The 115,458-nt window shown below is 39.5% G+C and overlaps 2 protein-coding genes and 1 long non-coding RNA gene across 6 annotated transcripts; all 3 read right to left on the reverse strand.

Annotated features, from left to right (window-relative positions):
- Window positions 1-43,734: 43,734 nt before the first annotated feature.
- Window positions 43,735-91,736, reverse strand: CSNK1A1 (casein kinase 1 alpha 1). Of its 4 annotated transcripts, none has more exons than XM_063292420.1 (11): window positions 91,119-91,736; window positions 90,235-90,341; window positions 72,094-72,220; window positions 68,684-68,782; window positions 66,517-66,600; window positions 62,618-62,757; window positions 60,401-60,479; window positions 59,482-59,556; window positions 59,074-59,180; window positions 57,845-57,957; window positions 43,735-46,364 (listed from the first exon to the last, which is right to left on the reverse strand). In XM_063292420.1, exons 1-11 carry the CDS (start codon window positions 91,239-91,241, stop codon window positions 46,357-46,359), a joined length of 1,062 nt encoding a protein of 353 aa, XP_063148490.1. In that variant the 5' UTR covers window positions 91,242-91,736; the 3' UTR covers window positions 43,735-46,356. The 4 variants fall into 4 exon arrangements, with proteins under 4 accessions (XP_063148490.1, XP_063148488.1, XP_063148491.1 ...); XM_063292418.1 differs by having other exon boundaries at window positions 57,809-57,957; window positions 91,119-91,731; XM_063292421.1 differs by lacking the exon at window positions 66,517-66,600 and having other exon boundaries at window positions 57,809-57,957; window positions 91,119-91,725.
- Window positions 54,837-57,802, reverse strand: LOC134489631 (uncharacterized). Its single transcript, XR_010067159.1, has 2 exons — window positions 56,674-57,802; window positions 54,837-56,441 (listed from the first exon to the last, which is right to left on the reverse strand). It is a non-coding gene; the product is annotated as an uncharacterized LOC134489631 (long non-coding RNA).
- Window positions 91,737-103,720: 11,984 nt separating the features above from the next.
- LOC134490017 (toll-like receptor 13) lies at window positions 103,721-106,598 on the reverse strand. The gene has a single exon (XM_063292897.1). It carries the CDS (start codon window positions 106,586-106,588, stop codon window positions 103,721-103,723), a length of 2,868 nt encoding a protein of 955 aa, XP_063148967.1. The 5' UTR covers window positions 106,589-106,598.
- Window positions 106,599-115,458: the final 8,860 nt, after the last annotated feature.

Genomic DNA, 115,458 nt, shown 5'->3' on the forward strand with positions numbered 1-115,458 from the left:
CTCTGCATCATCAATCAGTCAATATAGAAGGACATAGTTTAAGACCTCAGTCAGCCTTTCTGATTTTCGACCTCTCTAGGTGTGATGGACTGCGCCTAAGTCACCATCAGACAGCATGGCAGGGCTGATGGAAGCTGTAGTCCTATACATTTGGGAACATTCAGGTTAGGAAAGACTGGCCAAGATACTAACATACTAAATTCTATTCGTCATAATAGAGGGAGGCAGGGATTGCCTTGGGAGGAGAGCTTTACTTGCTTGGTTTTCCTAGAAAAACCATCTGTACTCTAGCAGTAGAAAGAAGAGTTGAGTCTTTCCAGAACTAGAAAAAAGTGCTGAAAAAATTAAGAATGATTAGGGAAAAGACAGAGGAGCAATCAGGATTTGCAATATTTCATTCCTGCCAGTTTGGTTTAACATATCACATTAAGCCACCGTTTATTAAAGTCATAAACACATGGGGTTAAAAGGGACCTTGGACGTCTTCCAGTCCAACCCCTGCCCCAAACAGGGATCCTCATACCATATCAGGCAAATGGCTGTCCAGTCTTTGCCTGAAAACCTCCAGTGATACAGCACTGGCAAATCTAAGAGACAGACTCTTTCACCGCGTAATAGTTCTCACCATCAGGAAATTTCTCCCTACTTTGAGTTTGGATCCCTCTCTGTAAAGCTTGCACCCCCTGGTTCTTGTCTTACCCTCTGGCACTGTGGAAAAGAAATTCACACCTCCTTCCCTGTGACACAAGTATTAGAAGACTGCTATCACATCTCGCATTAGCTTTCTCTTCCTTAGCATAAACACACCCAGTTCCTTTAACTGTTATTTACAGGATTTAACCTCCAAGCCTCCCACCCATCTTTAGGGTTCTTCTCCAGGTTCTCAGCATGGCAACCAGAACTAGACTGGTGTGGTCTGACCAGCGTAACACAGAGTGTTACTATCACTTCTCATGACCTTGACACTCTACACCCATACTGGCTGAGGAATTCTGGGAGTTGAAGTCCACACATCTTCAAGTTGCCAAGGTTGAGAAACACTGCTCTACAGCTATTGATGAATGGTCATTCATAAGAATAAGCCACAGTGGTTAGGTTCACATACCAAAGTAACTGAAATGTAAACCATTTTATGGTTTAGCACATGTGAATCCAATCGGTACATATGCCTAAGGCTATCCCCATCTCTTTAGAAGGTGACAGCAGCATTTTAGAAATCTGTATGGGTTAGAGCTGGGCTGAGATACAATAACCAAAAAAATTTCCAAGAAAAGTGGAGAGTGGTCCTAGGCAAGTTAACATCTTATATAAGATTAATCTCTACGTATAAAGGAAATAAAGTCAGAAGAGTGGGCTGGCGAGAAGGGGAAGGAGAAAGAACAGTGAAGGTAACAGAGTTTTTTTTTCTGGAGAATCATGTCAAGCGTGAATAAGATAGGGGTCCATGAAAGAAATTCAGATTCGGATGCAAGTATTCATCGCAGGCATAATTACACAGGAACCTGTGGGTTAGCTACGCTTGCGCCCTCATACCTGCTTCCGTAAACAGAAATGCCTGAACGGTGCTCTGCAAAGGCACCCTGGGAACAGCAGGGGGCGCTGCTGACTTGCGCTGCTAAGATTTATGGGCAGCTTCTGCTGGTCGAAACTTGCAATCGACGCACGCTTCCGGGGAGGAGGAATATCAGAGGCACTTTCGAACATCATCATTTCTTCAAAATAATAATAATAATAATAGTTGTTGTTGTTGTTGTTATTAGCCTTTGTACTTCACCGGCGTGCGGCACCAAAGGCGGCCTCCCTGCTGCTCTGGAACCCTTTGATCCTCCAGGGGAGGCGGCCTTCCCTCCCTGTACCGGGAGTCGTCGTCTTGGGCAAAGCGTGGCGTGGATTGTAGCTGCATTACTGCATGTATAATTTGTGAAAGGCTTTTCTCCGCCAGAGCAACCCAGCTCCGCCCCGCTATTCAGCCGACAGTTCGTCAGCAGCACCACGACGTTTTGCGGGGCCGTTGTTGCTTCAGAGTGTAATAGAGCCTCGCAGCGCTGGTCTGCCTCTTCCAGGTGCCCTCCCTCAGGATTCCCCGTAGCGTTGGCGCAGGTGGCTCAGTGCTTCGGTCCTGTGGGCTTCTGTGGGGTACGCTCTTGCGGAGGGGAAACATCCGCTCCAACGTACCCCCCCGCCTCCCCCCCCATATTCTGTTTTGCCACTTTGCGAAGGTTAACATTCTGCATCCGCCGCGTCCGATCGAAAGCAACTCAGCTTTGCTCAAAGAGAACTGGGCATGTATTTGATGCGGAGGCAACGCATACAGTCGAAGAAGCTCTCCATCTCCCTGGAGACTTCCGGCCCTTCCAGTCTGACCTATTCAGGGCACCACCTTATGACATCTGGAGCTTTCCAGATGCTTATCCCGCAGCTCCCATCGTTCCCAGCAAGGCTAGCTACTACTGCGTCTCGACCTTTCACTTGATCGAGAGCAATCAGAGCTGGCGCTCCAAGGATGCGCGCTTGTGACTCACTCCCCGGAAACACTGAGCTCTAGAGGTAATACTAGTTAAGCTGGTTCCCAAGGCTATCTGAACCAGCCCACAGACTCTGGGTTTTGTAAAGGAGCAAAGAGCAAGCAAACGTTCCAGCCCAGCCCTTCAGCACTTTATGTTTCCCTATTTTCAAACCCAAAGGAAGCCAGGATAATTCCAAACTAATAGAAAAAGGTATGGATGCTTGCCCATCACCAAGCAGAAATCCTGTGCATAATTTCCTAGAACTAAACTCCACAATACATAGTTGGGGTGACTTATGAATAATTGGGATTATACTCTTAGTAAGTTTAAACCGGGGGTTCCTAAACTTTTTGCCATCACACCTTCCTTTAGCGTAATCCTAATGTACACCCCTAAAAATGCAAACACCAAAATGAATACAAATGAACAATGAAGACAATACAATGAAACTTTGACAAAGGTGGATTTACAGGTAGTCCTCATTAAGTGACTGCCTTATACAGCGACCGTTCACAGTTACAACATGATGTAACTTTGATGAAAAAGTAACTTTGCGGCCAGTCGTCATATTGACGATCTTCACAGGTCTGTAAAGCAAAGGACAGCTGAAGTAAGAGTGTAAGCGTATTCGCTGTTTCGCTTAGTGACTGCATCACTTAATGACTGAGTTGCCAGTCCCAGTTTTGGCTGCTAAATGAGGACTACCAGTATTGTAACATTGTACAACTAAAGGGTTCTTCACACCTCTCCTGGACTTTCTGCACCTCCCCAAGGGAGGTAAACCCCACAGTTTGGGAAACCCTGATTTAAATGTTTAGATTTGTTGATTTCTCAAATACTTCTAAGCTAAGTGAATGTATGCTCCCAATTAATCAGGCAATCTAGTTCATTTAACATTGCTATGTATATGCAGCCTGCTTTTCAGCATTAAGATGTGTCAAAGTTTCCAGCATTATCCAGGACTCAGCTTCTTTGGAAAGTTGTTGAAATTGTATGGCATTTCCGTGACACAACATTCAGTTACACACCTATACTGGCTGAGCATAAGGGTTTATAGCATTTTTAGCAGGAGGGCTGAAGCCGTATGGTCAATGTTGGGCAGTCTCAGCTCTTCTCTCCCAGACGCCTTTTGGGTTTTACCCTGGCCTCAGTTTCCTGATTCCCTGATAGCACGGCCAACCCCAAATCTTCCAGAGGGATACCTTAACCTGGAGTCCTCCTCCCCATCCCTAACATGGGGAGACAGACAGGATCACACAACCTAGTTGCCTTCCTGAGTCTTTATATTCCACTTCTGCCCAACTGCATCCAAAGAAGTATTGAACATAGTCCTCAAGCATTTGTTCCTTTATTTGGCATATTCTGCTTTCACATCAGACAGAGCTTTGGTCTGTCACTTCTAAATGGGAGGATGGGAAAGGGGGCTTATAGCTGACAGCATCAAAGGAGCACATGGGCAAAGGAGGCTCCGTCTCTTCCACACCAGCACTGTGCTCTTGGCACCCCAGGCTTTTTTCCTCTCAGAGACTTCCTTTGCAATGGAACTTAAGGGACTGATAGGTGGATCAGTGCCACCTACAGTGGCAGTCTGTAGGTGGAATTCAGTACCTGCCCTGCAAATCTGTAATTGGTCTGAGTCAAACCACACCCATATTTTACTCTGCTTTGCCTGAAGCAGAGCCACAGTGAGGGAGTGTGTTCAGTGGCAGGGCACTTATTTTGCACTTGTATAACTCAATACATCTTGCTAACTAGGCTGGAGGAGCAACCAGTGTCTTAACTGACAACCACTCACTACCTGCCTCAGGGTACATACATGGCTTCCGTTGTGGTCACAGCATACACTTTTTTTGTTTGACACCCCCCTAACTTCCTCCTCCCCATGGACCTATCGCTGTGGCCCTAAAGGGCTCTCAGATTCAATCCTTGATGACTCTAGTCAGGGCTGGAAAAGATCTATGTCTGAAACTCTGGACACCTACTGCCAAGCAGTATTGATCATGATCAGCTATCAGCAGCATGGCACCTTTCAATATACTGGTCTTTTGACTTTGCTGGCTGGGAATTTTGGATTATAGTTCCAACATACCGGGAGGGCACTAAATTGGCAAAGCTGATCTAAATGGACCAATGGTCTGGTCAGGACTCGTCCGTTCAAAGGCAGCTTCCTATGTACCTGGCTTAGATGTTAGTGGATCGTACCTACTTTTGGAGACTTTGATCTGTTATTCTCCTACTAGACAGCACGGAGAAGTTGACTCCTGATACCATACTGCCATGCTACCCAATGACAATTTATGTCCTTTAGATTCTAGGAATGTACAGGTCTCAGCTGGTGGCAGCACCTCGCTGACCTTGTCTGGGCTTGGAAGCTACACAGGATCAGTCAGGCCTGGCTGATTGGATTCCTTCAGGGAATAGCAAAGCTGTAGACCGGCACATTCTGGCAGAAGACACCGAAAAGCTACCTTGGGAACACTGCCAAGACAATGGCATGGTCGTGTCCAGGAAGACAGCAGAATTGAATTAAACGAAAACAAAACTTTACCTTCTGAAAGGAAACAGTGGAGTTGTACATTTGCAGCCCCCACCTCTCCAACCTAATGTCTTCCAGATACATTATATTGCAATCCCTAATTACCCCACCACCACTGTTTTGACATTATGGAAATTGTAGCCCATCCCTTCTGGAATGTACCAGGTTGGGAAACCTTCAGCATCCGGAGGGTTAATAGAGATTCACTTTCTACTGCAGCAGTTGCTGACTCAACTTTGTACAGTGCAGGTGAGACACACCCCAGTGAGGTATCCACCCAGGGGATGCATTCAATGTGCCGCTAGTGAAAAGAACAAACCTAGGCAAGCCTGAGAGAGGGAAGAGCCGGTTCTACCTCCTTCTCTCCAATTAGCTTCCAGCATTTTCCCAGTTCCTATCCTGAACTGATGTGTTTTCATGAAACTGTGGTCCCTCATATATTCTATCATCCGACTATAATTGACAGAAATGCACATTCCCCGATGCAGAAAGAACAATGATTTTATTTCCTTTGGGATCCATGCTGCTCCAGGTGTTTTCTCTGAATATGAATCCCAGTGCTGAAACCTGAAGTTGAACTGGGCTAGACAAAGTGATGAGTCTTGTCTCCATCAGGAACAATCCAGCATGTAGACTACCTGACATAAGATTTAATACAGGCAGTTCCCATTCTCCAGAAACTGGTGCCAAAATTTGCATGGATTCACATGGATGTAAAGGGTCTGCATGCATCATGTTGGAGAATAAACAGAGCAGGGGAAAAGTGATGTCAGTGTATATAGAAGGAAGAAAGGCTTTGATTATTGCCTTGTTCTTCTGGTGTTTCAGAAGGAGATCACATGGATTTTCCCTCCCAAGTGAGATGGTAAGGGACTACAGCCTAAATATGACAGTCTTTAAGGTGCTTTCATCAAAATTAGCCTAGTTTCCAATTAGCTGTTCATAGTTGTAGCTGAAGCCAGAGTGTTTGCTTCCTCGTGCTGCTAAATGTGATTTTCTATTAACCATCTATGAAGAGTTTGTTCAGACCTATTTCAGCAGAGATGAACTTCTGAGTGCATCCATAAATAAATTCTTAGGCTTGCTTAAATGCCATGGCACAGTGGATGCCCACACACTGAATGCATATTGACATCCATGTGCCAGCACTAGCAATCGCAGATGAAATTTGTAAATGTCCATTTCTACTGCAGAAATGCAGTGTTAATTCATAATGCAAAACCCTTAGTGGCTAGGGCAATAAAAACTGCTGAGAACACCAGCTCTCACTTATATCCTCATACAATTTTAGATCCAGCTAGCAAAGCCATATTCCCTCTTCCATTCTAGTAAGGGCTATAAAATGTTCTCTTCCTCCATTGGCTGCCATTTATAAACTGGTCCTTCAGGAACTCCTCTTTTTGCATTTAGAGGCAGGAACCTGTGGCTTTGCAGGTGTCGATAAACTACGATTCCCAGCATCCCACACCACTGAGCATTCCAGTTAGGATTGCTGGGAGTTGCGGTACAGCAGCATGTGGAAAGCTATAGTCCCCCCTCAGGTTTTCTTCTTGTGACTCCACAGTGATGTATCAGAGCCAGTGTGGAATAGAACAGAATAGAAATCTTAGTAATAAATAAATAAAGCCAAGGCCAGACCAGACTCTTACTAATGGAATCAGAAAATGAAGATGAAACATGCAAGCAAGCAAATTGCTGATCTCAACAAACATGTCCAATAGGAGAAGCCTTTCTTATTGCCACCTAGGACTGCACTGCATCCTGAATTCTTGCAGGTCGATTGGAACAGTTTTGTAGGACAGCCCTCCAAAAGCAGAAACAAAAACAAGCCCCATTTCTCTCAAAACCATAGAAATATTTTGGCTCCATAATCAGCACAATCAATTCCTTTCCATCACTAGTGGCATGTGTGCTGTGGCCCTAGGAGTCCTTGGCCTCTGTACAATCTGGCCGGTGATTTATTTTTTAAAAAAAGATATGCATGGTGAGGATTAAGAGGAGCTGGTGCAAAAGGCCAAAGTCCATGAAATACACAGTCGGCAAAGCTCTTTACGGTATACTGTACCAACTTTTCCCAGCCAGGCACTGTATAGAAGTGTTGGAACTGCAATTCCCAGTCATGCCAACTGGGATAGATAGAAGACCTCTGGTATGGGAAAGCGACTTTACACTTTCTTCATTAATCTTTGAGTCTCGCTCAGAAGTTGCTCCAAATCAGAGTAAGTCCCCAAACATCTTCAGTGATTACCCTGAAGAACTGCTAAAACAGGGCTGAGATTTCTTGCCCTTGGGTGCTTTGTCTTTTCTAGAATTTCACAGAAGCCATGATTTTTTTCTCTGTCCAGATTGAGAAGATCCAGGAAATGATCAGTTTGATGACTAGGCAACTGCTGAAGATGACCCAGAGAAGACACCACAGTTGCATGGTAACTTGCCTGAGAGCAGCATTCCCCAACTTGGTGCCCTCTGAATGTACGGGACTATAATAATCATGTTGTCTGAAGTTGAGGGGAGCTGTGGTATCTGACACCTGGGTAAGAAATTGTCCTGTAGCTCTTTTTAACCAAGGAGCATGTTTCTTCATAATTAACTTTTGATTCATGCACATTCTTTCCTGCTCAGACCCATTTTCACAAAAATACCCTTCCACTCTCTCCTTGGAGTGGGGAGGCATTTTCTGCTATCTCCCATAAGTGTGCCTATAAGTGCAATACATCCATTTGGATCTCTGTGAGGGAACGTTTCAAGAATCACTTCTAGGAAGAGTCACAGAAGTACCCTATCACCAGCAGAGACCAAAGGCTTGAGGTGACTGGAGTGGCCAGCAAATTACCAACAGAAAGTACTGCGATGCATGTGATAGCAGTTTCCTTCTGACAGAAACTGGAGCTGTTGACAAGCCCAGCCCATGGATATCCCAACTACCCAGCCTGATTGTATCCCTATTGTCTGGGTCAATAAAATAGCTTTTTAGTCATACATGTTATATTTGTTCTGAAAAGGATGTTCTGCCTCCCTTAGACAACTCCCTTGTAATATTTCCCTTCGTTTCAACCAAGGCCCAACCCTTTCTTTGTCACAGCTTCTTTATTGCCTGCTTGCTTTGATGAGTGACGTACTTCATGGAGTGTCCCTGAGGGAAAGGCAGGGACTTTTCCAAGTAGAGGTGCAATGGCAGTCAGTCAGCAGAAGTCATGGTAATGGGTAGGAGTCAGAGAAAAAGAGAGATACCTCTGCGAAAAGGGGAGCAAGTCCAACAAGAATTTCCAGGTCATGTATATTTAGTGGAAAGGCCCTCCCTAAAGGCAAGTCATGTTCAAAAAGCACCACCCTCAGGTTGCTGCTTCACTTCATTCATGTACAGATGAAGTTGCTTCTCAGCTTTTATTCCTATAGAGAGGTGAAACATCTAATAGAACAGATAAAATTGTATAAAAAGTCAGATAGAAGTTATGATCCTGGGAACAGGAACTGTCATGGTTCCTGTTCCAATGTTCCTGAAACATCGTAACAAGTTCCCATGCCATGCTGGTGCTGACGCGTGTTGCTGGGCAGGAGTGGGCTGCTAGTTTGTACCAGGCAGGAAGGCCGATGATGCAAGTACGAAGGAATTTAGGACTAAAGTTGCCTGATCAAGGTAGTTACCGGACGATTGCCAGCAACCATTTTGGAACACCTGCAGAGGAATGGAATTGAATTGACAATGGGGGGAGGGGTCTGGGGTGGCTTGTGATTTAATTGGGAGAAATCCCGCGCTTTTGGTATTCTCAGCTTTGACTGTGATTCTGCATACTATTCATCATTACATTGGAATTCCATAGACCTCTATGTGAGTCCAGTTGTTCATTTGAACAGGCAGTCATCACAGGAACTTCCATTTTTTTTAATGGTGGGGAAAAATTGTCTGATATACCTATTGCTTTCAGGTACAATTTAGAGATGATTCTTTTAAAAGTCTTTTCTAAACTTTGGCCTCAATCTCAACATAACCCTCTTTGCTCTGACATCACCCACATTTTGTTCTGATAATTTATATGGATGTTTTTGTTCTTTCAGTCTCCTGAAAAGCAAATAGCTGTATGACTCTATCACTTCTTTAGCACCTTTTGGTTAAATGTAGACCAGTGATTAAAACTGGCAGAAATAAAGGGGAGAGACTGCCCCTCCCTGATTGCTGAAATGCCATGGTTGTCTGAAGGAAATCCATGTTTCAGATTATAACACTGATATGATTTAACTTCAAAAAAATGTTCAGACTCAGAGTATTAATGTAAAACTCACCATGATTTATCTTTCAGAAGTCTAACCTGTAGCTAGAACAATCTTTTCCTATCACCCCAAAATAAAAAAGAATGAAGAGAAGCCACCAAAGAAAGAGGGCTCTTTGTGAGCCTTGAATAGAGAGGTCCTTAATGCACTGCAGCCAGATAATAGTTAATAAATAGCTCATATCTGAATGAATTGTTGATAGTTTAATTATCTTTTCTTCCAAGATCAATGGGACTGACTGCAGAAAAAGGGTTAATAATGCTCTTTTGTCAACTGGTGGAATCCTTCAACAAGATTCCCAGCAATGCTCCATGTGTTCCTTGTATTATACTCTGAAACATCAAACCAAGCTTTTTTCTGATGTCAAGTGTTTCTGTCTCCTCGAGGAGGACTGTGGTGCTATGCAATTCAGTACTGGTAAACTAGCAACCAGTGGCCCAGCTCAGTAGCAGAGGGAAAATGTCTACCGGCACTTAGCTACAGAACAACTTTCAAAGGTAGTTTGCAAGAGATCAGCAAAAGTTTCTGATTCCTAGTAGTTTAACAATTGTCACTTCTTATTAAGAATCCCCCCTCCCCCATCTGTGGTATCTCATAGATACAGATGATCCCAACAGATGGCTCAGAGAAGTTACAGTAGACAATTAGTTTCACATTTGTATCTGACTCTACTCTCAAAACCTACATTTCCACATTGGTCAAGAATCACAGGGCTGTAACTGAAAACAAAAAGCATCTATAAATATGACCTGAAAACTGAAGGGTGTTATTCAGATGTGTTGGATGTGTTGGTATTCACCTAAGACCTGGGAAACCCAGGTTCACATCCATCAATGGAAGTTCACAAGATGACTTTGGGGCAGGCACTACCTCTCACCCCACCTCACAAGGTGATTCTTGCAGGGAAAAACTGGAGGAAAGAATGCTCTGCATGCTGTCTTGAGCTCCTAAAGGAAAGGTGGGATATAACTCAAATATATAAACAAACAACTAGAAGCAACCTTCAGCAGTCAGTTTTTGGTGACCCACCAAAGAATGAAGAGATGCTGAATTGGGTATCCCTTTGTTCTTATATCTGACAGCACCTTACATCAGCTGCTGTGTGGAAGAAATACGTGATTATAATCTGCTGCCCACAGACAGTTCATCCTAATGATCAGTATCTAAAAACTAGCTTTCACCCAGGAAAAGGGGTTCCAATATGCCTTCAAGATTTGCTAGATCATCTAAAGAGATACCACTGCTTTTATTTTATGGCCGATGCTGCATTGTGAGTGTCCTGTAGTGCATGTGAATGATCTAGTTCGGTATACTTGGTGAGACACTTCACATGGGGATTTTAGAAGATACTACATTAATTACTTTAATTACTGGATTATCTAGATAATACACATTTCCACACATATAAATCCTAGCATTTGGTGTGTTCTTTACTGTGCTTCACCTTCAAATATTGCAGGATTCAAAATTATTTCAGCTCTCAGCTAGGGATGTGCAAAATATTTTAAATTTGAACCATTTTGATTTCCAAACACCTTTCTCAAGCTTGAAAGAAGCTGTTTTGAGCTTTTGGGAAGAGTCTTGTGCTTGAAACGAAGTTGTTCTGAACCTCAAAATTATTCCAAAATGTTTGGAGCAGCCTTTTTGACACTCAAAAACTGTTCTGCACTCAAAGTGGGCACTCCAAGCTCAAAACGGTGATTTGAATTTGAGGCGGTTCAAAATCAGATTTTTTTTTAATACCCCTTCTATCAACTATTTTGGAAGAACATTTTTCCAATGGTGGGTACAAGTGAGATATACAACAGAGGGAAAACTAAATTTACCATCTGTTATTCTGTAGCTCAGTATAGGGTTATAGTCATGGTGTGAGCCTCTGGCTTGCTTGCCAAAATAGCCTGTTGCAATGAATTCAATCTGTTCAACTTTTGTCCATGTTTGTGATGCTTCTGAAAACCCTCAGGTTATTTTATGCATTCATGCTGTATAGAGACAGTTGTCCTTTGTAGGAATTTTGGATTACTATTTTTCTAGTTTCCTTTGATCCTCTTGTCAGTTGACAATTTGCTCCCTCAAGCCAAGCATTATCCTGAATCAATATGCTTTTTCATTGCATTGTCCTCTCAGGCTCAGAGATAAACAATCCCAGGCCTTTCAGCCATCATTTGTATCTGCACATTTCCACAGTGTCTCAGGTGCTGTGAATTCCTCTCATCCTACTGGGGCCGTTGTGCTCTTTCATGCTCATTGGCTACTCTTTGTTTGTCTACACAAGCTCCTAATGCACAATGTCCTGCTGAGGCTGCAGAAAGGCAAAATGCATACATAGAGGCACAGAAAGGAAAAGGGACTTGCAGAAAAATGGTGCACTATTAACTGTGTCATTCAAGGTAGCTGTGACTGATGCTAACCTGGAGAGAATATTATATCCCATCTGCTGGTTGCTTGCTTGGCAAACTGTGTTCAAGTCATGTGGGATGAGCCTTGCCCAAGATCAGGGGCTAAATCACCTGAGAATAAAATCATCCAAGTCACTTAATGGCAAGAGAATGATAAGACTGTATTTAATGAACCAATCAGTGTTATTGCACATCTGTAGTCTTCTAAGGTCTTCTTAAACTAGATCTTCTAAGACATGGTAATCTTTGTCTGCTTCCAGGGATCCTCATATTTATTCCTAATATTTGTATTTATGCTGTGCTTTTATACCATTTCAATCCGTTTGACCCTCAGTGCTTACAGCATGGAACCAGCCCTGTCTCTTGGGCAAGGTCCTTGGGAAGGGAAGGTTTTTCTTCTCTTCTTGAGCCACCCTGCTCCAGAGCAAAGCTTCCTTGCTTCCATTAACAGCAGGGATGTTTCCAGTTGGCCTGGAGATTATGGGCCAAACTCCCCAGGGTTTACAAGGGTTTCCAAGGTTGGGAAAAAAGCAACTGAAGCATATGTTGTGCCTCTCTGTATTCTAGATCAATTTTCCATGGCATGGCATCCTTTCAATTTGTTAGATTAGTCTTCCCCAGCCCAGAAGGTGGGTGGACTTCAGTTTCCCAAATTCAGGGAGTCCACACATCTGGAGAGCACTCCAGTTTGGAAAAACTGTGCAAGACTACAACTCCCACCATCCCCAGTGATGATATTGACCTAGGATAAATGGAATTGGTAGCCCAACACATCACAGAGGTGCCAGTCTGGAGAAGGCTGACTGACATCTCAAGTTCTTCCATCCATCAGCTGAGAAACAAAACTCTTTTTATTTTACTTTATTTTGTTTTGCTTATAACCCTTTCTAGCTAACTTTTCATTAAAAGTCATTCTAAAGCACCCTTCATATGCTAAGACCACCAAGGACAGCAGATCTTCATGTCAGTTTTGGCTGGTTTAAAGTTAAACTTGCACCGTGCCTTCCTTTACAAAGCAAAACTTCTTTTTTACTTCACTAAGACCTATTTCTCTTGTTTTTGCTATAACCAAGTAACAGGGTAACCGCTGGTCTCGCATTTGTCACCATGACAGAAGTCAAAAGCAAGATGCAGTAATGACAACTCCTTTAAAAGAGAAGAAACCCTCAAGGAAAGGGGGCAAGGAAAGAAGACAGATGTGCAGGATGGGACATGAATGAATGAATGAATGAATGAATGAATGAATGAATGAATCAATCAATCAATCAATCAATCAATCAATCAATCAATACATGCTAGGGAAAAGTGGTGAAGGTATTAGACCAGGAGAGGGAAGACACAGGTTAGAGTCCTCTCTTAGGCATGGAAGCCACCTGGGTGACCTTAGGCCAGTCACCCCCTCTCAGCCCTAATCAGTGTCAGTCTGTGTGACAAGCCAGCTGATAAACAAAACCTTTGGTCACATCACGCATTGATAGCTTTGCTGTAAGAACTGGACAAACACAGTGCAAAAACAAGTGGATGCTGCAGCCATGCAGGACAAATGCTACGAAAAGTAACTACATGCTACGGAAAGGCTGTCTGTCACATTGGGAATAGGACATCCAACTATCCACACAACTCCCATCACCCCAGTTCCCATTACAACTCCCACTGCTACCCCTAGGACCACTAGTGGTGGAGGGATCTATAGTCCAATACAACTGGAGAGCACCTAGTTGGGGTATATTTCTTTCTTTCTGAAGTAGCTTCCAGCCAAATCTGCCCTGCCAAGCATGTTTTACTGTTTTGCCTTTCAAGTGTCCCTTACTAGGGTCTACTGAGACCTCTTGGGGAGGCTTCAGGCCCACCCTGTGCTTCTGCCTGAGGAGGACAGTCAGCAAATACAGTGGCCAGATCCTGCGTGGCTGAGGCTCTTTCAAGAGATAGAGTTGCCCATGAGCTGTCTGGAAGCTGTTCCACCAGACCTCCACGGCTGGATAATCCACCCTCCCTAATCAGATTGTTACTTGGCTTGACCTCATTATGTTTCATTTCATGTCTGTGTGCTATTTAACTCTTTTTATGGTTATGGCTGGTTCATTTAAATTTTGCTGAATTTTAAAAGTGGCCTTGTAAAATTGCTCCAGGCAGCCCCCTTTTCTGATAATCTCAGCACTTCAGTACCCTGTGATCTAGTCACAGTTTGCCCTGACTTGTGAGCCATGATTCACAGGTGTGCACAAGGTGGGGCCCCAAGACTAATCAGCAGGAAGGCACAAGCCGAAGTGCCCTGATGGAAACTTGCTTGCTTCTCCTAGCTTCCATCCCCACATCTCTGATCTGACACTGAAGTTCTAATCCACCCTCCAGTCTCTGGCAAGCTGTGTGACATGCGATCTGCCAGCAGCTGGAGCAGCGATGTAAACTAATCTCTTCCTGATCTGGCTATCGAAATCAGCTTAATGTTAATCTCCGCTTTTTCCCCTTTGACCTCTGGCCTGAGAGAGGGTTTGACCACCAATCCTGAGAGAGGCTGTTCAAGGGAGCAAGCAACGTGGCCCAAATGGGGCCGGGAACCTAGATCAAGGGCTGATTCCTTGGAAGAGAAGGGAGAGCAAGCCGTGGCTGGCCAAGAAAACTGAGTCAAGCTAGTGAATCAGGCTGCCAGAGCAGCGAGAAGATGGGCTGTGCAGATGACTCAGTGCCTGGAAGAGGGTGCGTTGCCAAGCACGCCCTGGAAGTCTCTTGCCAGGACAGCATTAGGAGCCTATGAACTTCCAGTTACACGGGCATCAGCCACTTCTGTCTCTTTCTCGTTGGTGTCTGTCACAAATGCAGTCATCTTGTCATTGTTTGCAAGAATAAGGTGCTGTGGGTGGCTTTCTGAGCAGCCCTGGCCTAGGATGAATAATCAGCCAACAAAAGCAATGTCTGGGATGTGTGTTTCAGTTTGTCATTAGCTGCAGTTATGAATGGCTTCTAACCACCACTTCATTCTGATGTGAGGCTTCCTGTTTGGGTGCTTTAAAGCACAATAAAAAGAACGGCATTCAGTCATAATCCATGAGCAGGAGACCTGGAGGCTCAGGGAACAACGAGTGCCTTCCTCTACTTAGCTATATGCTAGGGAGGGCTGGACCTTATTCTGAAGGGCGATGGGAACCTCAGGAATGGAGCTGTGAGGTCTCTGGTTCTGCTTCAGTGTCTGCCCCTGGGAGAGTCCCCTTCCAGCTGCCAATTAAGTATTCCTCTGTCAAACCAGGGGAAAGGCAGACAGGGCACCATCGCCAAGGGAGCAGGCATCCTCAGTTGCTTTTGGCAGTGCCACAAGTTCCAAGGCCAGGAAGCGCCACCCACTCAGCACAGATGGCCTCCCATTTGTCATTGTTGGATACAACCGGAACAAAAGCACAGCGGCCTTAGCCCTGAGCAGCCTCCCAGGCAGCGCAGCAGCTACTCGTGCGGCGTTGCTGAAGCCCCGGCCAGCCACAGTCTTAAGACACTGGTTTTTTTCCTACATCTGATACCTCTCGAGAGTCTCTCTTTGGTGTTGATTTTAACGCCCGGCAGAACTAGTGTGGGGGCGGCAGGGGTGTGTCCTTTCTGGCAACACAAGGAAGGCAAACCAAGAAGCAGGCTCCAGCAACCCCATGACAGGAAGCCTTTGGGCTGTGTTCACACAAGACACTGAGTCACAGACCAGACAACCACCACGTTTTAGCTAAGCAGGTTGCGTGAACTCAGACCCTGTGGCGACTTTATGGTTCAGTGTGTACTGTAGTGCTAACTTAAGAAATTAAGGGAATCCATGCATATTACATTCAGAGGCCCTTGGCTTTAGGTTAGTAATACAGATTCCACACAATACATAAAACATGGTTAGATTGGCCCAACTGACACAATGCTTCAGGATATAAATCTCAATCTACAAAGCCCAACAGAAGATGAATCAGACATTGGTTGAGTGATTGCTAGTTAGTGACAGTATTGCTCCCTGCTACCCTGATCCTTCTTTAGAAACCATAACTTAAGTCACTTCCCAGTATGGCTTCAGTTCTTCCATTGTCTGCTGATCTGGATTATGCCTTCAGGCTGAGGCATACTGAGAAAACACTTTTAGTGTGTTAACATTATTCCTCCTCCCCCTCCCCCTCCATTTTCCCCTTAATTAAAACTTGTGGGGGGTCGCAGTCTTTTCTGAAATTGAGGAGGATCATGACGGAGAAGCCTGCAAGACTCAAATCATTTTAGTCATTTTCAGAATCTGAAAATAAGCAGCTGATATAATTGCCTAGATCCTACCAGTTGGACAAATGGCATGACGACAGATGGCCTCCAGCCTTGGCTGCGGTGGAAAGTTGTCAAGACCCAGATTCGTGTGCAGAATGAATTTTGTGCTGCCCTCTCTGTGGAGCCCCTGTCATCAAATGCACCAGTGCAGCCATTCTTGCCAATGGCCACTCAAGAGGCCTTTTTAGGCCTAATGGAAAAGGGTTTTATTTCCATGCATGAGCAGGCAGGCAACATCATGCTCACAATATAATTCTGCTAAGGGTGCACCCATGTACAGCAGAAATATCAGCAGGAAAGAAGACTTTGTGTACATATGTGCACACATACACAGAGGCTTCAGTAAAGACATCATGCTCAGATGGAAGCCTCAGTGCTTACAGAGATGCATTCCTGAGAGAGATTCATGTTGTAAATGTGGATGCTTGGGAAAAGGCAATGTCATAAGCATATTGGAGCCAGAAGTGTCTGAAGAGGGCAAAGATGGAAGCAATATTTGATCTGCTGTTTGTCTGAAGCTGACTTCATCCTTCTGCATTTGGTAATTTCAACTGCACTACTGCAAATTGGAGAATTTGACCACATGTCCCATTGCTGGCCCAGACCATTTTGTCCCACCCTCCCTTTCCCCATCCTTTGCCCCTGCTAAATATGTAGAAGAAACAGAGAATGTGAAAACATCACTCCCCTCCTCAGGTCTTTGTTTCATGGGCTATTTGGTGTTGAGGCCAAGTTGGGAGAATTTACGCTGACTTGATCATGAGTGATGCAGCACAGCAGCACCCATGTTCAGCTGATAACATGCAGACTGGAGCTATAATGAGGAGTAGAGAAATAATAACAGCTTTTCCCATGTTGGGGGCCCATTAGATGCGCTGGGACAGAATGCTCAGCCAGCATGGCAGTGGTAGTCCGACATAGCTGGAGAACAGCACCCTAGAGGTAGCTGCTATATAAGATACAGGACAATTTTAAAAAATTGATTAAGTGCCATCAGGTTGTTGTCAATTCTTAGTGACCATATAAATAGATTTTCTCCATGACAATCTGCCCCTAAACTGGTCCTTCAGCTCTTCCAACAGTGCACTCATTGCCACTGTAATTGAGTCCATCCACCTTCCTGCTGCTTGTCGCCTTCTTGTGTTTCTTTCCACCTTTCCCAGCATTAGAGCTTTCTCCAGAGAGCTAGGTCTTCACGTAAGGTATCCAAAGTACCTTAAAATTGCCATATAATTATTCCAATAGGTTCAGTGTGAGCAACCAGCAACAATTCAATGTTCATCCAGCAACAAAATATTCCAAAATGGTTTGGAATGTTGAGAAAATGAGACATTTGGGAATGAGAATCCTATATTTTGGGGAGAAAAAACCTAGTCTTGGAAGCATATGACGACCTTACAAACAGTGGTTTTGGAGAAGTTTAATGTAATTTCAGGGCTAGTTTGGTGGTTAAGGCATCAGGCTAGAAACTGGGAGACCGTGCGTTCTAGTCCCGCCTTAGGCACAAAGCCACCTGGGCCAGTCACTTTCTCTCAGCCCTAGGAATGAGGCAATGGCAAATCACTTCTGAAAAACCTTGCCAAGAAAACTGCAGGGACTTGTCCAGGCAGTCTCTGAGAATCAGACATAATTGAATAGCTTAAAAAAATGTAATTTCAACTCTCACTTAATTTTAAGTGGAAGCAGTCAATGGGTGCACATCTCTATCAAAGATCTTTCTTGAGATTGGTGCTTCTTAATAAGTTCATAAATAATTTGAAGTTAGAAGCAAGCAGTAAAGTTGCCAAGTTATTTGGCAGCACCAAAATATTTAGGATGGTTAGACCAAAGGCACACACACACACAAAACTGAAAGGATCTCAAAATCAGTGAATGGCCATGAAAATGGGGGCTGTGTTAATGACCACCAAATGAAAAACAATGCATCCTGGGCCCAAAAAAAAATATCCCAATTTATGCTATTGGGGGGATCTGTGTTGGTGCTGCTTGGATAGGAACAGCATTCATAGCTCAGTGAAAACATCCACCTACTATGTGATTGATGTGAAAAAGGCAAACTGCATGTTCCAGATCACATCTGCAAGCTTGAACAGTATAGAAAAGGACATCTGAAAAGGTCAAAGGGCTGAAACAATTCTATTACGAAGAAAGATTACAACCTTTGGGAGGTTAGGTTAAGAAAAACAAGGTTAGTAAGGCAGCCCTATTCAGTTTGAAATTAGACATGGTGTGAGGGAATGGAAAGAGAGAGGATTTGATCTTGCTCCTATAACACTTAATGCGTAATATAATGTCATTCTCTGTAGCCAAATGGTGGAACTGAGAAGTGATGACAGGAAGTACATTTTCACACAAAGAACAGCTAAAGCTGGAATTTGCTATCACAAGATGTAATGATGGCCAGCAAGTTAGCTTTCAAAGGGATTAGGCCAACTCATGGAGAATCAGGCAATGGCGACAGCCATGATGTCTGTATGCTGCCTCCCAGGAACTGAGACAAAATGCTTTCCAATTCCAGTTCCTGTGCAGCATGAGTAGAAAGGTGTTGTTGCTTGTAGACTTCACAAATCCATGGTGGGAACAAATGCATGACTTGTTTGGCCTTTGATCTAATCCAGCACAGTTCTTCCTATGTTCTAAGGCAACAAAGTGTGAATAATTATTAAGGAGAAAGCTGGTATGTGTGTAGGATCCTGCCAGTCTCCATGTGAGACCAGCCTGCCCTTTGCCCATCAGAGCACAAACTCAAAGCAAAGAAATTCCTATCTGGCGGAATGACACACTCCTCTAACGGGGCTTAGTCAGCATTCAGTGAAATTGAGTAACTGCTGAATTGCAACAAGAGCCTTTCCAAGCCGTTTTTGTACAAATAAGAAAACAAAGCTGTGTGCCAATGCAGCTTGGAATAAGGAAGAGAACACAGAGAAGTATGAGGACAAACAGGAGCTGCAAAAAGGGCAGTAGGGGTCCCCCATTTATAAGAATGCATTTTCCAGCAAACAACACTGTTATTGTAGAATTAATCTCAAACATCTAATGTCTAAGCACTTACATTATAATGCCTAGAGCTCTTTCAGAGCTGGACCAGAGATCTTCCAGAGAAGCATCTTTGAGGAACTTGTAACAACAGGGAGCACATAGGGAGCTTTATGTGGTATTTTGATAGGTAGCGTGTGCATGGAAGATTCCAAGCAACATGAATAGTATGGCAATCTGCAAAGTATATGCAATGTTTATTCTCATGCCTGAAGAGAACCCAAACTATACTTGCTGGAAGTGCAGCCTTATGTTCTTATTGGAAAAGAAGATTAAACAGCTTGATGACAGAGTTTCTATCCTGCAATGCATTAGGGAAGGTAAGAAGCTCCTGGATAGTATAGTTGAAGCCCTTCAGGAGGGGCAGAGAAGGAAAAGGTATGCTAGAGAACAAAAAGAGCAACACACACACACAAAACAAGGGTCTCAAAGAAGCAAGAGGATCAGGAGGTACTCAGTGCAGCTCAGCAATCTTAATCAGGCTCTCGCTTTAGAAGACCAACCGCCTGAGAAAGCCTCATAAACTCTGGCTTCATGGTATAGGTAAAAGACACTCAGGTCCCCACAGACTAAAGAAACTCAAGAACCACTTCAAGGAAGAAAAGACACAGTGGTGGTGGTGGTGATGAGTGATTTCAAACAAGGCCACAGTGTGCAGATTTGACATGGTGTTGCAGGAGGTGTGTTTTCTTCCAGGTGCTTTTATCCAGGATGTATCACGTAGGCTGCTAAAATGCTTCAAGCTGACCAAAAGATCATCACTTCCCACTGGTTCATATATGGAGAAATGACACTGAACTGCTCTCCAGAGACTACACAGCTCCAGGCAGGAAGATGAAGGAAACTAGGAGCCTAAGTAGTGTTCTCATAAGTTCTTCCAGTTGGGGATTACAGTGTAAGAAGAGTTAAGAAGAAATGAATTGGCAAGGGAGATTGTGCCACCAAGATAGGACTGGGTCCCTATCTACATGAAGTCTTTTGATGAGAAATAGGCAACCGCTCATGAAAACTGGAAAGGACATATTTGGTAGATGCCTCATCAATCTCATCAAGAGAGTATTAAACTAGAGCAAAAGAAAGAGCATAGAAAAAGGCCAGAACCAAATTTACTGGGGCCAGCAACAGAAATGCTGACTCACATATGATGCCATATGCATCACTGAAACTTAGTGGGATAACACACATGATTTTCCATTGCTTTGGAAGGCAATTTATTCAAATGGGATAACATTCAACAGAAAGTAAGGAAGTACCTAAATAAAGAATATGCCTGCATAGAAATCCCCCAATTGGAGCATGGATATCCTGTTGAGAGTGTTTGTTTACTATTTGTAATTGTTCTGGAAGTCTTGGCCAACAAGATCCAAAAAAATAAACAGATAATTGGGATCAAAATTCAAGAAGAGGACTACAAGATGAAATGTTATGCAGATGATCTAGTATCAACAATTATGAATCCACAAAGCTCCATACAGCAGTTGATGAAAGTAATCTAAGATTCTGGTTGTTTTTCTGGATAGAAAATCAGTGAAAAGAAAACAAAGAAAATAGCAAGGCACTTCTGAGGAAGACAAAAATGTGAAAAAAAGAGACTGGCTGTGAGATAACAAAAGTTCCAGTAAAATATTTAGGACTTTACTTGACAGGATGCAACAAGGACATATCTCAAAATAATTACAATAAACTATAGACTGGACAAGTAGAAGACATGGATGAGGCTATTCTGCACTAGCGAATCAAACTTTAAAAGAGACACATCATGGCGCCCATGAGAGATTTCAGTGACCCTGACATCTGCTGGGACTCTAACACTGCCAAAAGACAGAGGTCCGACACATTTCTGTCCTATGTTGCTAAAAAATTCATTTGTCAGAAGGCAAAAAAAGAACAAGGAAGTCTACTATTCTGGACCGAATCCTTACCAACAAGGAGGAATTGATTAAAGAAATGAAAGTGACTGGAATCTTGAGAGAAATATCCCTGAGTTCATAATATCAAGGGGAGTAGGAATACAGAAGAATCAGACTTGTATCCTTGACTTCAGAAAAGGAGATTTTGATGAACTCAGATGAAAGATAGGTCAAATCCAATGGCTTGAAACCCTGACTGAGTGAAGTGGGAGAGATGAGAAATCCTGTGGAATAGGGCAGTGAAAGTTAAATTACAAACCATTCCTGTCATGAGTAAGGATGGCGAGCAGGGGGCTCCCACCCAGACTGTCAAGCGCATGCGTAGCACTGAGGAACTGTTCAGCCATTCAAAGAGACACAGATCGGGACCGCCTTAACCTTTGGGGTTTATATGGCTGGGTTTTCCCACGCTTCCTCAGTTTGTTAGGATTCTTGTTAAGTACTACTGTTAAATATTAGAGACCAAGTCATTGTCTCAGTGTGTTTCCTGGTAATCAGGACAATTCCTATTAGAAGGAAAAAGTGGAGATATTTAGAGAGACCAGTGTGTATACACAGAACTTTTTTCAATGCTGAAAAGAAAAATATAGGAAATGGAGGGGCAAATGCCCAAAGAAAGACAGGCAGTCACAGAAATTGTAAGGACTGTGTCAGAAAGGCTAAGGCTCAGAATAATCTGACAGCAAAACAAAAGGACTTTTCACTTACGTTAGAAACAAAAGAAAAGGCAAAGAAGTAAGGAGAAAGGGGTGGAATTGGTGAAGGTGACAAGCAGAACATCTTAACTCATATTTTACAGTATATCTGTCTTCTCCTCTCAAAAGGGAAACAAAGCCCAAGCTGGCTATCACTGTGCTACTAATGGAAGGTGGAAACGGCAGCTCAGGATGGACAAGGAGAGGATTAAGAAAAAAACATCTGCTTAGCTAATGTAAAGGAATACAAGTCGCCAGGGCCAGGTGAATTACATGCTAAGTACTGCAGGAACTAGGAAAGGTGACTGTAAAATTGCTAACTGGAATCTTTGAGAACCCCTGGAGAACTGGTGAGGTCCCAGAAGACTGAGAAGAGCAAAGGTGTCCCTATCTTCCAAGAAAGGGAGGAGGAGGAGCCAGGAAATTACAGACCTGTCAGCTTGATGTATGTACCGGGAAGCTTATTAAACAGCAACAAATAACCAGAGTCAGCACAGATTTGTCATAAACAAGCCATGGCAGACTAACCTTATCTCCCCTTTTTGACAGAGTTACTACTTTAATAGATCTAGGGAATGCCTTCAACATACTGTACCTTGTCCTCTGCAAAGCATGTTACAAAGTTTCTCATGGGATCCCCATTAATAAAAAGGTAAAATATGGAGTAGATGATACAACTTTAGAGGGATTCATAATTGGCTGAATGACCACACCTAGAGAGTATTTATACATGATTTCATATTAGCTTGGCAAATAGTATTGAAAGGAGTGCTATAGGGCTGTGTTCCAGGCCTTGTGCTGCTCAACATTATTTTATTAATGATTGAGGAGATGGTTATCAAATATGCAGATGGCACAGAATTAGCAGGAGTGGAAGCAGAAAAGAAAGTGAAGGTTAAAAAAATATTTAGGTAAGCTTGAATACAGTAGTAGGCTGACACAAAAAGGATGGCATTTAAAAGAGAGAAATATTAAGTCTTGCATCTGTGGGAGTTATTTCTTATACTGACAAAAAGAGTAGCAGCTATGAAAAGGCCAAACAGATGCACAACTGCCCTGCCTTCTCAAAAGAGATAAGTCTTCTCCCCTCTATGTCGGGAGGAAACAGACAAGAGTTTTGCCATCACAGCTTACCTCTATATAGGTATCCCATTTAAAAGTACAGAGTACAAGCTGGAACCTAACTTTTCATAAATGCTAGTAATTAGAGTGCTTAGAGTAGGGTTTCTCAACCTTGGCAGCTTGAAGACATGTGGACTTCGACTCCCAGAATCCTCCAGCCAGCCATGCTGGCTGGGGAATTCTGGGAGTCGAAGTCCACACGTCTTCAAGCTGCCAAGGTTGAGAAACACTGGCTTAGAGTCTTGCACAATGGACTAAAAGGGACATTGACAAACTGAAGCAAGTTCAGAGGAAAGCTACCAAGATGGTGAGGGGACTGGAAATAAAATTCTGTGAAGAATGGTTAGAGAACCTACATATATTTAACCTGTGGAAGAGAAGCCTGAGGAAAGAGATGCTAGTAACCTTCAGACAACTGAAGGGTTGTTGTATACAAGAGGGAATCAATTTATTTTATGTTGCCCCAAAGGTCAAAATTAATGGATGCAGGTTAGATACTAAGCGGGGTTTCCTGATTGTAAGAGCTATTAACCTGAATGTCTGAAGTACTTTAGCAATCTTTACACTGAGCAGGGGTTGGATTAGATGACCTCTGAGATTCCTTCCACCTCTACAGTTCCATGGTTTTATGAAATATGTTCTATTAAAAAGTCACCTATACCTGTCAAGCCTTGTTTTATACCATCAATTCATCATTTTCTGCAATCGTATTTACCATACTGGATCTGTGTGTATGAGGCATAAGAAAGAGCATATGATGAGTAACTTTTCATTTTTAGTCCTACCTTTAAAGGTTTTTAAAAATGGAATCAGAGACTCTTAACACCTAGAATGGGAATTCAGGTTTCTATAAGTCCATGTAAAAATCAAGATTAAAGCCTGATTGCTGGCACCATCATTCTATCTATCTATCTATCTATCTATCTATCTATCTATCTATCTATCTATCTATCTATCTATCTATCTATCTATCTATCTATCATGTCTGTCTGTCTGTCTGTCTGTCTGTCTGTCTGTCATATTTCTACACTGCCCATCTCGCCAGCGACTTGGTATTCTTGTGAGCTCTTTGGACTCTTTTTCTCCCTTGCAGCAAAACCCAGAAAAAGCCAGGCATGTCTGTGATTTTCCTTCAGCTTGGCAAGACTTTCTCTCATCAGGGCGTGCCTCTGCCAGCTAGGATGGTGCAGAGAGGCAGAAGCCAGGCGGGGCACCAGCTGAAGGTCTGGGCCCTAGCAGCTACAGCAACAACACTCAAGCCAGATCAGATCAGCTCACATTTTTCTACAGTTCTTGGGCTTCAAGACGGTCCTGTATCTTGAACATGGCATGGAGGAGAAAGTTTGCTTTTTATAGCCCAGCAGTTCTACTTTGTAAGGAGAGGCTGAGACCTCTCATGCACCTGGTTACTCGGCTAGACACCAAGAGGACTCAGCCATTTCTAATCTGCTTGAGTCTCAATGCTTCCCACCTATCCCTTGCCACCATAAGCCATCAATGTTCAGGATACTCTACTGGTGACCCTGGGCTGCTTGTCCTGCAACTGATCTGGCATTGGGGAATGCGGGGGGAGGGGAAGATCACTCCCTTTAATCCCTCCTAAACCTGCCCTGCAGGTTTGCTTCGCTTGGCTGTATTGCTGAGCTTTGTTCCTGTTTTTGCTTTTTCTATTGACTTTGAAACAGTTAGCAAATTGAATCAGGGAAGTTCAGAGGGGGCTGAAATGTTTGCAAAAGCAACAAAAGGTTCCGAAGTCAATAATTTGGCAGGCCAAGCGGAATTCAGTTTCCGTGAAAGGGAGAGGGGGAGGGCAGACTAGTGGGATCACTATGAGCTTGGGCAACTGCACGCTACTTTCTAAAAGGCTCGGCTTTAGCTTAGCTTCCTCTCAGCTGCTCTCTCTCCCCCCCCCCACTCCCCTCTGCAGAGGAAAAGATAAAGACCTACAATTAGGCAGAGAATTATAGCCTAATTGCCCTTTCTCTGATCCATCTGCTCAGAGTGTACTGAAAACAGTCTCAAGAGCTGTTACTGCAACCTTTCAGCCCAATGGGTGCCTGGGACTCCAAGACTCACCGCCCCCCCCCACCTTTACCCACAGCTCAGCTCTCAAGCTGGAGGCCTCCAGTAAGGAGCCCTGGCAGAGCTGGAGCAAAGCAAAAGCTAAATGCCCCTTCCTGCTCCCCCCACACTCCAGCACCTAGCGTCAATTACTGGCCTGCATGATTCCTCATCCTTGGGGGGTGGCATTTAAGCAGAGTCAGCAGGGAGGGTAGAGGTGGGGCTGTGGGTAGGTCTGCCACGAAAGGTTTTCTGTTTGCCAAAGAACCTTACATAAAGAGCTTTCGAAGCCTCCAGCAGCCCAATGCCCCATCGCTCACGTGGCACCAGGTCTCCAAGAATCGTATTTCAAGCCGTTGCTCAGTTAAGAAAGTGGTTGCATGGAGGATGCAGGCAAGTTCAGACACGCAGAGGGAAAAAAGAAGCTGGGGATGGAAAATAGGCCCTCCCTTGCTAACTTTCTTGCTTACCAAACATATATATGCACACGCACCAGTGACGTCCTTTTGGCAACTCTTCATTTTATCCATCCTGCCAGCTGACCTTTGGACCCCCATCAGGACACAGCCAGGTTATTCTCTTGGCAGAAGTGAAGCACTTCATTTACTTTTCTTGGAGACCAGGCAGAGCAACCTCTCCCTGGGCCGTTTAAAGCACCCAGGGCAGGGGGTGATTGTTCGTCTCCTTGCTTTCAGTTCCCTGGTAACTTCCTATTCAGAGATCTGCCTCAGGTTCTTCTGTTTCCCAATGTACAGCAGGGGTTGTGTGAATGCACAGGATTAACACCAAGGTGGGGAAGGCTTTAGGCAAAGGGGCTCTAGTGGGCCTACCTGTTCTTTTCTGAGGTCCTGCTGCCCAATTGCTTGTCCTCTCTCTCTGGGGCCAGCCTGGAGAGATGGTCATGTTCTTTAGGTCATCAGGTAGGCCTCTCCGGTGATTCAAACCAGCACAACCTTCCTTTTTCCAGAACCCCTTTTTGTACATAACTGAGGGTGGAGTCTGAGTCTTCGCTATCCCACCCTTCTTACTCTGTGCGCTGCTGCCCAGAGTGGATTACTTTAGGGATCGTGGGGTCTCCTATATCTTTGCTGCCTCCAAAGACCTTGGAGAAGTGTTTCTCAACCTTGGCAGCTTGAAGGACTTCAACTTCCAGAATTCTGAGAGTTGAAGTCCACACATCTTCAAGCTGCCAAGGCTGAGAAACACTGCCTTGGAGTATGTGTATTAGAGAGCAAGGCAGAGACAGAAACAGGACTTTGCTTTTTCACCTTGTTCACAGGAGGAAAGGGAGACGTGTGAGGGTGTGTTGATACATAACATGCTTTCTATTGTTGCTTTCAAGTCATTGCTTACGCATACTTTACTTTGTTATTGTGAAGGGCACAGCAAGGCAGCTGAGCTACTGCTGGTTCATGCCATTTATACATTGTGGAGGCCTTTTAAGTGGCTCTGGAGTGGAGGAGAATGAGCTGTTCTTCCTTTCCCCTGCTCAGAGGTACAGCATGGGCCTGCCGTTTCTGCTACTAACACTTGTAGTCATTGTTTTCTCCATAATAGAGTACAGGCAAAGAACAGAAGAGACAGAGATGGAAATATCAGATGTAAAGACCCTGGAAACAGAATTGCTTCAGGCTTCCCTCACTCCTAGCTTATTGTCAGCAGATTGTTTTACAGGTTCATAGCGGAGCTGTGAACAATGCAGCTTAATCCTGAAACTGGTAATTCTATTTCTGTAACCAGCTGCAACGGAGGCACAGTTGAGAACCCAGGGTGGAAACTGGATGGGGAGGGGCATGGAGAGAAGTACAAGATGAAGAACAAGGGCTCCCGGAAACCCAGGGGACCAGCTGCATGAAACCGGCAAGATGCTGCTCCTGAAAATACAGTATTGCCATTCCTCATGTCCTATTTAAAACCTCATTTTTTTTCTAAAAAATATCATTTTGCAGGTTCAAGCCCTGGCTAGATTTTGCAGGGAACAAAGGCACCTGCTCCCCTTAACTCTTAGTGATGAGGTCTTAAAAACCAAGTTGGGCTGCATCACTTGGCAATGTTATCTATTTTCTTTCTCTCAAGCTTTCCCTTTTCTTTTTTAAGGTCCTCTGTGCTCTCTTCCTCTCTGCGAGCAGGAAAGTTAGGTTTTTCTTGCCATAGCTACAAATTGATTACTTGCAGTCAATTGGATGAGTCCTGCCTGTGCTCCTGGGGCTGCAGATTGCCCGTTCCTGTTGTAAACAGAAACTCACACCCTGATTCACTGTTCCACTCCCCATCACAGGTTATAGTACTGGACAAGATGCTGAATGAAATGACATTGTCATAGACCATCCTGCCACAACCTACTGCTCCTTTGATGGGTAGGTTTATATATGGGGAGAATCGCTGGTTTTCTGGATAGGAGTCATGGGATTTGCAGTCCCAGTTCTTCTAGAGGTCATCTGGCTGGAAGAGGACTCAACATGCATTGTTTCAACCAGATGTCTTCTGGAAGCTATATACATACAGTATATGTTTATGTATGTAGGGTGTGATGGAGCTCAGAGCTGAGGGAGTAGAGAGTGCATTCCAGGCAGATAAGTGTTCCCACAGCTTGCATAGCTTGGAGAGTGTGGGGAGAGGTGGGCGAGGGAGAAAGTTAGACTAACACCACCCTGGATTCCCAAGAGTATTTTTCTCTTTAGCTCAGTTAAGGAACCTTTAGTCTGGCAAGATTCTCTATATGGTAGAAACAATAAAGTGAACTAGAGTTGCAATTCCGACTCAGCGTGGTTTCTTCGCCAATTCCCCTGACATAGAGCAAGTTTTATGTCATGATAGTGATGCCATTTTCTTCCCATCCAGCTAGGTGCTCTGAAATTAAAAATCATGTTCTGTAGAATTAGAACTATTAAAAAGATAGAAGAGCTGAGAGTTATTTTGAGAATTTAACAGGGACAGGACTAATGTGTTGCTTCATTTAAGTTGAAAATAATAGCATCACACTTAAGACAATTTAACCAATCCTTCCTTAGCTGCATATCCCCCCAGCTGATCCAAGCATAGAGAGCAGAGAAAATTTCCAGAGACAGAGAAACAAGCTGGCCATGTAAATCTTAAAGCCATTTCTGTGCAACTTATAGAGGTGAAGATGAGTTCTCTCTGAGGTTTAGGTGATACTGATCCCTATTTATTTATGGGAGGTAGACTGGGTTTTTCTAAGGCCATGTAGTACTAACCCCAGAGCTGAGATAGGAAAATCCTTTTCTTCCCACTCTACCCCCATTTGCCTTATGTATCTCTACTGCCAGACAGAAAGAGGCCAGAAGTCAGGGAACTTTTGTTCCTTACATCATATCAACAAAAGTGATTTAAGGATTGGAAATGGTGGTGATGTATACATTCAAAAGATCTTCAAGGGCAGCCCATGTACAGCAAATCACAGAGGTGATAAAGGCATATATTTATGTCCCATCTGCTTTGAGATTAAAACCAGATCTAATGTGTGGCCCCTATGTTTGTTGGGTGTTCTCCTTATGGCCTGGTTGTCATGGGGGTCATGAATTCAAGTGCTGCCTGTGACTTCTCCCCCAAGGAAAACAAACTGATGACCCTTGACACCAAAAGCCTAAGGAAATCTGTCACCAACCTGGTAGTGAGTCTAGCAGCTCAGGCAGGGATGCAGCCATGTAGTAGGGGGGATGGAATAGCAACAGCAATCCCAACTCATCCCTCAAGCCCTATCTCACAAGCAACCCCTCCCCCCCTTCAGTTGTCTGTGGTAGAACAGTGACTTAGGTAACCTAGAGAGCCTCCCAAGAAACAGCTGCTGTCCCTCCTTGCCTCCCCTGATGCTAACCACTCTCCTCACCCATCCTGGTCTCAGTGATGCAAACCCTTTCATCCATGATCAAATTGTGGGTGAGGATAGCTTTATTACAGGCAGACCTGATATTCAAGGCCCTCAAAGGCTGAGTAACATGGCTCTTGAGAAAAGGCCAAGGGGCCAGTGGTGGAGATTGGCCTCAAATTTCCAATCCCCCTTTCCTAAAAGCAGCCTGAGCCATGCCTCCCTGCATTTCTCCGTTACCACCATGATAGTTCCCTCCTTATCCTTCTCCATTGCCTCCTTTTCCCCTTTCAATCTCAAACACCCAACAGGCTATCCCTCTCACTACCCATCCTCCAACCCTCAGTCCCTGTTAACATTCACACCATATACCCCTTCTCAACGGTTGTTCTTAGTAATCATCTAGGATGGAATATTTGGCATGCCTTGGAATTTAAATGTCAATATCATAGGCTAGCCAAGCCTTTACGGTCTAAAGGATGCTAGGCTAGTTGGAAAAAGTGAGTAAGAGAAGTTATCATAAAAGACATTACATGCAAGGATCATAAATATGCACAGGAAAAATAAAGGATTGCCTAAGCCAACCTGATTCTGTCCATAATGATTTTAGATTACAAGCCCCATCAGCCCAACTAAGGCATCTGGAGGAGAGTGAGCTGGGAATGGCTGACCTCTATGTGGATTAAATATTACAAACCAGAAACTTTTTTTTTTGGCTAGATATTCTGCTAGCAAATTTATATCTCTGTGAGGTGCTTGCTTCCAGTACACATTATATCCACTAGTTTTCAACTGCCTCATTCTTGACCCCCCCCCTTCCCCCTCTTTAATACATTACTGTCCTAACTGCCAGGAAACACGCTGAGACAAGGAACTGGTCTCTAATGTTTTATTGCTTGTACATAACAGGAATCCTAACAAACTGAAGAAGCGTGGGAAAAACCCAGCCATATAAACCCCAAAGGTTAAGGCGGTCCCGATCTGTGTCTCTTTGAATGGCTACCTAATTCCTCAGTGCTACGCATGCGCTTGACAGTCTGGATGGGAGCCCCCTGCTCGCCATCCTTACTCATGACAATTACTGAGACACACAAGACATTGCTTCCATTAGAATCAGCACCAAGTCTGCTGAAGAGACCCTGGAAGGAGTCATAGTATGTTCCAGCTCAGACGGATGCCCATCTGAGCTACACCCAGATGTTTTGCACGGTCATTTCATATCCTAAATGAATTTCTGTTAAAGGCAAACAAACAGAAGCTTAGAGTATGAAATAGGACTGAACGATGTAAAGGCCAAAGTACAGCAAGGTTGACTTTGAAAAATAGAACTCCTTGACAATAGCTTAATTCATAAACTATCACATATTGACTGCTATATAAACTTCAGGTTGTCGGCTGCAACAAAAGGCTCAGCATATTACTTAACTTTTACTTTTTAAAGAGGGCATTGCTTGTACATTACCAAATGCACATTTGAGGTGATGAGAGTTAAACAGAAGTAGTAGATCTTCCACTGAGCATGGAACTATAGCTATTAATAACATTGTCTTTTATCTCTGTAGATTTCCTCCATATCATAATATTCTCTCATGCCATCTGTCCCTGCAGGAAACCACTTTTTTTTTTTAAGGCATAATTCTAAAGAGCCCCCTTCCCCCCATTAAAGCATGCACTGGGAAGTCTGTTGTTTAAAATAAATGCAGATCCCTGATAGTTCTCTTAGCCTATGCTCTGTAATATTTGATAGGGTAAATAAAGATGCTAAATACTGTATGTATGTGGGCAGCCCTGACAATGCTTGAAAAGGATTGGCTCGTGCATCACAATGATTCCCAAACAACTGCTTTTGAGCACATTACTTGCTTGTCGGGCATCTTCCCTGCCAAAGCCCTTTTCTAAAACTTGCTGCCTCCATAGAAGCGCAATGTCAAGAGCTGTTGCTTTCTTTTGATGGTAGTGATGCTTTTCAGCAATTTGCCCTCTTCCACAAAATTGTCATGGTCACGGAGAAGACAACCCTAATTAACACAGAGAAAGGTACTCTTGATCAGGCAGGGCCCTCATCCTTCCAGCTCAGCCCTGCCTATTCACTGGCACTGGCCCTTGGTGGGCTCAGACGGGCATGTCTAAATGACTGAGCCATGCGTTGAACTGACATTATGATGTCAGTTCATGTCATGTTGCATCATGATGAACATGATGCAATATGTTGCATCAGCAATTTCACATTTCAGGCCTTTAAGAACTCTTGGAAAGGTCTCATATGGACCAAGTGGTCAATTTCATTTGTAAATTACAAGCAGAACAGGGATGGGGAGCACCCTGTACAGATAGTACAGATCTTTTGAATCTGAAGTTCCATCATCCTCAGCCAGCAGAGTTAATGGCAAAGGACTATGTCAGCTATAGCCCGAAACCTCCAGATGTATTTGGTGCCTCTATCCTGGCACAGAATTTTGTTTTGAGCTACCACCGTTTTCTTCAGTATCTCAGGCTGTGTTCCTGAACATATTAGTTCAGCCATGCGAGTTATCTGCTCTACATTTTCCACGGTGAAGCAACAGAAACAATCAGCTTGGTTTCTCCATACTTTCCTTATCTCTTGCAGTGGTTCTTTAATTTCCTTGTCACTCAACAATCCAGCTGCCCTGCTCCAGCCAGTTTCCTGCTTCTGATGTCTTTAGATCTTTTTTATGATTAGTATTAGGGATATATCCCTCCCAAACCCTGTTTGGTAGCTATCTTCTTGTACTCTGTTTGCAGATGTTTTAGTCCCTATCTGAAAAACAGTTTTCCTGAAGACTGCAGCAGTAGTTAGAAAAGCACTGATTTCACAGTGACACCACAATCTCCAGTTGCTACTTTGTCTCTGGTCTGCTTTTAGGCCCACATATAAACCTAAAGCTAAGCTTCCAAATGGATCCATTTATTCACTGCAAGCATTGGACTATTAGCAAATGATAGCTGTCCAGAACAGCATGGCTGATCAGGCACAGTAATGCTAAATCCCTGTTCAGCCTGTCGTCTTCCTATAGAAGGCTTACTCCCCTACAGCTGAATAGGAACAGCAGTCAGAAACACAACATGGCATTTACTGTTGACTTGGTGTCAAAGCAATTGACACGAGAGATGAGATTTGAAGTCTTCTTTTCCATTAACACGTGACATTTTCACAAGTGAACAGAGGTAATACTTAGCAATTATGTAGAAGTTTCAGTCTGTTAACGTATACTAGATTAGCCTTTCTACATAAGCTACATAAGCCAGTTTGGTCTAGTGGTGAAGGCACCAGTCTAGAAACCAGGAGACTGTGACCTGCCTTAGGCATGAAAGCTGGCTGGGTGACCTTGGGCCAGTCCCTCTCTCTTAGCCCAGTTCACCTCACAGGGTTGTTGTTGTGGGGAAAATAGGAGGAGGAAGGAGTATTAGGTATGTTCCCCTCCTTGAGTTATTTATAAAAATAATAAAGGTGGGATAGAAAATTAAATAAATAAGGCTGATCTTCTGTTTTTTTGTTTATATCCTGCCTTCTCTCTGGGAGTTCAAGGTGGCATACAAAAGCCAGGTCCCTGTTCCATAGTATAAACGTCCCCTGGGGATGGCTCTTCAGTCGTGTCTCCATAACATTGCCTTCATCTGATCCCCAGTCTGAGGTAGACTTAAGTTGTCCTTAGCTGTACTGGTGCTAAAGTATTGTTTTCCCCCTTAAGCCAACACTACCCTAAGACACCCCCAAGATGTGTCACCAGACAGCTATTAGGGAATGGAATAAGAGAGAGGCACTTATGGTCATTTCAGATGAAGGTAGGCGTGCTCCTTCCTTTATGGTCAATGGTCAGGCTGATGTGCTGCTATGGCCTCACCAGATAGCTAGATATAGCAGTACTGTGCAGGTAGTCCTTCAGACTTGCACAAGAATGGTAGAGCTCTATTCTTTAGCCCAGGGGCTAATTCTCTGGCAACCCTGCTTTGGCCATGTGCAGACCATTCCCTGACCTGAGAACACAACTTCCTGTAGAGCACAGGGTGACACTGGCAGCCACTAAATTTAATCAACCATCCTTCGCAATTACACAATGGTGCTAGACTGCTCTACGGTGAGCATTTTAACCTTACAGCCCTTACTGGAATAGACTGATATAGTATGACAATGGAATGATGGGACTAACCCCCTGCCCCATTTCTTTTCCAAGAAGAACCCAGGGGAATCAGGATGCTAGTGTCTGTTGGGAAAGGAAAAGAAGACAGAGAAACCCTACATACGTGAACTGCTTATTGCTCCACTCCTTTGTGACTCTAGTTTGATTTTTCCTTTTAACTATATCCAGCCTGAGTTACAGCAGTACAGAGGGTAGGAGGAGGAGCATCAAGAGGAACTTGAGGTTGTCCAGAGAGACTGGCAGGGAGTGCCTTGATAGGCTAGCTGATGGGAAAGACAAGACGCCAATCACATACTGCACATGCATACTCAGGACAGATGCAGTAGATGCAGTAGAAGTAGGAGAGGGACTGGCAGTGGGGACAGCACATTTCATCCAGGTTCAGTTTTCTGCTAACTGAAGGGTGGTGGAGAGCACAAGAACTTAGATTGGCCAGTAGTTGCAATGATAATGTGGTAGGGGACATTATCGTTGCAACAATCCTAAATTAGGGTCAGATTAGAGACTGTCCCCAGATGTAAACCCGTGTCACGCTATTTAAACCTATGTCATCCCATTCCTAGTCCAAGGCTATGGTTAGGCACATGGCCAGATAATCAGAGTTTATACTTAAGTATGAGTACAATAGCTGGCTTCTCTGCTCAATCTGTGTGGCCTGAAAACAGCCATTCCTAGATTAAGGTTTGGCATACCATCTTCATATAGATCTGACTGCTGTTACCAGAGGAACAAACATAAAGCAGCCCGTATGTTATTTTTAATTTTGTCCTCTGTAGTTACTGATGGCAAATGCTGTGGGCAGGCGATATGCCATGTGTCACGCAACTCAGCAGGGTCTGTTTTTGAGTTCTGCAGATAGGAAGAAGAAGAAGAAGAAAAAAAGAGCCAGTTGCAACATGTTAACTATAAATTATGGGAAATCCAATTCTCCCAATTTCCTCCAATAATTTTAAAAATTCTGATATCCCGTTGGAATAGTAAACCAGATGACATTGTTTTGTGATTTAATACTCCATGTTACTAAGCAAGGCTCGTACAGTATTTCCTTATTTCTTTTGTTTATAATATTGGGGTGGGGGAGCAATATTCTGCTTGCCATCTCATTCTACAGCCTTCTGTTTTTTGGAGTAAATCTTCCTGAAATTACAATGGGCTGTGAAATATTCTTACTGTTGAGAAATACAACTTTGCCCATCAGCATGAATGGAACCACAGGTCTCTTAACAATAAAACAGCAACCTTAATAAGCATATCAAATCTTTTCCAGGCAGCTCCTTTATATATAATATTCTTGACTAATTACAGTAAACATAGGAAGAAAATTGCTAGCAAATCTGGAATTTAGGAGTGGATGTCCCACATTAAATAGTTCACATCTTTTCCAAAGTTGATTTGTACATATGCTGAAACTGAACACACCCACCAGCTCCTCTTACTGTGCGCTTCCAATATTTAATCAATCTTTCAGTTAGCAAAAGAACCATTTTGAAAAAGAGCCAGACAGTTAATGAAGCAACTGAAATACTGATTTCCTTTCTTTAGAACTAAAGAGAGCTTTAAGTTCAGATCTATGGCGTACCCTACATCTGTTTCTGGATTATTACTCACTGGAGGTAATGCAAAAGAAAATGACCACTTATACTCAAGAAATTATATACCGTAGTATATTTGTAAAATTACTTCATCCATGCGGGCTACAGTTCCATCTGCCTTGCCAGCAGCAGACATAGTAAGACACAGCTCCTAGGAGATTTTCCTTTTTACATTTTTTCATCACATCCAAAATATTCAGAGATATGGAAACTACTTCCACAGTAGGAATTTAGGCGCTGGAACGCAATTGCTGTGTTTGCAGAATATGCTGTATCTAAGTAACCCTAATGTAATGTGAGGGCCTGGTTTACATAACATGCAAAAACAGTGGTTGGGTTCCCACAACAACTGAAGCCACAAATTGTCTAACCCCCTTCTAGCCTAGCTGAACACACTGTAGAAATGCCAGCTCTCTTCAACAAGGATGCAAAATTTTTGGAAGGCTGGGGCTGGCACTTAATGCTTAGCAGGGGGTGGGGGTGGAGGGAGAACAGAGTTAGGAAATGGGGTAATGAGGCAAAATGGGCGAGGATGCATCACTCAGATTTTTTGGGATTTTTGAGTGGGTGAAGGCATTTAGGTAAGGTACCTATACAGTGGCTTTATTATGGCAAGACACACTATAACCCAGTCCCAGTAGTTCATTAGCCTTCTTCAATCTAGTACTGTTTAGTTTCATTGGGACTACAATACCTAGTATTGCTAGGTTAGGGAAAGTTGGACTAGTTTCTTTTTCTTTTTAACAGAAGTAAGTTATATACTGTATCATGAAATGCATGACTTTTTTTTTTTTGGCATATCACTGTTTCTCTGGTTTCTTCTGGGGGGCAGAAGTGGGCATTTTTAAACTTGCAGAACTCCAACTGCCTAACAGATTGCAAGGTAGGGCCCATCTTTCTTAAGTCTCATGTCACAATTATGTGGAATGTTTATGGGCAGTAGTGTGTATTCAGCATTCTAATAAACTAAACTTGGGGCCACACCTTGAGTGGTGCTTTGGTTACGAAACTATATATGAAAATTAATTCTGGAGGAGGAGAAATGCTAAACTCCAAAAAAAGGGAAGACAGACAAAAAAATGAAACAGAGGGAGAAAGTATAGCTTCCAAGAATAATTCACTTCTATATCTCCATTTAATTTTTCCAAGACCTAGATGGGAAAGATAAAGGAGGAATGTACTTTTTTTTCCCTGTAGCATTAAATTTTCCTTGATTTCCCAGCAGTTTTAGCCAAACGTCGAAAGGTGGAAGGAAAGAGAAGAAGAGGACAACCAGCAGCAAGATGGATAGACTCAGTTACAGTGGTGATGGGTACACCCTTGGAAGATTTGAAGGACCAGGTTGGGGATAGATTGTCATGGAGAATACCTATGTGGTTGCTAAGAGCTGACAGCAACTTGATGGCACATAATCAATCAAGTGGTGTAATTAATGTTATTCTAGGAATAGATAATGCCCACTTTTTTTTTTTTTTTTTTTAAGAAGGAGCTGCTGCTGGACTATCAGCTTTCCCCACTCAGGTGCCTCTAGATATTTCAGTGCTATAAGAATTCCTAACTAGCACACTTCCCTACAATTCTAGAGTTGTTGTCTCAAAACATTGAAGATCATCTGTTGGGTAAAAAGCCTATGCATTTCTTCCTGATAAACTTCCTTTGCTTTTTCCAAGAGAGTTCCCATTCTTTCCAAGAAATCTGCTGATTTCTATCACTTTGTTAAGTCCTCCCTCACAAACATAGTAACATGTAATTTTTGCCAGTAGGAAGGTGCTGCACAAAAGCTATCGAGAGAGAGAAATGCTTGTCTCTTCAATCCATTTCCATTAGCTGGTGCCAACACAAAGCTGCCAACCCTTGCAGAAAAGCATTCTCTGCAGCATAATAAAAATCCCAGACCACCACTAGAGGGATGGGACAACTGGGCCTTGGGGACTAAGGGAGGAGAGCTCTCATTTAACCCATCCTGGAATATTTTATTTTTATTTTTGTAAATAACTCAAGGCAGCAAACATATCTACTACTCCTTCCTCCTATTTTCCCCACAACAGCAATCCTGTGAGGTGAGTTGGGCTGTGTGTGTGTGACTGGCCCAAGGTCACCCAGCCGACTTTCATGCCTAAGGCTGGACTAGAACTCTCAGTCTGTTTCTAGCCCAGCACCTTAACCACTAGACCAAACTGGCTCTCCATTTTTTGGAATTAAATAGTACTTCTACTCACTCTGGGTGCCTCCAGTAGAGTTTGACCCCAGCTTTACCTTTCCCCGCAACTCATCTCTTTTTGCACAGCCATGCAAGTATCCTCAATGATCTCCCATTGAGCTGTTAGCATTCCCTTTGATGGGTCAATGGGGGAATACAAAAAACACCAATTGGTAGTTGGTCCCCTACCTCAGTCACATTTGCTGTCTACACTGATTAAGCAAACTAAAAGTGAAAGCAAAAAAAAAAAAGGTGGGGGGAGGAAGCAGCCTGTTATGTGGGGGAAGTGGCTAAGTCACCACTCGAAGCAGCTAGAAACCATGGAAGAAAGTTGCCACAATACTATGATTGCTCGATTGAAGAGGAGCATCCTGGGGGTGGGACTAGGAGTTCCATCTGATGGGAAACAGTCGCTATACAGATCCAAGGAAGTGTTTCTTCTGGAGTAGAAATTGAGCTGTTTAATTTGCAGAACTATATAGTTCAGTTTTCCAAGACCATTAGAACCTACAAGATATTGTGTAGATATGCTAGGGCAATGCCAAAGTCAGATCAGCATGACTTCTGCACATGGAAGAATCCTCTGTCCAATCTCTGGAGATTCCCAGTAGCCCAACTAGGTTAAAGTAACAGAGAAAGCATACATTTTAGGGAACACCAGCAAAGAAAGTTAATGTTCACCCAAAATGTGACATACTGCAAGCTAAATAGTTTATTAGGGATTATTTCCTGGGTACACCGAACTTGGAGAGCAGGAAGGCTCCCTGCCATCCTGCTCACCAAAGACAGATACATATTGTGATATCAACAACCTCCCCTCTGAAGACTATTAAATTGAGAGCATAAGTTGTCTGAATACACCATTTCTGGTGCTGTTGATGAATCTTGATATGAAATTACAGTATAGGACTACTTCAGAGGGATCCAGTTGAACTCGGAGAAAAGCCTAAGTTTAATGTCCCCTTTCTCCTCCCACTTCCCAAAGCCATTAGGATGAATGCATGAAGGTGAAACAGCTGAGCATTAACAGCAGGAAAAGTTTGACATCATCTCCTCCCTCCCCAAAAGTTATTCATTACTCTGTTGACTGGTTTCTAGGCAACCCTGAGAAAGGGATACTGAACTCCATGTTTTATAAGCTGGCCAGCTGCTGAATCCCATTCTCCCTTTAAACATTTAATGGGCAGTATACTCTGGAGCCAGCTAATGCAATTTCCTGTCATTTATTTGGTAACAGACACCCCACCAACTTCTTAAAAAAAAAATGGAAGGAGGCAAGCAAGAGTAGACATCTTCATCCCTGCTTTGAAATACAAGTATGGCAGCTTGTTCTTGTGACATTAAAAAATGCACAGCCACACCTCAACCCAGCCTGGTTTTGCTGCTGGGACTTAATATTAAAATGCCTGATCTAACCAACATAATTTAGGAGTGAATATCAGAATGCCACTGATGTTTCAAATTCTGGGTTGTTTTTAAAGTGAAGGCAGGAGTTCCACACCCAGGACCACTCTTGCAGCTCCTTATATCTGACAAGTAGATGAGAAAATGAATCGCTCAGAACATTATTTTCAACACAAGTTAAGAGCTTGTGCTGAATTTTAGTAACAGCTCAAGGAGTCTTGGAAGCATGTTTGGTCTTAAATTCTGCACAGTAAATCTGTGGAAAGAGACATCAGGGTTGGGAGTGAAACTTTATAAGGTCACCCAATATTTGGAATTAGGAACTTGTGGTCTACAACTCATTTGCATATAATTCTCTCATGCTGCTTAGTTTCCTGGAATACACAGAGGACCAAGCCCTACAAACTATTAATTCAAGATTACTATAAATTGGGAGTGTACAATCTGTTGTCAAATATCCCTTGCAAGTATTATAGTTGTCTGATACTCTCTACCCCTACCCTGGTACATAACTTGTTGGACAAGGACATTAGAAATTAAACAAGCCCCCAAAGGGGTACCATATCCACTTTCAGCTGGGTCCCAAACCTTATCCACCACTGAGAGGCAGCTAATTATCCCTGAAAGAATGTGGTCCTTGAGGTTCATAGGTGTCCCATTTCCACTGAAAAAAATCCTGAGTCTGGTGGTACCTTCTCCGACTGACAAATTTTATTAAAAGGCATATAAACTCCATGAAACCCTGGAAGCTGTTGTTACTCAGATTGACATTATGGGCAACCTAAGCCCCAAGTCTGGCCTAGTAGGAGGCACTAAAGTAAAAAGACATTTTAAAAAATTGTTAATATGGGATCCATCAAAGGTATTCCTAGAGCAAACAATTTATTGCAGCAAAATAGTGTATTATGCTTACCTACATAATGAATCCTTGTGTCAGAAAAAATCAACTTATATCCCCATACCAAAATAGGGAAACACTAAAGAATGTTCAAACTATCGAACAGTGGCACTCATTTCACATGTCAATAAGGTAATGCTCAAGATCCTGCAAGGTAGACTTCAGCAATTCATGGAGCGAGAATTTGTCAGATGTACAAGCTGGGCTTAGAAAAGGCAGAGGAAGTAGGGACCAAATTGACAATATCCACTGGATAATGGAAAAAGCCAGGGAGTTTCAGAAAAACATCTATTTCTGTTTTGACTATTCTAAAGCCTTTGACTGTGTGGACCATAACAAATTGTAGCAAGTTCTTGGTATGGGGATACCATGTCATCTTGTATGCCTCCTGAGGAATCTGTATAATGACCAAGTAGCAACAGTAAGAACAGACCATGGAACAACGGATTGGTTTAAGATTGGGAAAGGAGTATGGCAGGGCTGTATACTCTCACCCTACCTATTCAACTTGCATGCAGAACACATCATGCAACGTGCTGGGCTTGAGGAATCCAAGGCTGGGGTTAAAATCACTGGAAGAAAGATTAACAATCTCAGATATGCAGATGACACCACTTTGATGGCTGAAAGCGAAGAGGAACCGAGGAGCCTTATGATGAAGGTGAAAGAAGAAAGTGCAAAGCTGGCTTGCAGCTAAACCTGAAAAAAACCAGGATTATGGCAACCAGCTTGATTGATAACTGGCAAATAGAGGGAGAAAATGTAGACGCAGTGACAGTCTTTGTATTTCTAGGCGCAAAGATTACTGCAGATGCTGACTGCAGCCAGGAAATCAGGAGACGTTTAATTCTTGGGAAGAGAGCAATGACAAATCTCGATAAAATAGTTAAGAGCAGAGACATCACGCTGACAACAAAGGTTAGTTAAAGCAATAGTATTCCCAGTAGTAACATATGGCTGCGAGAGCTGGACCATAAGGAAGGCTGAGCAAAGGAAAATAGATGCTTTGGAACTGTGGTGCTGGAGGAAAATTCTGAGTGCCTTGGACTGCAAGAATGTCAAACCAGTCCATCCTCCAGGAAATAAAGCCAGACTGCTCACTTGAGGGAATGATATTAAAGGCAAAACTAAAGTACTTTGGCCACATAATGAGAAGACAGGATACCCTGGAAAAGATGATGATGCTAGGGAAAATGGAAGGCAGAAGGAAGAGGGGCTGACCAAGGGCAAGTTCTAGAGGTGACGGACTCGACCTTGGGGGAGCTGGGGGTGTTGACGACTGACAGGAAGCTCTGGCATGGGCTGGTCCATGAAGTACGAAGAGTCAGAAGCGACTGAACAAACAAACAACAAAACATAATGAATTGGGAAGTAGATCTGGTTTAGAGTCTTGCAGCATTATATCTCACCCCCACCCCCTACTTAGACTCACTTTGAAATCCTAATTAGTCAAATATTTCTCCAAGATTTTGTCTATATTTTAAGAGCAGTACCGGATCTCAGTTGCTCTGCCAAATGTCTTTCCTAGAACAAGGCAATTTTCTGCGTATTTATCATGTTAGTTAGGTGCTCAACTCCTGGTGACTGCATGGACAAACTCATTTTGACAAGTATACTTCTGTTTTTGTTTTTATTTGTTTAATCTTGGAATCACTTATTATCAGTACGAAGTTGATGGATAGTCAGCCAGAGAAGCCTTTTGGAACCTGTAAAGGCCTTCCTTAAAATTTGGAGGAAAGCCCTCTAAGGATGGTTATTTTAGAAGAGAATTGGCAAATAAATCTCCCTGTGAAAAGTAATATTTTAGAAGTTGGCTTTACCAAGCTGCAACATGTTAGTCTTGGGAAAGTGATGCAGTTTAGAAGAAAAGCATGTTCTGAATTCAAAGGGATCTTAGTATGACATCTCTGAGTAGGGCTGGAGAACCACTGTCAACACAAATATTTTGCTAATGGAACTGACTTAACATCTTCTTCCTATATGAAAGGTGTTTCAGTGTTAGAAAACATGCCACCACACACCATACTTTGACTCTACATTCTAAAGTAGAGGATTGTATGTTTATTTTGTAAGATGCAGATTAGCCATTAGCGACAGCTGCTTTAGGGACTAGAGTTCAGTATCTACCTTTATAATGCCTATCAACCTTTATAATGCCATCCCTGCATCCAACACTACCACTTAAGACCAAAGTTATTTCTGCCAATAGCACCCAAGTACAACATGTACATGGAGGGGGTGCACTTGAAGGGCAACAATCATACAAAGTCTTGTTTGAATTCCAGGACTTCCCTTTCTTCTCTTTCTCTCCAAATGTTTCAGAGGGATCCCCAACCTTCCAGAGAAAATACAGATATCATGTAATGGAATATAGCAGGGGGAAATCTTGTACATTGGTGGATGGCTGTAACCCAAGAAACAGTATTGAGCAGGCTTTTCTATATCATCAACAAAACATCAACAACATAAACAGGCAAATTTAAGTTTCCAGTCTTCCACTGCAAAACAGATGCCAATTAATGCAGAAAGAAGTCTATTTGCAGTCAGTGCATTTTTAAGGAATGCTCTCAGATTTATCTTTCTAAAATCCACCCACATTACTTGCCCCGAATTTGCAAAATGCCAGTGTCGCTGGGATGCAAGTTAGTAAGAATTAAAATCACCAAACAATTATTTTAAAAGCAGCTATTTCAAATAACAATGAACAAGTCAAACATGTTCAGTGCAGATTTAAACTAATTGTTGCTACTTGTTTTTTGAAAGCAGCAGAATAAATCCATTTAGTTTTATAATTATCTGTACACACTGGCAAAACAAACAGAACATAGCAATACAGGTTTTTCAAAGAACATCTAGAGATTCCACCTTTTTGCAAAAGCCTTTTAGAATCCTGTAATCCTTCTGCATCCTGATTTTAGCCAACATGGCAGAACTGTGATACTTTCCCAAGTATTGTAACACAGTCTACACAAACACTCTTCTCCCAAATATACTGTTTAAATTTCTCTGTGATGACCAGTAATCAAGAACCATGATGTTATTATTTTGTTAGTTTTAGGTGCTACAGCTTCTCTCTCTCTAACCCTTAACAATAGCACAAAAACACATTCCAAATAAATTTTGTAACAGCATTGTACATCCTTAGGGCAGGCAGATATGCAAATCAGACACACAAGGCCAGTAACTGTTCAATTAACATTTTACTGAGGCCTATGATTTCTACATTATTTTGACTTAGGACATTACACTGATCATCTTCACTATAGCATTTAAAGCAGTTTTCTACAGAAATATGATAGACAGCTCATTACTTCAGTGTATTTCAGCATTTCTCAACCTTGGCAACTTGATGTGTGGACTTCAACTCCCAGCAAGGCTGGCTGAGGAATTCTTCAAGCTGCTAAGGTTGAGAAACAACTGGTATATTTGAACAAAAATAATCTAAGCCCATACACTCTCTTAAGAGCAAGATGATATTCTTTCTAGTAAGGAATTAAATTAGGTTTAAAGTTCCTAACTAATCCTTCCAAAGTAATTTTTTCAGCTGTTCTGGAAGTGAGTTCTTGCTATGGCATTGCTGCTTACCTTTTCAAGAGTCATCTCCTCAGTAGCGGATGCTGCACTTTCAAGCACTATTGCAAAGCAGTCAGAGTTGAACATTTTGTGATACTGGCGAAATGCAGTTTTGCTACAATCCACTAAAGGTTAAGTATTCTTAAGACTTTTACTAGTACGAAACATTAGGCTGGCTGAAGAAGTAAATCTGGGATGTGAGGTTTTTATTTAAAGGGGGTTTCCCTCAAATTTTAGCAAGAGCCGATCTAGAACAGGTTGCGCATTTAACAGTTTTAGGTAGAAAAGTAGTCGTTTTCACATTTTGAAAAAGCCTGAATGAATTCTAATTGCTTTGCTTACCTACTTTCATTAATTCCTCATGCCAATAACTATTGTGCATGGACGTTACACTCAATCCAAATTTTGCCCTGTGTAAAGAGATGGTTAAATCTCTATAAAGGTAATTCTGGAGGACAAATGTGGAATCAAAAACAAGTACCACAGAAGTATGAAACCTCCATGAGACACGTTGATGTGATAGTGAATAGCTAATTGAGTGAGTGTACAAAAGACAGAAAAATAAGATTTCTGTTTATGATAAGCAATACTTTATTTTGTGTATTTTTTTCTCCTGACAGGTATGTGCTGCACAATCTCACGTTTTGTGACCCTTGGAACACTTCACTCCATTTATCCAATCAGCAAAGACCTGCTGTATATCCAATATTGTGTAAGAGTTTTATTCACACAAGAGGGTTTTATTTTCCTTCTCCCATGATTATCTTTCAATATGTTCTATGGCCCAAGGCCTAAACTGGAGGGATCCAATGATCTACTAAGGATTCCTTCTCCCCATGCTGCTTCAAGGTGGACTCTCACTGGATTTCAGCTACAAATTCTTGACATAATAAATCTGAGTTAATCTTGCATCGATCAATCATAGCTCTCTAAATTCCATCTGGAATACTGACAGACTTTCCTAGAGATTGGGGGAAAGCAAAGGAAAATTCTGCTGCATGAGAAATCTACTTCTGTAATGTTGTTATCTATTTAAGGTGCCATAAAACTGTTAGAAGAGATGTAAATTACTAGCTACCTGATCATTGTGCAAAAATTCTATGAGGTAACTACATGGCCTGGATGAGAACTGATAAAGGTTGTTTTTGCAACTTAGTGCAAAGAGCTACTCTTGATCTATTTTTTGCATTTTATTGGAAGCAAAATGTTTAGGCTAGTCTTGGTTTTCTATCTGCATTTAAAATAATACATATTGCAAAATCATGTCTTCCCTAATCAGTCCATTTCTAGTATGTAGAAAGAAATCATAACTAAAACACAAGCCAGTGTTTTGAATGTTATTCTCTACATTCAATATTTACTGATCTTGATTAAAGACAACTAGCCACTTGATTAGCAATTAGAGAACCAGCATTAGCTCTCTAAATAAAGTTTTATTAACATACTTGATTGTTTGGTATATTCAGTAAAAGGAACAAAAGTAAAGCTACATTGAGCCATTAAATCAGACATTCCCCTTAAATGTTATTAATTTTTAATTAACTCTTATTGTAAATCTAGATGTTATTAAAACTCCTCATATTGAGAACAAATAGCTAAGAGATAGCCTGCCAAAAAATTTACAGACACTATTTTGGAATAGGTACCTTTTCCTCCCTCATCCCTTCAGAACTATTGTTTTGATCAATATAACTTAAAAGTTCCTTAATCTTATCAAACTACTAATTCACCTGATCATTTTCAAGTTAGAAATTCATCAGTGCGAGATCCACAAGCAGGAAACATTTTGTCAATTTAACCAATCTGGTTTTGTATGCTATGCTGATATTTCATGTTGACAATGAAATGTTTATTTAACATCTTAACAAGCTAAGCATGTTCTCCCTGAACAGGAACTTAGCTACTATAAAAATGTGAAGTTCTGCTTTTACGTAGTGGATATATTTGCAAAGAATAGTTGTCCCCTTAAAACTCTCCTCCTACTCTCCCACTTGTTCCTCATTTTCCATTAGCATGACTGAACTGCATATGTAAGCAACCCATGGTCTCCAAAATATCGACTCTTCACCATCATTTGTACAGTTTCAGTTACTGCAGAAGCTCACATTCATAAGAATTACAAAACCTGAATGAGTTTTGGAAAACTTCTAAGACCCAGTGCAGTGCACCTCCAAGAATGAAAAACACCTGAGCAAAACTGCACAAAACATATCCAAATGGTCCTTATTTGTACACTCCGTATCTTGACAATGTCCTGTAAATATCCATGCTTGAATGACAATACTGTAAAATATAAATATTCACTTTGTGGAAAAAGCAGTTAAGGGAGCTTCAATGTCTCATATTAAAATATGGAATGGAACATACCTGATAAACACAGGAGGTCTGAAAGTCATAAAAACCATGTACACAATAGGCATCTGGCAGCATTTTCAGACAACTTTTAAAATTTATTCTGACATGCTATAAAGGAATAAGTTACACTGTTATATGAATCACCAGCAGTAAGAATATTTTTCAGCTGGATTGGAGAAAAGATAGCCTAAGGCAGTAACCAGTAACCAATGTGAGAGGCTGCCTGAGACCAAGAGTAAATCTGTCATATTTGTGTCACAAAAACTTGAAAGAAAATTCTTCCTTTTTAATGCCCTTCACATACTTTCATTTTAAATCTGCATTTTTTTAAAAAAATGAATAAACAAGAGTCTAGCCAATGAAAGGCTGTGGTGGGACTTGTAAGCTGTTGCAATGGGTCTGAAAAGATGCCTTTATTTTCATTTGATCTCTTGTTACAGTGGGCTGGGTATCAATGCAACCAATTATAAAAATGCAAGAGTGCCCCTCCCCATCAGGAAAACAAATACAAAATTTATTTAAAAACAAAAGTGAGGAAGAGTTACAACACTAGATCTAAAATGATTAAGAAACAGGACTGTTGCTTTAACAAATGGTCTTGTAACTGCCATTTAAAAAAAGGGTGGTGTCTAATTTAGTTTGCAAATTATCAAGGCAAATTAAAAAAAAATTCCTTACAGGAACAGTTTAGTTTTTAACGAACTTGTTAACAAAAAAGCTCCCATTTCAAAATAAAAACAAAATCCTGGATCATCTAGATGTTTACAGTGATTACATTTATCTAAGCAACTTACATACAGTATCAGTTGGAGGATGTTAACTAAATTTGTGACAAATATGCTGTTTCTCCTTTTATACCAAGAACATTATAGAGTTAATGCAAAGTCCTAAAGATAATCTAGTAGTCGCTAAATTTCTCTTAAGTCGTCACTTTAGATGCTGTTATTTCTAAGCACAGGTAAGCAGGCAGAGTCTTTCATATGCTTAAAACTGGAATCTTTGGTTACTACCACAATAGCTGGCTTGTTACGCCACTCAAGTCACCAGCAATTTTAAGAATGTTTTAAGTGTACAACTTTCAGAACCAGGGAGGAATACCCAGAAGGAGTGCACAATTGTGAGCATTTACAATTATCGCAATAGTTCTGAAGACTTGTTCATGCCATTCTTCCAAAATAATGAGATTTCATAAGCAGTGTAGTTCAAAGTAAAAAGGTTACAAAAATTGGCATATGCACAATTCTCTCCACCACTTGTGTCAACCACTCCGTTAATTTTTCCACTTGAAAAAATGCAATAGAAAACTGGACACCATGTTCAACTATCTCAGTAATATTCACAATTACAGCTGCTACAACTCAGAGATGCAGCATCAATGGTGCTGCCCAGAGCCAGTTTATACTGAAAGCAAGTTCTTTACATCAAGTAGATGGTTGCCCACAACCACTGGTATGTGTGTTTATGAACTAAAATTTCTAGGATTTGGGAGGTGATACATCCTGTTCCATTCTGCTCTGCCTCATCTGTTCTCTTCTTCATGCTCAAAAACCTGGAAAACAAACAAAACACTTTGATATTTGGAAATAACCAACCAATTGAGTGGAAAATCTTAAACTATGATTTCGTTAGGAAAAAAAATCTATTCCATTCAAAGTTACACTAGTCTTCTAACTTATAAATGCTTTATTCAGTTACTGACAGTACAGCCCCCAAGAATGAATGTCCCATTTATGGAGCAAGAGAAAAAACATGCAAGAACCCTACTTTCTTTCAGAGAAAACTGCACTTGGCCACCAGCCTTTTTGACAGGTCAACGCTCTTAATTCAGCAGCCATATCAAATGCAATGGAAGATCAATTATAATAAGGCTGCCAATCATTAAGCATTTTTAATTGAGGAAACATCTGTCTTAGCCAAGTATACTTAAATAGTTTTGCATATTGCCAGTTTCAAATACTGCACCACAAATTGACCAAGTCAGAGTTAAAAATATTAAAAACAGGCATTTCACATATTTCCTTCTAGGTATAAAGTAGAGAATCAGAAGGGGACCTTTTCAGACTAATACATTTTACCAAAAGGCGTAAATTTTCATGAACGACACTTCATCAGATGCACTAGATACAATATATAGCAGAAAAGTGATTCATGAACTACACCAGCCTACATTTTATATTAATTCTATCATCTGAAGTTGCTCCCAATGAAATCAATTAACACTTACAGCCCACATTCAGATATATGCAACTTGACAGTATAATTAAGGAAAAAAAAGGTTTGTTGTCTGTAAAAGGAAATGGTTACACCTTCTGAATATCCGAAATTGCAAAAGCATAGATCTTGTCATGCATTACAAAAGGAAATGTTCCAAAATGGCACATATAGGAGATAGACCACTAGCTCATCACTGACACAGGATTATTTTAAGATTTCTATCCTCTATTTGTACAACTCAAAGCAGTGTACGCAATACTCCTGCTTCCTATTTTCCCCACAACCACTCTGTGAGGTGAGCTGGGCTGAAAGGCTGTGATTGGCTCAAAGTTACCCAGCTGATTTGACAGATTTGCTTAGCAGTCAATATTACAATGTACCAGTTACCATTTAAAGTAAATAATGCTTTATTTTTCTGTCTACTCATGTATAGCATTATTCAGCTATTGCCAGCAAGAATATAAGCTTGACAATTTTGTTACCCACAGAAATTTTAGCCTGCCCATGTAACAACCCATTTTACTGGAATGCAATTCCTCATTTAATGTGTGGTGTACTTGCATTTCAAGTTGTATATGACTGAGATTAGTTATTATTACCAGCTTAATCAATTAGTGCCAAAAGAATAACAACCTTAATCTTTGAAACAAATCCCTCCTCCATTTAATGTTGTTGCTTAAAAATTACAAAAAAGTTGTTATACGTTCAAGGCACTATGTCTGGCAAATAAACCTAAAAATTAGCCAAACTTAGTACAATTCTGTTTCAAGTTTCTGAAAAGAATGTAGTCTTTCAAAATATTGTGGGGCAGTCTGCCAAGAATAGTATGTAGATGAAAATTGCCTAAGAACAGATGATATCTAATAAGTAACCACATTCTCTGCAAGTCTATAATTTGTTACTTTCCACCCAAAAGCCACCCATCAACATTGGATGGTGCTGCTGTGATATTATAGAAAATCATCTACATTCTTGCTGTTGAGGGAGAATTCTTCAAAACATAATATGAATAGTGCAGTGTCCATGAAAGAAATGGAAAGCTTTGATGTGTTAAGAAAATTTACCACAGAACCTATGAGCAGGACAGGTCAATGGTCTGCAGCCCTTCTGGATTGATAGATATATCTGAAATACAGTCATTCACAAAATGCCTGGAATGGTGGGCATAGCTCATCACAAAACACCCTGACCAGATGTGCACACTTTTAAATTAATACCAGGATGGCAGCAGTCTACCCTCTTATTTTCTATCCCATCCACGTGGAGCTTAGAGGCATTCTTAGAAATAAACATGATGCTGGATGCCTGAAGATTTCCAGCATGTTGATTACTAGGGCGAGCTATTCTTATACGGAATAAGATGGAGTTTTCGCAGATGTAATTTCTTAAACTATTCCCAAATTAGATCTCTTAATATTCAGTTACCATTGTATGTTATTGCCATTATTCCTCAACCTTGAAACATGCTTGTTTTTACAGATTTCCAGAGATGTTTATCGCCCAGAGTCGCATGGCATGCAAATTTAATAAATAATCATCTCCTCCTCTTGATAGCACTATTGCTTCCTCAAGCTTCAGTGTCAGCAAACCAGAATCAAAGATATATGCAAACCATTTATTCATTAAAACTGTTTTGTTCGCAGGCAAAGCAGCAGCTGTTAAAATTTTTTTAATCAGTCTGTAGAACAAGGCCATTCAAAAGAGTTACACTAACTATAAAGTGCTTGTAAGATTTATTCAGTTAACTTGTTATATGCAGACTTTGGACCATTCAATAAATTTAAATCAATCACTGAATTTAAATGTACCACAAATTTCATAGGAAATTTCCAAAATCCAGATTACTGTGGAAATTTCTGCATTAAGTAACAGTTTCTGCTTCCATTTTGGAATCTCAAACAGTGGGTACACTGTAGTGTGTGTGTGTGTGTGTGTACATACATACACTAAATAGACATTATAATAACTCTCCATTCAATTTTTCCTAAATAGTGGGACGATTTACAGTACACTTCTAAAGCTGTATGAGATGCATTAGATGTTTGAACGCAAAACTCTTTTTATTCCTACCCTAAAGGTAGGTTGTCTTCAGTATTTTTAGTTTTTTTTCCAGCAACTTTTATGTATGTGATTACCTTCAATTTTTGCTTGCTGAATCTGGACCCAAGGACTGCAAATATGAGCAAAACCCACCAGAATGAATCCATGAAGGGTTACTTTTGCTTCCAGATTACAGTACACAATGGCTGTAGTATCTTTTTTTGAAGAGCTGCAACTTCAATGGCCAAAACAGCAGGCATGGATGGAAATATATTCTGAGCATTCACTGGAGTTATGGGAGCAAGTCATTATACCTACATCTTTCGCTCTATAATGCTTCTTTGTGGGACTAGCATGTCTGGACAATACATTACAATTTCTTCTGTCCTTTCAAATATAGTATAGTTATCCTTTTCTATCTATCACTAACAGGCATTTAATTAAACTGACATCTCTTCTTCCCTATATCTGTTAAACTGAATATTTACTGCTTTAATCAAACAATCTGCAGAAGTGTATAAATCCATATTTGATTCCTTGATGCACTAATGGGTTATCTTAATGTTAGCCTCACAGTTCCCATTTAGTATTAAATTATTAAATTCCAAGGGGCTTAAGCTACACCAGACCTGCCTGGCAGAAAGTGCTTAATAAAGAATTGTTAGATAATACTTTAAGAGTGATTTCTAGAGTGTTCTGCTTTATGATGCATATTGGGACTGTGAAGACTTTGAAAAAGATGAGGAAGAAGTACTTCATCACACATTCAAGCATAGCCCCCTTTGGCAATTCATTAAAGCAGACGTGTTCATTTTTATAGACTCATGCAGAAATAAGATATTTGTCTGTCTCTAGTCTTCCTTTGCTGAGTCTAGGTCTGAAGGGTATTTTTATCAGCTTTCACTTGAGTTCAAGTAGAATCCTCTGTATAATCATGAAGCCCAATAAAGATTTAATTTATTTATTTGCACAATTTAGAGGTTGACTCTGGGAGACTTACAGTTTAAAAAGTAGGAAAAATATTAAAAAGAGGAATAAAAAATCTTGAGTGGCCCAAGAGCAAACGTTTAAACAATGCCCCCCTGCACAATCCAACCCATCTGATCATACTAAGGACTAAGGGATATTTGGAATAGAGGCTTCATGCTAGCCCAGGATTCTCTACCCACAAATATGTTCACTCCTCATGTGAGCATGGTGAAAAGTTAAGGGTAGCTTAAGCAAGCTACAACTTACACAAGACTAATTCACTTTCCATTCTTGACTGTCCTTGTAAAACACATTTCAAACATAGGCTATATTCTTTATTAAATTCTAATTTTTCCAGAGATGAATTAGATGCTTTCCAATAACTTATCTTTTTTTCCTATCTTATTACACAGATAGAAAAAAAATAAACATAAGCACTCTATCTTGGATACTGGTGTCCTAGCAAAAAGAATCATTTGTTTGGAAAACCAGGTATGGATATGTTTCCAGGACCATCTTGCCCAACTACACTCAGGCAGCTACACTGTGTACTGAGCCAAAATAAATACTAGAAAAATCAGAAATCAATTACATCCTCCTCCAAAAGTACACATGCCACTAAATCTAGTAAATTCAGTACTTATTGCACTAGTATTTTAGAGAAAAGAGTCCCCTGATTGGAACAATTACTAGCCACAAGTTCAATGAAGGGTGATGAAAGTGCTACTTAATGACTCCTTATAGCATATAAATAGTCCAGGTGTTTAAAGCTAAATTGCAAAGGAGTACAGAATGCAAAAGCTGGAATGTTATACACAATCATAATGTTATGACTGATAATACCTTACAAAATACTCAATCAGGATAAACTTAACATTTTGATTATTATAACTACCATCTGCATATGAATTTCCATTTGAATGCAATTCTTGAACGCTTAAATTATTTCAAGGACTGATTATGATTTCTGAACAAGAGTGACCTGTTGCAGACTGGCAGCTAAAATTAACCCTCATTAAAGTACTTATCAGAATGCAGTCTGTACTTCAGTTTTTCTGGATACATTGTTTATTTAATAGGTAAATCTGCATCCAATCGGTTACCATCCTGGTATGTACAGAAATACTTTACAGAAAATCAAGGCTTTTACATTAACTATTTCAAGTGGAACATAAATATTACAGTGCTGTTCAACATTTTTAGTTTGTACAATGTATGAATGAGAATTGCGCTAACGGCTTTTTCCAACTCCCACCTGATTTCTCATCTTTGAATGATTTCTAAATGAAGCAAAAATTTTGAATTACCCACTGAAATAGCATTTGTGAATTAATGCTCTGTATTCAAAAAGCTTTTAATATAACTCTGTTCTATTATTCCTATTAGTAGAATTCCTTTATTTTGCACTGTCATAGCTTTCTAGGTTGCAGTTTAACCTACAGCTCTGGACTTCCTGGATGTTTCCCTGTCTAACTAGATCTGATCCAACACAGCATTCTAGATTAGCCAAGACCATCTAGGTTCTGGACAAGACTGTATTTTAAAATAAGACAGGTAAGTTCGACTGCTTCATCTTCCCTGATCCTCTGGGCAAAAGGATGCCAGACAACTTTATCACATTTTATACCACCATAATTACATCATGGATTTTATAGTTGGACATGTTATTGAAAATTATCCTTTCTTTCTTGTATCAGTTTCTGGCATTTTAAGGTCCCTGTTTCATTCCTCTTTACTTCCAAGGTAAAAAGGGCAATTCTGACTTCCAGTTAAACTTTCATTCCCCCCCTCCAGCTCATATTCTCACAAAGGACAAAAAACTATGTACGTACTCTGAAGCAAAGTAATGGTTATTATTTCTATCAGAACTTAAATGTCACTTTACTTCACTATTTCTGTCAGCCTTGTAGAATTCACAGCTCTGGTTTAGAGACAACCCACTTCTCTCATACATTATTGCACTCTCAGCAAATTCATATACATATTACTGCAGGGAGGAGAAATACTTCCCCCCAAACTAACATCTGGCATCTACCTTCAAGATCCATGCCTTCAACCACCAACTCCCTCAGGCAGCCCACTAAGATACTATGGTTAATGATATCAAAAACCACTGAGATATCCAGGTGTATGAGCTGGGAATATATAGAAGATGGCTGTATACATTCTACATACAAATCAACTTTTTATTAATATTTTCGAAAATCTTCAATATGATTCTGTGTGGTCAAAGTGTAGCTTGTAAAACTTGAGTTCCATTGTACGTTGCTTCAGTTGGGCAACCATATAAATGCTTGAAATAAATAAATAAAATTAATTATAACATGCATCATTTTTTCCTTGCTTTTTTCCTGCTTTAGTTCTGTTGCCACTTCTTTTGGTATTTATTTTTGGCTACTAGCTTTCTCCTTGCTACAGATTAAATCCCACTTTAAAAATGGGTAACATTCCATTGTACCCCCTCAACATATTGTTTATCAAGCAGACCAAAGTCCTTGCTATAAAATGAGACTGAAACAAATCTAGATAATCAGTATCATCCAGGAATGCCTAGAGTTACTCAGCCACCATGGCCAAGAATACTAAATTAGATACAGGACTATAGCTGTCAACCAGGAGGTACCTATTTAAAAACAAACAAAAATGAAAGTGCATCACTGCCTCCTTTACTGCAGGAAGAATCATGTTCTCAGAGAAGGAGACATCGATCATAGAACATCACACCTCCTTCCGTAAATCTCTCTTAGGTAGAACTAGCCAGGAGGAGCTGAGTTCAATGTATATGTAGTCATTTAAGCTCTTCCAAGGACCCTGTTCATGTCAACGGAAATAAAAAATTGATGTAATAAAAGTGGACAAACATGTGTACTGTTCTCCCACTTCTCTTAATAATTAATGATGTCTTAATCTGACTGTGGATATGAGCAACTTTATTGGAAGAAAAGAATCTCAAAGCCACAGTTCTCTATTGAGAACTCAAAAGATGCCTTCTACAGCCCTTAAAGGTTGTGTCAGCTCTCTTGGGGCTATTTTCAGCAGGTGCCATAATGGAGAAAACACTTTTTCTCCTTTCAGCACCACAGGATAAGCATTCTTATGTGCTATAAGCTGTGCTCAATTGTACTCACTTTTTGATTTCTACCACCAGCATACTAGACGTCTGCCTGCCTACTTCATAACCTGCAGCTCCTCAGTAAATCAAGGAGATCTATTGGACAAAATGGGAAAGTAAAGATTGCTAATAAGCTAAATTACCTAAAGTCTGGGACAGGCAGAGATTCCATGCTACCATCAATGCTTCAGTTTTAAGGATCAGTGTAATAATCAACTGACCCACCAGCAAATTCTAGAATCCAATTGGACCTAGAAGCTGCTACGAGCTCAAAATCAGCTTTATACTCCTACAGGAGAGGGATGGAACCCTCAGATATATACTAGCCCAATGATGACCCCTCATGACAAGGTTTTACAAAACCAGCATGCACTTTGCTTGGAGAACAGAATTGGATGACAGTTGTGACAGGGCCATGGAAGGCATAGCAACCATAAACTCCTGAGCTGAGAATCTGATGTGTCCAGGTACACACATTCAGATCTCATAGTCTCCTATACCTTGAGCCTGGAAAAACATAGAATTCTGGAATGGGAATCCTCCTTCCTAGCTCGTATCATGTGTCTGATACAGGACATAGAAATGTGGTGGGAGAATCTGGGTTCAAGTGACATAACTTAGTATCCATCACACAAACCAAATCAGCATCATCATCTTGAATGAGATCCCTCAAGAAACAGATATTAATAGCCACCAATCAGGCATTTAATAGAAGAAAGGCCAGGGACAAATTACCAGTGCACCTCCCTCCCTCCACCAAATTGATGACCAGAGAGGGATGACACTATTTGTCTAACCCTCAGTTCCCTGGAACAGGCTGCTCCAGGCCCATTATGTTATCTCTCCATCCCTTCACATCCACCATGCTCACCTGAACAAATATCCTGCTCTATCAATTTAGACCCTAAAAGAACAAATGGGGACACTGAGTTGGAGATAACAAACAATAGGCTTCATTACAAAAAGGGCCCAATATTCAACCCAGTCTGTTGCATACAAGTGGCTGTGATAAAAATTGCCACAGAGGGCAGACAAATGATCAGGAAGATTGTCAAACAGCTGGACTTCAGGTTGCAAGAAACTAATGGCATTTATCGCAGAGGGCAAACATGCAAGACAAAAACCTAAGCAACTCTCTCTCAGCACCTCTCTCTCTCCATTTCCTTCCCAACATTAAATCCATACCATTCTGCCAGATCTTCCACACTAACTCACAGAAACTTCGCCTTCCCCTTATAATCACCTTTACTTCCACCCTTTCTGCAATTAACTCTCTCCCCAAGAAACTATAAATACTCCAATGCTTGTTCTCCTACACCAAATTTTTATAACATTTTCTCCTCCCCAACATGATCTCAAACAGTCTCCAACTCTAGCTTTTTTCCCCTGCCTTTGCCCTCCTTCTCCAATATATTCTTCTTCCCTGACATGATCTCGTTTCCACTGTTAGAAATATATTTCTTCCTTCTCACATCCATCCATATGCTTCTACCCCATTAACAATCCAGCACTCACCTTCCCCATTTCATGCACGCTCATATAAGACAGATGTTTAATTAACTATTGGCATCTGAGAGGATTTTTTGTCAGTCTTCTGGGAGAACATCTACCACCACCATCACTCACAAATTTTTAGGTAATATCAATCAACTTGTTTATTCTTGTGTTCAATAAATTCAGACAGTATTTGAGGAACAGCCACATATATTTTTGAACAGTTAGATATACAAATAAAGTGCTGTTTTTTAAAGAGTTGAACAGGGAATTTCAGCCAAGTGAAAACACTGAACACATCATTCTTCAACTCTCATGATTCATAATCTGGGGAAAAAAACTTTCCTGTTTTTGAAATCCGAAATTACTTCTGAATTTAAAATGAATTAATGTGAAGAAAGAAAAGAACTTTCTTTACAAGTGCAGAGGAGGAGAATACTGTTGTTAGAAACTGGATTATCACTTCAATAATCTGAAATCAAATGCAGGTCATTAAGAGAACTTGCTTTCAAAACTTCGTAAAAAAAATGCCTTAAAGAAGTCTGACTTAGCCTGAAATCGAGGATAGTTGGTATGTCCCTGTCATAACCAACTCCTTTACTTTAACAGTTAAAACTTCCCCCAATAGTGAATGCTGAAAATAGCAACAAGAAAATGAGCTGGAAATAGTTCATTTTAATGCCTGCAATTCAACTCCGTCATTGGAAATTTCAATTTAAAATCTCAGTTCCTTTCGCACTTCAACACAGCAGCAGAAATAAAGTAACAATTTTCTTGCACTTAGGTCCAAGGGCTATGGAAAAAGGCTTCAAGAGAAACGGCATATATTCAGTGTTTTGCTCTAGCCCTATCTTTTTAAAAAAATCTGGCTACTATTTTAACATCTCTACTTCCCTTATTTTTGTTTGAGGCATAAGGCCACCATTTATATACTGTTCAATATTTACTAATTAGTATTACGGAATGGCTTGTGGAAGAACTGACTCCTCTTGCTTTCAGAACAGTTGTTATCAAATTATTATTGTACAGTAGATACATTCTGCAATTTCAGCAATATTATCTTTACTTCTGGAACAACTGAAGTACTTGCTTGAAGGTTCTTCAACTAAACACTGTAATGGCACTTTATTAGTTTTGGTCTTCTTGATTTCTGTATCTCTTCTCATCCTGGATATCTTTGCAGCATTATGACACAAATGCACATTAACCATTTAATAAAAATATTTTTAGTTTGGAATTCTTGCAAGCATTCAATAATATATACATTTACTGATGTCTCAATTATTTCATTAAGAAAATTATCCTTTTTTTTTCTTTTGATTCAGAAGAATGTATGGACTGTTGTGAATGCTGGTCACACACTTTGACCAGCAGTGGTTCCTTCTAGATTATTTGCACACTTTTCTATTTTCTTCTTATACATTTTATCCAACAATTTGCTTATGGTCTTTGCTCTGCTCTGGTGGACTGCATCCTGGTCAAAGAGATTGAATTGCATCAATGATGTTTGTGTCCTCATCCGCAAAAAAAAGAGTTTTCTGCATAAACAAAAGGATACTTTTTTCATCAATTATTTCTTGCTGTAGTCTGTTATCATAAATTTATCTATGCCTATTTGTGGATGGTAGACTTTTATTCTTCTTTTTCCAGCTAAAGGTATTTCTTTCTTTTTTCAAATATTTTTTCTGACATATTTTATATAATTGGACATTACTAATTAGATACTTCTAAAATGGTAGACAGTGATGTTACTGAAAATGGTGCATGTAGACAATTATCAGTCTTCTATGTATTCTCCTAAATAATAAAAAAGTATCATTAGTATTGTGCTCCTCTTTTAATAATAGTCTTTGTTATATGCATGAATAAATATGCACTTATAAAAGGAATATGCATCTTTTTTATTTCAATTAAATCAAAATGGAAGTACTGATTATAGTTTTATTTATACATAATTCAAAAAGTTAAGAGAAACCACCCCAAAGAAAAATAAACCCCAATTTTAAAAAGTACAATAGTATTTACTGACCTGAAGACTTTGCATGTGCAGACTTGACTTGTGTTGCTTTCAGTATCTTCAAAGAGGATCAAGCCTCATGATGTTTCGTTTGGGCACTCAAGGCTTGCCTTTCTTTGTTACAATGCTTGCATTTTGCATCCCTCCCCATCTTATTTACAGATACAGAAACTTAATTAACGTATTCCCAAATGGGATCCTTTTATTGCGTGCTGCCATAGAAAGTTATTTCTTTTATTATTTTGTCAATAAATCTCAAACAAACAGAGGTATAATTAAAATTAGAAACAGATTCCCCAGGAATGTAGGAGTGATTTCAGTTGAATTTGTTTACTTTCCATTTCTCTCCCTATACCTCGCATATATACATATATTGACTTCTCCTGCCTAAATTTAACCCGCCCTCCTTAATCCTCTGATCATTACTGTTTTTGTCTTTTAATGAGGGAGAGGGGTGAGAAAGGTTTGACTGTGTTTGTGCATGGCCATGTGAACTGTCCTCTCCCTGTACTACTGTTACTCAGGATATTCACAGAATATCATCATACTGAGGCTATCTATGACCTAATTTTTTTTTTTAAAGTTTAAAGTACAGTAATTTTATTCATTTATTTATATAATAACGTATATGCTGCCTCCTAAGACTCTCTGTGGCTCACAATAATACATTAATATTAATACCAAAATAATAAAATCAGTGTAGTTTGGGGGGTATATTCAAAGAAAACATTAATCTCTTAATAATTTGTTTTTATTCTCCCCCAAAGAAACCCATACCAAAGCTGCTTACCGACTGGCCCAGTAGAAAAAGTCAATAGAAAATTTCTCCATTGAAGTGTTAGGTCCAGGATTTTGGATCATACTATATTCCCAACACCAAGTCAGTTTATTTTGAAGAGGGGTTAATGAGGGAGCAGAAGATGCAGTGGTTAAAATGACCCGACATACCCAAAGAAATGATATGAAAACAAGGACACTTGGTTTAAAGTTAGTAGTCAAATTTTCCAAGGACGTCCATTTTTTTAATACTAAGTAGCCAAATAAGTATTTTTAATGACCTCCTTGAGCTAACACTTATCACCAACAGGATCCAAATTAGTGTTTATTGTTTTTGGACTGTAACGTCACTTGGTTCTTGGCTACTAACCTTTCATGTTATTCTTGGATTTGTCAGTTTGCTTGCCTGTGGGGGTTTGGGTTTGCTGCCCCTGCCCACTGGAAGAGGCTGCCTGCTGTGCGGCTTTCTGCTTTAACATTGTCCAGTCAAATGTGTAGTCGTATTGATGATTCAGGGTCCTACAGAGGGTTAAAATTTAAAAAGTAAGAAAACAGTCACTGAAATACAATACTTGAATTGTTGTTGTATAAGCAAGTTTTACTGATATTCAAAATGTAACATTTTGTAAAACACTAAAGATCATGCAGTGCTGTGGTTAATAAGTAAAATTTGCTTGCAGCAACTTTCAAAGTCCTCTGGTAATTATTTAGAATTGCAGAAGCCTTGGCTGGGGTTGAAAGAGTCCCATGCATAAAGTGTAAAGCACTTCAACCAAGTTAATAGGGGAAAGGGAAACACTGATCTTCATCCCCATTTCCCCTTTTTTAGTTGAACCATGTAGGCAAAACTTCTGCAATTCTGCAAATGACCATGTAGGCCTGCTGTGATCTTGATCACTCATTTCAACCTCCTCTGCAGTTAACATTAATTTTGAGCAATTTAGAGTTGCAAAAAACAAAAAAACAAAAAACAAAAAACCTAACAGTTACAACACAGCACTAATTTCAAGTATAGTTTATGTTGAATTGACTAAATTATGAGATAGCCAACCTTTGTGGACCAAAGAAAATATCTCACAAAATGGCTGCTGTAGAGTACAGCCTGCTTAGTTCCAAAATGGCTGATATGACCAGTATAGCCAGTCACAAAATAGACACCAGAGTGCAACATGAGGTGGGTTACTCAGACACAAAATCATTCTGATATAATATCAGGCAAGAACCTCTTCCCAATGTAGTCTCTTTCTAGTAAAATCCAAATTGCTTTCCATAGTTTTTATATTTTCAGGCAGACGACTGTCAACTAAGGGAAATTTGCTTAAACACTCAATGCAATTAAATGTGACATGACAGAGTGTACTTTATTACAACAAAATGTTGCTTAGCTTCACTTTAGTTTAGTTTCTGATCGAAGGTTTATTTTTAGAACTAAGGCAAAGTTTCAGCATCCTGTTGTTCTCCAAATGTTTTGGACACATCTTTCAAAACCCTCAGACAGCATACCCAATGGTGAGGAATTATGGGAACGGGGATCCAAAATAGGTTACCTTCCCAAGCTAACCAAGTGAATCATAAATTATTGTTAAAACTGAACTGTTCTATTTGAATGTTCACGAAGAATCCTACAAGACCAACCTGAAAAGGATACGGAATAGCTGCCTCAGATACATATAATCAGGAGCTTCTTCAAAGCGCAGGCCACGGCAGTAGTTCAGGTACATTGCAAATTCTGCAGGAAATCCCTGTAAACAGAAGCAATCAAAGCAAGAGTTACAGGCAGAATTCCCTGCAATTTTTATATCCAGAAATTCAGTTCTTCAGTATTCTTTAATGGGAAGTAATCCAAAAAAAAAAGAAAAGAAAAAGTGACACTGAAAATTAAAGATAGACTAGCTATAAGCACTATAAAGAAAATTCCATTAGTACATGGAATCAAACATCTATATACTATTAATAATAACTATAGCATCCAAAAATTACTGGCTTACTTACAAAAGAAAAGGATTCGTTGCCAAATACCTAACAATTTTAAAAAGTTAGTACCTTACACAAAACTTCAACAGGAGTAGACATCTTCTTTTCACTAATCTTTTCATATTTCTGCTTCTTTGTTGCAGCCTGTAGAAAATATGGATAAATATAAATGGCACAATACTACTTTTTGTTATCAGATTATCATAGGTTTAAGTGAAATCTCACGTTCCAGAATTCACTGCAAAGAGAATGAAAATCTTTCTTGCAAGCTTTAAAGCTGCAGAGTGTCATTTACTGCAAACTAATTACCTCATGATAAGATTATCTTATATGGCTGTTTCTAGTATTTTTGTCTACAGTCAGATGACGAATAAATATAGAAATCCCATAATGCACTCGTACTAGATTGCATCTGACAGCTTAACATTTCCAACACAAATTGCTAGCACCTACCATCAGTGAACTCAAAAACATCATCTGAATTATATACCTCCTTATGAAAGTACTAAGGGATTTTCATCTCTCTCACACTCTCTCTCAGTAAGTGTGAGTGAATGAGTATGTGTGTCTACAGATCTATCTCTATTCTAATTTTTTAAGTCCCCATCCACAATCCTTCTGAAGGTGGAAAGGCTGAAATAATTTGAGCAAGGCCTCAGGATAACCATCACTCTCTGGAAAAGGGACCCTTTCCAATAACTTCTCAGAATGATTATTGAAACTGGACGACGGCCTTTAAGGCTATCTCATCCCTAATGTCTTTCTCTGAGGATCTTCTAACTGTAAGACATTTGTCAGAAATATACAGTGGGCAGGGGAGAGAAGCAGACTAGCCCATACTTTGGTTATACTTCAGCATAGGTTCAGCTGGCATATCATACAGAGATTCTATTGATTTCACAGTATTTGAATGACAAATATACAATATTGTGCTTGTCCAGTAGTTTAGTACGGCCCTTTACAACTTTGTAAGAAGTTTTTAACATACCTTTAATCCTTGCCACGGCAGGCTGGTTCTGTTAAAGTACATCAATACATATCCTAGTGACTCCATGTCATCACGACGACTGGGGGAAAAAGTCAGTTTTATGTGCTTATTCTTAAATTGTATAACATAACTTCTCAGTTCTCAACAAGTTATGAACATGAACTGTTAGTAAAATCTGCAACACACCGATACACAAGAGTACTAAATTTAACAAACTTATTTGGATAATTTGGAAGTATGCATACATTTTTTCTAGTTTTTGTTTTTCTTAGCAGAGACGATTTAGCCATATACTTCAAATTTTAGCATACTGCTTAACTGTTACAGAAAAACATATACAAGCTTTCCTGGCATATCAGAATTTATACCTCGCTATTTTCATAGCATTTTCTCTTTAACAAATGTTAACTTCCCAATTTTTATCTTATCTTGGGATGGAGTACTGGGAGAAGAAAATAACATATTAATCAAGCAACTTTTTGTAATATACAAATTTATTTGCAAAAGCAAATATTAACTTTGGACTTCAATGATTAATGAAATTATTTTCCCTCATTTTAGAAACATTTTCTACTTTGGTCAAGGACTGTGCATAAAACATGCTATGTGAGCTCCTTTCAGACCCACATCTATCTTGACACTGTACAACTGGGAGATCATGGAAACAATGGGAATTGTGTACACATGACAGCAGAAACATTATGAACTATTCTGATTCTTATTGTCCACAAAATATAAATGAAAACATTTGAAAGCTAAATTTAACCATGTGAATTTTGAAAATGTATGAAAAAATATTGCAGAAATCATGCAATTTTCATGTTTGATGACGGATACTGTAATGCCAACAAAGGCTCACTTGATATCCATCAATCATCTTTCCAGAAGCACTAATGCTGCATTAATTATACAATTTAGGCAACCATCGTAATTTAAAACAATATGCAAGCTTTCCCCTTTCAAAGCATTTGTTGGCACAGTTTTAACAAAATAAAGACAACGCGTAAGTCCAAAATACCAGTTGAATAATACTACATTGAAAGAGGTTGAACACAATTAAAAAACTACAGAATATCATCAGAAAGACAGAAAAGGCACTGATTCATAAATTATGATTCACATATCATAAAATATGTATGACAACTCCTGGTCTGTTAAGGGAAAAGTTAACTTCACCTGAAGGTACTATATTGCAGGGTTGAGAATCTTACTAGGTATGAAGTATCATTGTATAATACCATACACGCCAAAAATAATTTTATTATTTTAAAAACAGCAAGGATGAGGAGAAGAAATCTGATAAGATTTAAGGTCTTTAAAAAATATTTTAATCTAAAAATATATGCTGCAGGTAGTCCTCACTTAATGACCATTCATTTAGTGATGGTTCAGACATACGACGGTACTGAGAAAACCAACTTACAACCACTGCTCACATTTATGACCATCACAGCGCCCCCGCAGTCACGTTATCATGATTTGGGCACTTGGCAACCAGCTTGCATTTATGACCGTTGCAGCATCCCGTGGTCACATGATCACCATTTTTGACCTTCCTGGCTGGCTTCTGGCAAGCACAATCAATGGGGAATCATATGATTTGCTTAACGACCACATGGTTTGCTTAACAACCACAGTAATTTGCTTAATGACAGCTGCAAAAAAGGTTGTAAAATCGGGTCAGATTCACTTAGCAATTGAAATTCTGGTCTCAATTGTGGTTGTTAAGCAAGGACTACCTGTACTTCATATGCAAAGTGTTTCCACGCTTATATTTTTATTTAATTTTGGAGTTTTGTAGGAACCATTTAAGGATGGTTTTATATTGTGTATTCACTCTGCTGTAAGCTACTTATAGCAAACGACTTTATTTGATAAGGCAGCATGCAGGTTTGGATAAGAGTGATGGAGAGATAAAAAACATCTGTTATGGGTATTTTGGTATTTATATGCTTCACAATGCAAATATTTGCTCTACTGTAAGAACCTTTTAATTGATTTTTCTTTCTTAGCCATAAAATAACAATTAAAGATCCCAAATACTCTCACACTGGTAGGGAATCTGTGGTCCTCCCAATGTTACTAAATTATAATCTCAGCAGCCCTATCTGGCAACCTAATAATAAAGGATATTAGAAACAATTCAGCAATTTCTAGAGTTTAACAAGTTCCTACTCCCAGTTTAGAGTGCCTAATGTCAATTGTTTGGACACTTACCTCTGTTCAATGCCAAGATGTGCATTAATGCTTGCATATCTAGCTGTACCAGTGAGATTTTTATCTTCTCTATATGGTATGTGTTGCCTTGTTCTGTTGTCCCGGTACTTTTTGGCCAACCCAAAGTCAATAAGGAATAACTTTAAAATAGATAAAATAGATTCAAATTTCTAGATTGAACTGGAAATATCACAACTTTGAAGTATATGCTTATTAGAGATTTCAGATTAACAAAATTAAATTCAACTATTTTTAAAGGCAAGGGAAGTACAACCACAACTATTAATTATTACTTGAAAAGAAAATGTAAAACGTTCCTAAACTTTCTCATCTACTTAAGAAAAAAATGAATAAAATTATTCAGAGTGAGATTTACTGTAAAAACTCTGTTGATACTATTACTTCCTTATGAATGTTCTATATGTTGATTTGACTTTTTTTGCATGCCACCAAGTGTCTGTAAGGACTGGTAAGAATTAAAATATTGTGAAATAAATAGTAATTAAATAAATCTTGGCAACATAAAATTTAATACCTTCCTATTATATAAGTTACAGAAAAGGAAAAGGGGCCAATTTTATGAAGCTGTGTTTTGGGTTAATTTCTCAAGTAATTTTGCTTTTCTGCCGCTTAGTGCTACAATTTTGTTCTTTTAAAATTCTTTGGTATGCTGAAGCATTCTTTCTTATTACCATAGAATACCAGAACAGGTAAATTCAAGATCAAACTGCCACAGAATGATTTCTTCTATATTTACAAATTAAAGCACCATCCAATTTAATTAAAATGATCACTTTCAGACTGTTTGTAATCTATTGTTAGATTCTGGCACACTATAGATACAATAAATACTCTAATTAAAAACTTCATTAATTTTGTTCTATGGAGAATTTTTGTTCTATTGAGAACTGAGACTAGACTAATGGAGAATATAATTTTTAAGAGTTTAGTCTAGCCCAACTTAGGATGTGTGCTACAACTTCTAGGAATTCCTGTACATTTTTATGCCAAACTTCTACAGCCAATACAGAAAAAGGTATTTTTAAAAAAGGAGAAAAAGTTTCCTAAAATAAAAGCACAGAATAATTGACATAACTAAAATTTAGAAAACAACTGAAAACAACTAACAGATGTTCAGGTTACTAATGCCTTTAAGCAACATTTTATTATAAGCTTGTTTAATAAGTAGGTAAATAATAACAATAAACAATTGTTGGGCCTTTATAATTTGTCATAGTGAAGCTGGGGAATAAAGCTTCAATGAGAGCAAGACACACATTTAAAGCAGGGTCAACAGTTTTTTCAGGCAATGGGCATCAACATATACTTTAGCGTTTTTGGAAATACATTTTTGAAAGTAAAAAATGATTAACATTTACTGAGCTCTCATGCAAGAAAACTGAATTGGATACCCTATTAGGTTTTGCTCAATCTTTAACGGTATTAATTCTGAAAACCAGTGAGCACTATCCAGGTGTGTCGCAGGCATAACGCTGTTGACTCCTGATTTAAATTTAATTGAACACTTGTGTTTGTTACAGGTGAATGTAGATGGAAGATACTTAACCATCTATGATGGATGACCTGAAAACAGTATAAAACACAATTAAACCTTATGATTTGAAATATTAATAGGCCAATTAGTACTTTAAGTGATCCTTCTTCCTACTAGCACAAGGCATGAAAGACTATCTCATTATTTTTTTTTGAAAGGTATTATAAAAGTAGCTGAAAATATAATTTTCAGAGATATATCTATAATATATATCAGGTCTGGACAAATGCAGGGTGCAGAAAGGCCACATTCTTATAAAGCACTGGGCAGAATAATTACCCCAGATGAACAAGAATGGCTGGCATTTTCTTTTAGGAATTTTGAGATGTTTCAGATTAAAAAAAAACCTACATAAAGCCAATCCAATATTGACCATTTTATGATTTCTAGAAACAGAAATCAGTAAGTTCAAATGGTCTCCCTTATTACTTATTCTTGTACTGCAATTAAGCATTCTTAATTGATCAGATGCCCTTTGAGACACAGTTACAGAAAACTTCCATTTCAGCATAAGGTTCTTTTTATGGATCATCTGCAATACACTTTCACTAACAGAGTACTTTAAAGCACTGTATAAGAGCCATTTTGGAGTTCTATGGCATCAAGTTTTTTTTTAAGATGAACTTATCAGATTTCAATGGTGTTAAATATTTCGCTTAATGGCCAGGGGTAGATTACAGCAAGGAGAGAAGTTTACCATTTAACTCTTCCATGATAATATATTCTCACAATCTCAGACACCAAAGGCATGCTTCTTTACCCAGAAGAATGCTAGGAAGCAAGGTTACCTAGCAACATAATAACACTCTGTGTTAAACTGCTTTGGTTGAGAAGGGAGAATATTACTTGGGAGGCTAGGTATGATGCTATTTGCCCAGTAAGCCACACTTCTCTAACCTACTGCCTTTCAAAACTTCCTAACTTACTCTGCCCTCATGAATGCCCACATGAATATTGTTGATTTAGTTTCAGAGTAAATAATGAGGGAACCCAGTCAGAACTGGAATGATCTAAGGGAAACTCAGTGATTCCAATCTGAATCCGGCAAGGTACTTCTGCTGTTTCCCATAAGAGAGGTTCTTATTTGCACTATTCTTTTCTCCAAGACAGCACATTTTAACACAAAAAGGATCTTGTTATTCATAGTACAATCTACTTTTGAGGTCTACTTCTATTCCATATCTAGTTAAAGTAATTTTAGAACAAGAAGTATGACTTCCTATTAACTGGCATAGCACCCAATCTTCACACTGGCCCAATTCTTATGTAGTACTAAACCATTTTTGGCACTACCCGAACATGCCTAAACGGATCTGAATAAGGCAATGAGCGTCCATGCTTACCGTTCTCCCCTCTACCCCACTTCCATACAACCAAGTAAAGGACTTCAGTCAACTTCAGTTTCAGTTTTCACAAAACTATTTTATTAAATACAAACTAGTGATCATCCATGGAAATAAACTATGATTAGGCAATCCAGCTTAAACAGCTGGCTTGTTTAATCTCTAGTTCTTCTATAAGAAGCCAACTCCTATAGCAATTGAGACTAGTCTTCTGAAATTCTCCTCCTGCAGAAAGAGATATTATGAAATTCTAAAACCTGGCTTGGGGCTTTATTCCAGTCTGAACATGTTCCATTAAACTATGTTATAAATGGGACAGGTAACATAATTTGAGCCACATAACAACAGCATAAAAGGATGCTGCATGTAATGAAATACTATTTCAGTTGCTGCATTTCTAAATTCATGGGCCCAAAGTATCAAAATAAAATTCAGCTTTAATAAACAAATGAAATAGCTGTTTAAGGCACTAGATAGTTATTAACTAGCATTTGGTAAAATTTTAATAAGATAAAGCTACCTTAGTTTCTTGATCTACACATAAAAATTATATTTAAATTTACTGCTGGAAACAAAGTATGTTCTTTGGAAAAAGTATAGTAGGTCTTGATTCTCCCCATCCAAAATGCATTTTTTTCCAAATACACACATCACATTAGTGAAGAGGGAGATTTGTCTCATCAAGACCTACTAACAGACCATGCACTCATAGGCATTTCTGATCCTTTACAATACATTCTGTATCCGCCTTGTCATACTTCAGAACATAAAGCTACTCCTCTAGGATTAATAGAAAATTTGGGCAGTTATCCTTAGTCACATTAACATGGAGAAAAGAAGAACCTTGTAGCTTAGACAAGCACTTAGTAATGTTACATGTTTGCCAAGTATGTCTGAATAATGCCAACATAAGGTGCTTTTTGCAAATCTACATGTTTTCCGAAATAAAATAAAATGCAAATGAGTTTGGGATTGAGGTTGGAATAGAGACAGTTTCAGACCTGGTTTAATCCTGAGAAAGATGGGTCCTGAGAAGTACTAACAGTCATGCTTCTTTTCCTCTTCCCCACTGGAGATTCTAAACACTGAACAAACAATAGAGGGTGGCAGTGCATCAAACAGTATTGCTTACATTGCAACAATGGCTGGCGCAGACAGGCAACACCGAGGCGTTAGAGAAAGAATAGGGTAGCCAAATGCCATCCTTCTTCCACCAAGCACTACAGTTTTCCAAAGGAGATCATATCACACAGAAAAATTTAGATGTGGCAAGATAAATTTGAGAATGCCACTTCAAAATGACACTGCCTTGAACAGGGATAGCAATGGCAATATTTGGCTTTTATAAAAAGTAATTTTGGCTTTTATATATGTACTGCCCTTCCCCCAAACAACATAAAGGAAATAAATCTTCAGTAAGGAAGAGGTAGAAGGCATTTAGTCACCTTAAGTTCACTTTCATAAGCATGCAGGGCTTACTCTAGGAGAGGCTCAAAGAAGTTCTTGTATTAGGAGTAAGACAATTCCTACACATAAAATTTAAAAATAAATTTTAGAAATACAGCATTCCAATGTTATTGCCTATATTTTAAAGTAGTTTATTATGAAAATAACCTATTGGAACATGATTAACCAAGTAGCCTCACCAATCATAAATACCATGTCTTAAAGCAATGGATATGTGATACAAAATCCATTGGCATTTTTGCTAAAGGAAGAAAACTGTACACCATATCAATTTTTAAGGAACTGCTGATAACATACTTTTAAAGCAAAAATTGATTTAAATTCTGTTTAGATTAAACAAAGGGGATTACAATCTTATGTATAGGATAATTTGTAACATCAAACTGATATCTACAATTTAATGCTTGGCACTCTATCTAAATGGCTGCTAGAATTGAAAAATGTGGTCCTTGTTTTACGTCATCCAGTGTGACTCTAATAAGGTCACCTAATAAAGCACAGCATTATTTTCCAGACCACTTTTCCACATCACAGAAAAAAATAAAGTGCTGCAATGCCAGCTCACTATAACTGCCAAAGAATGTGGAGAAAGGGCCCAAAAAGAGAGGAAATATCAAATTAAGACTGGTTTATTTTTTTTTCTAGTTACACTTCCAGTTCTTGTCAGAAAATTAAAGAAAAAAAGTATGAAATTTAGAGATAAGGTTTAATAGAAATAGGACTGACAGTATCTTTTAAATTTGACTTTGCAATTTCTTCCCACCCCAACTCCCCAAAGTTGTTTAATGCTTCATTGAACGCCTTTAAAGCAGAATTCAACAGGTAGTTCTTGGTTTGATTTTGCTCTAAAATAATGGCTCCAAGTTGGCATTCATACAGGCAAACAAAGGTAACATTTTATAGCTAAAAATATCTAAAAAGTAAAACGCGGATGGCTTATGCAGATCCAATCTGTATGGGAATGTTGCTGCAATATAGAATCACATCACATACATTCTCCCAAACTTAAGAATTTCTATTTAACAGCATGCTTAAATGCATTGCCAATGCTGCCTGTCTGCCCGAGCTCAATACAGAGTATAGCAAATTTTACTCTCACAAGCTAGCCAAGAATATTTTCCAACCAAGTTTCAAAAGAAAACATGCATCTCCAGCTCAATTATCTATCACTCCCTTCTACCCACACTTAAAATCCAATAAAATATTAACAATTGTTTCAGTAAGCAAATGTTAATCTGTACCTACCCATAAACTGCATTCTGAAGTTCCACAGGCTTGTGAATGCACAGAAAGCAGTTAAATAAACAGAGCTATATTATTACAAACCAGTGTTTCTTTATAAATTGATTATACCCAATTTAAAATCTAGGTAACTGGAAGTCAAGGATCCACCATGCTAGTAAATGCAGCAAACAATACAAAATCAGTTTATGGCAAGCTGTGCTACTGTAATTCAATGATTTTGAATAATCAATAGGATATTTTAATAGAATGAACTTGGGTATGCGATGAAGCATACTGATTTGCATAATTAAGGTCTGCCAAAGGCTGGGATCATAGGTTGTATCTGCCTGCAGTGGTATGATTGAAAGTCTCTTCTCTTGATAAATACTATTAATCAATAGGTAACTCAAGCAGCACAACTTTTCAATAAACTGTATTTTATGGTAGCTTTTTCATGCAAAAAAGTATTAGACTAACCTTATTACAGTGACGCCCGATACCCATTAGAAAGTTATCTGGTTTAATGTCTCTGTGTATAAAATTCTTTGTATGCACATATTCAATTCTACTGATCATCTGTAAACAAGAAGAAAATTGGTCAAGGTTTAAAAGCATTTCAGGTATGATTTCAATATATTTTAGCAATAACCTGTCCTATAATTTAAAAATAATTGCATCAATCCTGTAAATAATTTAAAGCACTTAATAAAACTGCTCAATTTTTTAAATAAAGTAATGCATTTGAATATTAGATAATGAGAAAAGGAACACTATCTTATGGAGTTATCAGCAACAGCCCCAGGAGTGGAATCTGAGAAGATTACCATATTGCCCAGGTAAATTAAACAGAGGGTCAGTGCATGTCACTTTGGCTGAGTGCCTATATGCTAGCCTAATGGCAGCCTGTGGAAAAGAGTTCCCCTGCCGAATCAGTATTTTTACTCTGTGCTCCCTGCAAAAGCCATCTGCCTAGGACTGTATTAGATGCCTGAGCCTGCTGCTGCAAAGTAACCTTGCTGTAGAGGCAAGGTTGTAGGCTGGTTAGCTCAATGTGAAAGGTATGTTGCAACTGGGATGGGGAAGGGCTTTTAATGAGGGTAACTGTATTGTTAATTCTACTGGAGCCTAGTATCATGAGTTGCATTAGGGAAATGAAGGAAAAATTAAGAATGGGAAATGGCCTAGAAGCACACACACTCAAAGTAATAACCAGTAGGAAAAGATATAGGAAGAGGATGCAACTTTACTACATGTGTTGGAATCTGAGCTTCTTTTCAGATTACCATCTACCCAAAGAGATCAAGGTGACAATGAAGACAACCCCTCTAAAGCAAAGGCCCAGCTCTTCAGTGCCAGGTCTGTTGTTAAGCATTTATTATTCAGAACTGAATTTCGTTGAAAGCACTGCCCTGGCATATATCACTGAGACTTAGCTGAGAGAAGAGGAATTCAGCAGGTTAGCACTGGTGGGCAGGAGAATGGCATGGTCTACAGCAAGGATAAACAACCTATGATTCTTTTGCCTTCTCTGATCATGACTACAGAAAATGAATAGTGCAGCTTCCCACCATTTTGAAATGGATGACTCGAGTTTCCAAAACTCCTCCCAAAATCTTGCCTCATGAATGTGAGTAATGTAATCCCATCTATTTTGTAGCCCTCAACCACCCCATTTTGGGGGCAGGGGGAATACTTAGTGGTTTGTAAATCTCAAGATGTAAACGAAGTGTCTGTGCTTATCTAAACCATCAGGGCACACCCCAATGCCAAATTGCAGGAGGCATTCACTCTTGTCTAAAATATGCAGTTACAGCACTATCCCTAAATATGACAGGCTATGGTATCAAGGCTGTTTTGGCCACAGTTTGTGTATTATTTTTATTGGAAATTGAATGGAAGGAGTCCAGCTACCGCTTCTTAACCATCCAACTCCAAGAAGCATTCAGTACCCTTGAATCATACCTGATTTCAATAATATGGTAGATGAGAACAAGCTGAAATTAAATTAATACAGGATAGAGATGCTGTTGATAAATAAAAAACTGGATTCAGTGATTAAAATTCAGCCTGTTTATGATAGAACTGCATTGCCACTTAAAGTGCATAGTCTAAAAATTATCCTTGATCCTTAGGTGTCACTGGATTCAGAATTGGAGGTGAAGACCTGTCAGCCCTTTGAGGTAGTCCAGAGAAGAAGCACAAACCATGAATACCAACACTACCTTTATTGTAAGGTTACAGTAACAGAATCTTGCAAGTCTGAAAGCATTTCTCCCCTCCCTTACTTTTACTTTTCCAGAAAACTAGTGGGGGTCCCTTCTGAGATGCTTTGCCTGCTCCCTTTCCTTCTGTGGGCTGAGATATCTTTTACATGACAGTTGTCTAGGTTGTGCCTTTTCTTCCTGTCTCTCAAAGTTACTCTGAAAGACCATTACAAGTGCGCATTTACACAATTATCATTGCTGTGCCAACTGTAACCCTTCTTGATTTTTTTTCATTATCATTGCTTTGGTTACATCCTATCATGACCACTGGACTGTGATTTTTATGTGACCATCTTTGAAAACTGCCCAGAAGTTGTAACTGGTACAAAATACAGCAAACAGGGCTGTTAATGGTGCAAAGTACAGGGATCACATGATGTTGGGATTAAAAGACGTGTACTGCTTACCATTTGCTTACTAGATGCAGTTTAAACTATTGGTATTAATCAGATATGTACACAACCTACACTAGGAAAATGGAATAGTCAGGCAGCCCTGAACTGTGGGATATTCTGTTGTTCCTCTGGATTACACCAATCTCAATATTGTCCAGTGGTTTTCCTGAAGTAAATCCACTGAATTGGAAGTTTGTGCCGTTCTTAACAAAATAAGGCTGGAATATATCTCAAATGGCAGAACTGGTGTGATCCAAAGAAGAAACAGAAGAATTCCACAGTTCTCCAGAAACGTCCATTATTCACATTCTTGACATTAATCTTTAAAGCCCTGAAATGGCCTGAGATTATCCTGTCTTTCCAATAAGATCTGCTGAATAGGCTCTTCTGAAAAAGCTATAAAAAATCCAACTATTTGACATGTGAGAGAGGGCCTTCTATATTGCTTCACAGAGTACATTTAAAAGATCCACTGGCACATCTGTTTTGCTAGGCTTTTAACTGTTAAGTTATTAATTTTCACACATGTTTTAACTTTATGGATTGCAGATTTTGTTATTTTATGATTTTTGTCAGCATTCTTGAGCATCTGCTTGAGTAGAAAAGCAGGATATAAAACATATACATAACATTAAAAGTGCTATGCTGTATATTCTATAGAACAAAAAAAAATAGTTTCTCCATAAAGTCCTTTAATTATTTTGAGCCTTTATCATGTATAACATATATTCATATTATTGACCACAGAAAAATAAGTGATATGTTATTCATATCTATTCTACTTATTGTTTCATATCAACGGAATTTAAATTTCTGTTCTTAACTATGTCACTGTTAAATGATGAATATACTTCCTTGGAACTACTGGAAAATTTTTAAACTAGGGGCAGACAATCTGTGGCCTGCATGTACTCTCCTATTCCCAACTATGCAACTATTCCACCACCACCCTATCCTCCAAAATAATGTGGTTAATGGGTAGCACAGTAGCAATTTTATTTTCCTACAGAAAATGGGCCTTTTTAAAAAGTGCAGTATACCTCTGAGGTCTACAAATCCTGTGCTATTCATCAAGTAATATCCCATTAGCATTATTCTTTTATCATTCTATCTGGCTCAACTACTCAGTGCACACATTATAAAGCCATAATTGAAAACACAAACCAAACTACATTTTAGGGAACTTTAGTATTCCCCACCCAAGTGCAATATTTGCAAATTCACATACCTGGTCTGCTAACATAAGTACTGTTTTCATTGTGAACCTCCGAGAACAAAAGTTGAAGAGATCTTCAAGACTGGGTCCAAGAAGATCCATGACTAGAACATTGTAATCTTTTTCTTGACCATACCACCTGCAGAGAAACAGAAATCATTAGTAATGTTAACCTAAATAGAACTGAATAGCATTAATTATTTGTTAAAGGTGACTCCAATAATAAAATATCCTTAACAGTTGTAGTTTTCTTAAAATTTTGAAGAATCAAATTTTTCAAAACCCATTTAAAACTATAATGGTCATTTATAGTTTAAGAAATGGTTCCCAATGGCATATGTGCAATAGATCAATATGAAGTATCCACACTGTCTATCCAAATTATTAGTACGTGAAGTCTAATGACTTTTCCTTCCTTTTTGTTTGGTTCTGCCGTTGCATTTGCCCCCTATAATCAAGCAGTGAAAAAGCCAAGAAGATTGAAGGTATTATATACGCTAAAAGTATATATGGCACAATAGCATCACTATATTGCATCCTGCATCAATATTATAGTCTCAATCATCCAGATAATTCAGTTAGTTTATGAACCTCAGCCTACTTTAAAGCCAATGTAAAAGTAAGCAACAAGATATTTTGTAGTCAGGAGGCTAGTTTATTACCATGAAAAGCAACAATATATGTATAATGACATAAATAATGCCTTTAGATGTACATCCCAAGATCTTCAGTTATTTTTGTGTTCCTTCAATGATTACTAGACCAGGAAAATTACAGAGTTCTGTAACACTAACATTTGCTGCAACTAAGTCATGATGTGGGACCACTTACAAAGAAAAGGAACAACTACACATTTAAACCTGTAGGAACAAACGGTTAAGATTAGGGGAAAAAACAAGTCTTATATCTGTGATGATGTCACACAGAAAATGGAGTAGAGCTGCTCTCTATTATCCTACAAGGCAGATAAAGAACCCAGGGTGGAAACTGCAATGAAGCAGTGAAAATCCATGACATATTGAATATTCTTCCTATCATCAAGAAGTATTGTCAAGAAAAAACAAAACAAACTGACTTAGGAGCTGATGAGTTCTCCTTTGCTGCAGAATAGGCAGATCTCTTGGAAATCCTATAGCCACATCTTGCACTGTAAATCATATACTGAATATAAAATCTGATTCAATATCCCCAAAATCCTTTCCCACTTTATATTTCCATGTATTCACTCAAGTCCATCATTAAATATTATGCCACAGAAATAGCTTAAAATCAATAATCGGACTGTATGCTTTGATCATCATCAAAAATCCCTTTAAATATGAAAAAGATTTAGCCATAAATGACCAGGCTCAAATTATTGTATTTTGGACACATTTCACAAAAACCTAGCTTTCTTGGGAAGTCTACAATGCTGCGAAAGATGGAAGGAGAGAGAAAAAGAGGATGCCCAGCAGCAAGGTGGATGGGCTCAGATACAGTGGTAATAGGTGAACCGTTGGAAGATCTGAAGAACCAGGCTGGAGACAGACTATCCTGGAGAAAATTCATCTATGTGGTCACTAAGAGGTGACATTGATTTGATGGCACATAATCCATCAAAAACTTAAGTGGTTTTTATTCACCTCCTCTTATGTAACTGGGTTTTTAAAAATTCAGCCTTAAAAATGTGGTTAAGGGCAGAAAAACATCTTTCTCACAAAATAGACCCTGGATCTGCCAACCTTTTGACAACAGCCCTTCACATGCTGTTGTACAGTCCTCAAGCTGATGGAAGCTGTGTACTACTATTATAAGCAGTCAAGGAACAGCAATGCAAGGGCAATTAAAATGAGTAAGAAAGCAATTCAATCACACAATTAATAGGGTCAGATTTCTGATCTGTGGCAAGATCCCCACAATTATTTTCATATGCCTAGACAACAACCTCTAGCATTGGCTGTCACGCCTTTAAAAAAAATCCTATGGCAGTCAGCACAGTTCCACTTAAGTAGCACTATATGGAAGCGTAAGCAGTTTTCTGAGAAATGGGGTAATTATTATGCATTATGATAAATATGGAGGTACATATATACATATATATCCATCATACACATCCCTTTGGAGTAAAAAACATTATGCAGAGCACAGAAATAGTAAGCCAAATCAATTAGAGGCATGAAATTAAAAAATAAGAAAAGGGAACATAATTAAAACCAACACAATTCATTATGCCTCTCCATACTTTTCTATCCTTACTAATTATTCTTGCTTCCACTATACCCATACATCACTTCACAGAAATAAAAATGGACTCTAAATTATCTGTATCTACATATCTCGGCATGCCACTGCCAACCTGACTGGAATATAATGGAGGCAAAAATGCAATTTTTTTTTAAATGTGGAAAATTTCCCCTAATGGACCTTCCCTTTAATAGGAAAAAAAATGCAAACTTTGGGAAACCTTTATAAATCTTAAAATCTTAAATCTTAAAATAAATATTTTCTCATTTAGAATGAGTGGAGTATTTTAAAATACTATTTTAACTATGGTTTTGCTTCCCCAAAATGTTTTCAAATAACCATGAATAAATAGTATTAGTCAACTCAGTTTGCACTGTAAACGTGCACAGCCCAAAAATCTTTTCAAACTAATTCAAGTCCCCTCCTTTTCTGTATACATTGTGGAACAGAAATGAATACTACAAATGGTAGTCCCCAAGAAAGAATGGATGAAAAAAAAGTAATCAATGCTATGAAAATGCTGAAAAATGGTGAAGGCACAATGTAAATGGTATAACTGGAGAAATGTTAAAGTATGGATGTAATTTGCTTTTAGAGTACAGAACCCGTGCAGCTTGTTTCACATGTGTGCATCTGTGCCTGATAAATCAAAGAATGAGTTATTGTTCCCATACAAAAAGGAAAAGTAGCAAGAGTGGCAAAGGTAGAAAAAATTCAATAGGATTAGTTTGTTTAGCATGCCTAGGAAGGTATTTGGCAAGATTCTGATTGAAAGGGTATAAGAAATAGCAATGAACATAACTTGTGAAGTGCAGTAAGGCTTCATATCGGGCATACATTTGCTCTTCAGCAGGTCACTGAGAAATTTATAAATGCAAGATAGTTTGTACATTTTTTGATTTGAAGAAGGCATATAATAAACTGAATATATAATTTTGTGCGAAAATGGGATTGAAGATTGTTTGTTGAATGCTATAAAAGCAGCTCACTATGGAAGCACGCATAAATGGAATGCTTAGCAAATGGTTCAAAAGACTGGTTGTTTAATGCAGTGTCTCTCAACCTTTTTTCACCCATGGCCCCTCATGGCCTTGTTTTTTTCCTGTGTGCCCCCCACCCCTCTGTCCAGGTTCCATTACCAGTGAAAAAGACTGCCACTTAAACACCTTTTGCTGTGTAATACCCTTTGCTTTTCTGTGGCCCTCACAGCACATACCGTGGCTCCTGTTACACGTTTTTCTTCTGTGGCCCCCTTGAAATATCCTAGGGTGCCCAGGGGGCAACATGGCTCCCAGTTGGGAACCACTGCTTTAATGTATTTATTTGCGTAAAGGATAGTATATTGGCTGGTAAAATGAGTAAGTGTGCAGTTTTGTATGCAGATGATGCCATATCATTGGCTGATAACCCAAATTATCTGTAGCAAATGTTGTATAGATTGTGTGATACAATGGACAGCAAGAATCTGAAAATTAATATATCAAAGGCCAAGGTAATTGTGTTTAACGAGGAAGTGAACGATTACAAGTTACACATATATGGGGAAAACCTAGAGGAAGTAAATGAATTTACATACCTTGGTGCAATGTTTACTAAAGATTAGAAAATTGATGAAATTTTAAGACATGCACATGCTGATAGAAAGGTAAGGGGCAGCATGTGATTTGTTGCAAGGAATGAATATTAGTCAAAACAAACAAAAATGGCTTTGGCTCACTCTGTGACATGGAAATGAGAATGGGGTATATAGGAGAAAAATAAAATAAACTGAGTACATAGGAATTGGCAATTCAAAAAAACGTGTGGTAGAACAGAAAGTTAAGAATGAATTGGTGATGGATTAATGTAGACTGCAGACAAAGTGAGTGACCGCGATGAAAGTAGTATGTTGAGGTGATTTGGTCATAGAGAATGAATGAGAATCAAATCGCAAAAAAATATATGAAGGAAACTCAATTGGTTGAAAGAAAGGTTGAGAGACTGAGAAAGCTGTGGCTGGGTGGGGTCGATGAGATTCCCCCCCCCACCAAATAGAGGTGAGTGATTTAAAGAAGAAAAGACAATGTACAAAGCACTGCATGGAAGTGGTGGAAACCAAGAAGATTGTAGGGATTAGAAAGAATGGAGAGATATAATATACGTTACTTTTAGTTATGTTTCCTTTTTTCTTATTAGGCTCCTTTAATTTCTTTTTGCTTACTGTTTTTTATTTCTTTTCTGTGCTCTGGATAACACTGTTTATCAGCATGAGCAAGTATGTGTCTGTATGTAACTAATGTAATTAATCTGTGTTTGGAATACACACTTAAAAAATAATAAGCAAATATGTGAGATAGAAAAATGGTTTCCGTTTGCCTCAACTTCCACTTTTCTGAAGCTCATGAAAATAAAGTAATTTCAGAATCAAAACTACTGACCTTTCATAGCTTTTAATTAAAAAAACATTTAGATAGTATCTAAGGATATATTATCTAAGTACCACATAGTTATGCAGCTGGGTTTGTTCAATTAATACTCAACTATCTATATGCAGTGAAGATGCGCCTTGAAGAATTCAGTATTAGTACAAAGCTTAACTCAATATCCAGGTTTACTAATAGTTTTCCAAAACCCTGATGTAAACTACAGCAAAGAATACATTCTCTACCCAGTGGCTATAGAGCAGTGTCAGACAAACCTCTGATTATGATAGATGCTCACATTATAATCTTATCTCCACAAAAGCTTTTGTACTATTCCTTCTCTTGAGATAAAGTTGACAATGTGAAATACAAAGGGCCTGCCAATACTACCAGGTTTTTTACACATGTAGTTAGGTATCAAGAGGTAACTGCTCTTTTGGCCAACGGACACCCTTAAAATTTCAATAAAGCTGGCACCATTACAACATAGTTACCACTGGGAGTGCTCATGAAGAAAATAGAAACTGTCTATTTCACAAAAATAGAAAACAGTAAACAAAAAAAGCAAAGGCAAAGAAGTTGCCCAAGAGACAGATTGTCAGTCCCCAGTTCTCCCTTCTTTAATGCTATAAATTCCCAGCACACAAAATCATTAATTTCTCTCAAGAGTTTTAAACTGCACTAAACTTTCCCCATCTATCACTAGAATTTCTCATTGCCCTCCATAACACAGTTACCCTGTGCATTTTCCCAAACTGATCTCCCCAACCTAACAGTCTCCCCTGCATTTTTACCCCAAGATATTCCCTGTACCAGACAACAACAATGAAAACTGCTCCTTTTTTCTTTTTTTGTATATGGGGAAGGGGAATAAAGAGAGTGTCAATGTAACAGAATCTTTTCCCAACCAGCCATTTCTTCTTCCTAGGAACATCTCCAGATTCAATCAGGGCTCCAAACTAATTCAGAAGAATAAATTTAACAAGTCACTTAGAAGCCAATATATCACTGTGTATAACTCTGTTACCTCACTGAGCATAAAACAAAATAACTTCACTTGAAATGTTCTGTTGGAGATTTCAAGTGCTCCAATGGAACAAAGCTCGAAGTATTTGGAGTGTTCCACTGTACAGAACAAGAAGCCTTTAAAAGAAGCCTTTGCTCCTTTTGGCCAACAGCCATACAAATAGGTAGAATGGTTGCCTATGCTGATTGCTTCTCATCCCAGCTTATAAGTAGTACAGCACATTGCAGTAGTCAATATGGGAGATAACAAGGGCATGAGTGACTGTTCGAAGGACTTCCCGATCCAGGAAGGGGTGTAACTGGTGCACAACATGGAGCTGAGCAAAGGCCCTTTTGGCCATGGCTGCCACCTGCAGTGGCAGATTAACTGAAGTTAAGGATAAATAGCAAATTTTGAGTGTTTTAATCATACAAACTATGAGAAGTGTTCTACCTGTCAAGTGTGAAAAGCAGAAGGGACAGGTGGGATTGAAACATGAGACTGTTAACAATGGAGACACAATACAGTGTTGCTTTAACTTTAGATCATAATGGCTAGTTGAATTGTATCTTACGGTACTAACAGGATTTGCTGCTGGTTTGGCTGAATTGTTATGGATTATCACTGAGAAATCCCAGAAAATGGATGAAATGGGGGGAAGCAAATGCTGTTCTATGAAGAAATGTGGATTTGACCCAGAGAAGGGGGACAGAAATGCTGAACTGTTGCAGAAAAGATATTTGAGTGCTGGGAAAGTAGAAAGCATGAGAAACCATGAGTTATAGCCAGTGCAGTGGCTATACTGCAAGGGATGGGGGAGAAAGAACCTCAGGTCAGGCACAGGGGAATATGTACTGACTGCAATGGCGACCATGTGACTGAGGGATGCTGCGAAGGTCATAAATTGGACGTGAAGTTATTTTTTTCAGCACCGTCATAACTTTGAACATTTACTGAACAAGTGGTCAGTAACCGAGGTCTACCCATAGGAGCTTAGTGACTTAGTCAATCATGTGATCTCAGACAGCAGCTCTCAGTTTACAAGGTTCTGGAAAGCCCTCTTCTACTTGTTGAATACTCGTATTTGTCATCATCTCATCACCCATAATCAAATGGGTAGAGAAGACTAACACTACATTGGAACATTTTTTTTCCATTGTTATATTTCCTATGTTGAACAGGATATTGACCTGATTTGTTTTTACTTGAATTTGGATACAACTACTCTCTGTATTGTTTGTACAGCATGTCTTCCTCTCAAGCAGTTTATAGCTATAATCCCCAGTGTTTGCTCTCTGAAACTCCTGCCTCTGCAGTATCTCAAGTCTCTGATTCCTTCCCCCAACAAATGTATTAATTTTACAAGTATAATAAAAGAAAAACATGGAATGAAAAGAAATTTTTTTTGCAGACATTATAAAATTAAAAGGTTTCAAAATGCCATGTATACATGTACTTATATTATGCAATAGGTAACAACTGTATTAACAGAAAGCTCATTATAAATGATAAACCAAGATAAATAAACTGTAGTACTTTCTACCTGATCGAGAAAACTTGGCAAATTTAACAGATCATGAGAAAATATAATCCGATGAGAGAAAAGTTTGAATGTGGTATGAACCCACTTATAAGATCATGATCCAAAAATGGTGACTATATAATATTATATTCTGTATCAGATTTGTTTTTAAAATATATAGTTTTGACGTTGAATGCATACTCCCACAACTTAGTTTGCCATTCTTCTACAGAAGGAATTGCTTTTAATTTCTACTGATAAGCACAGAGAATTCTAGCTGTGGTTATTATGTCCAAAATCAATTAAGTATACTTTGTCGGAATATGAGGCTCAGTAATATTTAATTAAATAACAGCAGGCTGACCTCTAAAATTTGTTCCATTCTATCGTAAATCATTTTCCAGAATTGTCGGGCTTTACAATATTGCCACCAAATATGAAAAAAGATCCAAGCTAATTATTGTATTCCCAACCAGTTTTAGAGAATGAATTGCCATTTTTGGCAATCAATGCTGGGGCAATACATCATAAACTGAACATCTTATACCAATTTTCTCTAGTATACTGACTATAAACGAGCCACTGATTTTCCAAAAGAGAGAAGCAGCACAGCTCCTCTTAAAAGAAGAGTTAGATTTGGCCAAGGCTGCTTACAAATACATAACTGGTAATTGCTGTGAGGGATTTGGTGTGGCATTCCATTAAGTTTTTATCTTCTATCCATTCATCCCAGACACTAGACTCAAAGTTTATTGGCCGCTTCCTTGTCATAGGTCAGTTCAACCCAGTGGTCTTCCATTTGTAATCGCCCATGTCGTGAGTAAGGATGGCGAGCAGGGGGCTCCCATCCAGACTGTCAAGCGCATGCGTAGCACTGAGGAATTGGTCAGCCATTCAAAGAGACACAGATCGGGACCGCCTTAACCCTTGGGGTTTATATGTCTGGGTTTTCCCCACGCTTCTTCAGTTTGTTAGGATTCCTGTTAAGTACTAGCAATAAATATTAGAGACCAGTTCCTTGTCTCAGTGTGTTTCCTGGCTGTTAGGACAGCCCACCTCAATCAAGGTATACCGAGTTTTTCACCATTCTGCCCTTGTGCAGGAAGGACCTCCCTGTCCTTTATGTTTAGTACCTTTCCCTTCCCCACAAGTTCTTATAAATGGGGAAGGGGAATACAAGATAGTGTTTATTTTGGATCTTAAATGCAGGAAAGGGAGGCCTGGATATTTGATTCCCTGGGCAGGTTACCCCAAGATGGAATGATTCTGGGAGATGGCATAGGACAATCACACACAACTTTTCTGCCAGTTTCACCCAAAATACTGATGCAAGCCATGCCTATCTGAACTGCCCCTGAACCCACTAACTCCTTGTTTCTTGTTACTTTACTCTCTCCACAATTTAGAGAGGGGGCACATACAAGCTTCATCTAAATTTTCCATACCATATTCAGACTTGTCCATTGACCTTGATGAGCTGCTGGGCCCATTGTTGTGCACAAGATGGGGGAGGTAATGTGAAAGAACGTGAGTTTGACTTACAGAAGGAGGGAAATGCTGAATCAATATAGAAAATATGTATGAGTCCTGGGAAAGTAGAAAGTGTGAGAAACTCAAAACTTTGCCTTAATTGGGTTAGGTATAAGTTGAAGTAGAGAGGCTTTCACAATTCTGTTATAATACCCTAATCACATTGCAGTACATTCCAACGCTCGTGGCAACTCCAGTTTCCTGAACTTGCCTTCTTCAAAGAGTTAACATGTCCCAATCTTCAAAAAGGTAAAAAAAGAATATCCAAGGAATTACATTCTGACCTTAATACCCAGGAAGAATCTAGAGATCTTGGAAATCCATCTCTAAGCACCACAAAAACAATGATATAACTTCCAGAAATCAGCATGGATTTGTTTTGCCAGATTAACCATATGGCATTTTTTATCAGATAAATTCCTTAGAAGACTGTGGAAATGCTGCAGCTATTTTGATTCCAGCAAAGCATCTGAATAAAGCATGCTATAACACTCTGATTAGCAGGCTAGTTAAGTGTAGCTAATGGGCTGACAACTAAGTGAATACATAGCTGACACAAAATTGGATCCTAAGAATGCTAATCAATGATTCCTTATTAAACTGGAGGGAGATCTCATACAGACTGCCACAACACAGAGTTTGGGGCCTGTAAGCTTCAACATGTTGATTTATGACTTAAAGGATTGCAGTGAACACAAAACTGGGAATGATAGTTAGAAGGCAGAAATAAAATTCAAATGTATCTGGATATACAGAAACAGACCAACAAAAGCAGAATAAAATTTGTTAGACAGAAATGCAAAGTTATGGGAAACATGCCTAAGATGTGGGATACATAGCTTAATAATAGTAATTTTTTAAAAAGATATTGGAGTAGTAACTGACTGAAAACTGAAGTGACAGGATGTGGCTACAGAAAAAGCAAATGCAATCTTAGGATGCATTCAACCGGACTGATAGTCCTACTCTATTCTGTATTGGTCAGGCTCCACACTGAGTAGTGTGTCTAGTTCTGGGTATCCTAGTGAAGGAGGATTCAGAGAAACTGGAAGAAGCTAGGAGAACAGCAATGGTGATTATCAAGGAACCAGAAACTAAGTGCTATAAAGAGAAATGGAAGGAACAGGGAATATCTAGTTGTTAAGAAAAAAGTAGCTAAAACCTGTTCTCTATCATCCAAAACTGCAGGAAAATAAATTTAAGTTACATGAAAGCAAATTATATTTGAATGTTACGACATGTTTCCTAACGGTAACAGTAATTCAAAAACAGTACCAATAAACCAGGGAGGTGGTAGTTGCACTTTCAATGGATGTGCAAGCAAATGCTCGACTGTGATTTCTTGAGGTGGGGATGCTTCAATTTGCACTCTTGCATGAAGGCTGGATTCAACCATTTTAATGGGCCTTTCCTGCTCTATGATTCTGTGCTTTCTGGGAATGGACACATTCAGGTTTTGCATGCAGCTAGCAGAGGACTGGATAAGAGGAAAATCTGTGCTGGTCTGACAGTTTAATATTTAATTAATGGCTGAATCCCAATGTGTAAGCAGAATGGATACTTCTACGTATATATCCAAATCTGCTCCAAAACTGATCTGAGACTATGCTGGAAAAGAATGGAGAGTTACAAGAAAGCATAGTTGTCTAAGATCGGATTTTTTTTTTTTTGGTGCCTTCAAGTCAGTGTTGATTCCTGGCGATTGCTTGGACTAGTCCCTGCAGTTTTCTTGGCAAGCTTTTTCAGAAGTGGTTGGACATCGCCTCCTTCCCAGGGCTGAGAGAGTGTGACTGTTCCAAGGTCACCCAGCTGGCTTTGTGCCTCAGGCGGCACTCGAACTCAGGGTCTCCTGGTTTCTAGCCTGATGCCTTAACCACTACACCACATTGGCTCTCTCTAGTCTTGCCTAAGACTGGTTTTAGTTCATATAAAATCCCATAACAGTAACTCTCTCAATATGATAATCTCGCTGGCAGAAGGGGTAGAGGTTAATAACCATGCTATATGAAATAAATATAGAAAAGGTAATTAATTTACCAATACACAATCTCTTTATTCAAGTAATGATATGAACAAATAGTAAGTTCCCACAGATGTAGTTCATCTACCTTGTTTCAGTGGTCCATTTATGGTTGTGTGGATGGAAACGATGCAGAAGACATACATAGTAATGTACGTCAAAGCTTGAGAAACTGCCCCAGCATCAACTTTAATACATTCCAACATCTTCAGAAGCATACAAGATGGCAGGAATGACAGCATCTGGGATGACTTTCTTTCTGTAACATGTGATCCCAGTGCTGAATGAAGAAGTGCCAGGTCAGCAGACTCCAGCAGCCCTACTCTTATTTTCTCAACTGAGCAATCAACTCCAATGCAATGTCCATATGTAATGCTGAGAGTAGGATCATAGACACATTTGAGAAAACAGGCTGGTTGCAACAACCCAACCTGGCATTTAAGATTAAGGATTTAAAACAGGATCTGTACTAACAAGATCATTTTCTCTCCTATGCTAGGAGAGGGCCTCTTTGCCTTCTGCCAGGGCCTTGTGGTGTGTGAGAAGCACTACTGTGACTATCTTTTTGGCCAAGAACATTCCAAAGGCTGCTATCATGAAGGCTCAGATAGTGACAATAGCTACCCATCCTTCTTTTAATCACTTACAATTAAATATTTATATAAATAATAAAATATATATTGGGTAGCAGATTGTCCCTTATGCCAGCGGTACATAAACAAAAAGACAATTCTGGAAGCCTTAGGCATGAAAGCCAGTCACTTTGGGCCAGTCACACTCTCAGCCCAACTCACCTCACAGGGTTGTTGTTGTGGGGAAAATAGGAGGAGGAAAGAATATTAGGTATGTTCGCCACTTTGAGTTATTTATAGAAATAATAAAGGCAGGATAAAAATAAATAAAAATCAAGATCAAATTTACTTATTTCTAGTCATGTAAAGGATTGCCAGTTATGACAATTTTATTTCAGCTTTTTCCAATTTAAAACTTTCTTTACAGCCCAAATATTTAATCAAAATTATCATCAGACAATGGTAATAGGCTTTATTAATCTGTATAACAGACAAATGGACAATTCAACTATACTATATAGAGTCCCAACAAAAACAAAGTTAGAAACCACAACTCTACCTCTTCTCATCAGCATATATATCACAACTCATTTTTATTTAGGTATAAATGCATGTCATTGTCGCAAAATTATTAGTCACTAGGTAGTGGATGGATCTCTCTCACTTTTTGCCCAACTTAACACGCTTTGTTTACAAAATCAGTCAAAGCTTTCTGAAAGGTCACTTCCTCAAAAATGTACAATCTTGTTTTTAGATTTAAATCCCATGCTTTTCTTATCAGCTAAAATTGTAACAGTCTAATCAAGAAATATGCATTTGACATTTATCTGTACAACAACATTTCACCTGTGTTTCACTGTGAGAGTACTTAATAAAATGAAAAGGTAAACTTTCCTTATTAAGTATGCATTCTCAATTCTCTTGGCTAATTAACTCCTAGCGTACGCATGTCTATTCAGTCCTTTTGGCAACAATATGAAATTGGTTTGCTAATGTCATCTTTTGGGGGAGGGACTGACTTCTCAGTTTAGCCTACAGCACTAGTATTTCCCCTCTCCAAGTTGCTGGTCCCTAAGATAGGGCGAAAACAATTTTCAAAGCTTCAGAATAATAGTTCATGAAAAACAAAGATTTCAGAAAAGCTTTCATAGATACGAGTTCATGTGTTGTTTTCTGAATTCTAGTTTCTGACAAACATACAAGATGCACCAAGTTATTCTGTGCTAAACAGGGATCAGAACATTAAGATCTGCAACAAAATTTTGCACCATGGAGAGAAGTTCTATTCAGAGTTCCAGCTAGCCATTCCAGGATGTTTCCATCTATATCCCATCCACTCTATTTTTCATTCCCCATGTGCCAACTCTGACATCCTGGGGTCATCAAGAATGCTCAATTCTCATTAACTTAACTGACAAATGTTCTGATAGAAAATGTTGGTTAGAAAGCAATGACAATGCAGTTCCATCCTGATATTGTCACAGAGTTTATTTCAGTAACTGCAGTCAAATGAACTCTTTTATTCACAATTCATATGTGGAAGGAATCACATGTGGTACAATTTAGGGCTGGAAATGGTATTTTCAGGCTTTCACTGGAATACAGCTTTAGACAATATACTTTGATTGTATTGTTCATAAACAAGTTTGCAATTTGCCAATTATGATGCATAACATTTGGGAAAAACTGTCAATGCTAGAGAACAGATCTCTGCTGTTTCATTTTTCTATATACAAGTAACTGACAATGCAAAATTATTAGTATCACTTAAGGAGAAAATTTTTGCTATTCTATCTTCAGTGTACTCTCTTCAATAAAGTTATCACTTTCAACCCAAGCAAAAATAAATGCTTGCCTATCTGTATTCTAATTACAGCTGTGTAAAGCCCTCCAAATCATCTTACAAAAATGAATGAAAAGCAATAGTCAAAACACAGAACTAGCAAATAGAACTAGAAACTAACCAATGATGGTTAAAAAATATTTTCAGAAGTTAGTATAACAATGATTTATGCATATTCATCCAATAATTACCTACATACTTAACCACAAATTATTGATTTTCAAGCTATCCACATGGATAAGCTTAGAATCTCAAGAAAATTTTACATTTGGTACACAAGGAAAACAGTATAATTTCATATGGATGTTATTTACACTAAGCCAGATTGTCTGTTGTACAGCCCACAGAAACTACACTCTGAGTTTCCAAGTATACCAATAAACCATAGTTTGTTTTCATTTTCCTCCATCTAGGCTTCTAACTTCATCTTACCATAGTAGCCTCTGGAAGCAGAATAGCAAACAACACTGCTTGTCAGTAGAAACTTAATAGCAAATCAAAGCACTATGTATGCCAGCTAACTGAAACAATGCCTTGTCAATTTGGACATTACACCAAATCACAGTAAGTTTTTCTTTCTCCATGCCTGAACTGAATAATCATGACTTGATTCACATGTCTGAAAAAGGTAAGATTTCTTTAGCAATAAAAGGTAAAGGTAAAGGTTTCCCTTGACGTAAAGTCCAGTCGAATCCGACTCTAGGGGGCGGTGCTCATCTCCGTTTCTAAGCCTTGGAGCCGGCGTTGTCATAGACACTTCCGGGTCATGTGGCCAGCATGACGACTCGGAACGCCGTTACCTTCCCGCCGAAGCGGTACCTATTGATCTACTCACATTTGCATGTTTTCGAACTGCTAGGTGAGCAGGAGCTGGGATTAACAACGGGAGCTCACCCCGCCGCGCGGTTTCGAACCGCCGACCTTCCGATCGACAGCTCAGCGGTTTAACCCGCAGCGCCACCGCGTCCCTTCTTTAGCAATAGTTTATTAAATAAACCAGAGTGGCTGAGTTCTAACATCATGCTATATCACAAACCAAGTTTTATAAACCACAATTTTATATTAACCAACACTTTCACAAAAAATTGCTTTATCTTGTAAAGTGTAAATCCACTCAGTAAATTTAACTTACATTAATTCAAGAAGCATTTAGAACACAGACAAAATGATACAATATTCAAATTTAGTCTTGGGTAACTCAATGCTATGCATCCCTCTAAGCAATTGAATACTCTCAGGTTATCACGACATAAACGTTAAAGCAAAATCTCACCTGCATTTAAGCAAGACTAGACAAAAACACTATCTTTACAAACAATCACGTTCGCCCAGAGTTGTTTGTTGAGATGGGCGGCGAAGAAAAGCGATAAATAAATAAATATCTCATCCTTACTGATCAGTTGAAGTTATCTGACAAAACAAAGCTGGTACTAGTCCCTCTTTTGGGGGGAGATGGGTGGTGGCAAAATTTGAAAAATAAATAAATAGTACTAGTTTAAGTACCATGTTTATCAAGCCATCGCATAACTGTCCAGGGTCCCTTTTCATGGGAGATGGGTAGTGATAATAAATTTGAAAAATAAATAAAATAAATAAAAATATTTTGATTCTTTCAGCCATATGAAATAATAGGAACACAGAAAAAGTCTCCAGCTCCCTTCTTTTCACCTCAGGATCACAAGGATACAGCAGTAGTTCAGTTGAATGCTATCAGCAAGCCAGCTTGCAGAAAAATTGGCAGAGAAAATGTTTTAACAAATTTTTGAAAACTCCCATTATGGAAATATTTGTTTCATCCTCCTCCAATGCTGTCTTCCAGGAATTCAAGGACAAGTGCATCTTCCTTTTGCCTTTGAAAAATGCTTAAGGAAAGGAATGTAAAAAGAAATTATCAGTCTCCCTTTCTTTAAAAACAAAAACACCACAGACTTTACTCTGAGAGCCAATAGTGGTTCTATAGTGGTTAAGATCTGGCTTAGGAATGGAGATCCAAATTCTAGTCCTCCCTTAGGCACAAAAGCCAGCTGGGTGACCTTGGACCTGTCACTCTCTCTAGTTCCCAAACAGCACCAGCTTCGTGACAAGCTGGCTGAAAAACAAACCCTTCATCAACTCATGCATTGATGGCTTTGCTGTGTGATCAAACACAGAGCAACCAAGCAGACCCTGCAACGAAGCAGGACAAATATTAAAAAAACAACCACAATCATTACAGACCTTAATCTCCCACATATCCCTTTTCAAATTAATTATCTCCTCCAAGGCAGGAGGAAATTCGTGCAGAAAATGAAGGCTACTCCAGTAACACAAATTGGGTTTGTTTCAAAATAAACCCCATCTTAATCTAAACTGTGTAAACCTAAACCATACCCCCAAGTTCAGAAACATTCTTCCACCCCACTATTTAAAGGTTCACCTGCAGATTACCTTTTACTTCCCAGCACCTGGCAAGCTGATAAAAACGAACAAAAACAACTGCAGTTTCTACCTGGTAGAACCAGAACATTAGAGGGAGGGAGGGAACTGCTGGCTGGCAAAGAAGCCCCACCCTGAGAAACACATACACAAAAAAACCCCTACTCTGCCTGGTTGCCAGCATTTGCATCTTAAAAGTAATTGCACTTATATCCTCAGAAGCACTCAAAAAATAAATACAAAAATCACAAAAATTGTATAGACATACTTGCTGAGCAAAGGAACTCTTGTTTTGATGCTTTAATGGCTGAAGGGGACAGAACAATAGCAAGCTGTCAAATCCACAAGTTTGAATATCCCCTTATAGCAAAATGCACTGCTTACTAAATCAATACTGCACAAGAGCATAAACAGAATGCACAGCACATCAATCCACCTAGCAAGCTAATCAGCATAGTATTTTGCATTTTTAAAAACATCTGAAGTCACCACACATAGTTTCAAGAGACTATAGAGTGCAATAGTGAAGATAAAAGATCAGCAAGCCAATCAACCAGAGCTTCCCTTTCTGCTTTTTAAAATGCTTTTATAAACAAAAACTATGTTTTTGAGCCTATGTTCAAGCAGCGATGCAAATCAGTGGGCCAATCAAACCTATATTATACTAATACTTTTTGCATTTACATTCCACCTGCTCTTCTAAAGATTATGCATGTGACAAAGGTACATGAAGTCCAACTTCCCTACAGGAATCTTTACCCCCCCAAAAGCAGTGGTTTAATTTCTAGGCAGTTGGAGGAATGGGTTCCTTAAAATGCCTGTTGCTGTTCCAAAACTTCAACTCCAGATCACCCTGCCCTAAGCCAACAGTAACATGGGCACAACAGGTCCTTCTGATCTACCAACCTAGTAAGGAAAATTCAAAGTATAACACTCTATTCTAAAAGGCAAGACATCTTCCACTGAAAACAGCCATGTTTTGGTTTGTATTTGAACCAAAACTTAGTGAACATGTGTTTTGTTTTGAGTCTAAACTGTTTTGTGCATCCTTTCTCAAAAATAATGTTTTGTCCCATAAAATGTATCTATTAATGAAGACTGTCATGAAAAGTATTAAATTAACCAAAGCATATTTTGTATATGATATAGAGTGTGTACTCTAATTCATTCATTTTTACTTATATAAGCACTTAGATGTCAATTGCCTTAAATTATGTACAACGCATAAAAAATTCAAGATATCTAAATGGCTTAAATGCCTCTGCGACATTTCTTGCAAACTTTGTACTGCAACTCCAAACTGATTTTTAAGCAAAATCACCCAACTGTAGATGATTATAATTATACCTAACATAGGACAGGCCTGAACAGAGTACTTTATCAAAGCTAAAAACAAAAGACAGAACAGAAAAATGTTACACAATACACAATTTTATCATCCTAATTAAGTAGTGTAATTACATCTGGGATAAGGAAGGGAGTAGTTGCTTCATGTAAATGTGTCATCAAATATTCCCATATTCATTCTGTAAAGGACACAGCTTTATGTCATAATACTTCCTTGCAGTTTATGAATTTCACAATTATACAGCCTCCTCTCACGGCAAAGACATCAACATTTCCTATCCCGGTAGTTTAAAATGACAAAAGTTATTTATATGTAGAAAAGTAATTCTGAGTAACTGTAAGTAGCAACTTCAAAAAAAATCAAGTTTTGCCAGCACAATCAAAAGCTTAGGTATAAATGGCAGATAACACAGTGCAATATCTATAAGAGAAACAGAAAAGCTCTTCCACAAAGGATTTTAAAAAGTAAATTTGCAGTTTCTTTAACAATCTACATACTTCCATGTTGTAATTTAATACTAGCAATATTCAATACTAAACCCCAAACATTTCTTTTCAGATATCTATGGCACAGATCAACAGTTGTTGTAAAACTTTCAGATGCTATAAAGTGTTTTTATATGTAAAGATTCCTTAAATCTTCAATGCATTTCCTCTCTTGTCTAGATACTAAATTCTTCCCATTTCCAAAATCAAGCATTCAAATATACCTCACAATAAAATTCTAGAAAAGTGTTGATTTCCAAAGGGGGGGGGGGGAAGAAAGCAGCTGCTTCAACAAGAGAGTATAATTAGTTCAGTGATGTACATGTTCTCAGTAACAGAAAGGGGCTTCCACGTATTTCCTCTCCCTGGTACTCACAAGCCCATTTTTTTTTCTGAATATCACATTAATATTAGAAGGGAATAGAAAGAAATAGCATGCCCTACTTCTCAGGAACGTTAAAGTACTGACATCCGCCATTTTCTGAGCAAAGGAGGAAGACATGTTGGAACAAAAACACAAAAGAGAGCAGCCATTTCCATTGGTACATCCCAGGAGTTGCCAGCTACCCCTTGTATTTCAGAGAATGGTCAGAGAATGCCCCTGAAACTTAGGGTGGGGGGTATGAAGCAGCCAAAAGAAAAGGAGCCCTCAACTTCTTTTATAGATGTAGTTTATCACAACACTCAGTAACATATAACACTTCCTCTAATGCAGAACAAAATAAACTGATCCTTTGAGAGAAAAGTGATAGTAAATATTCTACCTGCCTAAAGCTATAGTTCTTACCTTATGTGAGGGATGCCAACTCCCCCTTGCAGAATCTTGTATAGTTTGCTTTCATATAACAGCTGGGGATGCCTGGCCTTCTGTGACTCTAACTTCACAGCTACTTCCTACAGTGGAAAAGGAGACATGGGTCAACAGTCCTACTGATTAAGAGGGCTACATCTCCCTGCTTCACAAAAACTGAGGATAGGGAAAATTATTTATATCATCCTCAGGATTAGCAACCTCTGTGAACATATTCTACACAATGATAATAATTGTACAGAAATCCATTCTTGAAAAGAATGCTATCAGGCACCTAAAGTTACTCTGCAATATTTTAAAATCATGTCCTATCAGTGTGACTACATAAAAAAGAGTGCAATCTTTCTACAAGAGTATTTTTATACTGGTTCCCGGAAAAAATGAAAGCGCCTATACAGTGCTAGTATACATCACTACACAAAATGTGGACATTTTATGTGAAAGGGGGCATTTCCCAATCCTTTGAATGAAACACTGCAATCCCACATCCACACTTAGTTTTTTATCCTCTGCCCACATAATTTAAGTTCCTATTTGGCAGATGTACCCACATTTGCTTTAAACGTTGACAAAATGCAAAATTAAATCACGGGAATGAAGTCCGACGGCACTCTCCGAGCATACTCAGCCTAATTAGAGAGGACGATGACCAGACCTCAAAAGTGCAACCTGGGATAACTCTACGAGAGCCCCCATTTGGAGAGGAACAGCTCCCCCCACCCTTCCCACGCAACGGACACCCGGCCGGATCCAGCGCGCACGTGAGAGCCCGTTTGAGTGAACGCGACCTCTATCTACTGGCGAGACAGCGGACATCGAAGGAGGGAAAAGGAAAGGCCCGGGCACCCGCCGGCCCTTACCTCCCCATTGGTGATATTGATGGCCAAGTATATGTCCCCGAAGGAGCCCGAACCAATCTTCCGCACCAGCTTGTATTTGTTCCCGACAATGAACTCGGCCTTGGAGCCGCTGCTGCTTGCCATGGCGACAGAGGGGGTGGGGGAGGGGGGTTATTCCCAAGCTGAGAGCCTGCGAGTTCTTCTTCGGGGAGCTCCTGCTCGACCACGGCCAGGGACGGGGCAGGGGAGGGCGAAGAGGGGAGGGCTTTGGTCTCGGCGGCTTTGCTCGCGCTAGGCCTCTCTGGATAGTGGACGTCCCACGCACTTTCCCGGCTGTCAGCGCGCTTTTCCCTTCTCAGGAACAGGCGCTTTCGGGGCAGGGGAGGGAGGGAAAAGAAAGCCCAAGCGAGTCCGTCCGTCCGCCGCCACCAACTGGCGCTTCACTCGGCCGCCGCCATCTTGTCTGTCTGTCGCTCGCTCGCTTTCTTTCTCGCTGCCGATATCCAGGACACAAAATGCCTCCAGCCCGCGACCGACGCTTCTTCACCGCGCTGAGTACTCTGGGAAACTGGGGAGAACACCAGCCTGCGCATGCGTCTCCCAAAGGGAGGAAAAGAGGACAAGCAGGAAGTGTGCGTGATCTTAACGCCTTGGCAGGGCGAGGCTGGTTCAAAACATGCGCGTGCGCAAAAGGCGGCGAACTTACTCTTTGAAGAGGAGAAACCCCGCCCTCTGTGACAGGGAATTAGAATTACGCAGTTACCATCGTTCCACATATGCAAAAAAGGTTTGTTACTGTATCATTCAAGTACAAAAAGGGCGGCTATGCGCATGCGCTTTCCGAAGCAAAGGGGCTTTGGGAATCTGTCATAAGAATCGGGTGATTGTAGTATGCTGGTAAACTAGATTAGGTCAATTTGTGCCGTCAGTTATATAGTGTTTATATACTGCTCTCATACGTTCATCAACACTTTTTCTCAGGTAAAGGGGTATACAAAACTGTGACCCAGAAATGGGAGAACCACGCTATTTCATAGAGAAAGGAAAGAAACTTACTGTACGAATATTTTGTATTAATTCAGCAAAAATTAATCACTGCTCCTTCCCTGAGGTACAAGATGTGATCATTGTTTTCTATCCAAAACGAGGGGGTAAATGAATAATGGACTGAAATTTTCAAAAATAAATGGATGTTTATAGCATTGTTCGGATACTTCCATTATGATTCCTAGAATAATGCAATGATTATTTATTTATACATGTATATATAATTCTCCCTAAGATTTTATGTGGCTAGCAATAAAGTAAAACCATGAACAATAAAACATTAAAAATGAAGAGAATAAAACAAAGGCCTGTTGGAGATGCAATGATTTTGTCTCCTTTCCCAGAAAAGAACACCCCATCCTAACCTGGGGTGGAGCAAACTATTCCGAAAAAAGGGGGCTGCCCTCAAGGAGGCCTGTTTCCTGATTCCTTTCCCCTTAACATCTTGTGGGAGGGCATAGAGTGGAAGGATAGACCTGATCTGGGTAAGTCGGTCTGGAAGGTTATCATTCTGGATAAGGCATTTGGGTAGTCCTCTTTTAATGACCACAGTTGAGACCAGAATTTTAGTTATTAAATGAAGTGGCCATTAAGCAAATCTGACCTGATTTTACAACCTTTTTGCAGTGGTTATTAAGCGAATCACTGCAGTAATTAAGTGGGCTACATGGTCGTTAAGCAGATTATGCTGTTCCCCATTGATTTTGCTTGCCAGAAGCCAGCTGGAAAGACCGAAAATGCTGATCATGTGACCATGGGATGTTGTGACAGTCATAAATGTGAACTGGTTGCCAAGCGCCCAAATCGTGATTACATGACCACGGGGACGCTGCGACGGTCATAAGCGTGCGCACTGGTTGTAAGTCAGTTTTTTCAGCACCTCTTAAGTCTGAACCATCAATAAACGAATGGTCATTAAGTGAGGACTACCTGTACTGGAAGCAAGTTCAGGTGAGGAAGATGTGTGAAAGAGCATTGCTGTGGGTTTGCAGTGGCTGGGACTGGAAATGACTGTGTGACTAAGCCATGAATTGTTTAACTGTATAGAACGAGCATGGCTGGGCTTAGATAACACAAGCCACAGTTTGCAGCCATAATGGCTGGTTTTACACCACCCAGAATCCTTTGGGATTGGGGTGGGTTATAAGTATTATAAAACAAATACCCATGACAAAACCAAGAAGACTATATTATGCATATAGCATGCAGCAGGTAACGCAATGGGCAGAATCACTGAGGAAAGAATGCAGAGAAGAGCAACAAGGATGGTACAAAATCCTGTGAAGAACAGTTAAAAGGACTAAGTTTAGCTTAAGGAAGAGAAGGCTAAGGGGAGACATGATAGTGGTCTTCCAATACTTGAAGGGCTGCCACAGGGAAAGATAGACACAGACAGATGCTAGTACTCAACGAAAGATTTTCAAAGCAGTTCTACAGAGTAAAGCTAAGCAACAACAAAACAACAAAGACATCTTAATTCTAATGCTTTTATTTAATCATTGGTATTTCTGTGACACTATACTTCAAAGTGCTTGAAGTTATTATAGATTTATATTCCTTGCAGAGCTTATTGAGGTGATAGTATCAATGTACATTTTTTTTTCTTAACTTGTCCCATGTTATCAATATGCACACATGGCAAAAATAGCTGAAATACTTTTTGTATTTAGTTTTATTTTGTTTTGTTTTTCTTCTCAGTAAAACAAAATCTTACATTTGGGATGTGTCATTTACTCCAGTTTCAATTTACTTAATTCCTAATATTTGGTAACATGAATAGTGAGCATATTTTTTAAAATTTTAAGATGAAAGAATGGAGCTACCATATGTATAGCTGCAAAAATCTAGTCAACCTCTAGATGGCACCAAAGAAATAATGAAAACTCAGATTTTTGCAGCTCTGATAGGGTAGCTCAAGAAAGAGAATGTTTATCATCTTGAAAAATGAAATGGGAAATTATCCTTCTTTCTCCACAAGAAGATTCATTCTAGGACCTGAAGTCAGTTCCCAAATGTCTTCATTGCTCCAGGACTGGCTGTGATTCCTCTTCTACAACTCAGCCAATTATTTGAAACTGCTGGGAAAGTCATTTGTTTTTGAGATGCTGCAACTCTGGTGATTCCCTACTTTTGCTTACCCCACATTCTGCGCTAAAGCCATACTAACCAAATTTTCAAGGGGAAATACAGTTTGACAGCTTTTCAGCTCCCCCTCATAGGAATTGCTCAGATCGTTGTGCATATAGGTAAACAAATAAGCACAATATAAAGGAAGGGTTTGTATGGGCTGGAGTAGAGGTAATTTGCTTTTCTTTCTTTTAGCAGGGAATGGATGTGGTTTTGTTGCTGCTGTTGCAGAATCTGTGACAACTTGGGGCAGAACACTGATTTTAGTTCCCTGATAAGTCAGCGACAGTGAAGACCATCATAGATTTTCCTCAAAGTGCATTTGAGGAATTAAGGGGTGGAACCACCTTCATAGTCAAACTAGAGATGAATAGACATTTTGTATTAAGAGGTGCTGTCAACATACTTTTGCACCACAACGTAACCTATATCAAGCTATTCCAGTTTAACCTTTCAGATTGGACTTCCAATGATGTATCAGAAGAATGGAGATGAGAAAAGGTAGTACAAAATAGAAGAAAGAGGATAGTCATGTAGGATATTAGAAAAAAAACACATGCAGCATTGCTTTATGTAGAATTTTATTTTATTGTTAAATTCTTACCAGATTTATCTATTTAACAATCAGGGCAACCTGGCTGTAAAGAAAATACAAAACAGGAACAAAGCTATTAAAATCCTAATAAACAATCAGCAATTAAAGGCGTGGCAGAAAGATGTGTTTTGCCAACTACCTAAATGCTTGAAGAGTGGGGGCCATGTTTCCATGGTCTGGATGCCACATGGGAGGTCTTTTCCTATATAATAATAGATGAAACTATTGGGGTATGACCTCACAGGAAGGATTAGAACCACAGCAAAGCAGTGCCTCCAAAGATACCATGACTGATGGTATTGAAAGGTACTAAGCGGTCCAGGAGCACTACCAGGGTTGCATTCCATCATCCAATTTCCAGCATACAGCAGACCAAATCAGCCTCAGTACCATATCCCAGATGAAATCCCAATTGAAATGCATCCAGAAAATCAGTTCACTGCATTCCCAATCACCTTGCCACAAAATAGAATATTTGAGATTGGACTATAATTAGGTTTTCTGGATCAATGGATAGCTTTTTAAATAAAGGGTGTTGGGTTTTTATTTTATGACTAGTGGTATATAGGAATACATCCTGCACTCAAAGAGACATTGATCACCTCCCTTAACTATGGTATGGGTCAGTCTCAGCTGGGCTGATTTAATCAGCCAATAAGGCAAGGATCAAGTAAAATAGTAGCAGTCCTCATTTCTCCACACACCCTGTCTACCTGAAGCTCTACAAGTTGAAAGGAAGTCTCTTAAAATCTGACAGGCAGTTACCAAGCTTACTTCCTAAGGAGTCCAAATTAAGGTGAATCAGATCAACTTTGTGCACAAAGAATGACAAAAATTGCTTATAGTCAGTTTCCATCTGTTCCAGATTCCCTTCTCCCAGCATTTTGACAGAAAATAGACCCAGGGTGCTATAGTATCACTGGCCTGTTCTGTACAGGTGTAATGGAAACAGAAGAGTAGCCCTCTTTGCTACTCACCACAGAGTATGATCTCAAGCCAGCCTGAAGAAAGGAGTTATTCCATGTTCAAACCAATTCACTGTGAGAGTTCCTTCATTTGCATTCTAACCTTCTGCCCATCCATGTCCTCACTCTTATCTGCCTGGTAAACCAAGAAACTGATGATTGAGCTCTACTGGAAGGAAGAGGGTGGTTAGCAGTGATAGCACAAGTGACCAGTCCATTTCTACATTCCACAGATCAAGCAGAGCTTCAGGAGTATTAACAACAGATTAGAAGCTCCCCAAATGCATCAAAAAACTTCCAGATCTATCAGGCAACTAGGTTAATTAACTCATCACTTCTGCAGAGGTTTACTGCAATTGCAGTCTAAAACTGGCCAGAAAGCAATCTGGCCATGACAACAGAGAGCTCTTCCATCTCAGAACACCAACACAAGCCAGAATGCCAAATTCAGCAGATGTCTTGCTGCATCCATGGAGCCAGATAACAATTACTATAGATCTACAGTCATCACAGCAGATGGACTTTGGAACCACTCCTGATTCAACAACTTTGGTAAGGACAATGGAATCTCCCAGTTCAAGAGCTCTAGGGTCGTGAGAGATTACCCTGGCTAGCTAAGGAAAAGAGAGTGTTGTTTAGTGGGGTGGACAGTACACTAACAGAATCCATACCTGTTCTGGCCACCCAAATACAGCAACAACCACTCTACTTTGGCAGATTTGGGACAGAGCTTCTGGCCAGTGAGATGGAATTCCTATAAACCACAGCTGTACCACCTTCCTGACCCCCAGCCTTGGGCTGCTGCAACCCAGAGTATCCCAGTAGACAGGAAAATATTAACTTCCCCCTTCAGTCAAGTCTCTGTAATATATGCTAGGTCAAGGCTTTCATCCAGGATTAAAACCCGTGTAAGGGGATTTTACTAGCAACTGGCCTGGTGCTGAGGAGCACTTTTAAGTTGGATAGTCTAATATTGCTCTCATCTAGAATTCCTTGGTTAGACTGCAAACTGAGAGTAGGGGAGGCCAGCTACAAGCCAGCCCTTTTTTTTTTGTAAAGGTCAAGTTGCAGCCTCCTACCATATCTGCTCCCATTCATTACTGCTTTAATGTTTGCTCCTAGATCATTCCCCACACTTTTACCATGTCCTTAATACACCCCATACCACCAAGTAACAATTTAATGGAACCAGCAAAATAAGCAGATTCCTCATCTGTAAAGTCCACACCCTCTCTCATGGTGGCAAGTGGGATAACCCATCCTAAGGATCTCCCAAAGGGACAAACATCTTCTTTAGCAATTGATCCTCCTATCCCAAGGTGGCACTTGTTTTCTCCCAGGGAAACGGGTGATACAACTTCTCTTCCTGGGTAAATTTAGCAGTTTAATCCTGGAAACATTCTCGTAGCTTCTTTCTTCCAAATGGGTGCTGGAAAATATTATCCACATTTAAACACATTGATTTGAATTATAGATATGTCTAAATCTGCAAGAGTCAAGCAGACTCCCTTATCAGGAATAAAGAGGTGGGAAATATACAAATGTTGTTCTTTTCTATACATAAATTTGGAATATATGACATCTTTATTTCTTTGTATCCATGCTGACATTTATACCAACAAATGAGATGAATTGAACTTCTGCAGTTGTTTTTAACAACCTTTTCCAAACTTAGTTGTAAATAACATTGAAATCAATGTAATAATGCAGGGTTATGGATTGAGCTGAGCAAAGCATCCTATGAGTTCACACATTTTACAGTAAGGCTTCTGTCCTCTAGTAGGAATGCCTCAACAAAATAAACATTTTGTTTTATTTTACTAACTCATTATTTATCTATGCATATATTATAAGCAATGAAAATTATGTTCAATTCATCGTAGTGCCTTCTTTTTCCTCTCATTTACTGTGGTTCTAGATTAAGAAAAAAGACCTCCGGGTTTTGTTTCCTTGTCCTTCTGCTTTTCTCTGTCTTTCATAATACAAGAAAGAGGAAGCATCTGGTTAATGAAGCAATACATAATTGTACAATATAGTATACAGTAAGTGCAAGCAATTTGCATCAACCGCAAGTTTTAAAAAGCAATTGGCTTCAGTCTAGTTCTTGACCTGCATGAAAAATGCCCTGCTCAGTTGTAACTAAAGTTAAAATATCCTGACATTTAGAAGAGAAAAAGTAGATACTAGGGATTGCAAATTTGATAAGAAGAATGGCAAAACAGGGAATCTATTTAATCTTTTCCTGTGAGGCAGTTTTTGTTGTTGCTGTGGTCACTATCTGATATTTTCTATTTTTTTCCTCTGATGCTTTTGGTGAAAAGTTACACATGCTAGCATTGTAGGGCTTTAAAAAAAACCTCTTGAAAAAAGATGTACACAATCTGGGGTGCCAGGTCCATATCTTTTCCCCTAAACCAGGTTTTGATGACATACCTTGAGGTCCTACCAAAGACTTCCAAATAGAACTCTCTGTACTTAAGGGATATTTACTAAGGCTTTGAGTCCTCCACAAGCTTCTTGGGAAGACATGGGTATATATGCAGATATCTAGATAGATATCTATATCCCATTTTACAGTTCCAAGAGAATTTCAAAATAGCTTATAAAAGGTTTTCAATATCTCTCTAACTAACAGAAAAACAGAAAATATGTGGTGTTTATTTGGAGTCAGCATTATTCAGGAAATATTTCCTGCGGTCATCCTTATTTTTTCCTGGTGTTGTCTCAGACCGCGGTACACAAGCAAATCGTCTGAAGGGTCTAAGTTTGGAGAAACCTGTCCTATACAATTAAACCATTTGTTAAGATATAGCAGGAAATCCAGGACGAATTTATCACACAAACAGGATCACGTTTGCATGGAAGTTCTTTATTTGGAGTTGTGAGTCTGGGTGTTTGTTTTTGCGTCAAAAAGATGAGAATGTGAGCAAACTGTCTCAGCAGCAAATGCAGAATTGAGAAGAATTCTTCCAGCCATACAGATCAAGATTACTTCCCCATGCTCACAGTTGTACCTGTCCCATGCAGATGAATAAAGTTGTCCCACTGAGTGCTGCTAACCAATTATGTGCAGAATGCCAAAGTCAATCATTATTTCTTAACTATCTAGCTGTATGAAACAACCACAACTGTTGAGTTAAAGATATTTTTGAATAAACCTGTAAGTGAAAAGCCACTTTTAAAAAATCATTTAAACTAACCATTAAATGCCATAAAAAACCCACAAAGAAATTATTAAGTAGATATTTTAATTTGCCTTATCCTTTTGTCAGCAAATTAAAAACACATTTTAATAAAACGTTTTTTTTCTCAGAATTTTATTTACCAATATTGGCATGCAGGGCATCATTCAGAGAGATGAATGTGAATGCTATGAAGCACATATATGTTTGTGGAAGAGGCTACTTTTGTTTTGGTTTTTTTGTCAGATATGGACTATCTATCTATCTTGTAACTCCCTTATTTGCTTCCCCTAAACATTTATGTTTTTTTCCTCTGTGTCCTTGGTTAACTCAACTGCTTAATCAAGGAAGCTCAGGTTGGGTTGAAATTGTCTGCAGGTTTATCTGGAAGCAAGACCCTTTGAATTCAGAGCTTGCTTGTAAATAGAGGTGCATAGCATTGCACAGATAATTCATTAGTAAATGAATGTCTTTAGTTGCTTTAAAAACACACCCACATTAAGTTATATTTAGCACCTCTAATTCACTACTATTTTTGAGGCCACTGAACTCTAGAAGTGATGTTTTCCCTCTTGACTTCGTTAGCACTTATTAAAACAGCATTATACATTTTGGCACATCCAGCCCAGTGTAATTAAATCCCCTTCCCCTTCTTGATTAACTTCTGGCCTTTTAAGAGTTTCCTAGCAATACGTATGCAGCAATTTTTTCTGCAGATGCTTTTCATACATTCCTATTGGATGATTGTAAAGAAGCAGCTCTAATTTAGCCATGCTTTGTGAATCTGGTATATTTGTTCACACCAAGTTGCTTATTTTCTTTCTGAAAAGTTTGCTTTTATTCTCCAAAGCTGTTTCCTTACAGTGCTCTTTGATAATTCAGAAATTTGCCTACTTTTTAGTTTTGTTTTTTTTTAGAATTTTTATCCCACCTTTATTATTTTTATAAATAACTCAAAGCAGGGAACATTCCTAAATACTCCTTCATCCTCCTATTTTCCCCACAACAACAACCCTATGAGGTGAGTTGGGCTGAGAGAGGCTGACTGGGTCAAAGTCACCCAGCCGGCTTAAATACTGCTGACACAAAAATCAATTATATCTGTGAAGAGCTATCTTAAAAAGTTTCAGGGATGGTTGATGTTTCTAATAAAAAAAAATCATGTTATGATTAAATCAGAAGATATTTGGTTTTAATTTGTGTTATTCCTTGGATCATTATGTACACATCACCAATAACTAAAAAGCGCACAAACCATTTTTGACCTCTCTTTTGTGAATGCTCTTTATTAGATTTGGGATGTTTGGGAGCTGCTATAACTTGACTCATATCTACTTGGAGAATCAGGAAAAACAGGTCTCCATCTCTTGGCCTCCAAGTCCATATATGGTGTGGAAGAGCAAAGGGCCTACATTCCTGCTCAAAATGTAAAATAGTCTGTAATAATACTGCCACCTAATGGATACCTCCATTATTGTTTAAATCTTAATGTTGATAACACAGTTTCAGTCACCAAAAGACCTCCTTTCTGCCCCTACTATAGAGCTGCTAAAATCTTCTCAAAGAAAAATTACCCAGCTTTGCTTATTTACTTTAGAATTGGAAATGTGTGTTAATTCAAAATGAGGTATCTTTTCTAAGTAAGGTAAAAAATTTAAATCTTTCCATATATTGAGGCTCTTGCTCAGATCAGATTCATCTCAGAATCATTATTTTTTCATTATGTTTTTATTAAATTTTTAAGGAAAAGGAAAAAAAGAAAAGAAAAAAGAGGGGGAAAGGGAAAATAGAATACAAACAGGGAATTTACAAACATGAAATTAGGCTAAAATGTTCAATATTTCATTGATTAATTTCAAGTAATTGAATAGACTATATTGCTTTTAAAACTATAAATAATTGTTAAAATCCAAGTAATATCTGAATATGAACAGCAGTAATAACAGCAGTACAAATCATAAAATGAGATTAAGAACTACAGTAATTTCTGAGGAATTAAGACATTTAATATAAGAGAAGCCCAATTTTTTCTATGTAGTAAAAGCCTATATGCAGAATTATAATACACATCTCAGAATAATTAATGAATTAGTAATTCATGGGGAAAGTTTGGAGGCTGCCGTAAGAGATGAGAAAATATGGAATTTCTTTCTCTTTTTGATTGCTTTTCATTTACAACTGTTTTGCCTTGGTCATACACATTTTATGGACTGGTTCAAGGGGTATGTCCTAATATATGCATCTCACTAAACCAAGTTTGGTAGATTGTGGTTTAGACCATTGTGTGGATCTAGACATTTTGGTTTATCAGCTGTAGTTTAGGGTTTAACATGTTGTGTGAAGCAGTCAATGGTGGCATATTTAGCAAACAATGACACAATGTGGGTTAAATTTAAGGTGGCCATTTACTACTTTGCCAAATGAAAAAGAAATGCAGATTGGAAATCTCCATAAATGTATATATGCTAATCAGCATACATAGCAAATTTAGAAATTCTAATTTAAAAGATACAAAGAAGTGGCTTTCAATCTTCTTTACAGTAGTTATAAGTACAATTATAAATTTACCTCTTCCTCTAAAATTACATCATGACTCTCTTCTGCATTTGTGTCTGTAGTTAAAGCAAAAGTTTTACGTTGTTCAGAGTCAAATCAGAACCTGCTAAAGTATGGGGGAGAATTTGAGGTAGCTCAGTTATGACAGAATCAGCTAGATGAATTGCGGTGGTAAAGGTGTTCCTTTATTGCTTACAGTTCACCCACCTCTCTTTTCCTGCACTTCAGTGGGCCAACCTTTTGGGGTTGAGGGGCACACCGGAATTGGGGAGCATGTAATGAGAATACTTACAAAATGGCTTTCATGCATATGGAACAGATTAGGTAGTCATAAAGTGACTGTCATGGGAGGTAGAATTGGTTGCAGAAGAACAAACTGGCAAGCTTGCTCCTCACCATCCCATGTAATGCCACCCTGAACCTCCCTCTGATGCTATTTACCACTCTACCTTACCTTAGTCTTCTTTTCTGGACAGGTGGGTGTTTGTCCAAACAAAATACTGAGTTGCAACTAATTATACTCCATCTGACAGAAGAATGGCATGCATATCTGTTTCCCAGCCTGCTTATGAGTAGCACCAGGCATGGAATATTAATTATCTGTTATCCTTCTCTTTTCTCTGTCCCTTATAGCAGGAACTACAAGATACTAAATTATCCGGAGTGAGAAGCAATCCATTTTGCTTCTAACCACCTTTTCTTAGATGTAACTAGGTCTACATGGGTACACGTTTACAAGAAAATTAGTCATGAGGACAGCTAAATTGCTCTTGAGAATTTCAGAATGAACACCCAAATTATAGTTCTAAACTGTAGGAATATTTCTATTAAGTTTTCTAGAGAAAAGCAAGAAAACAGAATGAAGCATGCAAAAGGAAACAGCATAACATTTTAATATACAGCATTAAAATAATTAAAGGTTCACATTGTTTTGAAGTCATCCAAAAAGCATGCTGGAATATGATTTACATATGATTTGCATAAGATTCCACTTAGCCAATTTTATATCATTTCAAAATGACACAGATTACAAAGTTCAGAGAAATACAAAATTTATGAATAAGTAGGAAGATGCTGGAGAAATTTACCTCACACACTGTTTAACCCATTTTTATTTTAAAAAATGTGCTTTAAAGTCTCTTCACTAACATTTATCAACTTTATTACCATTATAGACAACTTTGTTCTTCAAAGAAAGGGATCATACATACAGATGGCAGATATGCATTGTAGATATTAAATCTTTTGAAAATATTAACTTTCTGTTGATTAATAAATGCAACTTAGAAATAGGTCTGAATAATTATCCATATCATATTCAAAATTCCTGAACAAATTCTCCTCCAAGACAACTACATTAATGGTTTCTATTTACTTGTCAATATACATTTAAAAGAAATTCGAGTGACAGAGTTTACAAGCTTAAATCTATGTTGTCTATTACCCTTAATATATTTTGGGACAGAAAGAATGGTAATCTTATACTTGAATTCCCAACATCTAATTAGATATCATAGTTATACCCATTTTAGCTCTGTTATTTACTATTTTGTATCTCTGGCTGAAGTCCAATTTCCCCCAAATTCAGATGAGTATAGGATTGTATTGTCTCTTGTTGTAGACTTATATTACCATCAAGTCAATATTCTGATGATAATCTGATCAGTGTCGCACAGGAATCCTTTCGTTACTCTCTTTCTTGGAGATGTTCGGTAAAGTCATTTGATGCAGGAGTAAGTGCCATTGACTTTAATAAAATTTACACCCAGTAAATCTGCTGAAACCTGGAAAACTCCATGGGAATAAAACCCATTGAACATAATGGGATTAACTTCAAGATAAAGATGCCTAGGAATGAATTGTAACTTTAGTTTTTAGATATAACATTTCCCGTTCACAGATATACCTAGTAATGCAACAGATCAACAGGAAAAGCTCAACATGAAAGCATAAAGAAAACAAACTTTTCTTAAAGTTCTACTATTTTTTACTATTTCTCAGTGAAGGAAAAGAACCCACATAAGAAACAATTGGCCCAATGACAAATAGCAGATAGGAACATTTGTAATGATAATTTGTAAAGAGATGTGTTGATTAAACATACTGTAACTATACCCCCTGGAAGTATACTTATGGAATTTCGTAAGCTCTTTATGGAATTTCATCAGGAACAAATCCAGCCAAAATTGGATTTTCATCCTCTTTTCCATCTCCTGTCTTCATAGCCATATTGAGCTTGTGCCAAAACAATGGAATTTCCTGCTCATCCTGGGGCCATTTGAGGTAAGTTTTTGTCTTTAGCAATTTTCTCATTCTGTGGTAAGGGGAGAGATATTCAGTAGGAATGTCTTCCAGGAAAACAAGAACCAGGACATCCTTATGATCATCGAAGATGCGAAAGCTTGCTACCTGTATCTCCTTGGAGCACCACTCGCTTTCCAGATATTGGCGACTTATTATACAAATGGTTTTCCTGCTAGCATAGATATTGTCTACAATGTTTTCAATGATGGGCCGCCCTGGTTTAAAGTCTCGGTGATGCAAACAAAGTTTCCAGCAATATTGGTTTTCCAGCACTGGAAGTAGATCATTCATCACCCATTTTTCATCATGGGTGTTGTAGGAAAGAAACGCATCATAATCATATTCCATACCTTGCCCCTTCCTTTTTTGCTTCTTGTCAATATAATAAGCAATTAATAGATGAAAAATATAGATCACATGCAGTTTCCATTGATAAAAGAAGCAGACAAGCATAAGTGAAAGAACTGCTGTTGTGTTTGCAATATACAGGGTAAACTCATGATCAATAAAGCAAGAAGATGTTTTAAAAGTCCACAGTTTGTTTCCCCTGTGTGCTTGAGGGAAAGCACAAGTGTACTGATAGAAATGGAGCACCTGAGTTTTAGGATTCTGTAAGGACCACTGGAGGAACATTTGGTTACTACATGTACAGGTGAAAGGATTTTGCCTGAGATCTAGGAAAAGAAGGGAAGGTAAAGCACTTATTTGCTCTTCAGTGACAACATCTATTAGGTTTCCAGTTGCTCTGAAGAGCGTCAGTCTTGAAAGGTTGGCATGGAGAAAAAAATTGAGAGAATTTAGCCCATTTCTATTCAGGTGCAATTCTTTCAGCCTTGATATAGGCTGGAATAAAATACTGCTTATTGAATTAAGTTTATTGTTGCTCAAATCAAGCTCCTGAAGAGTAGGAGTAAAGTTAAATGTCTCTGATTCTAAAGAAGAAATGGCTAAATTGCCTGCATGGATTTGTACAATGGACTCCAAACCCTCTAAAAGATTCACTGGAAAATTCTTAAGTCCATCGTGACCCTGGCTGTTTATCTTTAGTTTGTTTAAAGACCTCAAAAGTTTAAAGGGTGGGTTGGCAAGGATTTCTGGGGATTCATAACTGATATAATTATTAAAAAGATCAAGATCTGCTAAAGAGCTTGCCCCTTGAAAAGTCTCTTTATGAAAAGTCTGTTTGGTGATCCTGTTGTGTCCAAGAATAAGAATCTGTAGATTGCTCAGACCTTCAAAGGCTCCTGGTTCTATTGTAGCAATCTGATTGTCTGCCAGATTAAGAAACCGAAGGGAAGAAAGATTCTTAAAAACACCTTTCTTTATGATAGTCAACATATTTTGCATTAGCATCAACACTTCCAATTTATTTAAGCTTCCTGAGAAAGGTTGTTTGATTGTTTTTAAACCATTTTGCCCTAGATTTAGTTCTTGCAATTTGTTTAGATTACCAAAGTTATGTGAACAGATAGAAGTGATATGATTTCCATTGATGTAGAAGATCTTTAAATTATTTAGATGTCTGAAGCCGTCGGAGGTAATGTTATGGATTTTGTTAAAGCGAAGATCTAGGCTTTCTAATAATGATACATTAGGACTAGTAATTGGTACAGGAGTGGATATGTTGCTTGACAGAGAAATGAAATGTAACAAATTCAATGACTGAAAGGATATCATTGGTAGGCTTTTCAACTTGTTAAATGACATATTCAAAAACTTTAAATTTGTGCAATTTTCAAAAGCCCCTGCCTTAACACTTCTGAACATATTGCCTTGAAAGTTAAGACTTCGTACATGCTGCTGCCATTGGCATACCTTTTCTATGAGACTGTCTGACTCAGTTATGTTTAACTGGTTTAGGTGGATAATTTCTAACTGAGAACAGTTCAGCATTTGGATCACTTTAGATATTTCAGATGGCTTCATTGCTATCCCTCCTAAATATAATGCCTTTAAGCCTTGTAGAAAGCAAGGATCTTCTATTTCCCATAAAATAGAGGCATTGGCAGTGGGAAATGATAAATCAAGTGAAACAAGGCTGTGCAAAACTGGAGTTGTAATATTAATAAGGGAAATTGGGTTATGGGATGCATCTAGCTCATCAAGCAATGGAGGTGCACTAATAATCTCTTTGGTTGAGAAGCCCTGCAAACCATTGTTTCTGATGTACAACTGTTTTAAAGTTTCCACGTTAAAGACAGCATGCATAGCATTCAGGGTATACAATCTGTTTGAAGATAAATCAATTACCTTTAATTTCTTCAAGTTGGCAAAGGCAGAAGGATTGATCCTATATATTTCATTGTTGGCAAGCAGTAAAGTGGTAAGATTCATGAGCCCATCAAACATAGAGCTGGAGAGAAGATGCAGCTTATTTGCAGTAAGGTTCAAAAATTCTAAGTGGCTTGTGTGAATGAAAGCACCATCTTCAATTTTCTTTATTTTATTTTGGGAAATGTTGAGAGCTTGCAAGTGGTTAAAGTTCCTGAAGTCATACTTCCCCAGGCTTGGGATACTGTTCTGAGATAAATCCAAAAATACGAGCTTGGTTGGTAGATAGGTTGGGACTTCTGACAAATGCCGATTGTAGCACAGAACTTTGGTTTTGTTCCCAAAGGCTTCATGGACCTCACAGTTGTCAAATGTGTAAGAAGTTACAATTTGATCTTGATTAAACACAAGAAGCCACATTGCTAGAACTGTTAGAAAAAACATCTCTTAACAGTTTTTAACAGCTCTGTGAGAGTTTGAGAGTCTGAAATGGTTGTTACTGCTGTGAAATACCGGTATGTAATCCAAAGAATTGTGCAATGAGAGGAGTGTCCCGGATGAGGAACATCAAAAATAAAATTAGAACTTCATTTTTTGGGGGTGTGGCACTTTCTATTTTGCCTTCCTTCTATATGTTAGAAAAAGGAAGCAAAACTGGTGCAGATGAACTTGAGATTTAATTTTTATATGTTCTAGGTTTGGTCTGACATAGACGTGGATACTTAGAGTGGTTTTGATTACAACTTCAGTGTTACTGTCTGTAAAAAGGGCCTTCCTTCCTTCCTTCCTTCCTTCCTTTCTGAAAATATAAATATTTTAATTATTTGATGATACAATGATTTTTTTGTTGTTGTTCAAAATGTTGATTCACTTTCTTGAGGAAATGCAGAATGACTCCTTGTTGAAAGGAGACAGGAATTAAGCTGCTTCTGAAGAAGCTTGCTCTGGATCTCCCAGAGATGAGCAATTAAAGGCCAGTTTGTGACATCCCATGATTAGGTAAAATGACTGAAAGAGTGATGCTTCTCAGTCCTGGAAGAAGCAGATTAATTTGAACAATCTCAGAAGGATTTCAAGATAAGCTAGAGGGCTAAGATTGCCTTGGCTGGCCTAAGATACGACTTTTGTCTGAGAATTGGGGGAGGGAATGTGGCCCTGTTAGTTCTTCTTGATCTCTCAGCAGCTTTTGATACTATTACCCTTCTGGAGCAACTCAGAGATTCAGGAATGGGGGCACAACTTGCAGTAGTTCCATTCCTATCTGTCAGGTAGAGTTCCAATGTTACTACTTGGAGACAATTTTTCTTCAAAATGGGAGCAATTATTCTATGCCCAAAGTGTTTCAATATCTGCACAAAACCACCTAGAGGGATCAGGAGATTTGGAACTGGGAGCTTTCAGTATGCTAATGATACCCAGATCTATTTTTCTGTGCAGTAATGTGGCTCCCCAGAATACTCATCTGCAGTCAGTAATGGGCTGAATGAGGGATAATATATTAAAATTGAATCCACATAAGTTGAAAGTGCTTGTTATGGCCTAATTATGAAGGCAATAGACCTGCCTGTTCTGAATGGGATTACACTGTTTCAGAAGGATGAGATATGCAGTCTGGTGGTGTTTTTGAATCTCTCTCTCTCTCTCTCATTTTTGTTTCCCAGCTAGAAGAATGGGAACAACCAAGAATGCCTTTAATCAGTTTCATATTTCTGCTGTCATCACTCAGTGCCTTCCACTGATCACAAGGTCTCCATCTCCCTCTTTCTAGCTTCTTTCATGAGACACTGGCCATAGTTGAATAGTAATTTTAGCTTCCTATGCCTGTGAACTCTGCAACAGCTACCCATCAGTACAAAGAAACATGAAGGACCTATCTACCTTTTTCTCTTGTAAAAAATAAGGAAAAGAGGGGTGAGCCTTTCCTAGATTGAGATATGTTGGACAATTGTCCTCCTGCATCCAACCTTCCAATCTCGGGATAGGTTCTTGAGAAAATGGTCGGGTGTCAGTTAATTAGGGCCCTGGTGGAATCAGATTTATTTATTTATCTAATTTGTCCCCGCCCATCTCCTCCCATCGGGGGACTCTGGGCGGTTTACAACAATTGATTAAAAACAATAAAATACACAGAATAAAATACAATAATAAATAATATAAATAAAGGTAAAAATAAAGAATCCAGGTGGTGAAGAATCTAAAACAGTCCAAGTGTGGGAGGAGTGGTCTATAGCAGCCATCCCCATGTAGATCTATTCCCCTCTCCACCCCAAGTGAGGTGGCAGAACCAGGTCTTCAGACTCCGCCAAAAGGCCAGGAGCGATGGGGCCAATCTCACCTCCAGGGGCAGCATGTTCCATAGGGTGGGAGCTACTGCAGAGAAGGCCAACTTCCTGGACCCCGCCAGATGAAATTCTCTTGCAGACGGGGTCCGCAGCATGCCCTCTCTGCACGATCGGGTGGGACGGGTCGATGTAATGGGGAAGAGGCGGTCCCTCAGGTAACCTGGCCCCATGCCATGTAGGGCTTTAAAGGTAATAACCAACACCTTGAATTGGACCTGGAAGCAAACTGGTACGCAATGCATAGCAGTGGTGTTACATGTGCCCTTCTAGGGGCACCAAAAACAGCTCGCGCAGCTGGATTCTGGACCAGCTGGAGCTTCCAGATACTTTTCAAGGGTAGCCCCATGTAGAGCACATTGCAATAGTCTATATGAGAGATAACAAGGGTATGAGTGACTGTTTGAAGGGCCTCCCGGTCCAGGAAGGGGCGTAACTGGTGCACAGCACATAGCTGCACAAAGGTTCTCCTGGCCACAGCTGCCACCTGCTCTTCAAGCAGGAGCCGTGAGTCCAGGAGGGCCCCCAAGTTACGCACCAGGTCTGTCTGGGGCAGTGCAACCCCATCCAGAACCAGAGATGTTAATGTCCTGGATACAGAAGAACCATTAACCCACAGCCACTCGGTCTTACCAGGGTTCAGTTGAAGCCTGTTGTTCCCCATCCAGGCCCCCACAGCCCCCAGACACTTGGAGAGGGTAGTCACGGCATCACTTACTTCACCCGGGATGGAGATATACAATTGAGTATCATCAGCATACTGATGATACCTCATCCCATGGTGACGGATGATCTCGCCCAGCGGTTTCATGTAGATGTTAAAAAGGAGAGGGGAGAGTACTGATCCCTGTGGCACCCCACAAAGAAGGGGCTGTGGGGCCGATCTCTCCTCCCCTATCAACACCGACTGGGATCGGCCCTGGAGGAAGGAGGTGAACCAGCATAAAACTACGCCACCCACCCCCAACTCCCTGAGCCGCCCCAAAAGGATACCATGGTCAATGGTATCAAAAGCCGCTGAGAGATCAAGGAGAGCGAGGATGGAAGCACTGCCTCCATCCCGCTCCCGCCAGAGATCATCCGTAAGTGCGACCAATGCCGTTTCCATCCCATAACTGGGCCTGAAACCTGACTGAAAGGGATCTAGATAATCCGTTTCCTCCAGGACCCCCTGGAGCTGCAAAACCACCACTTTCTCAACCACCTTCCCCAAAAAGGGGAGGTGGGAGACTGGACGAAAATTGTCCAGAACAGTAGGGTCCAGCGATGGCTTCTTGAGGAGGGGGTGCACCAACGCCTCTTTAAAGGTCGCCGGAAACACCCCCTCTCCCAAGGATGTATTAACCATTGCATGGACCCAACCACATGTCACCTCCCAGGCTGCTTTTACTAGCCAGGAGGGGCACGGGTCTAGATGGCATGTGGTGGCATTTACTGTCCATAGGATCCTGTCCACTTCCTCAGGTCCAACAGGATCAAACTGCTCCCAGATAACTGGGTAAGCCCGTTCCCCTGGTATCTCTCCAGACCAAGCCTCACGCCTGGAGTCCAACTTGGAGTGGATCCGAGCGATTTTGCCCTGCAGATGCTCAGCAAATTCCTCTGCACGGCCCTGTAGGTGGGTCACTGAGCCCACCTTCCCCAAAAGGGATCGAGTGATCTTAAACAGGGCTGTCGGGCAGCATTCTGTGGACACAATAAGAGCGGAGAAGTATTGACGTTTCACTGCTTTTATCGCCACAAGGTAGGCCTCAATAGCGGCTCTTACCTGTGTTTGGTCAAATTCAGTCTTTGTCTTCCTTCAGCGGCGCTCAGCATCTCTTAACCCTCTTCAGAACCTTCAACTCCTCCGTAAACCATGGGAAGTGCCGGGTTTGATGGGACAAGAGAGGCCGCACAGGCGCAATCCTGTCCAAGGCCCCGACCGCCTACCTATTCCAGGCTGCAGCTAGGGCCTCCACTGGACCATGCAGCAGATCACCGGGTATAACCCCCAGCTCCCTCTGAAACCCTACCAGGTCCATCAGTCGCCGGGGGGCGGACCAATCAAATGGGTCCTGCCTCCCTGTGGAGGGGGGTGGCATAAGAGAATCTCAGGGCCACCAGGTTATGGTCTGTCCATGACAAAGGGAACAGCTGTAACTCTCCCCTCAGATCATGTTGCCACTGCTCCGACAAGAAAACCAAGTCCGGGGTGAGGCCACTGTCTCGAGTCGGGTCCCAAATTATCTGGGACAGGCCCATGGCTGCCATGGTAACCATGAACTCCCGAGCTGCCTCTGAGGCACACCCCAGGGATGGCAGGTTGAAGTCCCCCAGAACCATGAGCCTGGGGAACTCCACCGCCAGCCCTGAGACAGCCTCAAGCAGTTCAGGCAGGGAGGTTGCCACGCAACAGGGAGGCTGGTACAGCAGCAACACTCCCAGCTGTTCTTGGGAGCCCAGCTGTTATCTGGACCCCTTTCAGTCAGGGCTCAGGCCTCGGTGAGGGATGGAAGCAGCATTGATTACTCTTGTGGTTTGCTGTTGGGAGCTGGATGGTGGTGAATGTGTCCCTTTTGGTCTTATTTAACTTCTCAGTAGCATTCTTTATCATCTCTCATGGTATCCTTACTGTCTATTAGAGTTAGGGGTGAGGAACACTATTTTGGTTTCTCTCCTTTCTAAGTAGATGGGTCCAATCAGTGGAGGGAAGAAGATAGGCCAATGTAATGGGCATTACTGCAGAGTTCAGTCCTCTCTGGTTGTTTAACAACTACATGAAACAATTGGGAGAGGTCACTTCAGGTTCAGGCATCATCATTTATTTATTAATAGCGTTTAAAGGTTGTCCAATCCATATGGACTCAGGATGGCAGCAACAATTTCAGTATACAATTAAACAGTCAACAGTAATAAGAAGAAACTACCTATGATAGCCACTCAAACACAACTAGGGGCTGAAAGCCTAGTAGAATAGTACCAATTTAACTTGTTTCTGGAAAGCAAGGAGGGTTGGAACCACTTGTTCTTCTGGGAATAATGTGTTCTATTGATTGGAGGGCCACCACTAAGAAGACCTGTCACCTGATCCTGGTTCAAAATGCAGCAGCAGTTTTCAGTATACCCATGTGTCACCACTGCTGTGCCAGCTGCATTGGTTGCCAGTTAGCTTCCAACTGCAGTTCAAAGTGCTGGTTGTTACCTATAAAGCTCTTTATAGCATAGGCCTGGGGTTAATATATTTTTGGGGCCCCCATTGGGGTTTATTGTTACTGTTATGGCTGTTTTAGTCTGGGAAGTCTGTATTGTTTTACATTTTTAGTTGCTTTTACTGCTTTGGGATTTTGCAAGCTGTCCAGAGTCTGCTGGTAAGGTGGCAATCATCATCATCATCATCATCCATGGCTGGGCTCCAAGGTATCTTCAGGACTACCTCCTCCATCTGGAACAGTTCTCATCTCAGATGGGGAAGCTCAAGGTCCCCCACTTTTGTTTGGTAAGGGAATGTGAGCCTGAAGAATAAGTTTTTCTGTGGTACCTCCCCTCCCATCCATTATGACACAGCCTCCTCCCAGGCATCTACCTTGATGCCTTTCATAAAGTTGTGAAAATTGAGCTTTTCTGTAGGGCTTCTGAGAATTATTTAGTTCAGGGTTTCTTAACCAGAGTTCCGTGGAACCCTGGGGTTCCGTAAGAGGTCACTAGAGGTTCCCTGGGAGATGACGATTTATTTTTAAAAAATTATTTCAAATTCAGGCAACTTCACATTCTTTAGTTTTAGTTCAAGGACCCTGTTAATGCATATATACAGGCCTACACATGAAACAAATATAATCATTTTGTAACTTCTGGCCTATATTTGAGCCTGAATGTGCAGGGGTTCCCCGAGGCCTGAAATATATTTCCAGGGTTCCTCCAGGGTCAAAAGGTTGAGAAAGGCTGACTTACTTACTGCTCTTGAGATTGTGGTTAGGCACAAATGATTGCTTACAATTTTTTTGAATTTTTGCTTTTATGGTATTATTTTATATTGTAAACTGTTAGAAGGCAATTTTTTATTATGGCGGCATACAAATATAATAAATGAATAAAGTATTTTTCCTCTCAGTTCCTTTAAAATGATTAGCAATAATATTTGGTAGCTTGCTTTACACTTGGCAAACATTTGTATTTGTTTCAGACAGAAATATTGGAAAACTAAGGCTGCAATACTCTGATGGTACCTGAGGGTTCGGATTTCTCCTCCAAGGTTGGGAAAAGTGCTCCAGTTTTAGAGAATGGGAACCCAACATAGAAAACAAACTCCTCAGAATCTCTTGAAGCATTTGAGGCCAATATTCTGACAATGGGAAGGATTAAAAAAAAACATTCTAGGAAAGGAACCAGGGATACACTTATTCTAACATAGTTCTGACAAGTGCAGAATCAAACACTCCTTGATTTGCACAGAAGTTTAACAAAACTGGCATAGAGAAAATCCTTGAAAATCTGGGAGTGGCAAGAAGAATGCAAACATATCTCCTCCTACTTTACCAGAAAGAGCTTGGCAGGGCAAAAAGATGTCATGGGAGCTTCTCTGAGTCAAAAAATATTATTCTACTCTAAGTAGCTGGAGAATTTTGTCTTTGAGGTTCATGTTTCTCTATTTTGCAAGGCAACAGGAAATGAGGCAGAATAAAAGGGGAAAAATGTGATTTCACATAGACCGCCAATTGCCCATGATGGTAAGGAATTCTTGAAGCTGCAGGTGCGAAATATCTGAAAGTGCTAGCTTGGGGAAGCCTGCACCATCCTATGGTAATGATTTGGCCACGTTGCTGACCAGCAGAGCTTTAACAGATGTTAAAACATGTCTGTATGTGGAATCTAAAAGTATTGATACTTTGAGTGGATGGATGGACCAAATGATCCAGCTTTTATCTGTTTATCCATCTACCTGGGCCTTTTCTTCCTCCCCTAATAAGCCTGTTGTGGCTATTTAACTCTTTTGTAAAATGTATATTCCAAGCAGCTAATGCAAACAGTGAGCCACAATTTCTGTCCTCTCCATTACTTAATCCTCCAACATGAACTAAGTACCTTTACATTCTATCAGTTGAAATCATTCTGGGCTACCTGTAGAAGCAGAAAAGGGCAAATAATGAGTAGAGCAAAGATGATGCAAAATTCCATGGTATAACAGACTAGGAAGATATCCCAAAATGTTGGCACAAAATTAGTCAAAGCTGAGAGCGGTGATAATTTTCAATGCGCTGAATCCAATGGAAGTTCCAAAATACCCACCGTTGTTTTCTGGACTGGATTCAGGACAGATTCAGGCAATGTAATGTCTGCTCAGCCAGGGCTTGGCCATTTGAGCTATTTAGAATTTGCTGTCTCAGAAGCTGTTGATCTGTGCAATTGGATTATAAACTCTTTTTCTATTTTTTCTTGTTATTTACACGTCTTATTGAAACAAAAAGACAAGCTGCAGATATGCACTAATGTATTGGGATTTAGAGATGCCATTTGATAATTGTTTACAAACTTAATTGATGAAAGGAAATAACAAGGATTCGGTTAATTTCTCTATTAAAGTGAATTTGCACAGTCTTTAAATTTTGTGGGAATGACTCCCATATTTTGGCTATATCTAAATATTCTGTAATATTCCTTCCCAAAGTAAGTAGTCTAATTTTTTGTATTGTAGCTTTTTGCTGGAATACTACTTTCAGAGTTATGTGGTACAATCTTCCAAATATCAGAAGTGATACTTCAAGGTATATATGTATAGCTTTGCAGCCAAAGTAAACTAGTTTGTACAAGAAACATAATTAACACATTTCTCAACAAGAACCAGTAATTTCTATGCAGTGTGCTAATGGGAATGTTGCTATAGATTTTGTAATCTAACAGGCTGAGCAACATTTGTTTCTTTCTTCGTAATGTTTCCTTTGCAATCTTTCCATTTCAGACTTTTTAACCAATCAAGAAAAGCAGAGGTGAGACATTGCATGTTGAGAGCAGCTCAGGAGGCCAGCCTCTTTAGCAAATCTGGTACAAAATCCAAATGGTTAGCAAGCAAACATACCATCAGGATATAGTTGGATTTCCTAGAAGATACCAGAAAGAAGGCACACACTAGGGTAAGTATCTGTTTGTACTTGTGTTTTCAAAGCTTTGGCTATAAATACTTCAAATTTGTGACATGTATTAGTGACAAATGAAGGCTGTATGGAAACACTGGCATAAACTGAGAATGGGGACAACTACTGATAGTTGATACTTGTCCCAATCATAATTTACACTGTGGAATTATTCTGGAAAAGTTCATTCTATTATCTGAAGTTTACCACCCAGATGTAATGGCTGGGGAGATATTTCCTTGGTACAAAGGGAGAAGCATACTGCTTTGTGTATTTTTACAAGTCCAGATGTTTTCCAGTGCTGGAACTAAGAGACTAGAACAACGGTGGGAAATTTATCTGTTTGAACACCAGATGGTATCATGAAACACTTGTAGAGCTTCTCAACTATTGCCTAAACAAGTAAAAATGCTCACAAAACAGGCATACTGGAAGGAGAAGAATGTAGCCTTTCTGCCACTGGCAACCCTATAAATAATATATATGAGTATATGTGTTTAATTTTTTTAATAGGTTACTTGAGCATTTGTATTCTTAGATGATACAACTGGGGAAGTTTATTGCCTTCAAAGACTATTTAAACATCTCTTTCAAAAAGTCTGATTGCACCAGTCCTTTGAGGGAAGCAAGATCAAGAAAAGGCATGGTTGGGGTTCTTAGACTGTTCTTTTATTATTGTAGGGTAGAAAAACAGAATCTTGAAATCATGTCAGAATTTCTGTCTGCCCCACTTTACACCAAGCAAAATCAAGGTGGGGTTATTTTGTGTTTCTTTCTTGAGCTTTCCTCTTTCTCAGGACTGAGTAATCTTTTCAGAATCTCCCCCCTTAATGATTTACTCATTCCTTCCCCTTTCCCAAGGCCAGAT

This window comes from Candoia aspera, chromosome 2 (genome assembly GCF_035149785.1).
Source record: "Candoia aspera isolate rCanAsp1 chromosome 2, rCanAsp1.hap2, whole genome shotgun sequence".
Taxonomy (NCBI): Eukaryota; Metazoa; Chordata; class Lepidosauria; order Squamata; family Boidae; genus Candoia; species Candoia aspera.

Excerpts from the sequence above, each read along its gene's own strand:
- CSNK1A1 (XM_063292418.1), bottom strand. The coding sequence starts at position 91,241 with ATGGCAAGCAGCAGCGGCTCCAAGGCCGAGTTCATTGTCGGGAACAAA. Across the intron at positions 59,557-60,400 it reads TGCCGTGGCAAGGATTAAAG|GCTGCAACAAAGAAGCAGAA; the intron begins GTATGTTAAAAA and ends TATTTTCTACAG. Across the intron at positions 57,958-59,073 it reads CTATTCCGTATCCTTTTCAG|GACCCTGAATCATCAATACG; the intron begins GTTGGTCTTGTA and ends AACCCTCTGTAG.
- LOC134490017 (XM_063292897.1), bottom strand. The coding sequence starts at position 106,588 with ATGTTTTTTCTAACAGTTCTAGCAATGTGGCTTCTTGTGTTTAATCAA.